Raw genomic sequence first — 144179 nt, 5'->3', positions numbered from 1 at the left:
CTTGAACATCTCTAACTTTTAACATGTAGGTCAAAAACACCTTAATGCTGGGAAGGCAGGGAAATAAAGACAGATTATATGCTTCACTGGTGGACTTCTCCCACTTATTCCTGTCTCTCTCGGAGCATGAGGCTTCAACAGCAGCCAGACTAAACAGCTCTGAGTGCTGAATTCTGCTGTTTCTGCAGTTGTCAGTGCCATGTATTTGCTTAGCAGTTAAGGGTGGAAATTAGTTGTTACAGCTTCGAAAATGTTCCCCTGGAGATGTGTTTTGGTTGCTTCGAAAGCATCCATAACCAGCTCAACAATTTTACCAAGCACATAGACTTTTACTGAAATATAACGCTGAATAGATCTAGGACAGTTTATTGGCATAAATGACTCACCTGAAGAGTAAGTTTTGTTTTATCTTTTCCAGCAAGCGACGAACTGCAATGATAAACCAGAGTTGCATTTCTTATACTGTTGAATTCACCTTAATATTTATTTTTACCAGTCTTATCTCAAATATTTTGTTACAAAGATGTAATTTTACTATAAATCAGACAAGAGTGTAGCCTACCTTAGCCTTTCTAAACACAGCGATACCTGCTCATCATATCTGTAGAAGTGAGCTTTTGAATGGTCAAAGCTTGTGTAAGGTAAACCTGTAGCATCTGGCACACCATCTGCAGAGAGAGAGGAAATCAGGGTTAACTTTACAAATAAATATATGCATCACATTCTTAAAAGGGGCATGTTAAGTTATCATAGCTTTTTAAAAATGAGACGCAACTATCTGCAAACTGCAAGCCAAATACAGGAAAAGTTGGAGTCAAGACAAAGTGTTAAGACTCATTGCAACAAATAATAATTGCTTAATAGAACAGATGATAAACTTGAGGACTCGTTTGTAAACGCGGTCATTGCATAACCTAGGCTCCAGCATAGAAAAAGATGGACTTGAAATAAAAATCTGTGCCATCAATATCAAAAGCTAGCAGTCTTCACGGTCTCTCACCAAACCAAAATGAGACTCAGCCTACAACTAGCTCATAACAACTCCCGTATATCTTCATTACAGCTGGGCCTGGCATTGGAGAAAACCCCATAAACTATAGGATGTGGTATTTTTCAAATTAAAACGAAAGTCTTTTTTGTATAAACCCCACTTAAATCGAAGACTAAGTTAGTAGACAAAGCAATAAAAAGAAGACTTACCATCTCCAGTAGGCTGGATGACTCTCTCTAACCCTCGAGACTGATAAAATTCCTTTATTCTTTTGTCTTCACCTGAGCAAATACAACCGTAGATATTATGGGACAAATCACAACGTCAAGACAATTAAGTTCCACTAGCGTTCAAAAGTTTGGGATCACTTAGAAATGTCCTTAGTATTAGAAAGAAAAGCTGTTTTTTTCACTGAAGAAAAAATTAAAGTAATCAGAAAAACAATCTAGACATTGCTAATGTAGTAAATGACTATTCTAGCACATTTTTAATGGAATATCTCCATAGAGGTACAGAGGAACATTTCCAGCAACCATCACTCCTGTGTTCTAATGCTACATTGTGTTAGCTAATGGTGTTGAAAGGCTCATTGATGATTAGAAAACCCTTGTGCAGTTATGTTAGCACATGAATAAAAGCGTGAGTTTTCATGGAAAACATGAAATTGTCTGGGTGACACCAAGCTTTTGAATGGTAGTGTACAAGTTAGCCCACTGCTGATAGTAAACCTTTAATTCTGTCCAAATTATGCTTCTCCAGCTTACTTTAGATTTCACAAGCTGTCAATAGTTAACCTGGCCATGCTGAAAAGATGCTAGACTTTTATTTGCCATACACTGAGGAGATCTCCCTTAAATGACAACTAAGTACCTTCAACAACAACTAACAACTAACAGAGAACACCTTTGTTTTTCTTACTTTCTTGTAGTCCAGGCACCAGTTTGTAGACTATGTCTTGCATCACTCGATCCAGTTTGAGGTTGAGTAAGGGCTGCGTTTCATGGATTTTGATGTTGCACATCGGACAATACTTGCTCGTTTGCAGGTATTTCACAATGCAACTTTTACAGACTATCGGGGGAAAAGAGAGAAAGTGAGAATTTTTAATTTCAACCTGATGACTACATCCTGCTGAACATTATTCTTGTAAAATGGCAGAAAGACTCGTGTAAATTAATACCACGCAAATAGTAACTGTACACAGCTGTTACAACTTACAGGTATGCAAACACTCTGTAATCGTTGTGGCATCTATGAAGTAGCCTGCACAAAGGTAGCAGACGATATGTTCGTTTAGGTCCTTGATCTTCAACTTGACCTCCTCCTGGAAAGACAAACAAAGAGGTGTTATCTACATTGTAAAAGTTGAGAACTGATGCGAGCAAACAAAACCTTTTTCAATGTTACTATGGACATGTGTGTATTCTTTTAAGACAGACTTTTAAAAAGAGTGATTCTACAAATATTTGATACCTTTACTTCAGTAGGTATTCATTAGGCCTAAGAGATAAGTGCTTTACACTGTCTACTTTTAAAACAAACTGGATGAGCCGTCTCTATTTTATGAATAAAAACAAAATGTTTGAAGACTATACAATATATAGTCACTTGAATTTTAATTGAAACATCTTCATGATGGCTAGAAAATTAGCACAGAGGATTTTGTGTCTGCATCTTTTCAGCTTTCTTGTCCCAATACGAGAGTTTAAGCCCTTCAAATCCACTATATTAGACAACTATGAAATTCGACGTAACCTCTCTGAAATAAATTCTACTTCTACAAAATTTTCTCTTCTCTTCTGTCACAAATGTGTCATTCACAACATTCAAATTACTGACAGTAAAGTGAATAACACTGATAATCTTGTGACAATGCAACATTCTGCTGGGAAATCTTGATTAATGACACTCATAAGGATGTTACTTTGACACGTATCCTTTCAAGCATTGTTGCAGACCAAGCACATCCCCCTACGACAATGGAAATGGCACCCCCTAACACCAACGGCATCCCCCAGCAGGACAATGTGCCGGGCCACGCTTGAACAGCTCAAGAAACACGACAAAGAGCCCAACGCATTGACCCATCCACTCAACTCGGCAAATCCCAATGTGATGGAGCGTCTGTGGGATGTGCCAGAAAAAAGCCCAATCAACGGAGGCCCCACCTCGCTGTCGGCTACTTTAAACATGCCTCGTTCATGTGTGCACACAACTACTTTGTATCTTCTTTCTGCAAAGATTTAGGGGATTAATCTTTGCTAAAGTGAACTGTGTGTGTCTGATTACTCAAAAACTACAAGGCAGAATTTCATGAAGCTCAGATGAGAGATGCAGCATGGGCAAATAAAATCCGGTGCAAATCGAGGTCACTTTTCTTTGAAATTGTGTGATAGAGCATTGACATTGGTGGAAGACTAAGAGTGCCCTTGTTACTACCTTAACAAGTAAGTATTTATGTATGTTATGGTTAAACTTTGCAATTATTCCTCAGATCACAAACGTGCCGAACTGTGGGAAGGGATGTGTACGGATCACAGATCAACTCTGGTCTGTTACACCACTACTATGTGTAAAATATTTGCAGTTCATTCAGATCAAAATGCACAGTAAAAGTAGTAAAACAAGACATTTAAAAAAAAACCCTATTTGGAACAGAAATAAAACACAAATAAAAGAAGTGTTGTTGTACTGAGATACACTGAACATTTTTTCTTGTCTCTATTTATACACAGGAGCATGGAATAACATTAGAGACACCAAGAAAAATCCCACTTTACTGCTAAAGCACAAAATCTCTATCATGTGGCCAAAAATCTGAACATACATGCATCACAGAAAAAAAAAACAGAGCAGATGTATTGAAGTGCATCATGCAGAATGTACATCACATCTCACTGCTACCCACATCCACTCATTTCATCCTGGTTCCCACTCCCTCTTTACACCACCCTAGTAGCCCCACTTACAGCAGGAAACACTTTCCCCTCTTATAGCATATAGCTTGGAAGTGATTTTTAGCTACTATTCACAGCATTGAGCAGCAAGAAAACAGTATTTAACTATATTTATCGCTTAGTTTATCTACAGCACAATCCACTTTAAGCTCTGACTATTTTACATGCACTGATGTATGGTTCTTCTATTATGCGTATTCAAGCATAGACCTTTTTAGCTCCTATATATAACAGGACGCACTGCAGCAGGGTTTTTTTTTAGTTATATTTATTATTTATATAGCACTGAGTCACCTCTCATACTTCTTCTACAAACGCAGTGATTTATGGCTCTTTTACATGTTCTGTCCTGATGATATGTGCATTTTGTCCTGTCATAATTCCTGTCTTGTATTGGCCTTAGTAGAAATGCAATTTCATTCCACTAATTCACTAATAAAGAGACAGCTGAGGTGTAACTGATCACCTTCTTTCAAGATTACCAAAACTCTACCTGCAAGTGTTTTCTCCATCACAGGTGTCTTTATGCAAAACACAGAATCCTAAGCAGCTGCAGAGGCTGACCCTGACCTTTGACCTCTGTGGGAAACAGATGTTTTATAAACCTAACAGAGTGAAGAAAGCTCTCTAACGAGGAGGACCAGGAGGTTATTGCGGAAAAACTGAGCGAAATGTGAACGGAGAGGCGCAATTTAGAAGCAGAGTGGGATGAGATCAGTCACGTTTTGGCGCAGTTTGGGCAATTGTGGTCAACATCAGCAGCAAAATGAGCGATAATAAACGAACTGATGTGTTTCTAACAGCGCGGTGCGTTCAAACGGTAGTTCGAAACAGACCGCCGTTACTTCATTACACAACAAACCGACAAACAAGCCCGTGAGTGCAGCGGCCCTCAGCGCCTCGTTTCATGCACATACCGCTTCAACTGCAAGTAAATTGCAGAAAACAGCTGAATGTTTGTCCGAAAAGCGGCCAAATTTCGGTTAGTTGTGGGTCTTTCTGCACGCTGCTCCGCAGAACAACACGGCCGTGCTGCTGCCGTCTACGCATGCTCAGCACGTCCATCAGCGCCGCGGAGACGACAACGATCTGCCGCTAAATACGTGCCGCTAACTCGCCCCTGTGCCACTTTGACTCCCCGTACGCTCGCCCACCTGTGCGGACGAGCTCGAATTGCACGCCCACTCACCTCGTTCCGCAGCGGGTCCAGCTTGTAGACGGACTGTAGCTGATTTCGGAGCCGCATCGCTATGGCCATCGGACCCTGCTCCGCCATCTTTGGGAATTATGCTGTCTTCCGGGTAAACCGGAGGTGGCATTTCTGCACGTTGAAGCGCTGCAAAATATAACAAAAAAAAAAACAAAAAAACAATAATAAATGAATAATACGAATATATATGTATAAAAAGAAGCAGATGCAACCTCATCTCCAAACACAAGTTTTAAAAAAATTAAATAAAATTACTATATGCCTACATGGAGGCGCATCAAAACATAACAGAGAAAAAAGAATAATAAATTAATAATATGAATATTAAAAAAAAAGAAGCAGACGAAACCTCATCTCCAAACACAAGTTAAAAAAAAATATATATGCAAGCCTACATGTCGTATTGACACAAGTTTATCTGGAAAAAAAAGCAAATTTTAAATTTAGTTAGGCCTATTTGAAAACTGGCTCACAAATTTGAGTGTTTTTGTAAATTGCATTTACAAACAGACTGCATAATAGGGTACCTTTCTAATTTTTAGTAGCATTGAAGTCACTTTACTGTTAGGGGTAAATCAAAAGAAGTAGTCTGAAATTTTGACTGTAGAAAAATAATAAAATAAATGTTGCTTCATTAAAAAAAAAAAAACAGCATACAAACTTTTTTTACTATTTCCTGCAAGTGATGGGGAAGGCTATCCATCAATTAAATATTTTTCTTTTAATTATTATTTTATTATTATTTTTATTTTATTTTAAATAAAAGATGGGGAAAGACCATCTTTATATGAGGTGGGAAGCTCCCAATGGATGTGTAGTCCATGAAGAGTTTCAATTCTCTAAATTGGCTCATGTTAAATTTATGACAAAAACATGATAACTTACTGGCAGTAAAATCAAATGTATAATATGCTATCTAAAAGACTAAGTGGCTGATTTTTAGTGAAAATAACGACATATACATTAGCTTGCTCAAGCACTAGCTAGTTAGCTTGAATTCTTTGCTTGTTTTGGAAAAATATTAGTGATTTCACATGACATTTTTTGTCAGAAATTTAAATATTGTTAGCAGGAGAGTCACTGGGAAGATTGTGATTAGCATGAACAAAAAATAACAAATATTTCTGTAACATGTAAAAGTGCAGGAGTATTTTACTTTTGAGGGACAATGTCCACTTATATGGGGTAAGAACCCCTCTGTTAACATTAGTGATTTTCAACACTCCTAGCCAGTGTTATATTTCTGATAAATTGTTTACACCATTAACTAATAGCTAACCAGCAGTAAAAAAAAGGAGAATGTTTTGTCTAAAATTCTAAATAAGTAAATAATCTATTGTATAGGTAACAAATTTGTTTTGGGGGGAAATGCATGTTTTTTTGATTTTACATTTGGGTTTCTAATGGCAAAGTTGTAGTCTCTTATGCTAATAATTACCCTCTGAAGTTGTTCACTTAACCATACTTCTTGTGTATATTTTATATTGATAAAAATACTGTATGTATAATTGGAAAAAATAGAACTTGTTTTTACAGGGGGTATCTCTCCCTGGTTCAAGTATCACTCTTTTGTGAAAGACTATGGTCATTTTCCTTTGATTTTCATCTACAATAGACTCCAGATAGTACAGAAACAAAATTAATTTTTCCGTCTTTCTTGGCATCAGATCTTACATTTAGTTGACCTTAAGACTATTATCAGACCCAGTGGCTGTTGTAAGGCTTTGGAATTTGTTCTATATAAATAAATTTGATTTAATGATCTGCTTAATAAGATTAAACAAAGAAATAGTACTGTAGCTTGATGTGGATTAATTATTTATCTCACTCCACAGAGGCATACTCAGTCCCAGGTAGGGTCTGCAAACTGAAATATAACTTACATATTTTAAAACAAAAGGAACATTTTAGGAGGTAATGTTAAATCCAACAGGCTTTGCCACTGTTCCCACTTTGAGCAGTTAAAGCTTAGAAAAAAGACTTGTAAATGTTACCTTACTCCCTGTTTCTGGTTACTTACCATTTGCCTGTTGGATGTCTGTATCAATTAAATGATTTACAAACCTTTCTAATGTATTATTTTTAATATATTGTACGTTTTTATTCAAATACAGTTAAATGTGCTACATACAAAAAGGTCATTCGTCTCATCAGCTTTGAAGCTATTAAGTAGTTGGTGTCTTGAAAAGAAATCAGTTGTTTTTGTAATTTCTAACTGTAAATAACTTTTAACTGTAAATATCTTCAGTCTGTGACTTTGGTTTGATGTCTACATTTTTATGCAACAAGTTACTCTTCATGTTTTTATTTAGTTTGGTCCTGTAGCATACATACAGGAAGTGTTTATTCACTTGTTATCCGGTTTGAACAATAGGGGGCACTGCAGGCACAAATTTCGCTTAGTTATTTACAGGTTTTGGCATCTATTGATATTTTTTTGACATCACATAAGGAAATGTCATTCATGCAGTCAGGAGTTTAATGTAGTGGTTTAAAAGATGATGCCTTTAATGCTTGTGAAAAATATCCCTATCTGTTGCTTAGTTGGCCCAGATTTTAAGTTGTCTTCATACAGTACGGACGCAAACAGACTTTGTGTCTTATTCCATTTAACACTTTGACATAATATTCCTATACTTATTGCCTGATTAAGTGTTTATGTGATTGCACATGGAAACCTACTTATGATAGAATCATGCAGACTGTAGTTTCATGCAGTTTGTAGCTGACAGCTGACATGTTAGAATCCTGCTGATAAGGTGCACACATAAATCTGGAACTGGTTCAGACTGACATGCGAGACAGTATCCACTACCATACCTTAAGTGTGGGTGAAAAACACCACAATAACATGTGTTGAAGCAAAGTCCTCATCAGCATACGGAACAGTAGGACTCGTAACCTGAATCCTCTGATTACAGTACTCAGGCATCACTGAGGGCGGTCTGATCTCACCACTGCCTGCAGTCTCATTCGGTCTGGTAGGTTCTGCCAAACACTTTGATGTATATCTCATTAATATCTTATCAGCAATGAAGAATTGAAAAATGAATAAAAAGGTGCTGAAATAAGTAAAACCATCACTATGTTGCATCATAGAAACAGTCACAACAGCAAATAAATAGACACTGATGGAGTGCACAAAGAAGTAAAGTCCTCTGCAAATGCAAATATACAGAAAATGTGTTGATGTGCTTAATGCAAACTAAGGAAATTAGTTTGGAAAACTTAATGTCATGAACTAAAACAACTGTTAAACTGAGTTTAATTGGCTTTACGTGTCTGATCTTTCTAGTGGGAATCCTTTCATTTAGAGGAGAGCTTGTGACTGAAGTGTTTGAACCCCCAGACTGTTTGGGAGGGTTGAATGAGTACTTCTCTCCCCTCGTTGAACAACAACCATCAAGGGTCTCTTGAGAAAAGAACTGAGCCATCAGCTCAGTGGCCTGCAGCGGGGAGCTGTGGTCGTCCTGGGCAGCTCCCAGACCCAGATATGTTTGAATATGAAGCAGGGTGCTGAAATAAAAAAAGTATGTGGGCTCAGCAAACATTTCCCCAGATAATAATGTGGCTTATGTATTTGAGACAAAATTATTTAAATTAACAGTTTATACAGTGTTGTGCTGTATTTTTGATATTTATTTAGGCTTTCACTGTGCTTTTATACATGTAATAGTCTATAACTGAGGTTTTTACTCAGACGTGGGCTGGAGCCAGTTTGTTTTTCCAAAAATTACTTACAATTATTTACTTGAAAAGTAATAGCTTTGTGGAAAGATTAATTTTCAAATGGGGATGAAAATGTATTCTTGGCTGTGGCTCAGCTGCATTTGAGTTAGTGTCTACCCTGTTTCAACAGGTCGTCTTATTGGTATTATATGTGGAGGTCTCCTTGATCCCTCCCAGAGGGCTTCCAACCTGTGGACCACCCAAAAGCTGCAGTCCTAAACAAAGACTCGCCCCTCGTTCATCCTTTTGTAATTTCCCAGTGTAATGGAATGACTGGCAAGTTTGTCTTATTCCTACCACCTCAGTGACTCGGTTGCAGCTGAAATGTCTATGCAAGCCATTTATTGAGACTGTTAAATCTGGCATGAATGCTTTGTTTTTGGGTGTTTATCAGTGATAATTAAAACTAACAGTTGATGCAATTTTCTTTTGGATTCTTAAATATTTGAAATTACTCAGAACTTCCTCAATATAAAATTCTACAAAGCTCCTCTCGTTCTTAAAAATGCTTTTTTTCCATTCATCCTTTTCTTAGAGGAAACGTGTAACACCCTGCACACTGGGATTTTTTTCTTTAGTTGAAAAGACATGCGCATGTCAGCAAGGTCCAAATCAGACTTAGTCAATATAACTTGGAAAATAGAGAAGGCACAAGCAATATATTTTCATTCTTGGCAGCGTTTTTGAGTGTGAAGAACCGTTGTGATCAGTCTCGCTTCACCGAGCCTTCATAGTCAGGCCTTGTGTCCCCTGCTGTCTGCCATTTCCTCTTGCCATGTAACGTCTTATCTGCTGGGCCTGCGAGGTCACTGCTTATCTGATTGACAGAGCTTTGACTCCACGCAATATCCAAATAACTGGAGGCCCTGGAGGCGCAGGAGGATCACAGCATGGCAAAATCCACCAGTCGGGAGAGTGAGAAGCAAAAGAGCCAACGAGATGGGAGAGGATCAAGACGAATCCAGGCCTTTCATTTATTGCCTTTACTTCATGTCAAAATCATAAGCACAAAAGATCCCCTATTTTCTTGTAGTGCCTGCAAATCTGACAGTTATTTCACCAGTCATTCACTTTTATTTGAAATGATTAGTTTATCTGAGGGATCAAACACCTGCCAGGATTACAAAGACAGCACTATTATAAAGAATTTGAGGATTGTTTTCCATTGAATGGATGTGACAGAAACGAAAAAAGAAATGAATTTAAGCTTCTTCTCTGTGCATGCCCTTGAGTTGCATGTTAACTGTTACTCCGCCTAATTAAATCATGCTTGAGGAAACTCCTTCAAACTGAACCAACTGAAGAGTCCCAGAGCTGATAGAGACCCAGTTTACCTCTGACCCGGACATCCTGTGCTATAACCACCCTGAAATAGGAATCTACATTCTGCCATGCCAAACAGGAGGCCCCTATCCTTCCACCGCCCTCCTCTCTCTCTCTCTCTCTCTCTCTCTCTCTCTCTCTCTCTCTCTCTCTCTCTCTCTCTCTCTCTCTCTCTCTCTCTCTCTCTCTCTCTCTCTCTCTCTCTCTCTCTCTCTCTCTCTCTCTCTCTCTCTCTCTCTCTCTCTCTCTCTCTCTCTCTCTCTCTCTCTCTCTCTCTCTCTCTCTCTCTCTCTCTCTCTCTCTCTCTCTCTCTCTCTCAGAGCAATCAGAGCATGCAGGGGTGGACTGCAGCTTTTGTCTCCTTTGCTCCAGCAATTGGTCACCAAGTGGCAAGCTAATGATGAGAGCCCTCTTGGAATGGCTCCAAAGCAGTACAGCTTGTGCTGCTTGATGGGCAAGGGTATAATGAATGATGTAGGGCAAGCCCTTAGGCCTCCCCCCTGGCACAATACTCCCAATATCACAATCTGAATCACTTTAAATGCTGCAAAAAATACATGCACAGGAATTTGGCTCAGTGAGGAAATGTTGCCAAGATGTGCTGACAGAGTAACAGAAATTGCACAGCATGCACTGACAGTGAATGAAAGAATCAAATAATGTGTTAAAAAAAGAAGAAGAAAAAGGAAAAAAAGCACTGTTGTGAGGCATCGAATATGTACATGGACTATTTGCATTTGGTTATCAGATTAGTTGAGAGAGAGCACAAACTGCAACTAAACCATTGTTTTTATATGTTTATTTATTTATTGTTGCTCATCCAGAAATGAGCACAAACATGCACCAACAGCAGCAGAGAAAGAAAAAATGAACAAAGTCTATACCAGCAATAAATAAACTTCCATCCACTGTCAGCAAGTTGTTAAAGATGAACTAGACGAAGTAGTATCAACATGCTCACATCCCTCATCAGCACTGCAAAAAAAATCCTGCAGATTTTACCCAAAAAGTGAATTTAGTCGGTTTTTGAACAATGCTATATCTAACTGAGGAGTATTAGAAGGCATGTGTGTGTGTTATATGGCACTACCCTGCTGGTTAGCGCAGAAACTTTAATCATTTCAATCATTATCAACTTTTTGACATGAGCTGTTGTTACACTAAAACAAACATGCAAATAATGTTTCACACACGATATTCAATCAGTATCACTCTGGTCATCACACTGTTTTGTGCTGCATTAATTAGATTTTACTCTTAAAATGTAGCTCCCACATTTTATTACCTGTGCTGCGGCACAGGTAATACGTCCCTCAGTTTAAATAGGCTAGAGGCTAACTAATGAATGACATGATTGGAAGATGCTGAGGTAGATTAGTTTGCCAATAAGAACAAGTTAGCCTGCCAGTGTCAGAGGGAAAGAAAGCCCCGTATTAAATCTTATTAATGTGGCACAATAGAGCTTTGTCTGTCATCTATTGAATTTTCATTACTCGTGTGTGCGCGTGTGTGTGTGTGTGTGTGTGTGTGTGTGTATGTGTATGTGCAGCTTTGTGGAAATGTGTATGTGCACACAAATGCGCACTCAAACTGCAGTGAGCCGTGATAACTTTTAAGCATTTCAGTTATCTCAGGATTATCTAAGGACTTCGACTTTTCTCCACACAGGTCATAAAATAACAGAAATATCATGTAAAATAACACAAAAAACTATACAAATGAGGAGGATTGTGCAATTGTAATAGAAATAAGCCTCATAAACTTAACAAATATACATTATCAGTGGAAGAAATAAACAGTTAAGACCTTAAATTGGTAAAATACTAGATTGAGTAATTCTCACTAACTCCTTAAAACTGTAAACTGAGTATACGCTCTCTCTCTTTGTCCGTTTTGCACAATCATGTTAAGATAAGGTGATTTATGGCTTGTATTCATAATACACACACTCATAATAAGAAACAAATCATGTTATTTATGGAGGGTATGTTACGTAACAGAATTTCAGTAGCTTTTGTGAAGACATGACTTTCAATCAACCATCTGATTTTCATGATTGTTCATCTCTCACGTGATGTGATTAGAACGTTACTGTTCTCGCTCAGTCCATTCATGCAAGATTCCCGGCTCCCTGTGCCCACACCGATCTCTCTTTGAAATTTAAGACCCACAAAGAGCAGAGGCACACTTGCTCCCCTTGTCATGTACTGTATCTGCTCTGTGCAGGGAGGTGCACGCTCACTTATCACGCAGCCATCTTATCTTCACGGGCATTTAAGAGAATAAGGGTGAAGGGACAACAAACTCAGCAGAGAGGAAGCATCGTCTAAATCCCAAAGAAGGATGCAGGCTGGGTGAGTGCCGTGATTACAGGCCGTCTACCCCAGGCTTAGACCGATATATCAGACTTTCTCAGTCTTGTATTAGATCTGATGTGTTAGCCTGCTATGCTCTGTAATGTACAGAGTAAAGTTTAAAAGTTTAGGGTCACTGAGAAATGTCCTTATTTTATTTTTTTTTAAAAAGCCAGTTTCTTTCAATGAAGGTAAAATTAAATTAATCAGAAATCCAGTGTAGACATTGTTAATGTGCTAAATGACTATTCTAGCTGGAAACGGTTGATTTTTAATGGAATATCTCCATAGAGGTACAGAGGAACATTTCCAGCAACCATCAGTCCTGTGTTCTAATGCTACATTGTGTTAGCTAATGGTGTTGAAAGGCTCACTGATGGTTAGAAAACCCTTGTGCAGTTATGTTAGCACATGAATAAAAGCAACATGAAAATGTCTGGGTGACCCCAAACTTTTGAAGGGTAGTATATGTGTTTTGAATTCCTTCTTTGCACGTTGTATGTAAAAAATATATATAGTAAATTCTTCATTCAAAGGCACACGCACATGCATGAGGATGCACACACACACAAGTACAGAACCCAAGAACAGCATTGCTGCAAGTGGTTTTATTCTACTGACTGCTTGTGGCAGACGCATGGCATTGCATCAGCCACAAAGGGAGGAGAAAAAGACTGCAACTAAACAACTGTGAATATAATGAATACATCATTAATGTTCAAAAAGTCGCCTTTGCAAATGTTTGATTGTATAGTTTAGAGATATGTAATGTTCTTGTGCCTGAGCCTGACATAGGCTGCCGTTACCAGGTGAGATGAGCCGATCAAACCTAATGAACCCTCAACTGCTAAATTTCCATTTGTCACTTAAGTGGAGAGTTGTTTTAAACATGAATGATCTGAATGAAATATCAGAGGCTTTTATATTCTGCACAAAGTTCTGGGCAAAAATTCTGGATATTTATGAGGCCTGGTAAGAAAACAGTCAAGCGGTTAAGGAACATTAAACTGTTACTAACTTATTCTTCCATTGAATGTTTCTTTAGACGTTTTTGTATTGAATGGAAAGAAGTCAGTGGAAAGCAGACATGAAATGGTGCAAAAGAAAAGGGTAATGACATCCAACAAAGGTCCCAAAGTGAACTCAAATGAAGAATGTTGTGCTGACATGGTCATTGGCACCAGGACATCCCCTAATATCAGGAGCAGCTACAGATTTTACATCAGGGACAGCAAACTATAAACAGATCTTTACTTAAAGTGAGCTTATTTAGGTTTTATTTAGTGTGATTATAGCTGCACTCCTCTGTTCTGCTTTTCACGTCCATAGAAATATCGGTATCAATCTTTTTCAGCTAACCGTAGCTCGGTCGACTGCTTAAACCACAGTTGCCCTGTAACAGCAGGTTGCAACATTCAGATAAATGCACATCAAAGCACTATGCTGCTCCGAGATGCTTCTGAGGATGTGTGTGTGCGTGCATGTGCATTTGTGTAAGATAATGGCAATCCTTTGATGCCCAAGAGCGATTTGGTTCAAGCCTTCTGGCGCATTATATCCCTTTTGGCCTCCTCTAAAGAACTTTGATGAGGACCCAGAAGAGAAGACCCTTATTGCCTGCACTTAGTGTGTCAATAATTGTTTTGGAGACTTCACCCTTGTCTCATCTTCTTCTCTCCCAGTCATATGCAGGCACTCTTTCATCTATCTTTGCCATCTCCTTCCGTAGCATGCAACTGCTGAGATCACCAACCCGCTGTGCCACCACCTCTAGCTGCCGGAGGAAGCAGGCTATCTGCAAGAGCCGTCTCCATGACGCTTAGTGTTCACTCTCACTGACACACAGGAAGAGATGATGAGTGCTGTGTTTACACAACACATTTAAAACGCACATATGATATGAGTCAGAGGTGCCCAAGAGTGAAAAAAGACACCAGTCACTACACATTTAGGTGGCATTTAGTAACATACAGATTTAATGAAATGAGAAGTATTGAACAACTACAATTTAAAGCCAATGTTTGCTGATTTTTTAAATGGGATTTTTCCTGCTCTAAGGAAAGGTGTTTGTTGCTTTAAGCTACCTCACGTCACTGTCCTAGAAATTTTCAGGTTCTACACAGTGGCTTTAGCACACATGAAATAAAAATGTGTAGTTAAGTGGTTTGCGTTCTCTTGGACAGTATGGTTTGGTTTTCTCTATTAATTATCTAATCATGATAGGGGTCAGTTCTTACATTCATGTGAAAAATTCCAGTGTTAGTTGTTTTCACATCTTACATTCAGTTGAAAAATTATACTAAAAGATATTTTTCATCTAAATATTTACATCTGGATGTTATACAATTCAATAAGCATTACAAAAATGCATGATTGTCATACATGTAACAAAGTAGGGACCTTTTCCACCATCTACTAGGCTCAGTAGGCCGATATCACTCTATTTAATGGGGGTGGACACATGACTTTATACTTACAAAGTGGCACAAAAATTCACATTTAGGTGTTAAATGTGTTGATGGGTGGTGTCACTTTGCAGCATTTCAACCACGACACTTGAGTTGAGTCCCATCTAGGACTATCATTACAATATTATTGTTTTACTAAAGTCTTGTTTTGACTTTAGCTTCCACTCGCTGTTTTGCACTGTGTGTACATGTGTGTTTTCACTCCATGTTGGTTAAGTTTAGGCACCAAAAATGCTTTGTAATATTTACAAGAGGATCATGGTTTGATCCTCTTGTAAATATTGGGTTAAGGTTTGGTTTGGGCTGAAATACATGCTATGTTTACCACGTGTTACAATGCTTTATTTTGTATCTTTTCGGGGGGATGATTCCACAAGAGATTTTGTGTGCACTTGTTCACATGATGCAGGAGTTTGTCTATGATATAAGGCTTACTTTGTGTTTGTCAGTGATCCAAATGAATAGAAGGTCTTAATGGGACAAAGACCAACAATAAAAAAACAGTATTAAAAATATCTCCTATATCATCTATAGATAAATCTTCCAAACATTTAAAACTATCCAAAGTAAATTCTTAAATTTTGCACGAAATGTCCCCTTAGAACTTGGTCATCGGTATGTGCGAAAACCAAAGACTGCACCCTTAATTCCCCCCCAGATTTAAAAATTGTTAAAGGCCGTACATCATTTTCCAGGTTGTGCCGAGGAAAGCGGCTGCTTGGAGTAATTACAGGGAATCGAAGGCTAAGTGGTGTGAGATCAAAGGAGGGCATTCTTCTGTAATCCTGGGTGTTGCAAATCTTTTGTAATCTGGTTGCTGCGTTCCACCACTGTTTGACATCTATTTACTGTATAGAAAGGAACGGTGCCATCAATTATGGGCCTGCTAGTGCTATTGTTTACTTTTGCCAAGCCCTGAGTGCCGGGGCCCGCTTTGTGAAATATAGATTTCCCCTCTCCCCTGTTTACTCTCCACAGTCAAAGGTGTGCTGTCGTGCTTGCCCTTGGCTTTGGGTTGGGGGTTGTCTGACCGCTTCGTGGTCTGTGATGTAGGCTCAGAGATTAACTGGGATAGAGTTTTGGCGGCTCACAGGTTTTGCATGTTTGTTCAGTGTTGAGACTTGGAAACTGACATGTCCTTGTCTATCAAGTGGCTGCAGGGGCTACGCGACTGACTGCTAGACTTGCCGTCTAACTAACTTCTAAAATTCCTGACACAATTTGCTGAAATACTGAGATTTTCTCATAAATAAAGTTTTGTTTTAGCATATTTCTGATTTATAAAACACAAAAACTGGGCAGCTGAAAGCGGTTTCTGTATTTTGTGCATAGAAGGCTGACACCTACAGAACCTCATCAAAATCCAAGGAAACAATCAGATCAGTGTCTTAGTAAAAGGTGGAAAAGATTGATCCTAAACTATCAGAATCAGTGATGTTTCTCAAGTGTATATCTCCCTTAAATAAATACGTAGTTATACTTCAAAAAGACTATTTTGACTATGAGTTAATACAATCTAGATGTGTGGTTCCCAACTCAAAACAATAATCATCTCCCATCACTGGTTGTGTAACTTTTACTAAGTGTAACCAGGCTAAACAACATTCTAAATTTCCCTAAAAACAAAAATCTATGGTCTTAAAGAAGCAAAAAAATCTGAATTTTGCTGTTTCTTGCCGTAGAATTATTTACACAGATTCCTGTCTGATTTCATCTTGTGTTTATAATCCAATGTTGTCTTTGAGTCCTGGGATATCTGGATCTTTGCTGCGTATCAGTCCCATCTCTTAACTGTCCGTTAGAGCACAAATCTATAAGTGATCTTAAATAGAAAGCGTTTGGCACTGTCGACTGAAATGCAATCATATAATCACAACATCCTGGATTTCTATCTGTCCTCTGATCCTTGTTGCATGTCATCTGTGTCTCTTTAACTGATCAAATGAACGGTTTCTTTTACTTGATATAAAACTGTTTGTTGCAGGAAGACACAAAGATCAAAGATTCCAGATTTTGAACTCAGCCCCTGACCTGAGTCATGCTGGGTGTACCTATTGTCTGGTTATATTCCTCTTCTGTCAGGCTTGGTAACAGCTGGTAAATGTGGAGGTTTGGCGAGGACAACCAGTCCAGTGCACACATTTCCCAACTAATGGAGAATTTGTGAGTGAGAGCCTTTAAGGTGGGTGGATCAAAGATGATATGATTAAAGGAGAACTAAAGCACGCTATTCCATGTGAAATAAGTGGACAAGGGATTCTTTCAGAAGCTTCCATTACTTGTTTTTTTTATATGGTAAGCCTCAGTGAACAGGGGCTCATAATGAAAGAAAGGATTTTATAGCTAATGTGGTCTTTTCAATGCAATATGTCAGACAAACAAAGAAGGTGAGCATAGATAGTGCTTAGTTGGAATTAATGCATTCTGTTTTTTTATCTGTTCAGACCTTTGCTTGCTACTTATAGCTATAAACATGCCAACTGCGAATTGTGTCAGTGGATTGACAGGAACATTAATTAAATCTAGATCCAAACCATTGGACTCTACTATTATATCAGTGGCTGGTGATTGCTTTCTCTCCGCTCAGCAGCATTTACAAATCAATATTCTTCACTGCAAACAAAATGAAAGAAAACAAAGCTAAACATCTAAACGGCGCCTCAAATTGCAACATAAAATAATAAAATAATGTGAAAAAAAGAACTGTTTTTCAGAAGACTAATGTTACACAATATTTTAAAAGCCATCAGAAGTGGAGTTAGACCAGTAGTTCCCAACTAGTTTTGGCATGTGTCCCCAAAATGACCAAATGTCTAATTATGAAAACTTATGGCCTTAATGTGGTTATAATTAGTGAGGAGTTCAACCAAATACAGATTTTTCTTTCTCAGATTGTGACATTTGTATATATTTTTTGGATCCTTCAACGTGGAAACGTGTATTATCTCACAAAAGAAAAGCAGAAATGAGAGAAAAGTGAGAAACATATGTGTCACTTTCTTATCCTTGTAATCATCCTGATACACTTTCAGCCAAAGCCACTTTTTTTCTGTTCGCTTTGTTTTAGGTAATTTCTGCATAATTAATGCACAGCTTTTTCATTAGATCATGATTTGCCTCACCACCTAACCTGTTCTGTCACATCTTGCACATGGTAATCAGTTTACCAGTGATTACAGAAGTGTCCTGCCATCACATCTGGATCATGATCCTACAAAATTATCACTTAAATGAGCCCCGTGCTCAATTTCCTCATTCACATTTGATGATATCATGAGTGCAATCAGTTACATAGATGCCTCGTACCATGCCTTGATGAAGAGTCACTCTTCTCTGATTTCAAGCTTGGAGTAGGAGTTGGTCATATTCCAAATACCTGGGGTCATATTCACAAAACACCCTAGTGCTAAAAGTAGCTCTTAACAGGCTGACTGAGGAGAAACGCTTGCAAGTAATGGGCGTGTCACTCCTCATTTTAGCACTAAGAGATATTCACAAAGCATTTTAGTGGTAAAAGTACCTCATAAGTCTGAAAGAAATTAGACGTAGTCCAGCAAACTCCTAAGTGACTAAGATCTGCTCTCAATCAGCCACGTCTGCAGCCAATAATGCACGTTTTTGCATTCGTACTTTAGACACATGCAATGATAAACGGTTTAAAGATATCACTTCAGTAGCTGAGTACAGTGAGACGGTGGTGTAGTTGGTCCTCACTGACAAATCAAAGAATGCTCTAACAGTCATGAAGGTGTTGCACAACTCTCTGATACCTGTCCACTAGAAAAAAATGCAGTTATGTAGCACTGACGAACTTAAACTAAACAGCTGCCAGTCTGAGTTCAGCCTTGATTTCTTCTCTTCTGGATGCACATGTACCTTGCTGTGATAGTGTAGTCGAAGACACAAAAAACGGACTTGGACTGTCAGACTTGGGGTTATTACAAAATTTCTGTTATGGAGTACCTTGCATGGCTATGGACACAAATTTTGTACTACACATGGATGTCTTGCAGAGGTGACAAAATATACAGACCCTAAAATACACTGGTGGTTGCCTTAGTAATAAAACTATTTTTTTCCATCACTGGATTTAAAGGCCAAATTTGTGCTATATGTGCATGAACTACCCTATTATTGTATTTTTTTTTTGGCTATCTGAAGAAATATCCCTTGATCACTTGCAGACACAGCATTCTGTGCTGCACAATAGTCTGGCTGCACTTCATTAGGATTCTGCTGTAGGGGAAACGATCATTCTGCCCGACTAGTTTCATGTATGAAAAATTGTAACTATGTAAACCATCTATCTGAGGGTAATAATGACACAGACCAGTTACCTTTCAACCAGCCAGTAGTGTGATAAGGAATAAGTTCATTCATGAAACATGATGTCATCCACAGCAACAGCAGCTCTGTGAAAACCCTCTCAGAGGACTCCTAGTGTTGAGAGAAGATCCTGCATGAATCTGGTCCCTGGTCTTTCTAGACAACAAGAATGATATCAACATTAACTCATCCTTAATCAACTTAACTTAAATCAAGCTGCATTCTTGTTTAATCAAAGATCCCAAATCAGTGCTCCTCCTGTGAGAACTCTGATAAGACAGAGAAGTCGGTTCTGTTGAAAATCGAGTAAATCACCTCAGTTGGGTGCTGAATCATCTGTAGGTGGTCTAATCATCTCAGCTCCCCGCCAGGACTCATCCTCGCTGACTGTTTTTTTTTTTTTTTTTTTTTAGTGGTGACTTCACTTGACCTCGTGACACGCACACATACACGCACACAAACACACACACACATATCCCACATATGTGGTGCTGCTGACCCAAGAAGACAAATCAGAAAAGCCTCAGGGCTCGGTCGGCCCGACCAAAGAGATGAGGTCATCCGACAGAACCTCATTTTCCCTCAAATTGCACCTCTGATCAGTGCGGTGTTTCCTGTAACAATTACACTGACCCCAAGTCCTCATTAGCAAATAGTGTGGAGAAGAAAAAACGGACAAAGACCACTTCACTTGGTCTGTGAAGAGCAGGATGTTTAAACCAGAGAGAGTTGTGGTGTTTTTTTTTACCCCCCCTCTTTATCTCCCATCGTGTCTTGAGGCTTCTTCTTAACATCACCTTTTGATTAGTGAATTCTAGTTTCTCAATCACGTGTTGGAAGTCTGAAGATGAGAGTGCTTACCTAATGCGGAGGTCATGGTGCCGCGTCCCTCACAAGGAGACAGTTTGAGTTTCTGATAAATGGAACAACTGATTCGAAAGGGAGATTTCTGCCATTTAAAACTATTAGGAATCTATTTGTAGACATGAAAGTACGACTTTTTAAAGTAGTACATTTAAGTTGTTTGCTATTTTTTGGGTCTCGTAAGAGTTTAATCGCCTACGTATATTTCTCTTCTTTCCTTCGATATGAGGCACTTGATGAAAACATGCTACAAAAGTTTTACTTCCAATTAGAAGGCTCATGTTTCTCTTTTAAAATGTGCGCACACACTCACACACACAGAGACAAACACACACGGCCAGCCTTAAAAGACAGTACACACCTGGCATCTCGGAGGTCAGACACAGGACAACTCTAGTGCCATGTGTTCATTATTTGGAAGCAGAAAATCTCTATAAATGGCAAAATAGGACCGTCTGTTGGTTGGTCAACATGTTTCTCCAAACTCAAAGAACTCAGTTACTATGTTGTACAGATTTAATGGCTCCCAGTTGATAAATCCTAATGATTTTCGTATCAGCAGGACATAGTTTTCATTCTTCCAGTAAAATGTCTGCACATTTACTTGATGGACTGACACATTCAAGCTGAACAAACTATTAGAATCTTCGGACTTTTGATCTAGCTCCATGACCAGGTCAATGTTTTAATTTGTCCAATGCTTTGATTTGTGACCAACTACCTGCAAAGCATCAAAGGTGTCATCTCACTCACTTATTTCTTGTTTGCAGAAAAATATGAGTTTTGGGCTGAGTTCAAAGGTGATTTGTTAAGATGGACAGTTTGGCAGTGTAGGAACTTGATTCATCCCCAGAACATGGGGGCCCTCCAAGTAAGAGCTGGAAACTGTTATAATTCATTTGTGCTGCTCCAGGCCAAACGGCTCCCACTTGAGTCAGTATGATCTACGAGTGTCCTTGAGCCCCAGACACATGTAAATGTACACCACACTAATTGGTGCACCAACAGTCAGGGGTTTTAAATCAGCAGTTATATCACCTGTTGTTTCAAAGAAGACGGGAGAGACAAGATTCCGAGATTACTTTATGATTTGTTTCGGTTTCTCAGTTTCATATATATTTGACGTTGCGCCTGTTTTGGATTTTTTACTCCGCGTTTGTCCTGTGTTTTCTGGTGTTACAACATTTGGAAATATGTGCTTTTAAAAGGTTGCTGTAGCCAAGGGCGTAGGTTTGGTCTCAAATTTGGTCAGGACAACCCTAACCCAACAAGATCCTTATTTATATTCCAACAAAAACTACACACAGCGTCACTTTAATAGTTGTCTCATATAGCTAGACCATTCTGCAGCGCAGCTACGGCTTGTTTGTATTTCCTCAAACCAATCAGTCACATTGCTCCCTCCTTTGCTGTTTTACTATTTTACACATATGATTTAAGGATATATGAGCTGTTTTTGCTACTTGGTGAACATAGAACTGTGTAAGACTTATGCTATATCCACACCGTTTCATTTTTAACTTCTAATTACATCCAGCATCCATTCTTCTCCGGAGGATTACAACCCCCTAAAACAGAGACTTTTGGAGATGCAGCTAACCCTATTTTAGTTTGTGTTTCAGTCTTGAGTGGCAGAAACTGACACTTTTGGAAACAATGATGCAGACACCCGTGTTTGCTTTTTATCATGTCACCAATTTCTAGAAGAAAACAAAGACATGTCTTGACTGACCTTGTTGTCTCTTTTGGCAGGAATTGTGCCTGTAAGGATATCTCTGCTGCTGCTTTTTGCCACTGCTGCTCCCCCTCTGGAGTATTTTCTGCAACAAAGCAAGCATTTGTAATCTTATTTACAGCCACATATCCACTGTATGTGTGATATTCCTTTTTAGGTGTGTTAGCATGCACAGAAATTATTTCTGAAACACACCCTAAATGCTTGTCTGGATCATTTTCTTCCAAAAGATTAGTCTTAAAATAAAAATATGTTAGTGTGGATATAACAGCACCCTAAAAGCTTTATAAATGATAAGGTTTGTCTCGTTTTTTTAGCAGCTTGAAGAAAACCATCTGGTCCAAAACGTCATCTCATGGAATAAAATCTGCACTTCATAACTGTCCAACTGCTTCTACCTCTTTACACGAGCGTTTGCTTGTGTCTCTCTGTGAAGCAGGTTAGTGCCTGAGCCTGATAACTGTCCACCCCTTGTCGTCCTTCTCCTTCTTTGATTCAATTTCTTCTTTCAGTCTTCAGCTGCTTTCCTTTCTGCTTCACCACAAGAAATTCAGAGCATTATCTGTCCTTAACTCGGGATTCAGAATCATTCATTACTGCAAGCCACCATCCAGGACTGATAAAACAGTCATTCAAAACATTTTGCTGTTCTCATTACTGCCTTATTGTTCATCTCTCACGGCATCATTGCGTCAAGACCGTCCTCTGACAGAATCTGACCCAAAAATGTACAAGCCTGTCAAACACAGTATGCTTTCATTTATCTGTACTGTGCAAACTTGAAACCATACCTCAACTGTCATATCAAAAATGGGTGGGGATAGATTCAATATTTGACCACTGCTAAGGAAAATATTAACATATTTCTGTAGTGATCTTGCACTGGCTTCCACGCTCGTCAATGAAAAATAGAAACTCACACCATTTGTTTAGACGAAATTGAATCTAATGTCCTAGCGGTGCTCTTTGATGTACAGAGTTTGTGTTAGCTTGCAGAAAGAGTTAATGCAGCCCATACCTGAACTGTACCTGACTGACAAAACATGCTGGGGAATCAGTCCAGACTGAAATGATCAGAAAGAACATTATACAAGACAGATACAGGGTTGTCCTGAAGATTTCAACACTGAAATCATTGGTGGGTTGAGCTGTTACATTAGGCTTACAACAGTGAAATACTGAACAAGAATGGGAACAAAGTCATCCCCTAATAAATACGCAATTAAAGATGAGGCATAGACCTGCTTGTTTGGGACTACCCGGATGCATTTCATTAGTATTTTAAGTAATTTTTTGGTATCCCAAATTTTATTCTGCAAACAGCCTTAAATCTTCAGTCAACTGAAGTTTGCAAATTTTCTAGTTCAGTCTTTATTTTCCAGATATTGTGTTTTTCTTTCCATGCTGGCATAGGTTTGCATTAATTTCATTACAGTATGACAATGAAACTGCAAAGTTTTAAAATGTAGTTTTGGCAAGGTTACTGTGCAGTCTGCTATGTGACAAAGATCTAAAAATCTAAACGCCTGCTGTCGAAGCAGCTCATTTACTAGCAGTATCAGGATGGCTCAGATGTGCATATTTTATTGCCATTTTTTCTCCTCTGCAAAATGTTTCAGCCTTATCTGATGGAAAAAGCAAATCATCCTCATTGGCTCATGTCAGTGACCTGTTTTTGTCCAGTTTAAAGCAGACCTTTCAAATCAGTCCTCGCCAAAAGTCAAGTCACCCCACCCCAACATGCAGCATTTCATGCCGAAACACATGATCTCACAGCTATTTCACGGCACTTATAATGGATTAAAAGTTAGACCAAGTATTTAGTGGTTGTTTATTATGTCTGAAGCCCTGAACTCTTCGGTTACTAACTCTGTTTTTGTAAGCACTTTTCCTTGGTGAAACCTACCTGGCTGACAACAAACATAACCTGGCAAATGTTTGACAAATCTCAGCAAGTTTTCTGTTACTGCAATGCTTTTTGACAGTACAAATGGTCTCTGACACGAGCAATACAAATGTCCAAATGACTTGTCATAGTCAAATGCATATGCCATGTTTCAGTCAGTCATCTTGTCCAACATGTAAACTTAGTCCTCTGGGCAAGCTGACACCACTTTTGTGTTCTTTCAAATAGTTTTTATCCCTTTCTGTACAACTGACACATCAGATGACTGGTACGCTGATCAGGTGCCTTGCACATGCTCATGCTTGCTCCCTGACACACACCGAAGCCGAGTTGCCAGCAAAGACAGCGCTGCTGTCACTGCAGACACCTGAATAAAAAATATTGCAAATAGTTTGCAAGCAGATATGTGCTGGCTCGTTGGCAGAGTCGTGGGGCTTTTGTGGTTCAACAAGAGGCAACTGAATCCAGTGAGTGTACAGATGGGGGGAGAAAATGCTTCCACATAAAGGTAACGTACACAAACAGAAAAAATAGGTTACTAAAGTGGGTCTTTGAGCAATCGTCTCCCCAAAAGTCTGTTCTTCTACAATTAAATGTGTTTGTTCCCCTAAAGGTAAGACTGACATAATGGGAAAGGCTTCTAGTTTAAAGAAGCCATGAATTAAAAGGTGGGCAGTCAAGGACGGGACTTTAATTCAGGAGACTGGGGTTGGCACACTGTTCCTCTAAGGCTAAAGTTTGTTTTCACTTGTTTACTTTAGGTTTTACTCAGCATTTGCTGAGATTTATGCACAAAAGCTACAAGGTTAGGTTTAGGAAAATATCCTACTTTGTTTGACACTTTGATAACAATAACTTCATCTAAGAAGCTTCCTTGAATTTATACATTTTACTGAGGATTCTTCTTTTGTGAAAGGAGCTGTCTAATGAAACTAACATAAGTTTGTTTGTGTAAATTAATATGAATTTACTAGCTATGAGGCCCTCATTTTAATGGGGATATATTTTTCTTAGCTTTTCATTCAAGCAGAATGGGTTCAAGGTTCACAAAGTGGCAACCTCTGTGGCAAATGCAAATGCAGTTTCTTGAATGGTCACTTTAGGCTGGACCATCCCGCATAGACCCCCATGTTAAAATGCCCAACTTAACAACAGGAGTAATCATGTTTACAGCCTGGAACAAAAACTGTTTTGGTCTCTATATCTAACTTCTGTGTTTCCTCAAAATAGTTATGGGTGGAACTGTTTTGGTGGAACGTTTGCATGTAGGGGGAGACAAATGCTGATATTAAAATGAATAATCTACTGATTAAAAAAGAAATAAATAGCAGGACTGCCTCACTGTATGATTAAAATCCTCAGCAAAGCTTGAAACTTTCAGTGTGGAAAGTTGCTGCCTGGAGGTTGTTGATGTTGTTTGTTTGTGCTGTAGTGATGAAAAGCAGACAGATAACAGAAGGGAAGGATGAAGTGATGAAGGTAAGTAAATGCAAACAACTTCAAAAATGAAATCAATCAATCATAACATTAATATGAATCACTTTACTAATTACTCAACAGTGAAAGTAGTTACCTTTGTTTTTACCTAACTTCCTCTGTACTACTCAGCCAAGTTCCATTAAAAGAGCTTTTAAAAAACTCTATAGCTTACACACATCCATATGCATTTAACATCAGGAGGAAAATAAAGCTTAAACAAACAAGAAGCCTGGTCAGTTTAGTGCTACCTATCAACAGTAGGATTAGCTTCAAGACTGCAGCCCAGAAATCCCATTCTTAGAGTGAAGTTGCAGGAAACTCAGGTAATTCCTCAGTGCAGGTCTAGCAGTGGCTGTACAACTAAGAAGACACAACATGTCACTGAGACAGTTTCAGGGAGGTGAACTTAACCTTTTTTGACAGAGGTCAGTCACCCTGCATCCACCTCCCATTCCATGGTAATGTTTCCCCAGACAGAAGGTGAAACCCCCTGCCAAGACAGTAAACAAGTTGACTGCTGGAGGTAGTACCTGTAATATATTTGCTGAACTTCTAATTTAGTTGCCTTGCACTACTCTACTGAAAAAAGTAAAGTTAGTTCTATACACCATCAAGACACTGTACCCAGTACTGCATTGTTGCCTAAAACCACTTCCTCCTATGTCTGTTTAGATCATCAGTCATGCAGGTCATGGTAATCCTAGGAGCTTCAGTAGAAATCAACTGGACTTCTCTGGTAGGTTCTTGAAGACATTTCATGATGGGAGGTTCTGAGAACTGAAGGAGCCTCTTGGATGAGAGGTGAGATGTCTTCAAGACCCTACAAGAGAAGTCCAACTGATTTCTACTGAAGCTCCTAGGATTGCTTCCTACTGGTTAATCATCGCTTTCCCTCCACATTTTCTGTGGATCTGGGATTTAAATTAGAAATGCAGCAGATACAACACATTTATCACAGGAAAACATAATATCGTTAAAACTTTACTTCTGAGACAGATTCAGATGTGACGTCTTCTAATCACAGACTGACTACAGAATGTATTGGCTAGTGATTGTTTACTCTAGTTGCATAAGTTAATTACGTGAGTTCTGCCTCCAGTGCCGTGTCGGCAATCTGTTTAATCTCTGGAGTGATTCATTGCAATGGCAGTCGCCTGTGCAGAAAAGACATTTAAGTTTTCTCTGCCACATTTATGCTGTTTTCTTGATAATAGTTTAGTCTTTAAGTTGTTTCCATTTTCTAAAGCTGACAACAATTGATGTGTGGTAGCGGAGTAAGGTACACGAAACAGGGAAACATTCGAGTGTGTCATCTGACATACTTGTTACTTTGAGTTAAGACACTCAAATATTACATATTGCCAACGAGAAAAGACTCTGACCTGTTTACTCTCAAGCATTCACTGAACCTATATGAACTATTAAAGGCAGCAGAGCAGTTTCAGGACAAATACATGTAATGCTCCACCTTTAATACATGGTGTTTCTTTACTCTGTCATTCTTGCCAAGCCTGTCATTGTTGCAACGCGTGGGGTTAATTAGTGCTGCATGTTTGAAACCAGTATTTCACTAACATCTGCACTGCATGCCTGTCAGATAGTTGTGTTTATCCGTGTATGTTTGCACTGCTTAAGAGAATCAGTTCTCAAGATCCTTTTCTGGGTCTTTTATCTCCAGAAACTACCACTACTACGTATCTTTTCCTGCAGCAAAAACACGTTGAACAATGTTAGTGATCCTCTTTCTACTGAGCAAAGCATTGTTTGGTGATTCTGTGAGATCTGATAGAAGCTCTGTCTGGTCTAAAGTGGTGGAAAGTGCAGCACTTTCTAAAGGTAAGATAAATGGAGGAATTCTAACCGGTCAATGAGCACTTTATTTGTCCTTTCCATTAATCAGTTTCATTGCGTTTACCAGGGTTTCGTCTCTGTTCAGCTGGGTTTGTTATACAAATAAAAAAATCCACTTCAATGTCGTTGTAAATTGAACTTACAACTGTTTGGTAATTAAAACACTAAAAGACAATGAAAAACTGTTTCCCAGTTCTGTTGTGACTACGGCCGACCTCTTGTTCTTCACTCAGATGGGAAAAACTCAGTTGTCTGTTTCTGGGGGGGATCACACTCCTGCAACCTGGCAGAGCCAAACGAAGGGTAATGCTCTAACATCTAAATTGCTGTTCCAGAGAACAAACATTTGCAGGACACTCGGGAAGATGATATCCAATGCCACCCAAGGACCGTAACAAATGACTCAGTATTTCTGAGCATCAAAGCCGCAGAGTGCAATGTGGCGTCTGACCTGCGAGGTCGCTGGACTCCATGACATCAGACCCAATATCACGTCATGGTCAACCTCAGCCCCTGAGTGCTAATCAACACCAGACAGGGGGATTATGGACAGAGCTCAGGGCATTACCATTCATCACAGAGCAGCTTAGTTTGTTTATTTGCAGATGTAGACGAGAGAATAATAACAGACTGTGCAAATTAGAGGAAAGAAAACCCAAAGGGTACATAAATTAACAAATAAAATGGTGGGTAAACTTTACGTGGAAGCTTCGCCGTCTGATACACTGCTGCTGATTGCTCTGCAGCATCACAGTCCAGGTCTTTCTCGTGTGACCCAGCAGTCCTTGCAGTGTCATCAACCTTTATGAGGTGGACGGGCCCGCAGCAGAGGTTTAAAAGCTTGTACTTAAAAGAAACAATGTTTGCTTTGCTGCCTTTAAATGGACTCAGCAAAGAGCAGTGGAGAGCAGAAAAAATGAAAGCAGAGAGATGGTGAGAAACAGATGCAAGTGATTCGTGGAAGATCTTTCTCTAAACAGTGAACAACAAGTCCTCCCTGTGCTTTTAAACATGAATTAATGTAGATTCCAGGCGTATTTTAAGTCTGTCTGTGACGCCCCGTTCACCGGTGTGGTGGAATTTCGTAGGGGTGCGAGAATCTTGTCGTAATGGGCATTCCATTGCAGCAACATTACCACTTTTTCCCAAACAATCAATCATTGTCAGCATGTTTCGGGAGGAGAAGGAGTAAAAAGAGGCTGCAAGAGTCTGCATGTGTGGTGTGATTGTGTGCATTTGTTTGCATGTGGGTGTTGTTCATAATAAGCATTTTCTTCATGTGAGGCATCTATTGCTTCCATTGGCTAAACTAAACACTGTTCAAGGCCTGACAGGTGTAGCCTTGGAGGCTGAATACATTTCTTTTTACACCAGATAACCAGTCAAATAAGCTCTACAGCAGATCCTCACACCCTGAGAAGTTATCTCAAGCTGTACGTCATGTAGCATTCAATGAGTGGGAGCATAACACCGCCAAGGTTAGGGATTTAACTCCTTGTGGGGCCACTTTTATTTTTAAAAAATGTGTGCAGCCTTGGTGCAGCAGTGTGTTTTCATTTAAAGCACCTGTTAAGAAGCACTTTCCATGACATTCAGAATATTTTCAATCCAAAGCTGCCAAGGATTGCTCTCCTTGGTTTCATAATCCCACCAATGAGACTTTGTGAAGGTTTGCAGAAGTCCTTCAGTGTTTTGGCAAAGCTAAGTGGGAGGGTTTGGGTGCTTTTCAAAACAAAAGTGGTTATCATTTGCATTTGCAGGAGACTTTACTATTATACAACATATGACAAACTGCAAGATAAAAAATAATTATAGTGACAGTTGTTGTAGCAATAACTACAAAAAGAGTGAGAAAAAAAATCAAAGGTTATGATATTGTACAGTCATCATATACAATAACTTGAAAAGTGGAACAAGCACAGGCTTGAACAACTCCAAAACAACCCTAAAATACCTGCCAGGGACTTATTGTGTTGATTCATTAATAGTAGTCACTAAATGCTTTCTGTTAACTGCAGCTCTCAACCCAAAGCAACAGCCGTGTTCTCCAGACATTAAAGGAACCACAGGGCGGCTGAATCATTCAGGCATTTTTCAGGGTAATACATGACCTTTACGTTCTCACTGAGTCATCTCTGTGATGTAAAGGTGAGTCTGACTCATGCAGGAACCATCCTAAGCACTGAGACCCCCTGATGTTATGCTGGATATTTGGAAAAATGCCGATAAAGATTATATGAATAAAATATGAAATACTTTACGTTTACTTTGTGCATCCCATTTGATTACAAAATATACATATATACAGTGCAGCTGTATATCACATAACTGTTTCTATATATGATCCTGTAAGTCTTGCTCAATAAAGTATACAATAATGCAGCGGTGTCTGCTGCGGATCTTCATTACTAAGCCCAGCACACAATAATATATTTATGATTCATAGTTAAATTATGTTTTTTCTCTATTAAAATTCTGTAATTTGGTCACAAGTAGTTTAAACTGTAAGTGTTGCAATGATTGTATATATTTAATGAGACATTTAATGTGACTTCAACAAAATTAAATTCAGAAATTTATGCAAAAATCCTTTGGTATGTAAAGTGTGTACAGAACGTTTAATTCTTACAGCTTGACACCTCAGATCAAACTTTGAAGGAAATTTATTTTCTGCTGAATCACATTAATTTTATGGCTTTACAGTTGCTATAAAGCAACTAACAGTAAATGACCTTTTTTTTTAAAGTCGAGAAAAGAACAGGATATGATTCATTCGTACTCTCGGTTCCACACGAGTCTATTTCTTGTTTTTCCCCTGAGCAGCCACAGCTTCCATGGCTTTCTTGACTGTCTCCTTATGTCCTAGGAACTGCATGGATCCTAGAGGCTTCAGGTTTTTGTCCAGCTCGTAGACTATGGGGATGCCCATGGGCAGGTTTAAGAAGCAGTAGCAGGACAGTATTTTTTTTTTCAAGATTTTTTTGGGGCTTTTTTTTAGCAGACAGTGTGGAGAGAGACAGGAAATGTTGGAAGAAGAGTGAGGGAAGGACATGCAGGTAAAAGGCCATGGGTTGGACTTGAACCATGGCCATTACATCGGGGACTATAGCCCTTGTTTATGATGCACCTGCTCAACCAACTGAGCTACATGGTCCCCAGGACAGTATTTATGATGAAAATATTGAAGGAATGTTGTGACTTGAACATTGATTTGTTTGGTTTCAGCCAACCAATCACATATAAGATGGGGTGGGACTCGTCACCCTGGTAACCCATAAAATGGAGGAGAAGCTTCAATCATGCTGTGAAAGGGTCGTGTTTTAACCCAAACCACAACATTTTCCTAAACCTAGCAATGCAGTTTGGTGCCTATAGCTTAGTCAAACTTCTGTCAAGGAATTCTTGCTGCAAAAGTGTCAACCAAAGCTTAATATTTACCGAAAACCAATCCATGTAGCTTTGGTGCCTAAATCTAAATAAACAAGTGAAAGACAAAATAAATTAATAAAAATGAAATATAAGAAAGAATTATAACTGCTCTCCTGATGAAGATCTGATCTTTGGCCTATGGCTCCATTCTCCCTCTTCACTTTTTTTATAAGCTAATATTGCGGCTCTTTCAAACTAACACAAAAATTCAAAATGCAAATGAGAATGCAGTTTAGTTGTGTATGAACATAATCTTGTCAAGATAGGATCTGAAATGACTTCCTGCGTTTGTCTTCTCTCTGAGCAGGAGCTTACATTGGTAAGGAATTGTCATGATCCCAACAATGCAAATTCCCTGAGTCAGGGAGGCTGTCATTCACATTCAAAGGTACTTTTACCAATTTAATGTTCATGTACAGAGGTTATTCAGCTGTTTCAGTGTGACCTAAATAGTTTTCTTCACCCTAACCCAGACTCTGCTGAACACATACTTACATTGCAAATTTTTGTGGATGCTTTACAGCTTGGAAAAAGCTTCATACTCTCTTAGCGTGTCTGTGCACAGCTGAAACGTTGAGGTGCTGGGCAGCGCTGGACTATTTGACAGTGACATTGCACATATGCATCTTCTGACACCGCCGACGGCCGGCACATGTGCTCCGCTTTCCATCAGATCACGTTCGACCCAAATTAAAGAGGGAGGTGGACGATGTTGTGAGACAAAACAAGAGGGCGTTCACCGCCATGTTCCACACATTCTCGGCTAATCAGGAACTGCCCTGCTTGGAGACACAGTGTCCACTGAATAACAGCACGCAGTGATAAGGTCACCAAATTAACTAAAGCTGGAATCAAGAATCTGAAGCTTTTCCTAATCCGTGACTAACAAGATTAGAGGGATTCCACTCAGCATACAGGTCGCTGGAAGAATCACTCGGAGACCTGAGCTGTACTGGATGAGGAGAGACCCCTAAATATCATGAGCTGTGTCCAAAACGAAACATCCACTTTGAGATATAAGTGCATACAGCAATTGCAGATTTAAAGAAGAGCACATCATAGAATCTTTGAGGTGGAAATTCTAGTGTGACCCTGATGAGTAGGTCAGAGTTCAGAGTACTACTATGAAAGATATGCAATTAATTATTTGAAAAACTACCTGACTGTTTACATTTTACACTGTATGTAAGCTATGTAAGTATGTAAGTATTTGACTTAAAAATTAAAGTTTTTAATTCTATAATGTGATTTAGTGTAAATATTAGCTGCTAATTACTTTTCCTCAAAGATGTAAGGCGTGTGTTAGGACTAGGCACTGCTAATACTTTATTTTAGAAAAAAATAAAAGGTGAATAATGTGCACATTTGACCTTAGTTGGATGCAATTGCAGGACAGTTAACAGCAACAAAGAAGAAGGAGAAACAGCCTGAAATTTCCCTACAGGTCAAACACTGCACTAATGCGAAGTTCAGAATTTGGAAATTTCGTTTGTCATTTTCCTTTAATGATTTGTTTGCATTATTATTTACTGGCAGAGCTGACAATTATGAAATGGTCTACACAACATACTGTACTATAGCTGTAGGCAAACACAAGAACATTTCCAAGTGTTTATTAATATATTTTGGAATAATTGTTAAGCATTTGTAAATTGTGCTCACACAACAGTTGTTAACTTTACACATTTCAGATATTACTTAAGCATGTTTTAGGATATAAATTTTATATAATATGAATGTGTGAATGTGTTTTTAGTCCCAGTGACAACTCAGCAAAATATTTGCTGATGAAAAATTTAAATGTGACTGAAACCTCCCAGAGAAATCAAGTTAGATTTGTTTTTCAAACACTCAAGCTTAGCATGTCTACTTTACACCTATATACCTGTAAACTGTATAAACAATTTAGAAATGTGTTAAAATGGACAATTTATACAAATATTTAGAATCAGGTTTGTACCTGTTGGGATTGGGGGGATTTCATTGGTGAACTTGGTTGGTTTCAAATCATAATTTTAAAAAATGTGTCTTAAATTTTAGGAAATAGATGTTTTTGTTATTTTTTTTTTTTTTTTTTTACCTTCACAGTGAACTTAGACTGAACTTTTTAATGCAATGTCAATACAAATCTGAACCATTCAGCGTCCGGCAAAAAGCACAGAGACGGTGAAAAGAGTTTGCATCTGGTGAAAGCTGAGCAACATGCAACACGACTCTGTGTCTTTTCACCAAAAGCAAAGGGAGCCTCGTCTCTGAAAAGGTTCCATACATGAGGTAGCGAGGAGAATGCCACACAGGCTAAAAAGACAAACTGGGGAGAGGAGAGAATACACTTTCTACCTCCCTCTCCTTGCTCAGTGATCCAGCACGGCGAGCACAAAAGCGGCTGTTTGCCAGTGTGTCAAGGAATCCAACCGGTGTCCCCAGTGAGAGAGAAGTCCAGAAAGCACTTCAATTAGAAACGTAAGAACATAGGCAACGCTAAGGAGGGGAAATAAGCAGGACCAAGCAAAGGGAAATATAGGACTTGATAAATAAAAGAAAAAGCTACCTCTGCTATGTCTTAGAGGCTTGATTAGGTTTAGGGAAACGCAATGATCCCAACCCATATAATATATGTTCAATTAGCTGGAACTGACTTCTTTAATGGACTGTGGGCAAATTTGAATGAGTTTTTTTTTATTTTTGCAGACAGTCTTTTTAAATATGCACCTGTCTTCATTAAAATTTTAGATCTAATACTCTGAAAGTTCCACACGGTGAAAAGTGTTTCACTGGATGAGCGACTGCATTCAGTCCAGCCCAGATTTCTTTTCTCAAGTCTTGGTGCACGTTGAGAGCCACACGCAATCCATGATAAATCCCTGATGCTTTATGCTGCTTTTAGGGGAGCATAATTCTTGCAGACTGGTGTTTTTATCACCCAGTGTTTATCCTGGGAACACATCCTCACTAGACAAATTTCACGTAGGACTAGTGGATGACATTTATCTTCACCAGAGAGAGATCGCTCTGCAGATTTGGGCCTTTTAACCGTTCTTACCCCAACGTTTCAGTCCGACTTTAAAAGAGGCACTTACAAATGAGAATCAAATTATCATCCAGATAAGACCAGTGGATGTGGTTTACAAGAAGCAAGGAATTCTTTTCTATCAACACAGTTTTATGTTGGAGCATACACCTTGTCAGGGTGTGATCAGTGGGATTATAGGGTTCAGGACGAGATTTGGGTTGCCAGGTTAAAATGTATGTATTTCAACAAGAAACAGTCCATGATTTCCAGTGTTGTTGGGAAACTGTTATCAGTGTTTAAATTATTCTATTGCATATAGCCGCTGATTTCATAGCTTGGTTTAACACGTTCACAGATTTGATGTTAAAGGTTGTGAAAGGTTAAATTCAGGTGAGGATTTTTACTTTCCACTACAAAAATGGATATATGGCATTTCAGAGATGGTTTATTTTATTTTTCACCTGTAGCAACTGTCTGTCCTGTGTTTTATTTAGACGTGCATTCCAACTGGACCACATTTTCAGAAAGGTTTATCATACCTGTCATACTTTCAGAGCCATCTCCCTCCCTTATGAAGCCAAAAATGCTCAGTCACATTCTCAGGATGAGACCACACAGCTTCTTATACAACCCATAGTTGCAGCCAAGTCACCTGATTGCTTCAGTGATGTGTTCCAGCCGTGCTGGTAATCCCACAACGCACTGGCTGGATCGCATGAATAATGGAAATGGTTTCACTACAAACTCATGGTAAAAACAGGGAGCCCAAAGACGATCTGTCTGGCTTTCTTCACTGTATCGGTCTTGTATTCTTATTTTAATTTATTCAAAGTGACTGTTTTTTTTTTTTTTTAAACGTCTGGAGCTACATCGCTGCTGCGTACAAAATAATGTTAAGGAATCACTTCTAGGATTTTATTGCCACAATAAAGAAAGTGAGCAGTGGGACTACTGCAGGTTTCAGCACTCTGCTCGAATATGCCTTTTCCACTGGACTAATCTGTCATATTGTACACGTGATGTCATTTTACAGTGTGCTTTTCCACTTTGCTTTGTTTATTTTTTAAAAACAGTAAAAATGAATGACCTCCTCTCATTGAAATCAAGTTTTTAACGTTGTGAACATGTACATACGGTGTTTTTATAATGCAGGACAACATATCTTGTGATTAAGAAAACAAATAAGTTGCTAGTGTCATGATTGCACCAATGAGTCTCAAAAACACTGATTCAGTCAGTCAAGGTTTCATTCACGAGGAACCGATCCTGTCAGCTCTCAGGGTGGGGCTTTCCATATCATTATGCTTCTTAGAATCAGTTTCCAGTTCAAACATGTATGTCTGAGTTATTCCAATATTACAACTTGCAATTGTGTAAAGTAGAATACAGTTTTATTGTGTGTCAGCAGAATCAAAGGTGAGCTGGTGTGCTCAAGCTGCAGATAAATGGAGTGGATGGAGATTTAGACAGGGACAAATTTGCTAATTTCTATATCCATGCATGCTAAAGAGAATAAAGGTACATCTACGACAGTTCAAAGCATGAAGTGATTATTTTCATGAGAAAATTTTCTGAATATATCATTTTGATGAGGAGGAGGTTTAATCAAAGCCAGTGAACAGACTTTAAATTGGTTTCTCTTCAAATTATTTGATGCATCAGGTATGTCATGCACCTTACTGTTCACTACATCCTTGCTGCTACTTGCATGCATACTTACATATTTATTTGATTTTATGTATATGCATATATAAAATCATTCAAAAGTTTGGAGTCACTCAGACAATTTAATGTTTCCCATGAAAACTAACACAAGGGTTTTCTAATCATCAATTAGCCTTTCAACACCATTAGCTAACACAATGTAGCATTAGAACACAGGAGTGATGGTTGCTGGAAATGTTCCTCTGTACCTCTATGGAGATATTCCATTAAAAATCAGCTGTTTCCAGCTAGAATAGTCATTTACCACATTAACAATGTCTACACTGGATTTCTGAATAATTTAAAATTATCTTCACTGAAAAAAACTGCTGACCCCAAACTTTTCAACGGTTGTGTATATTCTATATTGGGATTTCCAGTGACCACAACAATTCATGCTGCTACTATAAGAGATTGCCAACAGAATTTCATTGTATTTTCATGTACATTGATAATGAAGACGTCTTATCTTATCCTATCTTATCGTATCTCATCTCATCTTATCTTATCTCATCTTATCTATTATTATTATTTGTTGAATGAAAAAAGATCAAATGCAAGTAAATATTAAAATACACATTTTGCTTTTCTCTCTCTTTTTTTTTTTTTTTTTTACAGTATTTAATGGTGAAAAAGGACTGGACATGAAAATGGACATTCACTTTGTGTGTTTCTAATGCTTACACCAGTCACTGCAGCTATGTCAACATACGAATGAATCCATGATTATTTAAGTATTGACAGGTGTCAGGATGTGCAGACTCAGCACAAGTGCAGGTGAGAAAACTTGAATTGCACCTTTAATGCTCAGCTGCAGCCTAAATGTCAAATACACAAAGGAAGGACTGGTCATTTCAGTGGGCCTGGGTCTAACACCACACAGATAAACCAGGACAATTACAAACCGGTTCAGCAACAAAACTCTGTGACTCAGCAATTTGGATCATAGCTTTCTGCTTATCAAAATAATTTGCTCCACCTTTCATCAGGATACCTCAGTAACCTTGGAATCTGTCAAAACATTTCAGGTGCATCAAGTTCACCTGATGGCGTCCAACTCCACAGGAATACGTCTAAAATATTCCATCATCCCAGATTAGAGAGTGTTTTTGTTAAACAAAGGCGGGTTTGATTCTGAGCATAACACAGAACTCCACCTCTGAGGCATTACATAAACCGTGAGCCTCGACTTGGCATAGTCCTACGATGAATATGACGGAGCGATGCTAAACCCGTGAACTCACTTACACTTGTACTCCACGTCACCTTGCCATCCTCTTTACACCTCTTTTTCCCCCACTATTTCAGCTTTTCTTTTCCATTCCATCCTCTCTTTGTCCTCTGTAACAGCCCATCCTGCATTTAACTAGTGTTGTTTATGAAACTTTAACATAATCATTAGAAGAGTTTAAAAGCACTTCATTATCATGAGCAGTAAAAGTAGAAAATGGATAAGTTTTGGAATTTTGGAAGTAGCACCAATGACCTGAGTAGCCACAACTAGTATATGAGTGTAGTTACACTAATTTTACAATAACAATATTCTTCCACTAATTGTTGTTCTTCAGTCTGGCTTCCTCTCTCTGCTCTACCTGTTAGGACTTGCAGTATTGCAGGTCCGGCTAGTACACTTTGTACCAGAAGACAATCTGTGATAGTGTGGCTGCAGACCTGCCTCCTGCTTGTTTTGTGTCTCACTCTCCCACTTACATCCTCTCACATCACTCCTGTCACTTATTTAATCACACATCAAAGGCTGCTCCGCTTAATCACGCCGAATCAAATCACATCGAAACATCTTCGCTGTCACCGACTCTGTTATTGTTAAGAGTGATGACGGTCTCATCCGCCCTCTTTGCATATTTTTGGTGGCGTGAAGCCAAGCAAGATGCAGCTACAGTGATATCGGTTAATTCTGTCTGTAGTTAACCATGCGCTCCTAACTGCCACTATAAACATGCAAAATAATTGGAGCCCAGTGCAGAGATGTAGTTCGACAGATTTAGAAAAAAGGACGGAAAAGATAGTATAGTCTAGGCGGAAAATAAGAGGTGTGTCACTCTTAACAAACCACTGACATAAAAGACAAGAGATACGTGACATTGCTGGCTTCATCAGCATGTTAAAGTAACACATTCTGTCTTTAATGTTTCTCACAGCTTTAGACAAACTCACCACAGTGATGGAGAAAGACAAGGACTATATTTACACTACATATGAGATCAAACAGCACATCATAATGCATGACAATAAGCAAAAGATTGAATCTAAACTCACAGCAAACTTTTCAAACTGTACAAAAAAACTGTTTCCTTATTTATTTATGATTCCTTAATCACTTAGAATTCTACATGTGATGATAATTTAACTACTACTTTATCAACAGTAAAATAGAAATATCCCAAGAGCTGTGAACCTGAGGACAGTCACTGTAAAGCAGATAGTGTAACCTGCCTGAAGTGATCATGTGATTTGCCATCTTAATCAATCCTGTCTTCACGCCAGAGTAATTTATAATCTTAAATAGTAGATGAATTTACTGTTGTTCTTGTAAAATGCATGCAACTTTCTCACTTGGGAGACACGTGCATGGATTGTGTTGCTGTCTGATGCTGCAGGTATTCATTAATCTCAGTGGAAAGACTCCTACAAAGAACTGGAAGCAACTAATAACCCTATTTCTGCTCCTGTTCCGGTTTTCTCAAAATCCGGACAAAATTCATTAGCGGCGAGCCCCATAAACTGTATCTTGTTTTTGAGCCGATACTGGTGCTGAAATGTCGAAAAAACACAAAACTGTTCATGTGCCTGCATGCAGTTCAGCCTTGTGCTGTGTTGAGAGTGACGTGGAAATGTTTCTTGGTTTGACCCACTAAGATTGTCTTCATTGACTTTCAGGGAAAAGTTACCAAGCTGCTTATTAAGACATGAAGCCAACATGTTCTATTGCCTCCAGATTAATGTAAGGTGAGGCATGTCTTAAAGGAGGTATAGGAGGTTGTCCTGTATGTATCAGTCATAGCACTCCCCATCCCCACTCTCACCCCGACCAGTCGAGGTAGATTCCCACCTTCCCTGAGCCTGGTTCTGTCGGAATTTTCTTCCCCCTCCCTATTCCAGGGTTTTTTTTGGTCCTTCCCACCGTTGCTCATAGGGAATCCAAAGGAAACTTTGGATTGTTGGGTTTTCTGTTCTCTGTTTATAATTCATAAGGTCTGCACTTTGCTATGCTAAGTGCTGTGAGATGACATACTGTATGTTGTGAATCTGTGCTATATAAATAAAACCGAATTGAACTGAACACTGGACAGCTGTGCTCTGCCAGAAAAATGTGATGAAACATCGCAGCTACAAAAACTGTTGAGCTATTTAAGTGGAGACAATAAGAGCTGTGATTGGTCAGCTGTCTGTTCTTTGTTTTCTCCCATACAGTCTAGTTTCAATGCAGATTAGTGATTCTTACTGTAAAAGTAAACCCAGTAGAAGTGGAAAAACCTGAATTATCCTGTTGTTTTTTGGTAATATTAAACCATTTTTTTTTCTACCAATGCCATGGAAGCAGCACATCAACAGTGTGGTTCTGCAACTATCTCCTTTGCAATTGTTTTATTTTGTCACCTAGTGACACTGGAAAAACATAGAACTATGTAAACATAATTACTCTGGGTTCATAAGGAATGATGCATCCATCTAGTGCTGTGGTGGTGCAGTGACAGAGGGAGATATGACAGGATCACCAAGCAAAAATGTGATTTTACACTGTTGACCACTGGTATGTCTCCTAGTATGCAGTCAGTGTGGAGATTTAGTTCAGCTCAGGCCAGGTTTGTTAACATCCTCTATGGAGAGTGAAGCTCAGTCTGATCTCAAGGCCTCGGCGTCCCCACCCTCCTCCACACTTGGTGACAGACCGATCATTGTCTCTCCACCTCTGCGGCAGTCGAGGATTCTTTGAGGATTGAATAAACGCAGGTGAGTCGCTGCTCTGACAGGGACGTGAAATATTCCTATATTGTATAAACATTACGTCAACCCTCCTATAAGCTGTAACTGGCAATTGTCCACAAGTTATTAGATGGAGGAACCTTGGTCTGTGGGGTCTCAGTGTTACCCTGTTTAACTGAACGCAAAGGACGGACGGACTTAGAGAGAGATTTCTTTAGGATTATGAAAAATAATGTTGCAAATGTTAAGGAGTATTGTGTTAGAAGGCGCTTACACAAATTGAACATACTGCTGTTTTACTGTTTGCCCTGAATTGGGATAGCACAATTTAACAGGTTAGTTTTTGGGATTAGTTTTTAATTGGTTCAGTTTTAGTAACTTGAAAATTCTTGAACCTTTTCTGAATGATACATAACTTTAGGAAAACACTTCTTCTAAAGTTTATTTCACCTATTCCATCATTGCTTGCAATTTTCTCGCGTCTTTTACATTGGGGATAGGTTGAATCAGTGTTTGTTTTTGTTAGCAGTAGTCTGATTTGGCCATAGTTAAAAACCCTGTACAGGTAATATAGACCTTTGGTTTTGCTCACAAAGTATCCCACTTCCTCTAGTTCATGTCGGTGTGCTGCTGTGGTTCCTTCTCCATCTGTTGTGACACATTATTTTAGTTTCTCTGAACTTCTCTCTTCTGCAGTCACTGAACTGAGCAAAGCTTCTTTGCCAGCAGACACTCAGCACCACAACTCTACCTGAGCTGATGACAGACAAATATTATTATCATCCACAGGATAAGCTCTGTTTAAGACAGAGACATTTTCTTTTATTACCTCTTGGCACTTTTAAAGCATTCCACTTATTTTGTCCCTCCTCCACTCATCCACAAAAATCTGATAAAATAACCAGACTCAAAGAGTTTGTAAGCAACTGGACATGTTTCTTTTTTTGGTGTAAGTTGCACAGTGCACCCCCCCCCTCTTTTTACTTAAGGGGCTCTCTTCAGTGTAAACCAGACATTTATTAGTCTAAGAAGATCTGTGGGAAAAGACAAGACACAGCGGAGGAATACATTCAAAACAAAGGGTCACAAAAATTTGTGAAGGCATTTCTATAATATTTTCATTCCTCAGACGGAAAGAGTTGACACAGGCACATCTGCAATGCTTTTCTGACACTGTCAAGTGATACTTTTAAAAACAATGTAACGGGTTTGCTTATGTTTACGCCAAAGAATCTGTGAGAAAGTATCCCAACATATGTACAGTATGACAGGAGGATGATACACGTTTGAATTTGAAACAGAATTTCTATTTTTTCCATCCTCGATTGATCTATACTTTTAACGTTAGCTGGTTATCTTTGGTCATTTCATTCGTCTTCATTTCACCAGGCAGGTATTATAGTATGGAATTCATGTCCTGAGAGCTGCAGTAAAAGGCAACTGGATTTCTCTTTTTTGGCTCTTCAAAACATTTCACCTCTCATCCAAGAGTTCTGGTTCGGTTCATCTGAACATCAGAGAATCTACAATCAGATGGTATTCCTGTATGATTAGCAGTACTCTTGCAACTACAGTCCATGTTTTTCTCTATGTCCTTGGCAGAGTTGTCCTAAAAAGACAATAGGGTCTTCTAGTGCAGCATCTCACCATGGCAAATTTGAACATCCCTGAAAATGTATTTTTAAATCTCTAATTCTGGTGCCCAGACAGCTTAACAGTTTGAGTGAGTGACCCATAAACAAGGCTATAGTCCCCAACCCAGCAGCCTGGCTTTGATTCCAGCTCACAGCCCTTTGCAGCAGGCCTTTCCCCCATTCTTCTCCCTACTTTCCTGTCTGCCTCTCAACTAACCTATCTAATAAAGCCAACAAAAGGCCCAAAAATAACTTTCAAAAAAAACCCAAAATTTCAGCTCTCAAAAACATGACTAATGGTCTTTTCAGATATTCGCACTGTGGTCATTGTTGGGTTTAACGGGCTGCTTAGGGGAGTCACAGAGAACCAAGCAAAATGGACAAATTTTCAAAACTTCACTAAAATATTTTGTATAGAAATTACACCTAATTACTTTAGTTGTTTTAATTTTAAATTTTTTTAAAATACAGACTATATCCTCTTTGCACCCTACAAGTTGTGTCCTTTTCCACAGTGTAAGCTGATCCATTCCAGCCCCACAGTGTTTGGAATAGCATCCCCAGCTTCCAGGTATGATGCCCCAATTTTCCAAATTCTGAATGGATGGCTGGTTTTATTGGTTGGTATGGTTGGGAATCAAGAGAAAGAAAGACCTGACTGGCTCTACAGGCAGCCAAAAAAGGCCCTGCAACTGGCTAATGCTCATACCCGTCCTAAATTTTTCTCTGATTGGTTCCCTTGTCTCGACCAGCTCTATCCTCCTCTCCCACCTCTTCTTCCTCCTCATAATTCGCTTCCTCATTACTGTTCATGCCATTTCTATGATCTCCCTCATGTATGTAGAGGTGCTGAGGGGTGACACATAACAAACTTAAGACATGTATATACATATATTGCACCTACAACAAGCTACTTCATTGTTAAAACTATTTTATAAAAAGAGGTTAACACACACCTGAGATGCTGACTTGGATAAAAACATGCTTTCAAGATCTGTTTTTTCCTCCTGAGGCCTTGTTACAAACACAAACTCGTGTTATTCAGTTTAATTTAGACACACACATCAACTTTGACCTCCATTTATACCTTGCATACTTGGCTGGATCTCTTCTCTATTGTCCGTGTAAGTATTTGTTATTGTGCACTCCTCAAAGTTTGCATAATTTTAACGCTGACCACTGTGTCTGCTCAACACAGCACCAAACTGTCTTTGCATGTCTCTAGCATTTAAAATAATGGGTTTCTAAACACAGCGGTGGCGTTGTTGTGTTTTGCCTGAAAGCCCTCTAAGTAGTTTAAACTTCCAAAAGGTCACTTGTTTGTCTTTGTTTTAACTGCGTGGCTGTGGTTTGATCGACAGTGACCAAATATCAACCAATGCTTCACCTTTTCCAGCTGAGTCCCATCCATCTGAAACCAGGGACAGGAGTGAAATAGATGGATGTAGAAGTAAAACATTCTATAATTTTTGCTTGAAGATGGTTTGTTCTTGTAGATTCCAGTAAAATGCAGATGCTGATCACAAAAATGAGTCTTCAGTGTCTTAAAATAATGTATTTGGTGACTCAACAGGTAGTCACACTATGGCAGACGACTAAGAACAACACTGAGATGAACACGAAGGCTGCACCATTTATCCCAGCAATTTTATATTTTTCCAACAACAAGTAGCAAAGCATTTTTGCTACATGTCTTTTGCATTAAACCAAATATGGAATTCTATCTAGAAACTAGGGAACTGAGCTAAAAGTAAAAAGCTTTTTCATCACTATCTCATGTCTTCGGCAGTCATTCATCATTTTCCTCACAGCTCGATCAGATCAGGTGTCCTGAGACTGCCATTAACAGCTGATAGATCAGCAGGAGCCGCTGTAATCTGATCATAGATAATCTGGGGATAATCTGTGGGATCATACATCACAGCCGTATGACAACAGTTTGAACTCCTCCGAAGCCTCGCACCGGAGTGAACTCTGTGCAAACAAAAACTCTGACGGGCAATCCGTCACTATCTGTTCAACCTATACATGACAAAGCAACAAATTGCCTTTGAATTGCTTGTTGCGGGTGAAATCCCAGCTTCAGGGGAGAGTTTTTCTCCTCCTCTCTCAGAGCAATGAATCATAAAAATGTGACAAATATGGTTTGACATTGCTTTTTGGGGCTGATTAATGAGTGTAGCTATAGTCACGGTGGAAAGTCCCACACAGACAGGTTGGAAGATTTCTGTTTAGCGCCGGAGCAGTGAAGAAAAGCCTCTTCATGTGTGTCCTGGCGTTGAACACAGGTTGGCTGGGTGACATGCAATCAGGCTGTTCCCCTTATGTGAACCTTAAAATTTGCTTTAAAGCTTACTGCTGTCTGTTTGACTGCACCTACAGTACCAACAGAATGCTCAATTAGTCATCTATATGTTGACACTTTCAGTAGACGCAGAAACTGCAATAAAAGTGGAAGGAGCTCAATCACATCTGCCGTCAGTCAAGAGATTACCGTGCACTCAACGCAGAGAAAGGACGTACTGTCATGTGTTTGTTATACTTAAGCAAATAAAGACATATTGAGCATGTAGTAATCCTGGAGTTTGAACAGGCTAGAAGAGCAATGCTACAGTATGCGAAATACAACCCACAAAAAAAATCATTCCTCAAATTTTGAACACAAGAAATATTAGGAAACCTGTAGTGAAAGACATTGTACAGTAGTGCTTTTTATACAAGAATTACTTCGAAAGGGTATTTATATAAGATTCCTCATGTGCAATGATTAAATCTTGATATTTCTGTGGTGTAATTTCTGAATTCTGTCGAGAATGTGATTCTGCTTATCTTCCACAGGCCCTCCATACAAACACAATGGCTAAAATAACTGGTTTACTGGGGCAAAGCTAAAGTTACAACCTGTGCTCAGCTCACTGCAGCAGCTCTGTCTTCTTGTCTTACTCCTTGCAGCATTCAAAACAGGCATGCTGTCAACAAACGATGAACATGTTGTGAACCCAGTTTCGACGACTGCGGCTCCTTTTGAATGAAAGCACCACGTTTTGCAAGTTGAATGCTTCTAGTGAGAGGCAGCAGCAGTGGGAAAGGTTCGGCGTACATTAGCAGTAACTCAATACGTTGTCAGGAAAGTCAAAAGTAGTCAGTGAGGCTTTTATCGATGAGATGAAATTACAAACGGTAACAATGGATGCCATTGTTTTGAATTCTACATCGGAAAGGCCACCGCTAATCAGGAAAACTAACATAATCAGAAGCAACTACTTGGTTTAAATATCTGAATATCTACAGAAAAAAAGTGCAAACTATGAAAAATACAGAAAATGGTTGGTTTTCATTCAGATTTTACCAATGATAACTTTAATAGTAAGTGATAGAAGTGATTAAGGTTGTGGATTGATTTCAGGATACTTTCACTGGTTTATAAAACTCCTAATGGTCTAAGGACAACCTTCAATGACTTTATTGCAGCTGATAAACTATGTGACAGCTCATGTTTATGTAGATCCTGAGCCACCCCGTCTCCATGTCAGGGATAATTTATCATTTTAACTCATTATTAAAGTTGTTCTGTGCGTTTATATGTACAACTGTCTTGCTTTGGAGAAACTCATGTGAGTCCAACTGCTGATCGATGCTGCAGGTATTTTATAAACTCAAGGGAAATAGTCCTAAACAGCTGGAAGCAACAAACTAATCTGCAGTTTTGGGTGTAATAGCCCGCCATCAGATCCTTACCTGGACTGATCCCCTCTACATGTTGGGGATAATTTATAAGCATAATAATTTAATTAAGCTACTGCTGTTGTTGTTCCAATTGAGCAAATGTGCAAAAATCTTTTGCTTTGGAGACGTTCATGTGAGTTGTACTGCTGACCGATGTTACTGTTCAACAGTTTGGGGTAAATTAGAAATGTCCTTATTTTTGAAAGAAAAGCATTTGTTTTTCAATCAAGATAACATTAAATTCATCAGAAATACAGTGTACATCCAGAAATACAGACATTGTTAATGTGGTAAATGACTGTTCTAGCTGGAAACGGCTGATTTTTAATGGAATATCTCCAAAGGGGCTAATGCTACATTGTGTTAGCTAATGGTGTTTAAAGGCTACTTGATGATTAGAAAACCCTTGTGTAATTATGTTAGCACATAAATAAAAGTGTCCGGGTGACCCCAAACTTTTGACTGGTCGTGTCGATCCTGCTGCTGTCTGATGTTACAGATATTTATTAAATCCCAGAGAAAAAACTGCAAGCAACTGGAAGCAACAAACCTCAGCTCCTGTTAACATATTGAGGGGGAAAAAAAACAGATTCCATTCGTTAATGGTGAGTATCATTATCCTAAGCTGCTAGTGTCAGTTTTGTATCACAGTAAAGTTTTATTATTTTGGGCATTTCAACCTGTTGCCTAATAGATTTGAAATTGTAGAGAAAAGTGTGTTGTGATTTTGGCACACAAACTGTGTCAGACAACTCGGAGTAAAACTGCTTGTGCGTTCCAATCTGTCAATGTGACTCAGAGCAGTTCAGACTTGTGTGATGTTGAAAGTGACCCAGAAATGTTATTAGTTCTGACCTAGTCAGTTTGGAGGCACGACTTTTATGGTAAAGTGACTTATGTGCACGTTCAGACAGGAAGCCAGACAAAAGGAATTCCGCTTCTGGAATTAATACTTAACGTAGTGAAACTAGTTGTAACTAAAAGTTGTGGTGACATTTGCAGCAGCAGCAGTATGACAATAATACCTATGGGTGTAGCAGCACTGGTGGTTATTTATGACCAGACACGTAGCTGGAGTGGCTATACTGGAAGTTACAGTGATGAGGCCTTCTGAGAAAGCGGTCCCTGCGTTGTTTCACAGCATCACCTCACAGCGAGACACCATTTAAACACTCACCGAATATTTTACAGCTGAAGAGTTACAGCAGCTAAATATGAAATCATCATCTTTGACCATATAAAAATTGCTGGTATTTCGGGTGTCGGCGCCTGCGATAGTAACCATGACTTCATACGAGGCTGTTTGGAAACAAGCTCCTCACATTCGCTAAACCCTCACCGGTTTATTTTATTTGTCACCTGTAGCAACATGTTCGTCTGTGTTTTATTTAGCCGTGCATTCCAACTGGACTACATTTAGAGAAAGGTTTATCATACCCGTCATACTTTCAGAGCCATTTTCCTCCCTTATGAAGCCTAATATGCACAGTCAGACCACACAGCTCTTCTATACTGAATCCAACCGAAGTGACTGGTCAATGATGTGTTCCAGCAGTGCCGATAATTCTCACAATGCGCTGGAGAGATATGCCTTATCAAATATGCAACCGGTTGCCGTGTAACTAATGGCTGTGAGGTGAAAAGTCAGCAGAAAGTGTATAACCTTCCTGGGAAAACATCATAGTGCAGAATACTTAGAGTTTTTCAGGGGGGGTTAATTTTAAAAGCAAGTTGGAGCTGTGATTACAATAAAAGAAAAAAGTGAACACCATCTAATTAGACAAAAAAAACAAAAATTTCCCTAAATGTGAAAGTTAAGTGTTTGCTTGGGATATTATCCATATCAGCTTTGAAAATCCATTTTATAGCAGCTGTGGACACTAAAATGTATTAAATCCAGTAATACATCGTCATCCAGTAAAAACACTTCTTTGATAAAACTGAGTTACATCTAATTTACACCTATTTATCATCTAAACATCTACATCTATCTATGTAAGTAGAGTTAGATATTCAAATAAGCCTTTAAACTGATTCTGTTAGATTTCTGCGATCCGTTTTGGGTCTGATGTGGAGGTTCAGTCTCTCTTTTTATTATCTTTTCAAAGTTTGACGTTTTTAAATCATTCATTAAATTTAAGAATCACATGTTCACCTAATCCACATTTGCAAGTGGTTCCAGGAATGCCCCTGATTAAATACTGCCAATTAAACACAGCTACTTCTTGTAATTCCCATTCACATTAGTGATTGTAAAGCAGACAATATCCAGCGTTTACTGCATTAAATCCACTGCCTTGACTGCAGCTGCAGGATGGAAACATGGGAATTAATTCTGAAAAACACCTAAAAAAAACTACAGGCTATAAAATATGTGCAGGATGTTATATGTGATCCAGGAAATCAAACTCGGCAGCACCTTAATTATAAGTCAGATTAAACAAAAATGCAGTCTTTCCTCAGAAACCTGTGTGGTATGCACTGTAAAATGCAATGCAAAGCAATGTAAAACTATAACTACTATTACATCTGTTGCACCTTTTTTGTTGTTTTGTTTTTTCTGTGAGTGAAAACTGACAAGGTATTTTATGTACTGAGTGAGTTTCATGTTTTGTGATCCCTGGGCCCATAAAACCTGCTACAATCTTGTTGTGTTTATTTCAAAACTCCTGGCTTTCAATAAGAAAACAGACATTCTTCTCATTCTTCTCTTTGCGGTTTTGTCCCACAGCTGCAAAATATCTGTAATAACTCTTGCCCCGTTACAACAGACTGTGTGATTTCAGCATTGTTTGGGAATTTCCCTGAAGAAGCCTAATATTGCAGAATATAATTAAGACCGCACAAAGACTTTGGCTTCAGAATAGGTAGAGACAATTTTTCAGATGATTCAGCTCCTGCAATAACAAACACTGACATTCCTTATTTTATCTCGCTATCTAGAGTTACACATGTGCTGCCAAAATGAGCAAGGTATTTTTTTCCCCTATGTATAAATATGATTATACACAGAATGTTTGTTACATAACTTGTCAGGACATCGAGCCCTTGACCCTTGCTCTCTGTATTAGTGTTTTTTATGTATAAAACAACAATTATATATATATATATATATATATATATATATATATATATATATATATATATATATATATATATATATATATATATATATATATATACTATATTGCCAAAAGTATTTGCTCACCTGCCTTGACTCGCATATGAACGTAAGTGACATCCCATTCTTAATCCATAGGGTTCAATATGACGTCGGTCCACCCTGTGCAGCTATAACAGCTTCAACTCTTCTGGGAAGGCTGTCCACAAGGTTTAGGAGTGTGTTTATGGGAATTTTTGACCATTCTTCCAGAAGCTCATTTGTGAGGTCACACACTGATGTTGGAGGAGAAGGTCTGGCTCTCAGTCTCCGCTCTAATTCATCCCAAAGGTGTTCTATCAGGTTGAGGTCAGGACTCTGTGCAGGCCAGTCAAGTTCATCCACACCAGACTCTGTCATCCATGTCTTTATGGACCTTGCTTTGTGCACTGGTGCACAGTCATGTTGGAAGAGGAAGGACCAGCTCCAAACTGTTCCCACAAAGTTGGGAGCATGGAATTGTCCAAAATGTCTTGGTATGCTGAAGCATCCAGAGTTCCTTTCACTGGAACTAAGGGGCCAAGCCCAGCTCCTGAAAAACAACCCCACACCATAACCCCCCCTCCACCAAACTTTACACTTGGCACAATGCAGTCCGACAAGTATGGTTCTCCTGGCAACCGCCAAACCCAGACTGGTCCATCAGATTGCCAGATGGAGAAACGTGATTGGTCACACCAGAGAACGTGTCTCCACTGCTCTAGAGTCCAGTGGTGGCTGCTTTACACCACTGCATACGACGCTTTGCATTGCACTTGGTGATGTATGGCTTGGATGCAGCTGCTTGGCCATGGAAACCCATTCCATGAAGCTCTCTGCTGAAGCACTGTTCTTGAGCTAATCTGAAGGCCACATGAAGTTTGAAGGTCTGTAGCGATTGACTCTGCAGAAAGTTGGCCACCTCTTGGTACTATGCTCCTCAGCATCCGTTGACCCCGCTCCGTCAGTTTACGTGTCCTACCACTTGGTGGCTGAGCTGCTGTCGTTCCCACACACTTCCACTTTCTCATAATACAGCTGACAGTTGACTGTGGAATATTTAGGAGTGAGGAAATGTCATGACTGGATTTGTTGCACAGGTGGCATCCTATCACAGTTCCACACTGGAATTCACTGAGCTCCTGAGAGCGACACATTCTTTCACAAATGTTTGTAAAAGCAGTCTGCATGTCTAGGTGCTTGATTTTATACACCTGTGGCCATGGAAGTGATTGGAACACCTGATTCTAATTAGTTGGATGTGTGAGCGAATACTTTTGGCTATATATATATATATATATATATATATATATATATATATATATATATATATATATATATATATATATATATATATATATATATATATATATACATATTGGTTTTACTTCTGTAAAACATGCACTGGAAACATTTGTGCTCATGGTAGCTAAAGCACTGTGAAGGCATCATTTATCTGTTTAACTAAGTCTGGCAGTGGGACATCATTTTTTTTTTTGGATGAGTAGCTTCAGGCTATACTGTGGGCTCTAATACAGCTTCATAGATCACAGATGGCTTAAATGAATCTTGCTAACTGCATAAGTAAGATATCACTACACCAAATGGAAAATAAAAGCAGTTTTTATGCACTTTTTTAGTCTGTATAAGAAGTCAGACCACTAGCAAGTGCAAGTAGTTCTGGCAATATTTTCCAATTCCAAAATAAAACCGTGTCCCATCCAAATAAATTTAAAAATAAATCAATCAACAATTTTTAAAAAAATACATAAATTAAAAAGTAACATAGTGATCTCATTAAAAGTAACTTCAAGGACATTAAAAAAATCTATAGCCATTTCACTGCAGCAACAAAAAGCAGCTTTAGTTTGACACTAGTTTATTTGCAGCTGATGAGGAAGTCAGGGGGCATTATTGTAGCATGATAGAGGTCATCTGTGTGGATGGATGAAAGTGTCTAACTATGCAAAAACAAATCAGTCAAGACAATCCTTAGAGCTTCATTTATCCCAGTGAGGCAAGGTAGGTTTCTTTGTATGGCACATTTTACTGAAAAAGCAAAGTTATTTGCATAAAACATAAAAAGCATAAACATAAAAAGCATAAAGAGGAAGTGGAAAAGCAACGTAAGCGATATTTTTTAAAAAAGATGTTTCAACACAATTTAAAGAGTTAGATGAAGAATAGAAAATAAGATAAAACAGAGTGCAGTTTAAGATACTCAAAAACCTCAGATTTGGTTAATTGAACGGCAGAGACAAACAGAAAAGTGCATAGTCTTGATTTACAGGAAAAGAGAATTGCAGCTCACCTTAAGTTTTCTTGGAGTTTGTACCAGTTTGTATGTTGTGCCTAAAAACTAAACCTGTTTGTGTTTTATTTGTCTTTGTAGAGCGAAAGTAGAATTATTTGGGAAAAAGATGCTGTTATTCTCATGAGGACATGTGTCAGTGTGTCTTTCTGAAAGGTGGTTACAGCCATTAAATGGATTTGTTGTTTTCATTTGGAGTTATGTCTCACGCTCCCTTGAGGATAAATGTCCAACATTAATTCCTTTTTTAAATTTTTGGTTCCCACCAGCTCGTGCAGGTAATATCTGTGTCTTCACCTTGTAAATGCTTCACTCTGTCCAACAGGTAAGTGCAACTTTTGTCTGCCGCTGCTTCTGTGTTTAAACAAGCGGCCACCTTTAGATTATTCATTAGATTTTTTTTTTGTTAATATATTGATTGTTAGTGCAGCTTTAAGTCATAAATAAAAGCCTTGAAAGATAAAGTGGGACTGCAGAGAGCGTGCATTACTGACTTTCAAGGAGTTGCTGTACATCTTGGAATGATCGCTATGTGCTATATTCAAACAATGCAGCCTTCGAATGACATTTCATCCCTCTTACTCCTGACTGATTTTTGTAGATGGCCGCGGACTTTCTTCACCCGAGCCCTCCCAGAGTTCGCCCAGCCGTGGCAAAGTGCTATTGGCACTGTGTGCTGCTGTGATTGGCGGCGTTGATACGTTTCATTAAGAGGTAACTCTAGCCGCTCATATCTCTGTTTCATCCACGCAAAAGGCTCCTGAGAGTGTGCTGGAAAACAAAGGCGGCAGGGTCCTTTGTGGGGTACACTTAGGACTGGTTCAGTTTACTGTAAACACACAGGCGGGGGCGTCGCAGAGGTCACGTATGAGTGTTTGTATGTGGGTGTGGAGGCTTTTGTCACAGTGCTTTCATAGAGTTAAGTTGCAGTTAGTGATGGAGGATGGAAAGAAAAGTGGAGAGCAAGAAGACAAGAATTTAGATAATGGACTGGTTTGGATGTAGTGACTGGTAGTGGACCAGTATGGGTTTGCACTAAAGCTGACAGAGGCTAATACTCTGTTAATTATATTACAGGCATTTAAATTTCGACATAAAAAATATATATATGCACAGCTCAGTACTCAGATCTTTGGCCTTCTTTAAAGTACACTAATGATTCAAAGTTTACAGTCACATAGAAATGTCCTTATTTTTGAAAGAACAGCCTTTTCAGTGAAGATGCCATTAAATTAATCATAAATACAGTCTACGCATGGTTAATGTGGTACATGACTATTCTAGCTGGAAACAGCTGATTTTTAATGGAATATCTCCATAGAGGTACAGAGGAACATTTCCAGCAACCATCACTCCTGTGTTCTAATGCTACATTGTGTTAGCTAATGGTGTTGAAAGGCTCATTGATGATTAGAAAACCCTTGTACAGTTATGTTAGCACATGGATAAAAGTGTGAGTTTTCATGGAAAACATGAAACTGTCTGAAACTTTTGAAAGGTAGTGTACATTAAGAGTTACTTTGATCTTGATCACGACATCTGTTATATATGTTTTGAATTTGGTCAAATGCATGAGCTTGTCTAATTGAAGAATCACATTTAAAATGTCTCTGATTTAAGTACACACAACCACTATATGGTTCAGTTAAATCAAATGTCTCTTAAAAATAAGTGTTCCTACACAACTAAACTGCATTATCAATTATGATTTGAAGGAAACATGTTTTCATTTACATTTTCAGATGACCAGCTGTATTTTTTTTTTTTTTTTTTATCATAATGGAAAGGAACTCTGGTTCTAAAGCTCCTGTACTCACCTTCACTGCTTTGTATAATTTGTGAACAAGCAAATATCAACAAGCATCTTGAATCAGTTTATCTGTAACTGCAGTTGTTACTTTTCTTAACTGTTATTTTTATCAATTTACTGTAAACCAAGTCAGCTATTGTAGGAAATCTGTTGCTCATAGAACATTTTGGTACTTGTTAAGTTATTGTTGGACTTTTACATTTTTCATTTATGCTTTTTCAGACTCTTTATATTTGTAGTATTATTTACTGGGGAGCTTAATGCCATTCTTTAACTGATGAATGAGGGTCTATATATTAGTGAATCCAGCTTTCCTGCCATCGCGGTTGCTAATAATTACAGTTAATCATGTTTATGGTATATCTCCTCTTTATGCTGATTTTTAATCTCTTCAATTAGCTTCATGGATTTCACAAAATTCACAGCTGCTTCCAGTGGAAATTCAAAGACCAACTGCTGTGTTCTGATTCAATTTGAAGTGTATTTAGATCAGGGGTCACCAACCTTTTTGAACCTGAGAGCAACTTCAAGGGTATTGAGTCGTACGAAGGGCACCTTGTTTGATACAAACTTCCTCAATAGCAAACTTGTGCCATCATCTTTAAACAATAATAATAATAATAATGAAAATAATATGCAAAAAGAATGTCTGATCACATTTATGTTAATTATTCCTTACAATAATTATTAACAACGATTTCCACAACAATGACGGTAGGAAACACACACACACACGTATATGGAAGTCTGTTTCAATATTTAAAAGTCAGAGGTATATCTAGAGGAAGTGGGCTCATTGTCAGCTGGCCAGCTACAGGGAATCACCTCTGAGAACATTTATTTGGTGTGTGCCATTTGTCGCCTTGACCCTCAGTGGTTCTACAAACACTGGTTGAGGCCTACAAGGGACTGACTCTGGTGTTTGTATATCTGTGTGTGAGTGTGTGTACTAGTATTAGTCATGTTGTGGGAATCTCTTTACACTGTCACATTGTGGGGACTGAAAAATCAAGTCCCCGTCATTTAAGTGAATAATTTCAGAATGAAAGATTAGTTATGGATTAAGGTTTTGGCAAATAGTGATTATGGCTAGGATAAGTCTATTAAATGAATGTAAGTGATGCAAACAGGGCTGTGTGTGTGTGTGTGTGTGTGTGTGTGTGTGTGTGTGTGTGTGTGTGTGTGTGTGTGTGTGTGTGTGTGTGTGTGTGTGTGTGTGTGTGTGTGTGTGTGTGTGTGTGTGTGTGTGTGTGTGTGCGTGTGTGTTTGCCCTCGTACCTTTTTCCAACACAGAGGTCAACCAGTCAACTAGGTGCTGAGGGAACGATTTTTCACAGGCTTTGATTTGCCTGTGAGTAAGTTGGCAAGTATGCTCTCAAAGTCCAGTAGTCTGCAGTCCCAGCAGACCGCCACAAAGGAGTTAATCCCCTCTATCACAGCCAGCGCAAACACATTAGCCACACAACATCAACACTGCACTCAAGAGCCCCATTGACAAATCCTCCTTGCTTTCTCAATGAAATTCAGACGGGGAGCCACGATGTTCCTTTCCCAGCAAAACAAGGAGCTCAGATGTTGAAACTCGGGAAGCTGTGAAGAATAATTAAACTGCACCGTGCAAAGTTTTCATCTTAAAAAATACACTTAGATATTATTGTTGGTGCGTCTTATTGAAACATTATCTCATCAAATGACTGAATTTGAGATTGAGTTATTTGTTAATATTAGGGAAAGAAACAATGATAAGAAGATAAAGTACAGATTTTTAGCTGCTAAGAGGGACTGAGAGAAACTTGTCTTTCCTTTTTTTTCATTCTTTGTTTCCTGTTTTTCTGTTTGGTGTCTGTCTGCTACCTGTGCCGGCCTCACAGTTGCAAGTTACCTTGGCCTCAGGCTAGATGTTATTTCAAGGCAGACAGGTCATCAGGATGACTGTTGGAGCATGAACTTGACCGAGGTGAAGCTAACAATCAGCTTCCTGACTCATGTTCCAAAGGCATGTATTGTAGCTTTAATGGTCCTGCTTGCAGGTCACTATTGAAATGGACAGACTATGATTCAAAAGGTCCTTCTTACCATCTATCATAGCAACCTTCATCCACGATGCTCAAAGCAGCTTTTACTGTGGTGTCTTGAAGGCTGGTCTTAATTGTGACTTTCTGATGTTTTGTTCATGTAGTAGGAGATAATACATTAAAGTAATACAGATATAGATAATACATTTAAAGATCCCTCTTTGGTTTTGTTTCGTTGCTTTGTTTTACCTTGTTTCATGTCTATATGGTGTTTATTTTATATTACACGTGACAACTGAAGCAAGCGGTCAATGCCACGGCCACCTTTAAACTATAGCAGACTGATGACAGTCTCAAAAACTCGGATTCGGACTTGCAGGGTTTCATCGGAAACAAAGCTAAAAAAAAATCTGTCTTGTCAGCTTGCAAGGTGGGACTTTCCGTATCCTTTTGCTTCTACAGAATTGGTTCCCTGCTTCAACATGCATGAATCCATCACCCCCATATTACAACTTGCCATTGTAGTGTAATTTTACAGGGTTTCAACGGCGTTGTAGGTGAGCTGGTGTGCTCCAGCTGCAAGCAATGAGGAGGAATGTGTTGGAAGAAAGATGGGGACTTCTGGAGAAGTTAGAGAAGGCAAAGGTATAGAGTTATATCAAAGCTATTTTAAGGCAGAAAGAGTATATTTTCATGGGATGAGAAACTTATAAATATCTGACTTTGATACACATAGATGAGTTTTACGGGGTTTAAATCAACAACTGAAGATGGACTTTAAATGTGTTGCACTTCACTGCAGCCAATATGGTAAATATAGTGCTCAGTCACACTATGAGGGGCAAAAATAATAAATAATAAAAACAATAATCTTCTGGGTGGCCTCACCTTTCGGTCTCCTATCTTGGTCAGCTGTTCTTCTAAATTTGCATGTTGGTAGATCTATTCACATGGAACTATTACCTCAACCTTCTAGTACTTGCAGTGGTCATGTGTGATTGTAGTAAAGTCAAAATTCCTGTAATAACAACAACAATAATCCCATGTGAATTTGCATCTCTGTGATTTTCAAGGCATTTTTCATTATTGCTTTTTGCAGTTTTTTGTCTTCTCCACACCTGTGTTGTGCATCTTTCCTGCTCAAGAGCCATGAAGGCTTTTGCTGGCAATTATAAATAAAAGTTTGAAGTATTTTGCATTCACAGAAAGCTCAAATCCAACAGAGAGAAACACTTTGAAGGATGATAAGATTTCAATAAGCTTACCAGTTATTATGTGAACATCAAATTCATGTATAATGCCATGAAATTGGAGTACAACACAGATGTGGGGGTAATTTCTGAATCAAATTCCTCAGGTTATACTAATTCTGTGCAAATAGGGCTCATGTATGGTGGCAAAAGGACGACGGACAAATCTGTCTGTTACAAACTGTGTGCTGTTGCCAGTAGAAATTCATCCCATTATTGCAGTTGGAGCCAAAGCTCACTACAGTCATCCCTTTTTCTTGCACGACAGCAAACTTTTGGTGGACGTTCTCCATCAGCCAATCACGGACCAGCGCTGCATGCAAAGTTCCGCCTCTTTCTGTGACTCCTCTGGCACCACACCTTGCAATGAGGCCACTGAAAAGTAGAACGCCAACGTCGCTGCTAGTGGTGTGAACACAGAATTACTGTCGAGCTCCTGAGAGGACGTCATCAGAGGGACAATGGCCGGTGGGCAGCGGGCTCTAGGGCCCCCGTGGGGGTTACGGGCTCCCGAGTGAGAGCTCCGTGGACTCCCAGCTGTTCTATGCAACATGCTGAACAGTAGGGGGTCGCCCTGTGTTTGTTTAAAACTAACAGGAGTCCCATTAAAGCCCTGACTCCCCTCATTTAGGACTGCCATGGGCACACAAAGGACAGCCCTGGGAAGCGGCACGTTGCAAGGGACACCAATTATTGAGGCGAGGACACAGGCCAGCTTGTTCGTGCTCAGGGACATGTCAACTCGTTGGACGACCCCCTCCGTCAAACCCATTGACCAGAGCGCATGGAGAGGCATCTTAATTGGTGTTGGGCAAACAGATTTTGTCACAAAGTTGCAAAGGAAGCTAAGTAGCTGAATGTTCACATTGTCCAACCCCTGACCTGAGCTTCAGGGGCCGTTCCGAGACATCATTATGCTCCATTACTTTGAGTAATCGTCTCAGACTCGTCCTATACCGCAGCAGGAAATCCAGGACAGCAATTAAAAGCAATATTCTGGCAATAAAGACAGCGTAAATAAAAAGTGAGCCCTTTTCTCTGTGTACAATGATATGATAGTGGCGAGGGGTAAGATTTGGCACAGAAAGGAGCTGGTAATGTCCTTTAGCTGGGCAAAGTTGAGTTTTTGGACAATGGGGGTGTCGTCTCAGTCTTCTTCTTTGCTACAACCTGTCCCTCCTCTATAACTCTATCCCCTCGCCGGAACCCCAGAGCCCCCGCATTTCCCTCCCTCTCTGCCGCTTTCATTCTGTTTTAAAAGGGATTTTGTTGGAGGGAATCACTTGACATCATTAGTTTTGGAGAGCGGCCACCATGGCAGAGTTGCTTGTCTTGGCTCATGAAAACACATGTCAGATTAGCAGCAGAGGACTTGTGTTTCAACCTCAGGTGAAAGGTCTGCTGTGAGGTTTTCTCATTTGTTTTTTTTCCCTACTGTTCTTCCTCTTGTCTTTTCTACCAGTAAACCAAGGTTAGATATTAGTCACAAATTATTTTTGATCACTGACTTGTCTCTTTTTGTCACCTTGCTGTAAAGGCTGGCTTCACAGTTTACTATTACTGGTTCTATAAAATCATCTTCCCACTTGATCTTGTACTCACCGAGTAAATCAGATCATGTAACACTAGACAAAAGTAAAATAGTAGTGACACCAAATACTAGATGTGCTTGAGCCCCTTTGAATAGTAAAAAATAAAGACAAGAAAAGAATGTGTTTTAGGTTTATCAATAAAATGCATGAATAGATGGTGGGTTTATCAGATGTAGGTGATGGGAAGATGTCCATTAGATAATATCTTTTACAGATTTTCATTTTTTTTAATTTACCCAACCATATCTTTATCTATAGCACAAGTTATCCTTTATTTTACTATTTCATGCGATACACAGAATAAAACTCATTCTTTGTTTGTTTCCTGCACAATTCCTCTCTTGGAAGTTCAATTAATGTAATTCAATTGCGGCTTTATTGTTTATATTAGGTTGAAAACTTGTGTTCCATAGTAAAAATGTTTTCTTTATAATCATCTACAATATGGGCAGAAAAGACACTACAGTTTCTTTCTTCATGTTGCTACTTGTGTTTTCCATTCACAGATTTGAAAGAAAGATAATAATAGAGGTCTGCAGCTGCAGATGTTGTGAATATGATTCATACATATGGATTACAGTTACCTTGATTCATGATTACCAGAAATGTGACTAATTATAATTAGCTGCCTTTATTGTGACTCATGGCAGTACGTAACAGCCACGTTTGAATTACATACGGTTCCCTTTGACTTTCTTCTTTCTGAAGCGTTTACAAGCTGCTGATAAAATTCTTTACAGTCTGATCATTGTTTTGTTTTGAAGCCACTGGATTGATTGATTCATCTGGAGGGTCTAAAACATTCTTCATACCAAAAGTGCAAGTAAAATCAAGTGATAAATCAACTGATTAACTGATCCATCGAGCAGCTACACAGCCGACTGTTCTCCCATAAATAAAAACAACCTCATGGGATGTTTCGTCAAGTCAATCCTACCGCCCATAGTTATGTGTTAAGTGACCTCTAGAGGTTTGACTCAGCAGTAGTCATTGAAATGCCTCAAAATGACATCAGTTTTAAACTTTCAAGTGACGGAGAATTCTAGCTGTTGTATTAGTTATGATGGGAGTTAAATAGGGAGTCATTTAATGTAGTTGTAGAGTTCCTTGTAGGAAGGCTGGAGTGGATCAGTCAGTTAATAAAAGATTATATTTTAAGTCCACACTAATACGTTTTCCTTTGAAAAAATGTTTTAGAATCGAAACAGCGTCTGTCAAAACAAATATTTTGCACTGTTTCAGAAATAATGCATAGTACATGCACTGCTGGCAGTCATGAATGGGATAGGTCGAATAATAGCTTGGCTCCTGCACATCTAGGCACCAAGTGAAATTTTTAAAATGCAGAATTACAATTATATCTCAATTTATATTTGCAACACCTGTAATTTGTTATCCACGTTTAATTAGGGTCTGGTATTCAAAGATTGTGTCTTTGTTTTCTTGCAGAAAATGGTCATGATAGAAACATGGTGAATCAAGGAAGCACTAAAAGTAACTGATGTCATGTCAGTGTCTCCTCGGTTCTGTTCCACGCTATTATAGAGTTTTGACCCTAAAACAGGGTCAGCAGCATTTCTAAAAGTCTGTTTTAGGTGTCTTTATATTCAGTTCAATTCAGCTGTATTTATATAGTGCAGATTCCCAACATTTGTCATCTCACAGCCTTAGCATAGTAAGGCACAGAACTTACACATTATAAACAAAGAACAGAAAATCCAACAATCCAAAGCTGCCTAATGTGCAGCAGTAGTGTGAGTTTTAGGCATAAATGTAGTGAACATAATGTGGATTTTGTCTAACAATCATGGGTCTGAATATGGAGAAAGTGAAAACAGACATCCCACATTCTCACATTGCACCTTGTTCAAGTTAAAACATTTCAAAATTTTTAACAATAATGCTCCGTTAGCTTGCAATAATAATAATAAGTGAGTACGCTGCAAAAATGTAATTTCTTAGGTTTTCATTCATCTATGGTGACACATACAAGATTTGTAGAATCACAAAAAACGCTTGTTAACTTTGAGCCTTTCAAGTGCAGAGGAGGATGGATGTTAAGGGGATAAAACATGGAGAACACGAACCATTTCAAAACTTTAAACCACCTGTTTATTACTGTAATAATAATGATGAAAGTTCTCTGACCTTAACGGAGAACTTCTTTTAACACAAACCATAATTTCACCCTAAACCTAACCACATTTTTGTGCCTAAACCTCACAAAACGCTTACTGTAGTGTTGTCAGATCAGAAAAAGATTATTTATTTTTATTTGATTTTTCAAAAATGATCTGCTGCTGCCTGTAGGTTTAGGGACAAACAGCCTAAATGATGATTTAGGCTGCAGCGGCTTGTTGCTCTGTAGTGGACCGTACAAAAAAAGACTGCATCAACATTCATCTAAGCCGTGTCTCTCCCATCTGACTCAAACACACACAGTCAAACACACAACACTGAGCTCTGTTGTCACTGCTCACTGCTTTTTTTTTTTTTTTTTATTTTGATGTGAAAGTTTTGATGACAGCTTAGCGGTTCTGCTAATAACTAACCAAGGTTGAAGATTAAATAAAACAAACTAACAAGAAATTTAACAGGATGATGCGATGACAATGACATGACGGGGAAGAAAATGAGAGAGTAGAGAACGCCGGACAATCTGTTCGCTAATAAAATCTTAGCTTTGAGTGCAGTCACTTTGATGTCACAAACCACGTTAAATTAGAAGACAAATCAAACCAGTCCTCTGTCCATTACTAATAGCGGCACACCAGAGACAAACTATAAAAAGTCTAATTTATAAAACTGACTATACCTAAAGAGATAAAACAGTGTAATGAACCCTTTAGTTTGTCGTTCTCTGATTGCATCATCTCTGTTTAAAAAATCGTTGTTGTGTCCTCATATTTCCATTACTGGAAAAAGGAAAAAAAAAAAAAAGGCGTCACAACTTAAAAATTTGGCCTTGATAGAATCAAGCAGCTTCTGCCCATTGGTGGGAAAGTGCTGATTAATTGTGTCGTAGCCCTGTGAGAAAGTACGCCCAGCGCAAAGCACTAATTATGGGCCCTGCCTGGCTGAGAGAAAAGGGGGCAAAACTCTCAACAAAGGCTCATCTCATATCTCAAGACAATGAGGAGCCAAAAGAATAGGAGAAAGGAGAAGTTAATGAGCTGTGTCACCTGGCATCTGTTGATGCTGGGACAAGGACGGACTGCTGTGTGTGTCTGTGTGTTTGTGTACATGTGAAAGAGAGACAAAGTTTTTATGTATGTTTACATGCGCTTTCCCAAGTTCAGCAGTGTGGGGTCTGCTTCTTTCTGCAGCGTTACCCGGCAGACAGGAAAATGCAGCTTGTGAGCGACATAATTCAAAAATATGAATTAAAATTTAAATATTTTATCAAGTATTTTGTCTCTGTGTATTTGGTGCCAAGTAGTCACCATGTTGAGACTCTTTTTTGCAGAAATGTATCATAATACATGTTGTGAAGCTTTCTTGAGGTAACTGTTTCACTCTGTGGTTTGTTCAGCCACAGTAGCTGTCACTCAGATCATCCTATATGTTCTGAACAAACAATGATGTTGTTGCTGTTTGTAGTGAAAAACACAACACTCACAAAGAAAACACGTTAAACACAAAGCTAATTAAACCATGAGTTGTTTCAGCACTAAAGGCTTGTGTGTAAATGCAGCTGTAGGTTAATCTGAGTTGGAGGGTTTTTGCAATATTTTGATTATTATCTACAATTAAAAAAAAAAAAAAAAAAAGCTCTGTTACTGCTGCTGCTCTTGCTTTATTAGCTGCCATACATGTGTGAAGTTATGATAAACGCATCTGCAGCATCAACTTACCAAGAAAACCCAGAGACAGGTGTAACTCCTGGTGGAGTCAAATCCCAAAGAGTCACAGCTGCAGCTGTAAAATGTCATGAACTGTAAAATAACACTATAACCCATTTATTTATGGGGTACCCCGGAGGTTTGGGCGGTTAGAATACAGAATGAATTCAAGCCTAAAAAATGTTAAAAGTAAAAAAGTGTCTCACATTTCACAAAACGCAATCTAATAACATTTTTTTCTGACCCAAACTGACGTTTAGACATCCATGTCTTTATGATGACTTAGAGGTCACAAGGCCAAACTAAAACAGTCCTGTCGCTAAACTACAAACGTTTGAAACAACTTGAAGCTGTCTGGTCTTTAAATACAGGCACTAGAGTGAAGTAGCATTTATAAAAGAATGAGTAATGTTTTCTAAAGCAGTGGTTTACTTTAATCAGTATCTTTCTTGAACAAAGCAGTAAAAGTCCTGTCAGTACTCAGTAGAGAAACTCTAAAAAATGCTGATTTTATTGTTTAAAACACAAAATGTACAGTTATGTAGATGAAGATGCTTCACAAACAAATTACAGCTATTGGGCCGAATTTCAACGATCAATATTTCATGTGATCTTGAAATAAAACAGAATAAGGCTGACACAGTACATCTGCTGACCTTTAGTTCTGATTCCTTTTTCATAACACGCTGGCCACATGTTGTTATGAGGAGAACACAGAAGAGGTCTGGCTTTCCAGAAACTGTATGTACAGTAAGCACATTTGTAATCCTGTGAAAACACAACTCAACCATGTATTCAAAAATACTTGGAGAATCGCAGAGAGTTTCCCCCTGTGGATTTCAGTCATGAAGGCGACCAGTCGCCTGTGGTTAGCGTTTAGCGCGAGTTAGACAGGCGGTAGCTGTGATGCTGTTTTGACAGTAAATGACGTGATGTGAAACTGCATTTAATTGCACAAGGTATATTATAGCTTAAACGTTATTTTGTTTGGCTGCAGAAGTTTGTTTCTGACTGACCCTGAGGGACAATTTCAGTAATATTCAGAGAGACAAAACTTCTTTCATGTCTCATACAGAATAAATTTCTGTTGACAGGGCTAATTGTTAAGTGTGTGGTTGCTGATCTCGAGGCCAAAGAACCACTTTTGGTTGTCCCACTGAAATTTGTGTAACTTATTCAGAACCACAAAGGTTTTCCCAACATTGACACTGCTTTCTGGTCATACTGTACCCATTGTGCAGCCCTTTAGTGTGCTGAGATTTTCTAATAATAGAATATAAACTACTTGGCAAGCAGGACTGCATTTAAAGATTCCACCTCCTTTGAAAAGGGGCCGGGCTTTGCAAAAGGGAATTCTATGTTTCATTTTGAAGTTATTGGTCCAGTTCCAAGACCATCTAGCCTCCAATGATCAAAGGTTGAGTCAGAGAAAAGCCTAGCGGGAGGCTTATGCAAAAATGTCGTCTCCTTATTGCGAATCGGCCGACATGTTGGAAACCATTGGCGCTCGTTTAAATGTCAATATACCCAGATGCAGTTTGGCTGTGCTTGGTCAAGTTTGAAGTATGTGGATGGAAAAAAAAAAAGAAAACCTTCTCGCTCGCATAAATAGAATTTGGAGGGTTTCGAAAGTTGCATTGATTAAATTCCAGAACCAAAGCTGATTTTAACTCCCAGTCTTTTGGGGCTCCAAATATACACAAAAATGGGGTATTTATTTCAGCAAGCAGTAGAATGGAAGTTTTTTTTTGTAGTTTTATATATGTTTAACTTACTGCTGGGACACATTTAATATATATCATGCGCCATGTTGTTTTTTTCTCAATAACATGATCTTTCGTATACAGAGGAGATAATAAGAAGTTAAGAGGGATAAAGAGACATAAAACATTCCTTAAAATCCTGCAATTATCTCAGCTTCTTCTCTTACTCTCAGCCCCTTGTCAAATGGGAGGTTCAGTGCAGATCCATTACGTTAATGGCGGGCCGCTGGGTCGCACATCAAGCGCTTTGTTTCCACCTTTAAAAGCAGACCAGACATTGAAAATCCCATGACAGGACGGGGAACTTCTAGATCTGTCGGAGGTAACTACCAGAGTGGAGTGAAGGGGGGGGGGGGCTGATAGCATCGCGAGGAATTTAAACAAAAGTATTTTTTTCTCCCTCAAAGCCGCCATCTTTCAGTCTGACGGTTACTGTAAACATCATTCCTGCACACAGCATTATAAGACATGCTGCTCCACATTCCTTCGGCGCTTTTAAAAGATGGAGAAATGTCTAAAATATTGTGTGTGTACTGGTTTGGAGGATGGAGCATTTACATCAAAGTGAGTTGTATTTTCAGCGTCCAGGCATCATTTGCGATCTCACCTCTGATGGTGATTCTTCACTCGTGGGCAAATGTGAGTTTATTTTTTCGTCTTGTCACTGAAGCTGCAATGGAACAATTACACTGATATTATACGCATATTTTATGGTACTAAAGATCACATTTTACTTCCAAATTTTGTTTTATAATTAGATACTGATATTAATGTTTTACAAACTGTGTGAACTCTCATGGCTCTTCACAGTGATATAAAAAGCCTTCCAATATGTTGCAATGGCCTTTCTCAAACCACTGACCTTAAAAGCAGTCCTCACACTTTGGGTTTGTATATAAAAATGCATACCTTGGCAGTATGCAGAGAAGGGAATGTACTCTACTCTCTTCAACCGTTCTCTACCTGCAGCATTTCTCTTTCAGGCAGCGTGATATTCAGCACGCACATCCTGAAATTCGGCCCTAAATTGGGAAAATAAAAGCATTTCTACCTGTTTCCATGGTGCAATAAAGACATAAAATATGTTTTAAAATATAGTCCTCATTTTATTAACAGAGGCCAAATAAAACTCATCACATTTTATTTACAAAGGGAGGCAATAAATATCTTAATAATAGTCATAAAATTATTTTTTGCTTACATTTGTTTTTTTTTGTTTTTTTTAAAAATCATAAATGTGTCATGTTGTTAGTAGCAACTCATACAAAAACCTGCCATCTGACAGGTAGATACATACTACTGGTGAAAAGAGGCTGGAGTTTGTTGTCAGTCAGAGAGGAAAAAAAATGACAGAAGCATAGACTTCTTCCCTTTAGGATTCAGACACAAACTCGTCCACGTCGCGGAAAATATTCCCTGAATCCTTGACAAGTTGGGTTTTTGAGGAAAAAGCTTTAAATGTCAAATACGAAGTGACGAAGGGTGGGTGGTGTACAGCATTCCTGTCCGGGAATGACTGATCTGACAAACAAGCACGAGGGCTACGTGTTCCCGAAAGCATCTTTGAGACTGTCTTCTAGTGAGAGTGAAAGGAGCGAAGATGAGCTCACAGTCGAAAGATGATTTTGGAAAGCGGAGGGAAAAAAAAAAGCCCGGTTCAAGCTCAGAGTCGACTGAAAGGTTCTTGAGATTAACTGAACGCAGACAGCGCGACTAGGTAAAGATAAACAAAAAGAACAAGGAGGTAGAGGAAGTCATCACCAGCCCCAAAATACTAGCTAGAGCTCACACTCAAAGAATCGAGGCATCCTTTCGTGGAACAGCTTTAACACATGTGAGCTGACGGGAGTCGGAGGGGGGAGATGAAGGGACTAACATCCGTCCTCGAACGTGATGAACCTGGAAGACAGTGTGGAATCATGAATCACATCAGCTGTTATATTTTTTTGTTTGTATTGTCTTTTTTTTTCTTTCCTTAGTGTTTAAACAAGACCAAAGCCGCGGCGGGCGCCCGACTAGTCAAAGCATGTTGCGTTTTAGCTGAATCACAGGCCCGCGTGGAAATGTCAAAGAAATCACACACAGTACTCGGAGCGCATTCCAGGAGCCACGAGTGAAGCTGAGGTTGAGAGACATATGGAAAAAAAAAAAAAAAAGAGGAAGAGAAAAGGCCTGTAAAATATTGCACTCAAAGCTACACAGTTATCCCGGCAGCACAGTGTCACCTGCGACTGCCACCTCTCTCCGTTTTATCTCCATGGTGTCTAATTCCAGTGGAAAGTATGGGATCCGCGTTGTCAGGGGCAACACAAACAAAAACCGACAGGTATTCCAATAAATCTCTAGTTGGCTGATTTTTATAACATTACGTCAGCTCCTGCTTCAGCTCCCATTGTCAAAAAGAAAGTATGCCTTCGGCCTGCAGTTCAAATGCAGCTGAGGACGACGGCGACAGGAATTCTCTCAGAGGTCCTTTAGTTTATCCAGTATAAATAACATGACAGACACGTTAGCACAATGACATCAACCCAGAAGAATCCAAGAGTTAGGAAATATTCAGTCATCCTGAAATACAAAAATAAAACATCTTTGACTTTTTTTTTGTTCTTTTTGTCTTTTACAGAAGTGAAGTCTTTAAGGTGATTCTTGTAAGAAGCTTGAGATTTTTCAGGTACAGTTTGCTTTTTTTTGTTTTTTCCCCCCACGAGGAACGCCAGCGCCATCAGTTCCTCTTGGAGTTGGGTTTTAATCGCCGAGCCCTTCGTGTCCGCTTAGTTACTGTGGTGAAACGAAACTCCTCCAGCGGATCCACCACGCCCTTGGGCTGCCGCTTCATGAAGTGGACTTCCTGCTGCCTCTGCGTGGTCCGCGAGCCTTTCTTGGGCCGCCCCTTCCGGTTGAAGCCGAGGTACCATCCTTTGTACTTGGCCGACACGAGAGCCGTGTAGTTGTTCTCCAGGAATTCCTCAACAAAGACGCACTCCTGCTTCCTTCCATCGGGCTGAAAGAATTTTTAAAAATGACATTAACAAAGCAGCAAGACCCCCTTTTTCAACTTCCACTGCCTTATTTCCATTCCATCAGTGTAATCCCCTCCTTATTGCAGGGCTTTTTGCTCCTTCCCACCGTCGCTCACAGCAAATCCAAAGGCAACCTTGGATTGTCCTTAGTTTTTGAAAGAAAAGCAGTTTTTTTCAATGAAGATAACATTAAATGAATGACAAATCCAGTCTAGACATTGTTAATGTGGTAAATGACTATTCTAGCTGGAAATGGCTGATTTTTAATGGAATATCTCCATAGAGGTACAGAGGACCATTTCCAGCAACCATCACTCCTGTGTTCTAATGCTACATTGTGTTAGCTAATGGTGTTGAAAGGCTCATTGATGATTAGAAAACCCTTGTGCAGTTATGTTAGCACATGAATAAAAGTGTGAGTTTTCACGGACAACATGAAATTATCTGGGTGACCCCAAATTTTTGATTAGTAGTGTATATAAAATTGAATTGAAATGAATCGCATGTCAACTCAGATTTGCTTTATATTTTCAGGTTTTGTGTAAATGAGTCTAAAATAGTGTGATTATGATGTTAAAATCTCATTTTTATATGTCGATAATATTAAAAATGTTCAGACAACGGATAAAGCTAGGCAGATAACGCATTTCTGAGCACAGCAGGAGGTTTGCATCATGACTGACAACACATACATGCTTTAAACTGATTGTTGTTATTTTCTCTCAGTAATGAAAACCTCTCAATGAGCTGAGAGTTCAATTAAGGTTAAATGTAACTGGATCCAACTTTCACATGACCGGTGCTCTTACACCTTTACTCTCTAATGCACTGCTGTAATATGAAACTAATGACTCTTTAGTTGAGCCTTTTTCTAGAGAAAGATCTTTATTTTGCTTTCAGGAGACAGAGCATTACTGTAGTTATTTTTTCACATTTTGAGTAACATGCCTATTAATTCCCTGTCAAGTTATAGAAGCTCGATGCCTGCAGTCAAAATATTGATCCCCAGTTAAGCTTTTGTATAAAGTCTGCAGATAGTCAAGCTTCTTGTTCTTTGTTACAAAAACCAAAGTCTGAAAACAACTTGAAAAATTGTGTCTTCAAAGATGGAGATGTGCCGGACTGCTTCTTGGCAAGGATCAGTCCCTTCTTGGAGTCACTGCTACTTGTCTGGCAAGACAATATAAAGTCCGTCCCTCTGTTTCCAGTCTTCATGCAAAGCTACGCTGACCGTCTCCTGGCTGTACACATTTCTAATTAATGGACAGAAAATCTGCAATATCAATCAAGGGTGTCCAATTGTTGCTTTAAGATATTCTTGAAAATCAATGCGGCCTGGCTTTATACTCTTTCGAGAGTTCATTTTGAGTTCATTTATTATTTAAAAGATCTTAAAGTGATTCAAATATGGATACAAGTAGGGTTATACAGGGATCTAGAGACAATCTGGAGGAATTCTATACTTATAACGTGGTCACTGAAGATTAAAACTTCATGGCAGATTTTTGGTGAAAATGTTTTTTTTTTTGGGGTAGAGTGCCTGCTATTTCTAGAAAAATGCTCCTCACGTTTGTCTCAGATCAGCAGCTCCGAGCATAAAAACCAAACCTTCAGGATGTCAGCACTGCATGTATGTTTTGAGGCCTTGTGGAGTTCAATTGTTTCTTTCTAGGTTTTATTATCGAACTCATTTTATGAAATCAATGCGGCAATAAACAGGCAAACCGTCAGTAATTCAAACTGTAAATTCATAGGTTTTTAAGAGGAGTGTCCAGGAACATTTCTAAACAAATGAGGCCGCTGTAACCAAAACTCAAAATGCATGTTTCTAACAGATGACCGTAATGAGAGAGTGAAAACTTGTGCGCTTGACTGCAGCTCCACCGGTCGCGACAGCATGAGTTATTAATGTGGCGAAATCACACGTGTGCTTGCAAAGAACACTACATGTTCTAAGATTTTAACTTCTTTTCCGTATCGAAGTGGACGTCTGCGGAGTCACATGCAGTCGTCCTGCGCTTGTGGCCACCTGGTGTGACTAAGTGATATAATTGCAATGGCATTCCTCCTAAGTGACCATTAGTCTCTCAATGCATTGTGGTGATTGCAGTCCGTAATTGACTGATCGAGTGTCAAAGGAGTAGGCCGATTACGTAATGGAAGAATGGCTGTGAGTTATCAAAGGGGTTTTGTTGGGGCGTACAAAAACAGCAGGAGAAAGCAGATCTGAGGCTGCGTTCAATTCAGCTTGGATTAAGAGCTCCATTTAAAATATTCATTTTGATATTAGAGAGAGACAATTCGATCCTTTTCTTCGTAACGCTCCCAAAAGGTACTCACCCTTCCGACTATTTTGCCCTTCTCGTTCATGCAAATGTAATGCTCGCTCTCTTTTCCTTTTATTCGAATGTGGCTCCCGAAGGTTTCCGTCTCAACAACAAGAAGAGCTGGAACAGAAAAGGAAAAGGCAGAGTTAAGGTCATGTACTGTAAATGTATTGTAGTACACACAGATGTGCTTTAAGGATTTCCATGCATTTACACAAGGATGGTCTGCTCAGCAATTTTAGGGCTCTTCTTTCAGTTTCTCCTCCTTACTCAGTCGATATTTTAAAATCTAAGGCGCAGTACTGTAAAGAATCACTGCAACAAAACCTAAATCTAACCTCTTATCAGAGGGTCTGCATGGGGCTTTCTCAGGTACTGAACGTCACACTGAAAACTTTGAACAACAGCTTCCATTTTGTGCACTATCAAGATTTAAAATCAACAAATTCTCTAAGATCGATGACATATAAAGTTGTGATGATAACCTCCAAATAAATAGATTTTCTAGCAGTTTTTAGAAGAGAGGTGAATTATGGGTCACCACTGCAAAAACTCAGTAAATTAAACGTAATTTATTCACGTAAACACACTTAAAACTATACATACATCAAAACAACAACCCCGCCGTCACTCTAACCTGACACAGCAGTAATCCCCCCACTCCCGTCCCTCATGTTAACCCCTGCGAGGTCACCTTTGTCTCCGCTCACCCTTCGACCAGCAAAGAGATCTGCCAAACATTTGTGGAGCGGTTATGTGCCCCTCAGGATTAGGTTTCAAGTTCCCTTTAGTCTGTGCTCACTCAATCAAAAAGTTAAGATGATCCATTTGTTTAACACACAGGGCCATTCAGTAGCGCTCAAGGGAGCAGAGGAAGAATAGTGGAAGGGGACGGGATGGGCTCGGGGGCAGAAGGAAAGAACCCCTCACCTCCTCCCCCATGCTACAGTCCAACCTTGGGAGAAAAGTGGGTGTTCGGTAACCTCTCTCAAAGGTGAAGGAAGGGGGGAAAAAAGTGTTCGCTCTCTTGTTCTGAGAGATTTCTGCTTGAACGTCTTATCTGGGATCCAAAGAACAGCCCTTCTTCCTTGGTTTTAGCATTGGATAGATTAATCTGGACCATTTTTGGGATCTTTGAGAAGGAACAAAATCCCACACGAGTGGTTTACACATTAAGCATTGATGTTTTCAAAGATATCCCTCTGCTTGTCAAGTTTAGGAGTCATTCGGCGACGCTTTGGCCTTCTCACTGTGAGCTGGTTTCGCACGGAGACCCAAAAATTCAACCTCAGGTATGAAGCCTCAGCCCAGAACATCAGATAAAACAGTATTTCCCTCCGTAGCGTAAGTTGTCCTTTGTCTGTGACCCGAGTCTCTGAGTAAACCACTAATGATTTGATCTTTAAAAAATGAAGAGTCTGGCAGCTGAAGGCAGCGGCAAACTTAATTAGATCGTTGAGTCATAGCTGCAGTGAAATACAAACACGAGAAGGAATCTCGATGTTGTCAATACCACTAACAAGTGGCATTTAGTTGACAAAGAAGGGAATGTTGTACTTATATTTACAGTGCCAGCACTTCGAAACCATAATCCACATAATCCACAACCTTAAAAATCTTGAAATGTATGAACGGGGCACTTGCGTAATCTCCTGGCAGCTTTCTAAATACAGGAGTTTGTTATTTCCAGAGCTTATGGTAAAACAATAATAGAGTGTAAAAGGTGAAAAGGTGTTTTTATTTGATCAGAACATCATTCAGAAGTTGATGTTTCAGTCTGCAAGCAACTGCTGCAATATTCTGTTTGCAATTTGGGGTGTTTTTCAAACCAGCCTCGGAATCCATAGATTGCCAAAGTTTAAAAACAAAAAACTATCTGATCAATATCTGAACAGTGAAGCTCTACAGTTTTAACAGACATGCAAGGATAACTGTGAGTCACTGGTGCTCCTTCTGAGCTATGTGTTCCTTTTTGTGCATCCGTGCAATATGAATAATGTGGGCCACAGCCATATATTGACCTCAGCGAGAGGCCACCTGTCAAAAAGGCTGGAAACTCCAGCTTTAATTCCAGATTGCAGCTTTTATCAGTTTAAAAGCACTTGCAGTGACCCACCATCTGCTCTCAGTGGACAACAGGCATCCGTTACAATGGACTGTTCTGGAAAAGGATTGTTGTAGTCTCCTAAAAGTAATGAATATGCTACACTAATACCTAAGAAGAGTTATAATGCCCTCCACTTTAGCTGTACAGATATGGAGTTTGCAGTCATAAAGCTCTGCGTTGAGGCAATATATTTCTTCTGTGGTGGTTTGTGGCCTTTTGCCGTGGAGCAGCGGCGACTGAGAATGAATTAGAGTGCGGACAGTATCTCGCTGAGCATTATTAGTGAGTGCAAAGGAGTTCACAGGTGCCAGGTACTGCAGCTGGATGGGGAGGAGGAGGAGGGTGGAGGGTAAGAATTGGCAAAGCCTCATGGGAAAAATTGGATCTGCTTCCACTCAAGCTCTAACAAGCAGTGAGGAAACTTCGCCTCGGCGCATCTGTGACTGAACACACTCACTCAGAGGCATTCAAGACCAGCAATTTTAGAGCCGTGAGTCAGCTGTTATGAGCAAAATATCTGCAGGGAAGCACAACACAAAGTTCTGTTGCTTTGTCTCTGTGCCGCTACATCAAAGAGAGCTTTACTGACCATCACGTTACTCATTCACCACAGCTTTTTTTTTTGATGTGAAACTGTGAAAATGTCTGTACAAAAAGCAGAGGATGTATTCGGGATTGACAGAAGAAGAAGAATGTATCTGAAGTAGTTAATTTCAGAGCTAAATCTGACAAATGTGCTTTGACATCTTCATGCTTGATGCTTAAGTTTTTCAAGTTAGCATGCTGGAACAAACATGAGATCAAACAGATTATAAATATAGTTTCTTAAAGACAATAAGGTTGTAAGATTTCACTAATTTGTAATTCCCAATATGGACTTTTTAAACCAAGAATACAAAGTTGTGTAATGTCACATGACTGGATCCTACATGACCATCCTAAAATTCCAAAAAAAAAAAGAAAAAACAACTTAAAAGGGTATTTTGCAGAGTGGCAAACCGACAAGATAGTTTTGGTCCATATTAGATACAAATTCACACCACTTGGCTATAAATCTATCAAGGTAAAAATAGAACTTGCTCTGGATACCCGAATGCTGCAGTAAACATCCACTGCATGGTCAGCAGTTTCAGCATGTTTTCATCCACCCCAACCAGTAGTTGGTGGCTTCCAGAAGTCTCCCTCCACTCTCGCACCAGCCAAACAAAGACCATGGAAAACCACCTCCAAACAATGGGTAGTAAACAGTCAAAGAGGAGGAGGAGGAGGACTCTAAGGAAGCACCAAAACCTGGCTGGCTGCTAGGTGGGGGTGGTTTCTCATCCTGTTGTAACAGACTAGCTAAAGTGTCAGGTGAGATGCACAGGAGTTCTCCCATACCATACTTGCCCCCATCATCTCCGTTGGCGTTGATTTTCTTCCCCAGGATCTGCACATGTCTGCCCGTGGTCCTGCTGTACAGCTGGTAGATCCGGACCTGTTTCCGGCTCAGGTCGTCCGGGTTCCTCGTGTGGTTCTCGATGTAAAACCTGAAATCAGCAGAGCTCTGCTGGGATTCCTGCACAGACGTGTGAGACAGGAGGAAACGGAGAGAGAGACAGGAGATGAAGAAACAGAGAATGAAAGAGAGACAGACAGTGAGAGATCGTCACAGCACAGGTGTTGATAGTAATGTGTGCTGTTGGTTTTATGGGCCCGGTGTCAAAAAAAATTGTGCTTCGGGGTCTAAAAACTGAAATAACAACCTGGAAATTGTGGCTGTGGCATTTTAGTGTTTCTCTGCTCGCTTTCATTTGACACATTTTATACGCAAAACATTTACAAGCTACTTACTATTGTATGTTACAAGACACGCTAATGAAGCCAGCGTTAGAGTAAAGCAGAACAAGTGCAAAGCCTACAGTGAACCCTTGTGTTGGGTTGTATTGAGACAGAGCATATTATGTGCCTCAGGCCATATTGAGAAACCTGTACTCCATTTCCACAAGCAAGCAAACCACTAGCAATTATACACCTGAAGCATCCAGACCTGTTGCACTATCATCAAACAAATATCTTCCTGCAGGCCAAGCAGGGTCCATAAATTAGGAAACACAGCAGGCGTACGACAAGACTGGGATGGAAAGCGGCACCTCAAACCACAAAAACTCCCTTATAGGAGAAATGTTTGATCAAATCGAACACATCTGCCGTTAAGAACTCGCCGGCCTGCTGTTTGTGGGACAGTTTAGACCTGACATTAAAACAGAGGCCATCGCAGAATCCGGCGGCAGCTCAGAAAAGCAACTGTGACCGAACATGTGGAAGAGCGAGAGGAAACGTATACTTTCAGAAGCCCTGGAATCTCACTTCACGCCAAGATCCCATTTCCCAGCTGTATGGTGTGGTAATTGCACAGTAATGGCTTTTTATGTGGCTGTTCTCAGGTGGCTAATTATATACACATTACATACCCCCAGTCCTTGTTATTCTAACTTCAGCAAATTAATGACATGTAGAAAACATGATGGGAAATTGTGGCCTCAGAAGAACAAATCCTTAAAATCAGAGAGGAAAAATAAACAACTTCTGCAAATCTGGTGCGATCCTGTCGAGGCTCCCAACATGCCTCCTCTGAACCAGGTGTTGTGCAAGTTGCGCCCAAAGGATTTAGTCCACAAAGGTGGGTTCTTCAGAAGACCTAAAGCTTGGACCTCCACCTCCCCCACCCGAGAATGAGACAGAAACCAAAACTAAAGGCATGTTTGCACATCAACTCAGGTCAAGTTTTTCCTCAGAAGCCCTACAGATTGTGTCGTGGAGCATTAAGCAGCATTTTTTGGTCACATTTTGAGAAGACTTGAAAATGGACTTGTTGGCTAGTTATGTCGGAGAATCCAGCCCCTGAACTGGGACACAGCTTCTGTGTCAGTTGACATTTAGGAAACACACCCATAACATTACTTTTGGCATCAGGCAGTGCAGAAAATTAGAGGCGGAACATAACCAGATCAAATATAATATAAAATACATAGCGACTCAAATCTGTGGTGTCAATATTGATTACAAAGTATCATGACTGGTCGGAATTTAAAAGGGTGGCGACTTTTAAACCCACCTAATGGGGTTTTTATTGGAATTTTTCTTTCTTTTAACAGCCAGCAAGTGTAAGTACATCTTAAAAAAAAACACACAAGAAGACAGAAACTAAACAGCTGACACAAAATGAGGATTAAACGAATCAAGGCCTTTACTCTCTGGAACCCCTAAAACAACCAAAACCATCATCTTAAACTCAACCTGGACCAGGACTCAACCAAGAAAACAAAGCACATTTACATCAGAACTGACAAAACCAATGCAAAAAACTGCATTTTATACATTTTTTGTTGCTTTTCTACAGACCTATGTGATATATTTACATCTGTCTTTGTATCATCATTGCCATGCAAAATAACAACATTGTTTGCTCCCGATAGAAAATACAGGAAAACTTTCCTGATTGTTTCTTTACACAGTCTGTGTCTAGTCGGTGTTCCAAAATAAACCAGAAAATGATCTACATTAGAGCTGAGCAGTTAGCACGAGAAGCAAGAGTCATAACACATGAAGAAAAAAAGGTGTCACCACCGCAGGAACTAAAGATGTTGCTAAAAACAGAAAGAAGCTGGATCAAAACTTAACACAAATGGCTCATCACAAACTCTGCTCAAATGTGTTCAGATATCAGATATCTGCATCTTCTGTTGTCAACTCTCTCTCAAAATGAACCTCAAAGCTGACGAGCAAGAAAGAAAGAAAGAAAAAAACACAACAAAACGTAGCCTAACTAGGCTGCTGAGGGATTTATCCCAAATCTCCCCATCTCTAAACAAACATAAAGGTGTGTTTGGTAGACAGTTGAATTTCATGTCAAGGGAAAGGCAAGCCTAAGCACATGGCTGAGGTGAATGCTAGCGACAACAGTTTTTTTTTAATTTTTTATCACGCTGTCTCCTTTCTTCAAAGACACAGCATGAAAACGGATATGGTTGAAACTTCAAAAGTCTGGCACTCGTCTTCACCGAGGAAGCCTAGTTGTCGCATCCATCTAAGATACACCTCGCTATCTGCTTGACACACACACAGTCAGGGTCACACACACACACACTTAGAAATACGGAAAGACACCCTGACATGTTGGCAGTGCGTTCAAAGTTAACTTCCAACTGTGGTTGCTTTGGTTTTTCCTCGTAAAATCACAACCACAGCATGACACCTAGGAGTCATTAGCAGCTCCGAGGAGCAGAACTGGCCGGTAACATTATGAGGCAACCTGACAGGAACGGGAACAGGGGCTATCCCTATTCTTTTCTTTTTTTTTTTAAGTTGGATTATTAGGCTGAAACCATGAAAAGAACCACAATGCACATCATTTGTTTGCCTTTATCTCCACAATGACTATTTCTAAACCACAGTGAACATGCAGATAACACACTGAAATGACCAAAAACATAAATATTATTCATCAGTTTATGCTGGGTCACATTCTGCATGGGCTTCACACATGTGAGCAGCGGACAGCAGCTCTATAGCTTTGTTTGTGCCAGCTCTGTTGGAATAATCAGAGCACATAGACTTACATAAGATTGCGGTTTGTAGTTTAAGCGGTTTTGCATTTTGTCTCTGGAAAATACGGCCAGATACTCCAGGAGATAGACTTGTTATTTTGTCACTTTGAGCTCATGGTTGCCCGACTGGGACACGGTGATAATTGCAGAAATGAGTGGAAAAAATAAAAATAAAAATCAGAACTATGCAACCCAATAAAATGTCATGTTTAGTTTACAAATAAACATTTCCTCCTGCAGGGTTTTATTTATCTGAAAAGGTCAAACATAAACCCCTCATTTTGGTATGATTCACTTTGCTTTCTCATAAAAAAATATAGGCATACACTTTATTAATATGTTAAATTACCTAAACACTAAAATGTTTTTTGAGGATGACTGTATGGAAGACTGGAGCTGAACCTGCTCCTTTGAGGCAGTTAATCCTGTTTTCATATCTCAGATCATAACCACGCAGAGAAATTAATCTGAAACAACAGTACGTGGAATAGTATGATCCCAACACGTCATACCAATAAAGTGATCGGATCTGTTTATGGGAGAGGGAGCGTGCTGTCTGCATCGGAGCTAAATCACGGCGCGCAGTCAATTAGCTGAGTGGATGCCTGCAAATCATTACGGTTCAAAGTGAGACGCAACTAATAAAAAGCGAGGCAACAAGCGCCAAACGAGCCATCTGTTCAAAGCGCAACTTTTAACCCCAGGGATCCAAATATTTATTACACAATTCTGTTGTAAAATACCGAAACTGCTACTTGAATCCTAAATTAAAAACAACAGGTTTTAATTTAAATTTAGCCCGTCTAATAGCACTGATTGGATTGTATATGCTTTATCCATTTGCCATCACTGTAATGTTAATAAAAATGTGTTTCTTCAGTACATTGCTTGCAGTGTGTCCCCGTTTTTTTTTCTAAATGCTATGATTTTTAAAAAAATATCTGCTGTGGTGCGTGGTGTCGATTTAAAATGACATGCTGATTTATCTTCCTAATTCAATCTATTTTGCATTAATTGAATTTAAGCAGTTCTGTGTCTAAAATCGCCCAGATTGGCCCAACATGCTATCATCGTTCACAATTTAAAAAGCTGCACAGGGACATGCAAACACACACACACACACACACACAAATAAAAGTAGCCGAGCATGGGTGTAAACATACCTGTAGCTGGAAATAGAGTACCAGAAAATGTAAACACCTAAGTGGAGAGAGGGAGAGAGAAGAAGAAGGGAGGAGGGGAGTGAATCACAGGCAATTACATGAAAAATAAACGCAGCCTACCTGCATGACAGCAATGCACAAATATGAAGTTTTTGGCGACTTCTATTGGTAAGAATGCATGGGTTTTACGTGCAAAAGCAAACGGAGATGTGGAACACTTACAGGTATATGAACCTCGAAGGCAGCAGAGACATCTTGGCTTGCAGAAATACAGCTGAAATACACCTGCTTCCACAGATTTAGAGCCCCGGGAAAGGTTGGCGAAATCGCCCCCCTCTCTCTCGCTTTCGCTCCCCTTGCGCGTCTTTTACGCACACAACTCCGGGGGTAAGTAGGAGATTGAATCCCAGTGTAAGGATAGATGACGGGAGAGGAGCAGCACAGTTTCGGCGTGCAACATTGGGTGCTTCCTTGTAGGGGGAAATTATCCACAAGAGTCTTTTTTTTTCTCAGCTCAGTCTCCTCCGCTCCCCGAAATAACGTCTCCGTAAGTCGTTGCCAAACGTGGAAAAGAAATCGACCTCTCCAAACAGATTCCCCCCTCTCTCTCTCCAAAAAATATCCTTTGAGTTTTGCGCACCTATTAGCTAAGTTACCCCACAAACCCAATCCTGCTCCTCCAGAGATCACAGGCTCCTCAGCTCCGTCCGTACCTGTGGGGGATTTCTACACCTTGCATGGGTCATTTTATTGGACCAAGAGCTACGGTGGGAGAGAAGGAAAAAGCGGTGAATAACAAACCGGCCGTCCACAAAAAAACAATTCGGTAACTGCGCGCAAATAAACTTTTCCAAGCATAAGTTTTGCTTTTTCAAAGAGAAAAAAAAAGTAGTGTGGAAATCGCAGCGGTAGCAGCAGCAGCGGATCCCTGGAGAGGTTCGGGGGCTGATGATGGCGCAGCAGTGCCTGTCAGTGGTGTTTGTGCGTCTGCGGCTTGAGATTTGGGCACAGAGAGGCTTTTTTGTTGTTGGTGGGTGGAAACATGTCAGCGGTTTGCACCTGATAGGGTAATCTTGGAGAGACCATCAGCTTGGAGAACGTTTTTTCCTCTCGGTGGGCAAAGCGCTGCGCAAAGAAGAACTTGAACAAGGAGATGAATCACTTTTTGGTTTGGTTTTGTAGAGATTTTTTTCTCCTTAATTCAGTTTGGGAAATTATTTATTTGGCAAAGGACCAAGAAGACCTAATGTGACAAACTAATTTAAATGATGTGAGCAGTTTTTGTTCATTATTACGCACAGTATATATTTTTTTCAAATTAGTTTTTCATGTTATGCATATTATTGACTATTACATTGTCACCGTCATTGTAGAATAAACAGCTGCTGGGTTGTAAAAGCAACAGAAACTGCTTCTCTCGAAGTTATTTGCCTTTTAACTGTTGCTGGTTTGTGGATTGGCCTCCCTCTCCCAGACAGCATTCAAATGCAGGTTGTTGTCCGCGATTTTTTTCAATAATGTGCTATAACTTATCCCGCATTTAAATGAAAGAGAGGTGTGAATGTGTTTACGAGTACTTCAGAGCTGGCAGCAGTAAAGTGAGCCCACATCCCCGCTGCCATTAAAAAAAGGAGGGAGAGGGAGAGAGAGAGAAAACCTTTGTGGTCCGCCTTTATTGTCCCATTAAAACTGGATCGTCGGGATTCCTGCCCCATTGATATTCAGAATGATTCTAAATGATTACATACATAATTTCCCATGCTGGGGCTTTCAAAGGGTCTCCTGCAGCTTGTTTAGTGGGAAAAGAAAAAGGAGTAAGAGTTCCAGCTGCTGATCTACACAGGGCAAGACAGCAGAAGAGCAGCCAAATAAACACAAATCTGGATGTGGTCAGGAAAATATGGATTCGTGGATGTTATTTCAAGTACAGGAGCGTTTAGCATGTATAACAAGTCAAGTTACACAGTGTTTATCTTCTCTGCAAGTGCATATGTGGATAAGGAGGGTTGATGTGGGTTTACCCAGTGATTCATGGCTTTCTGCCTAACAAGAGCCCTTGATCCTGTCAACCACAGGGCACTGTAATAATCCCTGTAACACAACTGGTGTATAATGTCATTTAAAGCATGACTAATTTAGACTTATCTGCCTTAGGGAGGGAAATCACAGCAAAATGGAGCAAATAGTAATTACCCGCAAAGATAATTTGATGATTTCTTTACAAATGCATGGGTTGTTTGATGAAATGAGACTTATGTTAGCTGCTGCTCACCACTGCTGAAGATGATTTCGCCGAAAGTACAAAATAAAGGCACCTGATAACTGATTTAAAGGCAGGACGATAAACAGCAATTACCATTTGACTGTGATAGAGCCAGCACTGTGGAGTCACTCATCGCCTCTTAAGCACATGTTTGCGACAAACTTCTCGGAGCATGACTGTGAATCCACAGTGAGAGAGCAGCAGGCTTGGATGTGGCCACCTGTGAGGCACAAGGAGGAAGAAAGTCACCTCTGCTCACGGCAAATAGGAAGGGCCCCTGGTTTTCAGGAGAATTTGGTTTGGAGTTATGGAACAAGCGATGGCCACAAGCCAGTTTTTGGATGCTTCTGCCATGAACATGTCTGGTCTACCAATCAGTTTGGCAGCTGATTAAACAGGAGTTTGTGGAACAGATTTATTGTAGAAATATAAACTTTCTTGAAGCTAAAGTGGATTCCAATAAACATTATTCTGACCTGCCTAATTTGACTGACAAGAGGGATTTATAAGTTTCCCAATCAAATCAAAAAACTATCTCTCACACAGCCACCTTTAAGTCACTTTTTACCACACTCACCCACATCTGTTTAATCCTTATAATGTTAGATTTTTGTACCAAATCCACAGTTTATGCAACTGTTGGACATCATTTACATGACACATCGCAGATATGAAGGGTTGGTCCGTGCAAATTACAAGACAAAAACGAGTTTCCAGTGTGATCGAGCCTTCTACAGAGTTTCATTTTATGTCCAAGATTCCTGATGACGCTTCAATTCAATGGAATCAGTAGTTCCAATGAAAAGTGTTGACATCATGCTCCGTGGGGTTTCCGAAAAAACAGAGAGGCTGTTTCTGCAGCTCACTTTTTTGAAATGGGAATTTTACAGTGATTTGACTGCCACAAAGGAAATTCCATTCATCATTACCGTAATAGTGTGGTTGCATAAAGTCAAACCCGGTAACCCTGTGATTGACCTGCATGGAAAGAAATTTAGAATGGAGTGAGAAAACTTTTTTTTTTTTGCATCAGTCAAAAGCATTGGTGCACCTACAAGCTGCCTGCTGACACTATTTGAAAAGGTTTTTAAAAAGGATGATAAAACTGGGAGAATCAATCAAAGTGCTGGTCGAGCACAACAAGAGCGAGCTTTGTGAATGGAGAGAAAAGTTTCAGTCCAGTTCCTGAGACTCAGAGTGGGGGTGGGTGGGGGTGTGGATAAGGTTACCCACACAGATTAGCTGACAAGAGTGAGGAAGTGACAAAAACAAGCAAGCAAGTTAAAGGTCTTAGTTTACCTGGCTCGCTCTGCTTGGCAGCCGATGAAAGTGCTTTCAAGCCACAGATTCAAGCGGTGCCTGAAATGATCCTCTGCAGCCGCGTTGGCCAATTCTATTTCAATTTTTAGGAAAACAAATTGAACTTTTGAGACAGGAGCGGCAAAGTGGCGAATGATGTTACTTAGACGACTCCCAGAGGCCTTTCAAGCCTTTGAATTTGAACCTCGCCGCGTCCGTGCAGTTATGCGTGTCTGTCTGCAGCGACGGGACTGTGGGAATGTCACCGAGGATATCTCATTGAAGCTAAAGGAGGAGGCATCTGAGGGCGGGCGAGCGCTCAGCAGTTCAAAGGACCCTAGCAGGCATTTAAGGCTTGACAAAAGAACTTGGCAGATCAGTAAGTGAAGCCCAATGTACTACATTAGTGTCAGGACCCCCTCCGCGTCCCTCCCACTTTGCACTTTCATCTCTGACACGGACATATTGACTTAAAGGAAAGGAGGGGTGCCAGGGCCGCGAGGGAGGGGCGGGCGGTTGTGGTGTGTGTTGAGGGGGTGCATGTGTCCCATTCAACTCCCAAGGTGAAGCGATTGATGCCGAGGGGTGACCACTGACTCATAGAAGCCACCCAGAAGCCTTTTTTAAACTGGAAGTCACAGGCCGACAAGCATGTGAGACCCAAATGGGACGGCCCCTCTTCCTCTCATCTCCCTAAAAGTCAGCCTCACCCCATTAGTATATGGTGACCCTACCCCCGCCTCACCAAACACACATCCCTTTTTCACACTGCTGATTGTGCCCTTCTGCAGGCAGGCCGAGGTCCAATAGCCAACGGTGGGTGCAGGTCGCAGCAGGGTCGCGACACCTTGACATTGTGGAGGGTGACAGAGAAAGGAGCCAGAAGAGGGAGGGCGCAGCGAGCCAGCTACCTCGGAGACCTTTCAAGTATCACCTGAAGAAGAGGGAGGAGGAGAAAGAAGAGGAAAAAAAAGAAGCGGGAAGTGTTTGAGTAATTTGTCCCCCGTCACACGTTGTTTGCATGGAGTCATTAAGGACCATTTAGGGTTTTGCCTTGAAGGAAGGAAGCCAGGGAATTTGGGTGCAGGCGCTCTTTGGGGAAGAGTCCGTGGGAGTGAGGGGTGAAAATTAAAGCATCGCTCTTCAACAAATCTTCCCCGAGCATCACAGCACACGTCGAACATATTAATGTTTCCATTAGCTTCAGTGGCCTGTTTGACATTAATGATGGTTTGCTCCCTCTCAGTCCAGCAGGGAGTCGAAAGTTGTCCAAAAACATAAACAAAAGTTTGGCCTCTCTTGTTGCTAGTCGCTAACATGTGCAATAACTTTATGTGACTACATGCATTTTGAAGACCTCACTAAACTATTCATGCTTGGATGAATTCTTTGGCCATTGCTTAGTGCGGAGGAACTGCCAAAATGTGTCACAGCGCTACAACTGAATAACAATCAGCCGACAGAACTCATGTGTTCTAAGTTTTTGGCCGGCGTTTGACAGATAAATGTCAACTCCCTTGGACGAGCAGAGGTAATCAGAAAGTCTTGTTTCTGTTCGCAGACTGAAGTTGAACAATATGAGTGCCTTAATGACATAATAAGCCTTCAGAGCTGGGTGGACTAGTGCTGAAAGTTTGGGAAGTAAAATGATGTAAGTGTTTTTTGTCAGCTCTTTAATTTTTTTTTTTTCCTCCCTGAATTGAACGACCCCATAATTGTTTTCTTGGATGGCCACAATTACCAAATTAAGGGGCTGGTTGTTTGCAATGTGGCACAAAATTGCTTAGAGACTCACAAACTGGCCAGAAGGTTTGACTCATCCACACAACATGTGATTATTTGACAGTTATTGAAAACACTGAGCTTCCCTGCTGGGTTTAAACGTATCCTAAACCCTTTATGGATGGCAGTTTGTAGATGTCAATGAGAAAGACCAAAAGTAAATTAAAAAATAGGTTGAAAACAGCTTTGAAAAGGTGATACCGTCGAATCAAAAGGAGGGTGAAGCCCACCAAGAGTGTGACCTGAACTCACCCACATAATTTGATGAGGACTTTGATATTTAGTCATTACCTTCATGTTAGAGGTGAGAAGTACTAAGTGAGTGTTCAAAGTCAAAACCTGTCAGGCTAACGTTTATCTCATTACTGTGCTGTCTGAGAAGCACTTCCTCAGGTGTAATCGGTCCCCTGTACCCTTGTAGCAGCAAGGACTCATCTTAGATGTGGGAGCTTGTGAATGATAACGGGATTTTTAAATGTTTGTTTGGCATTCATCCTCACAATAATTACAGTCCTTTGCCTCCACTGTTTAATCTGCCTTCTAGTTAAGCATAAATGTGCTACATATATGGGAAAGATACCAATATTTAAGAAGATAGTTTAAAAAGGAGTGTTGTATTTTACTAGGCAACTCTAGTAAGTAATTTTCAGCATCCATCCTTACAGCCTATTTACAACTTGTCCTTTCATATAGTGCAGGCTTTCAAATAATCCAGGTTTCTTTACAAAACATGATGAGGAAAACAAACAGTTGTTAAAGAGATAATGTAACAACTCTATTTCCAAACGTCTAGGAGACAATGCAGACAGCTTCTTATTTGATTATCACTTTCTGTTAGCATTGAAGTATCAAAATCTGAACACACAGCTTCATTATAGCCCTCTTCCTCGACAAAAATACATTTTTATACAACTAAACTGAATGCTGATTTTAAAAAGAAACTTAATTTCATTTTGACACATAAGTATTTTCTCACCCAATGCCAAGACGGTCACATTAAGGAGGTAGGACTGAGGCAACAGTCAGCAAATAGGACTACAATAAGGAGACTGGGGTTCGTGTTAAGTGTTGGGCCATCATTTTTCAACCTAACTTTTAGTTTCATTTCCTGTTTGGTTAGGTTGAGGCACAAAAAAATCCCACTTTGGCTGACACCATGTTAGAAGCTTGCGTAAGTGTAGGCACCAAGAGCATTCAGTTACATTTAGAAACAACAGTTTTGGTTAAAATACGACATTATATGACATATTTGAAGCTTCTCCTCCTAATATGTGGTTAGTTGGGTGAACAATAGCCAAAGCAAAGCAATAAAATAACTTGCAAAGATATGTTCATTTGATTAGTGTTTGTGAGATGTAAGAAACTTAATTTAGCAAAAATGCATTTCTCTTAAAAGATAACTGAGATTTAAGTTTAGGTGTATATCATTTTTTGTGAGGCAGAGTTTAATAATAGGACGAATATAGGGTATCATACAGAGTGATGCTTTACATTTGCACTGTTGCACTTTTTGTGAAATTCAAAGCAGACATGCAGCTTTAAACTTAAGCTCAACTCAATAATTAACATTCTGGGTAAAAATCCAGACCTTAATCCGAACCTTTACCCAAGTTTCAGCATTATAGCTCCGGGGCAGAGTGATAACCAAACTCAAGAGTTGTGTTAGTCGTAAGTCAGCTTTAAAACTTTTGATGCTCTTCGCCCACCTCTGTGTTACAATTGGAGCTTTACAATGTGCCGCAGTGAAGTGCAGCTGCTGCCTGAAAGTCCTCTGTTCGCAGTCACGAAAGAACCCTCAGCGGCTGGAGTGGAGTCTCTCCTTGAGCTGTCTCTGCCATGGTAAGCTAGCCTGAACCTGCAGTTCCACTCATCCTAATCGCTGAGCCCAATCCATTCCCCTGTCTAGCACCTCTTCAGAGGCCGCTCGCCCCTTTGTTCTGACAATACACAAACGACCATTCAAATGGAGGGCTCTGTAATCAGTGAAATACTAGCCTCTGGGCTTTTTTAGAATAGAAAAAAAGGGAGGGAGAGAGAGAGAGCAACATAGAAAGAGAAGAGAAAATCCATCCATGACCAATCAACTCTAACTACCTGTCTGGCTTTTTAGCTGCAGATGTTATTTGGCAAAGAGGGGGGAAAAATGTGCCCGTTCCAGATGTAAGATGTACAAAGGGAAGGCAGGCTGGTACCTCCACCCACAGAGAAAAAGGCTGGACCCCTCCACACCCATCCATCTTTGATATGGCTGATGTTGTTTTTGCTCGTGCCTTCAGCATTTCCTTCAAACAAATATGTGATGCATTGCATCACCTCGTACTGAAATGGAAGATAAAATAAAATATGACGGACGCATTCTCACTGTCAAAGCATGCAGATATCTGCTGAATCACTGTTGGAGAGTTTCAGGGATAATTTATACAGGTATAAAGTATAAATATTCACAAGTGTTTACAGTGGATGTAAACTGTCTGTGGGAGTCTCTGAAGTTATAAACCCAGCAATGTTACTTTCATTGGGTCAAGCCGTCTTATGACAAGTGGATATTGGTTTTCTAGTGACTTTTAGTCTAAAATAGTGATGCATGACAAGGTTTGTTGTATATTGTTTATTTGTGCTTTACTTTGTGGAGCTGCTGCTCTAATTTAGTGTAATTCTAATTAAGAAGATTGAGGTAGAACAAGCTTCAGGTCATTCATCATCCAGAAACAGATAGAAAAAGGAGTAAACTGGTTACTACCTGACATTATGTGAGTATCTTATTCAAAAGGATGCTTTAAATAGGTATGAGATTACCTCAGTCTTACTCTGGAACGGCACTCAAATCAAAATTGACAAAGCTATTTTCACACTTTCTACCTTCGATATCCTAAGAACATCACTGCCCTCATTTTCCAAAAAGAACTGAACATGTTGGATGCTAATTGTTAATCAGACTCTCAGCCATAACAGTGCTGATGAACTACTGAAGTGCAAGAGAGCAAATCCAGCAAAACACTTTACTGAGTATTTTTAATCTGCAGCATTGAAGAAATGTCCGCCAGGTATCTGATAGTGAACTAACCGAACCATTTCACAGCCTGTCTGGTGTTTGGGTTCAGAGCCAGTAGACAGTAGTTTTTGTTGGATTTGCAATTGTATCTGTTTGCCAAAACTGATAAAAGATTACGAAAGTAAAAAGAAGTAGCCGAGCCAAAATAAAAGCAGGTAAACCAGTAAAGCAGGTCATATGTCGGTGCATTGTTGGTAAAAGTGTGTTACAGGTGAAGAAATGCTGTAGCTAAACCCAAATAAAGGATGAGGGATTTAACACTGACAGTTGTAGGTCATCCCTCTTCTGTCAGAATTGACATTTCTTATTGCTCTATAACTTTTCTCACTTGTGCACATTAGGAAACATGAATAAGTGAGTGTATGTGTTTTAGGCTTTGTATTAGGTCTTCCGAGGCCAACACAATTTTTTCTTATTTGCTTTAACCTGCAACTGTACTTTTTACTTCCTGCATTTTCCCTTAAGGAATCATTAAGGATCTTTTAGTAAATTATTGTCATGCTTTCAACACAAAATGGAAGACTTCCTCTTGTTAAAACCATGCAGAGAATACGCTAGGGAAGCTGGGAGAGATGTCGGGTGAGACAACATGCAAGGTGCGTAACAGCCTCGCAGAGCTTGGGGGCTAAAATCATTACAGATATCAGCTTTTTGAAGTTGGTGGACTGACAAATTACCTTGTTGAACCACACTGTTTTGAGTGAGGCATGTCTGTCAAACATCTGATAAAAGGGCTGCCTAAGGCTGCTGTTGGGCTGATTTTGGACAGATAAGTGTGACACGGATACAACTAAATTCAGTGAAGTGAACTTGTGATGTGTGGTGATAGATTCAAAATTAAAGTTCAACTTTTTGCATCTTCACCAAAAGATAGAGAGAAAACTTTTACAGTTAGAAAGTTGGTCTTAGAGTACATTTGTTGTTTAAATCACATACAATGACATCGTACTCAGATAGATAGATAGATAGATAGATAGATAGATAGATAGATAGATAGATAGATAGATAGATAGATAGATAGATAGATAGATAGAAAAAGACAAACCAAACCAGCTTTTTGCCAACTGCTAAAACGCCTTGAAAAAGACGAAACAAGCAAAATTTTGGCCATTTACATGAGAAAAACAAAGACAAGTCCTTAGGAACTGTTTTCAGTCAGGCAAGTTGTAATCCGGAGGCGAAGACAACCAAACAAGCAGAAGCAGCTAACCAGTCATTTACGTTAAATCAAAACACAACTAATTTGAAAAGAGTGTTACATCTTCCAATTTTCTCCCGATGTGGAGAGCTTGTCCCAGAGTATTGGAGCTAAAATGGCAAATATTCTTTATAAACCTAATAATGGTGTTCTTAAAATAAGTGGGAAAATAACCAGTAATAAAGAAACTGTTAATAATTAAGAATGAGCTGAAGGTAATACCTAGTAGAATTTCCCTGAGAACGTAAGAGGAAATACAGGTTGAAAGACTGGAGGAGGAGCACATTCATTCTTTTTTGAAAAAACTCAAAAACAACCTTAGTAGGCGAGAATTTTTGGGGGGGGTTTGGGATTGAGGAAGTCTTTTCCAAGTTTACTATTCCCACTAACATTTTTATTGCAATGCACATAAAAAATATGTTATGTAGAGGTGGCTAATCAGACATATTGTAGCTTTTCATTGATTATGTCTATCGCCATGAATAATTTATATCAAATATTGCTGAGCCCGGTTTTGAGCAAACAACTTTGCTTACATGAAACTAATGTTTTCATTTACTGAAAAATGAGGATGTGAGCATCACTTAAGTCTAAGTCATGTCATCTATTTCTCTGCTCATCTCAACCAGAGCTGTGCTTTTAAGATGCTAAACAGGACAACCCCGTCACTTCCTGCACCTGCTCCCGAAGTCACAATCTACCACAGCGGCAGCCAGGAGGATGCAGCCTCAGAACAAAGCAGATTTAAATGTCTCTGCTAATTGAAACACATACTACTTCTATAAAGATAACAACCACAACATCAGTCCATCCTGACTTGAAGAAAAAAATGGAAATCTGCTTAGACTAAGATAACCTAATTATATTCAGAGCTGTCAGGATCTCTGAGCTGTCTCTCATTGCCATTACAGACATTTTGGACAGCATCTTGGACGGTTTCTCCTGAGGTTTCTGGTCTTGCAGCCCCCACAGAGGCTTTCTGGTTGGGTTTAGCAGTTCCTCCTTATCTTGAGTTATCCTACAGAACTCCAATGATGCCAGTGACTCTGTTTCCACTTTTTCACAATACTGTTTCTTCTTAACTTTTGTCACCACAGGCGTGACACATCTGACCAATTTGACCAATTTATTCTTGGCAGCTGTTTACGACAGCCTTTATCTATATCTGATTGGAGCTAATAAGATAGAGCTAATAATGGCATTACAGGGGGTATAGCTTGTTCCAGAGTATTGGAGCTGAAATGGTAAATATTCTTTATAGACTTAATAATGGCATTCTTAAAATGGATGGGAACATAACCAGCAATACTGTTAATAATTAAGAATAAACTGAAGGTAATACCCAGTAGAATTTCCCTGAGAACGTAAGAGGAAATACAGTTTGAAAGACTGGAAGAGAGTTTTATAGATGATGAAAAGTAGAAGAGGTCTTGTGTGCTACTGAGTGCAGAATAATACTATTATTAATCATAAATTTTGTTTCTATGGCAACTTTCAAAACTAGAGTTAAGTGTTTTACAAAAAATGACCAGCAATAAAACATTAGTAAGGACAATAAATCATTAAATGGGCACTAATAAAGCATTATAATAGACATTAAAAAATATTGTAGAAATGCCTGTACAGGTGGATTCATAAAATCTTTCTGAACTGAGCTGCTCTGACTGTAAAGTGGAGTTTGTTTCAGAGTATTGGGGTCAAAAGCATCCTTTTGTTTTAAGTCCGGATTGTGGAGCTTTTTACAGCGACTGATTCTCTGATCCGAGAGGTCTAGGTGCAGAATAAGTTAGGAGACTTACAGTGGAGCCTGACTGTGTAGAGAATCTTAAATTGAATTCTGTTACAAGTGGGGAGCCAGTGCAACTCGGGCAGAACTGTAGTTACGAGTGTCTCTGAGGAATCTTGTTACTGAGTTTTGAATCAACACTAACCAGGCAACTGTGCCATTATTGGGGCAGGTGAACAGTCAATTGCAGTAGTCTGGGCAGGAGAAATTATACTGTTTCTGGTGAACAATGAGTGGTTTTTGCAGTTTGTGATTTGTAGATGACACGATTGAACTAGCGTCTTAATGTGCTGACTAAAGTTGAGGTTGTGATCAACAATAACTCACAAGTTTGTGGTTGAGTGCTTCATGCTCAGTGTTAGTGCTCCAAGGTTTGGGGTGATACTGCTACAAATACGGTTGGAACCAATTACAAGAACTTCAGTCTTATCTGTTTTCAGTTACAGGACGTTAGAAGCTATACTATCCATCATGGAAGCAAGGCCGTATTGCAGAACGTCTACATTAAATGGCTGCTTATTACATTTTTTGACCAGTATCTTGCAAAAGAAGGCATAAGGGGTGGATTTCCAAGGGAGTTAATTGACAGTTTTCAGAAATTTGATCACTAACCTAAGAGGTTCTTGTATTTTGAACATTTTGTTTTTTAATACGCGGGTTGCAGAGTACTTGCTACTCAAGCAGAGCTAAGATGTTACACTGATGCATGCTGGAGAAATTTTAGACACAAGGATGAGATAGAGTGACAAATTAAGATGTACAGGTAAAAACTTCTCTCAGTTGGTTCCAAATGGAATTCACTTGTGCTCTGATATCACTGTAGTAAAACGAGTTTATGCCGACGTAATAAGCTTCATGATTGGGGGACATTGCCTATATTTTCAAATGCAAACATAACATCGAGTCATATATGAATTGGCAAATAACTAGAAATATAATTGCAGGATTCTGTTTGTTTTCTATCTCTGCAATTACTGGACAATAACAGTTCACCTTTTATATAGATTGGTGGAGTCCAAAACACTCATCTGCAGTATAATATTTCAAGATTGTTTGGGTGTCTCGTCCAAAATTTAGTTAAACGTCAAAATATGAACATAAATAATAACATAAATGATTATCTGAAGTCTTCGTGCCAATGTAATCTGAAAGAAATCAAAATGTGGGATGTAAGGCTGCAGAACAAAGTCTCAGCGGCTTCTCTTTCACAATACCCTAGCCCTCAAATTCCTCCAGATTTGAGCCGAGTAACTCTAAGAAGCCTCTTCACTGCATTAGGGGAAAAAAGCTCTGAGTTTGTGGGCAGAGGAATGCAGCTCACATCTTTGCCATAGCAGCCGTAGAGGTAATGCGCTCGCGTGTTGGCGCTTGTCGAGGTGAGCGCACCTCCCTCTTCTGTATTAATAACCGCATGTCCTATTGCTGCATCAACTGGGCTGTGTTTTACTGGGCCTGGGTTTGCTTACGGGAAGATAGATGATGAACTCCCCCACCTCTTCCTCTAATTTACACAATTGCTCCCCCCCCATCAATGTCTGTTTCGCTGAAGTATTCCCAATCCCCGAATGAACAACCCCTCGCACAACCCCCACCCTGTCACCCTCCACATATCACCAATGCCAAGAGCTCACTTCAGCAGAATATGGCATAAAGAAAAAGAGCGACAGGACTTTATTTATGGCCGAGAACACAGGCATTTTGAGCACAGCAGAAATAGTTAAAAATAGCTGTTCAGTTTTAACAGTATTCAGTGATAATGCCAAAGAGTTCACAAATCCTGACAGGAAAAGGCTGCTTTCTTTTTTTTTTTTTGTGAAAAAAAATGTTTATATAAGCGCATCACCCTTGACAATTGACTTATACATAGAAGGAATTGTTATTAAGTTACAGTCAACTGTCAAAATCGTGCTGTGAAAGAGAAAATCACTGGTGATGACAATGATGGCTTCCTTTCCGTCTAATATAAACATACCAGCATGATCACTTTTTCCCCCCAGGGCAAAGTCATTGTTCCATTTTGAAAGCTCTCTGTGAATGCTTGAAATGTTCCCTTGATATTTTTTCCCTCTTCTCGTTTATTTGCTTGTATCCAGGTGATGTGCCAACCTGTCACATCAAGCACAGACGGCCTTATTTCCTCAGAGCAAAGGCCAAAACAATCGTCACGGGAGGGATGGGTGTGTGTGTTGGGGGGGTGATAGACCACACTCAGTAGTTTTTGGTTTGACGTGTGAAGTACAAACTACCTGCGGAAACAGATATGTTAAGAACACGCTCACTAGAACACGTTTGTGGCAGAGATGTTGACCTTTTTGCGGAAATATTCCGAGAAATCCATGATTACTGCGCGAAAACTCAACATTATTGTCAATCTGAATCGCATAGTGTGGACAGAAAGTAACAGAATAATTTCAGATGAGACTGTTTTTTGCCATAATTTGTATATTTAATTAAATTCAGTTGGTTTATAAGTGGACGGAAAGATGCTAATCACAAACTCGAAGTACATTTAACTCTGTTTATCTGGCCAAATCATGTTAAATCACATTGCATGGCTAATTAAAGGAAACTAAAATCCCAAAATCTGAGTTACATTCCACTGCCACTTGGGGCCGCCAAAGTGCACAGCTAACAGTGCAGCTTTTTTTTTTTTTTTTTTTTTTAAAGAGCTTTTCCCCCCCCCAACACATCTGCATGTCTCATTTTTGCAGGACAAACACAGAGTTGCTTTCCAATCTCACTCCATCTTAATAACAACACTTATCACCAGTTACAGCACTGACCACATGTCTCAACCACTAAATTATTATATGGTATTAGAACATGTTAACAACACCTGTTGTTGTGGAGTGAGTTTTTTTTCCCAAACTAGACACACAGATGTCTTTAAAATCACACATCCCTTTGGGTCGTGAGAAAAAAGTGGGCGGAAATGTACATGCCTGCAGAGACATGACCTTACATTTCTTTCCACCAGAGATGGAGAATGAAAATCTTGCCCTCAAATAGATGTCCTACAGGTAAAGCCTTGAAAGACTATCTGGCTGAGAATACCTGATTTCACCGAACTCACAGAGTTTGGCACAACTTCTCGTGTCATAAAGCAACGCATGACTAAATGCTGGTGTTCACTCTAAAAAAAAAAAAAAAAATTCCAAGTACTCTCAATGGTGATATTACTTAAAAAAACACAAAAAATAGAGTAGCTGCACTTGCCATCTCTGCTTTTAGCTATCAAAACTGGAGCTGTAAAAGAGCAGGCTTGGCTGTTGTGAGTAGAGTGATATAGTCAGTCTGACAGTAGTGTTAGCATTCCCCGAAGGCAGTTTAAAGAACGGTGTATGATGAGGTTGCATAATCTGTGCCTCAGACTCATGGAAAAGAGAGCCTGGTCTTTGAGAAAGATATACTGACGCTTCCAAGATGTCTGGAGAGAAGCATGTGGAGTAACACTCTTGGCAGCAGCACAGGTGATTGTATCAAATGGAAATTTGTAGCTTAATTGATACTAGTTGCTACAAGCCGTACTCAGAGAAAGTGATGAGATGGTGACAAGACATGTAGGAATTTTTTAAAAAATGGATCAGAGAGTTTGTGTCTTCATGTGTATCGGAGCAGCTCTTCATAAATGACTGAAGCACAGTGGGCTCTGACCTTTGACAGGAGACATTTTAAACAAATGTCATTAATTTGTGACTCAGTCCTTTAATAGGCTTAAAAATAGGCCGTTGAGTTTTTGGCCACTCGTAGAGGTACAGAGCTACAGTATGTTGCTATGAAAGGATCTGCTGATCAATAGTTGATGCCAGAAATTGCATCAATGTGACGACAAAGTCATTGTGGGAGTAGCAGTCTGCACGGAAGCAAAGCACACTATAACAGTTGTCTTTGAAAATGTTTCATATGGAAATGCATTCAGCATATTTGCACCCACAACCTCTCTGTCTAAAGCTCAACCAGACGAGGCTGAACTCTAGTAAGGATCCTGTGTCATTATATAATTAATAAGTCTGCAGGGCCTTAATATGCATTACCATAAAGTAGTATTTTATATGACTACTAGTACGTAGATTACTCAGTTATAATCAAACTTTAAATACCACAGGGTCTTACCTGCCGTTTTTAGCCTTCCTTTTACTAAAATGCACTTTGGTGCAGCAACTGTTGACCCAGGTGTAAAGTTATAATCAAATCCACTCCAAATGGATGCAGTTTAGCGTTTAATGTTTCTAGTTTGAAATAGTAACAACATAAGGGCCACATAAAGAGGCATTAGGAACAAGATTTGTAACCCAAGAGACTGGGATTCAAGGAAGGTTGGTTTTCATTTGCTCTTTACTCATTTTTTTCCCCTTGCTGTTTGGTTCAGTTTAGGGAAGAAAACTACTTGGTCATGTTTGGGAAAAACACAAGTCTGGTCCCATCTAAAAATGACACCAGTGGAGATTTCACACGGCCTAATTCAGACAGTTTTCCATCCTTTCAACCTTTTTGCAGCACAGTAACAACGCTGACACCATTTTGACTAGATTTTATTCTCATGCTTTGTTTAAATTTTGCAATTTAGTCAAAGTAAATCAAACTTTCTTAATAGCAAGTTGTATAACATTAAGTATTCCTTTGTTTTACACAAGTATTTAATTCCTTTGAGAGGGTTAAAGGCTTTTTTGAACCGTTTAAAAAATGTTCCTTTGGGATTTTTCGTGCTTTTTTGTCTGATTGTTTGAATGTACAAGAACAGCCTGAGCCTATTAAACCTTACCTACTGTTCCTCCTCTTCTGCACTAACATTTTATAAAGTGTTGTGAAAACAGCTATTTGATGATGTCTGGCTTGTAGTTGTCGTGTCTTTAAAGTTGCAGTGAACACAACTTCCCTGGAGCTACAAGTTTTCACATTTGTGTTATTTTTTAATCGCATGCATATAATGCTGTGTTTGAGTTCACATCAGTGGAACGAATGATCGGCTACGGATGACAGATTATGTAGTCTGTCCTCTATAAACACACACACACAGAAACTTCAGGCCGTTAATAAGGCAGATGGTCATACAAGCTGGTTTTACACAGAAAAAAAAAAGAAACTGCCTGTCCTGCTTCCAATCTCTTCATAAGGTCACAAACAAAACGCACCTGTTCTCCTTAGAACACAAACACACATCAGGATGCAGAGCTGTCCTCAGGTGGAAGCATCTGCGACTGACAACAGATAGTCATGGCTGTCCTGTCCCGTATCGTGTGACATTTGGATTAAATAAAAGGGCAATATTTCCCTAATGGCCTAATGCTGTGTTTGGCTGGCACATGTTTGGTACCGATACCTGCAGTCTCACATGTACACACACATGTCCTGCCTCGTGTCTGGGTAGTTTATTGTTAAGAGTAACAGGACAGATAAAAGGTCAGTTCATTAGAATCAGAGTGGAAAAATCTATTTTCTCTTTCAGACACTTGTATCAGTAAAAGTTCTGAGATTCTAGCCTCTTACTTGTGCATCCATTTACCACATTCTGGTGAAAGAAATAGTCCCAGTGACAGTGATGAAGACTTAAAAGTTGAAATCACCTTCAATATATATCAAGAACACATCAGAAGAGAGATGAAGTTCAAAACCAGTGTTGCTTAAATTGCATTTACTTCAAATGTCGACTCTATTGTCCATTTTCCTCCCTTTATTCCCTTCCGTTCATTATCTTTTCTAACCTGCTTCTAAAGAGGTCTTCTACTTTAAGTGTCATCCAGACCTTGTTTTTCCTGTTTAGGTATCTGCCTGATGTGTTCTTATGTTTCTGGTATTCCAGATTGGTCGCTCAAGTGGAACTAAACCCTGCAAGTGTGCTGTTTTCTCTCTGCTGGGGTACTTAGGCCTACCATTCTTTATAAATATGTGAATGTGCTTTGGGTTTGTGGTGTGCGAGTGTGTGTGTGTGTGTGTCAATACCTCCAGGCTGGTTCAGTCAAACCCTGGACTGGAATTCAAGTCAACCACATTGGGGGGATTTCCACGTGCCTCTCAGTCGTCTTGTTTGGAACATAAAATCGTGCGTCATCCCGTGGCTGCATCCGCCAGCGCGCCTCACTTCCTCGTGGCTAAAGGGCAAAAACTGTTCAGCTGGCAGTGAAGTAATGCCTGACTCACACTTCAGGTAAAGGCTTAATCAATTTATATCATTATGTAGTCTGGCTTTGAAGTTAACGCCTGGACTTCAGTGCCACCCAGTGGTAACAGCAAAGATGGATGGTGATTGAATTAGGGACAAAAAAAAGAAGATTAAGGTGAATGGATCCAGCATTTCTTTTTGAAAACCAGATGTTAGCTGATTTCTTGCAAGCATGCAGCTGAGAGGATTCAAATCTCCCTAAAAGTATGAGCAAAAGTTTAGCAACTCTACTCTGACACGTGAATAATGATGGAATTCTGGGATTTGGGAGCATCAACAAGGGTAATTTTGGAAAGAACATATTTCTAAAATGCTTCTTAATTGTTTCTCTAAGCTGAATTGCTCATCAGTTTGAAACTTTCAAATAAGAAAGCTGACAAACAGCCAAGCACCAGCCCTGTGAAACAAACACATAACTCCATAGCAGAATTTCACTTTACAGTCCAAGCAGTAAAGGAGAACCAGCTTCTCATCCAATCATGACTGGAGTCTGGCTTCTGGTACTTAAGGTTTGTGGCAATTCATGAGCAAAAAAGTGACTTAGTGATCAGATTATTATTCTACTTTGTAAATGCTCCATAGTCAACATTATTAAATACTATAATGATATATTGTGGGGAAAAAACAAATGAATAAAAAAACTCGTAAAAGAAAATAATAAAAACAGAAATTTACACTTCAGTCATATCTTCACCAATTTCAAATATGAATCCAACATCAATGCTTGGTGGCTCTCTAGACAAAAATAATTATCGATCATGTATATCATTCTCTTTTCTTCTCTTTCTTCCATAGCCTCAAGAATTCAGTTGAGTCATTGATTCGCATCTTTGATGTACAATGTACTAATACCATGTATAAGATCAATGTTTTGTCCTTTTTTTTTTACAATAAACAATACAGAATGTGCAACTCAAAACAAGCTAGACTTGATTTTATTCAGGTAAATATTACAGGAAGGTAAAATAACGAAAACAAAACAAGAATGGATATGTTCATCTAAATAAAAGAATATGCACCATCAGCAATCATGAGTGAACTAATCAATAAGGTTTGACAAAACGAACAATAATTAGAATTTCAGGTAGTTTTGTTTCTCGTCAGTTCAAATTGAAGATGCGTTCTGATTGACGGCGGATGTTTCATGTCACAAGGCAATAATATGGGCAAGAAGAACACACAATAAATCTCAGAACTACTTTGGTCTGACACAATGGATGGTTACCACAACTTAAAATCCAGAAACCAATATGACAGCTTGGTTCTGCTGTTCTAAATTCAATGTTTGACCATGATAAGGAGCACTGTACAGAGACAATGTGCCAAAGCCTATCATCTACTTACAAAAAAAGAAAAAGTAACTGTTCAACTACATACTACTTGCTGCAAATTAAAACTCTTATTAAAAATAATGAACCTTTAACACGCAGCACAGTCTTTCTTTTTCATTGGACATGGACTGGACTCCTCAGTACAGAACCAAAGTAGGATAAACCTGGGATGATGAACAGCAGGGCTAAAAAAAAGGCTAACAAAAACTGCATTTTAAACATTTTAAAAAGGGGATTTCTATTCACATTAGCTTGAGATTAAACTAAAACACAACATTTCAAATGAAAACAATGACAAGAAATCAAAGCTGCAAAACCAGCTAGTAGAAAGGGAGGATTAAGCATAAACTTAAAACATAATTGTTCAGCTGCCGCACTTGTAAATAAAAGCAAGACATTTATTTACAGAAAGAAACTTTCATTAGGTCTGATACAACAAGGATTCTACCATGAACAAAGCAAATGCAAAAACTTAAGGGCTGCTAATGAAACCTCACAACAAGAGGACATTACCAACTTTTAATAATTAGATTTAGATCAACTGTGAGGGTAACTTTAATGACGTAAATTAACTGAAGTAGTAAAGTTTAGAAATTTCACATCTAACTTATGAACTAAACAAAGTTGGATCCAAGCAATTTTACTGGTTAAGGATGGTACTCAACCAGCACTTGGCTCTGAAAAGGCATTAGGCAGGATCTCAAACACATTACAAGCTCAGAACGAGCGCTTATTGTCATCAGAAAACTAAATTATAAGAGTGAAAACAATTACGGAGTTGAGTTCCTATGTGGTTTTGGTGAAGGTGATGTCATGTTACTCTAATGTAATATTCTAATACCTTATGATCTTGGTGTAGCAAATAAGATACCCTGCTTGTAATCAGTTCTCAGTGCATTAGAGTACATTGAACTACACTGAAAACAGTCTTCGTGCCAACTCATAAATACACTCTTGGAATTAACAATCTAACAATTTGCCTTGTTTGGAACTTTTTGTATGTAATGTATATGACTATAAAACATTTTAGTCGTGGCATCTGTGTTGGTTTTATAGAGCACATAACGCTCTCGGCTGTAATCACTGTAATGAATACCTTCTCAGGTTATGACAGGTGTTAATGGTCTTGATATGAAGTCATGCTGTAAGCTGCAAGTTAAGATGACACTAGTGAAGGCGTGAGTACATGTGTACAGAAAGTATTAAAAAAATTATTAAGAATGACACTGCTTTCATCCGGGATAGTCAGGTGTGTTCCTGGTAAAAACACGTAATCAAAAATTTCTTGTCTGCTCATCAGATGTATAACAACAGCAGGGCTGCAGCTGCACACATCCCAGCAGATATTAAGATTTTAATGTTTGAAAATTGCATTTTGTTTTTGGTGAAATGTTTCACAGAATCATCTGAATCATTTTGCTTATTTACTTAATTCCTGCTGGTGGGAAAAGTAACTCTTTTTGTTGCTGGAAAAACAATTACTGTATTCTGTGATGCAGAATTTGCTATGATTGATTCAAGCAACACAATTCAAAAAGGTATAACCACATTACATAATTGTATGTATTAATGAAGCAATTAGAGCACGTCAGATAAATTCATTGTACAATCAGCTAGCATGCTTGTAAGCTTAAATGCTTTGTAAATTCAGATAAAGTAACAAAACAACCCTTATTGGTACTGGCTAATGATAAAAAAAAAAAAAAAAAAAAAACTGTTGAAGTGTACTCTTGCATCAGCTGGCTTGACCACCATTGTATACGCTGCTCAAGTTCACACAAATTGGGACTCTTATTTATCTCAGTTTACAGTAGAGATATTTAAAGGCACATTCTGCAATATCTCCTATTGCATTATTGACTTAAGAAGAACAGTGTCACAGACGCGAAGCACCTGAAACCAATCGTAGAATCATTAAATTACAGAGCTGCAGAAGTAGCAGGTTCACACTAACAGCTTGAGACCGTAAGCTCCAACACAACCTGCACTGCAAGTACATGAAGAAAATAAGGTGTCGTGACGCTAATCTTGCTCTCTACAGGCAAGAACAACAACGGCTTCATGAATCTGTCAGTTTCACCACCTGCAAGTAATGAGGTTGTAGCTGCCCTTGTTTCATGTGTCGGATATTTGTATTTGGTGAGTCCTGGTAGTATGAAAAAACAAAACTGGCGCCAAGATGGTGTTTCTATGTCTAATCCCCAATATGTTTTTGGCTTCTAGCATGAGCTTTGTTGTAAGCTAATAATTTACATAATCGATTAATTATTGCAACTATAAAAATCTGCAAGTGCCACAATTATTGCCTACAGGTGGCGCAAATGTTGAGAACTTTTCTTTCCTGTAGACAGCAGCAGACATCTGCAGAACCTAACTGGCAGTGCTTCTACTCTTCTCCCCTATAGCTGCTACAAACCAATAACATCTATAAGAAAATACAAAACTTCCCCTTATGAAAACCAACAGCCGGCTAGAGATAAATAAGTGAGTTTGTGAGTGGAACAGCTCCATAAGGTGCTTTGCATCTTTAAAAAAATGACACTTGAATCTACGCATTGATGGCTTCGAAAAAATTTCAGCACAAAGTCATTCCGATCATAGTCCTTAGCAGTGCTGACAAGGTGAGGGTGAGTAGGAAATCTCGCCGACTGTGCCTTTAAATCTCTTGCAGGATGCAAAACATACAAATGCTTCAACATACATGTGCGTTACTTCTTCTCAATCTTCAGTGTTTGCACAAAACTCCAGAGATCTCTGACCACCTGAGGAAGGTGAGGGGAGAGAGGGATAAGACCGGAATAAGAAAGAAAGAAATTATAAATCATCCAAATGAAGTGCTATACTGCCACGAGACACATGACTCACTTTTACTACAACATGCCTTTGTGCGTCTCGCCTGTGGGAACGCTGAGTTTAGATGGGGCTGTTGGGGAACGACGAGGGGTTGGGTGGGGGCAGCAGTACATACCAGAGTATATGACTAGGTGCTCCAGGTCTGACAGATCTCAGCCTTGGCTGATGAAACCAAAGCACTTCCACAGATGTTTCTACACACTGGGATCAACAAGCTCTCAGTGACCCAACTCCACCCCCACTCTTTCCCCTGTCCACCCAGCCCTAGCACTGCTCTAAAGAGCTTTCACCTGCTCTATAGCTGTACAGTTAACATTTTAACACTTCAGTGCAAATCCAAAATGAGGTTTCAAATGGCCTGTTTCAAATGATCACCATCGAACACATGCTTTGACACAGAAACCACAGCTTCACAATTTAGCCTGCGGTGGTCATCTAAAAGGTTTCTGTGATTAATTCACGGTTTGCTAAACAATGTGCAGGGGATGCTGTTTATCTTCTGAAATGACAAGCAGCATTAGAAAAGATTTAAGTCCTGCATTTGGTCAAAGGCCTTGAATGTGAAAAAGACTGGTACCATCCACATACCACCAGTCCCTTCATTAAAGCTACAAAAGACACACTCCAGTAAATCACAGAGAAAGAGTTTGCCTTGGCAGGTGTACTCCCATTCCATCTTGTAAGAGCTCGCCGACACAAAATGAATATAATTCAAGGAGAACACACTGTGCTGGAGATACATTTGAGGAGAACTGGACAGTGTGAGAAACAATAATGCACTCCTGGTTATCAATCACGGCAAAGAGCTCTTAAGGCTAAAATGAGGTTTGGTGTAAATACGCCCGTGGCTAATAACATCTACAACTGGAAATTTCTAGATACCTCAGAGTAAACAACTCCCCTTGGCTGCATGTTTATGGAACTGAATGCACAGATGGCAAAAAAGCAGGAATTTTAATGCGATTTAAGAGTTAAAGATTGGAAATAAGATTAACCTCAGATTCCTGGTCATAACGACTGTCAAAACCGTGTGCAACGACTACTTACTTTTTTGTCTGAGATTTTAAAAGAACTCTTCACAAAATTCTCAAACTTCTGCTCCGTCTTCGGTAGTCCTCTTCCCTGAAGAAAAAGACCATTATATCATCATCTTAGCAGTCAGACATTCAATTAAGAGGGATAATTTGCAAAAGAGGCTGACAGCCATACCTCCTTGGCTGCCGTTGACAGCTTGTTCTTAATCTCAGTCAGAGATGGAGATTTAGATGGGCCAGCCTGGGGTTTGTCTTTTCCTGGGGCAGGTGTCTTGAAAAATACATCAGCTAGATAAGAAATACTGTTTGATACGTCAAATACAGAGAGATTTATAGAGTTGTAGATTTAAAAAGACAGCTAAATTATGCCACAATGTTTTATAAAGGTTTGAGTATTGTTTTTTCTGTGTTCCCATTTCAACTCCACAAAAAGTTGCTTCTAACATGCTGGTGAATTCATTTGCTGACCAATGAGCCAGTCTGGGCTGCAGCCCTATCGTGACCCATTTAGTCTGGGTCTGTGTTTACAGGCTTGGCGTGGGCAACCAGCTGGAAGAAGATAAAAGATTTAGAAAGGACAACAAATTCTAGCCTAATTACACCATCTTTTTTTACAAATACATCAGGTACAAATTATGGTTTTATTGTTTGCTAGCAGGAGAGGAGTAGCCCTGACTCTCCAATGAGCAATACAGATTGCTTGTCGAATGTGTTTTTCCACTGACGGAAAATTCTAATGACTGAATTCAAGGGAAAAAGGTCAAAGAGCACCCAGATTGCTCTTGGGATAGTTTTTAAATAAGTTGCACTATTACTAAATAAATGACTTCCACAAGTAAGATGACATGTTTTCAGTTCAACAGGTATGACTGGTTGTGTACAAAACAGCGCAGTCACGAGCAGTGCTTCTTTATCCTTCTGGTGACACTGTAAGTGCTGTTATACAAGATGAAGTCTCCCCTGCGTTTGTAAGGATGAGAGCAGCATGAACTAGTAGGCCCATAGGTGTGTCCAGACCCGAGCAGCCGAGAGCCCCCTTAATTAGAAAGTGTCTGAATGTGACACAACAACAACACATGCCATATGCTGTGACTGCATGTTACACAAGCCACGGAGCTTGTCCCTACATGCAAGGCCAGCGAGGAATCCAGTGAAATTGCAGGGTTTCATTGATAGCCAGAAACGCATTTGAAAGACGACAGAAACCACATATGGAGCAACACTTCACCAAGTTAAAAAACACAAAAACCTCAAGAGCAACTGTGCACTTAGCCACTAAATGTATTTCTGCTTGGTTACTTACTGTTTAGGCTTTAAAACACTAAACTATTCTGGACTCAGTGTGTAGACAATGGCACCTCCAGGGTCTGGGACTTCATGTATGTTTGAGCATCATTTAAATTGTTGCAATTTCAACTCAAATTTCTGCTTCTTGTCTACTAGTTCCAACTGATTTCATATTAGTTGAGTAAGGTACGACAGCAAATATGCTGAGAGCAAAGTCTGTGATCAAAAAGTAAAAAATCTCAATAAATAAAATGTGTTCTTGTAAAGAGTTGCTCTGATCTGCCGCACTAAAGACACACAATGCTGTGATTACTCTGATGTAAGTATAGCAACGATGTAGGCAACAGCACAACAGGAGAAAACTCAAGAGTGGACCAGTATTAGGAACAGATTAAATATCAGACCTTGTTCTCCATACCCAGCACTTGTACCCATGTTTTTTAAAACAAAAGCAATGAAAACTTGTCATGTGTTACAAATTGATTCCTCAAAATTACATTGCCACCCTCAGGCTGTGAAAGAAAGGACAAAGTTAAACACAGGTGGAATAATAAGAACAAAACAAATTCACCCTCTTGTTTAAAAAATGCAATGATCTGTCCCTGTCCCCAAGAGAGGTGCATTTTATAGCAGAGATCAAAAGGTATAAAATGAACAAAACCTTGACACAAACATACCACACCACAAAAAAAAAACATATGCTGTTGGCACCTGGCCAGACAAATGCACTACGTATTTATTATTTACGGGCAGCTCTCTACTTCCAAAAGGCCAGCTGTGGACCTGAAACAGCTGATAAACACACAAAGCCAGCAAGCTTTTTCATCTGGGCCAGACACTGATTACAGATGCCATGAGACATGGAACTTAATCACAAGCACGCTATCATTTGATGCAATCTCTCGTCTTCAATCCAGCGCAAACACATGGTTGTGACACCTTTGCTCATCAAGTCTGTCCAGGGACAGTAATTGTCATTTTGTTGGAATGAGAACCTCGGAGGCCCACGTCTGGGGAAAATGCCAGAGCCCTGGGAACTGCAACTCTCATCTTACAAATCGTTATACATGAGTACATGGGTTTTGGATATTCTTCTGGTTCAAATTGGAACGTCATAAGAAGCAAACATCTTTACACTCGCAGGAGACATAAATAAGCTGTTAACAAGATAGGCACCTGCTCTAACACATGTCAATCAGTCGCTGAAACAATGACTCACAGCGTTTTGGGATAAGGCTGAGTGAAGTGGTTAACAACTTTACAACTGTGACGTGTGCTTGAAGGCATCAATTTCTTCAAACCCATCAATCAAAGGACACCAGCTGCAAGATAAAGTTACTTCAGATCAGCACAACGTGAGTTAACCGGTTCTCATGTCGAGCATTTTACACAAGAGCTACATGCTGGGCTGTGAGAAGTGAGAACTGCGGCACTGGCAGCAGATCTGACAAGCCAATCTAATGACCAGTCACCTGCGTTTAGGAAAGAAAAAAACAGACATTCACGCCCGCTTCCTCGCTCCTCAGGGGCATCTGGAAGCGCAAGCTGCACCAGACATCAAACGCTGGTAATGAGAGCAATTGGGAGAGGGTGTGTCCAGGAAGTGAGGGGTGTGAAGAGGTTGTAGAGAGGGAACAGTTGTGAAGAAGTGGAGAGGGGATGGTAGCAGTCAAAGCACCAAGGGCCAGAAAGTTAAACTGGCGGGACGGTTTCGTGGTTCATTTGCCCATTGGCTAATCCCCAAGAGCATTTCAAGAGCCACTGTGTTATGTCTGGACAACAGCCGCTGCAGAATTTGCTGCCTGCGCTCATCCACGTAGCAAAAACGCTGCCCTTCGGGAGAATCACTCTCTCACCTCAGGAGTTTAGCAATCCCACAGCTTAGTGTTTAACATGACAAAAATCACAAAGCCTCCTGTCAAGATGTCAGACAAGAAATGCGTGATTTTCTCATGTGACTGACCTGAGTGTGGAGTATAAGAGTCTGAGCCATATTTTATCACACAAGCAGCAAACATGCCAACACACAGCGCCTTATCTAAACTGACTTTCTGTCCAAGTATTTTCTTTCACAGTAACATGCTGCGTGAAATGTGTAAACTTGCAGAAAAGCCTGCCAATTTGTTTCCCCTGATGTGTATGCAATGCTAAAGAGGGGTGAGGGGCATCAAAGGTGGCTGCAACTCAAGACAGCGGGGTCAAGCCTAAGGGTCACCGGTTTAAACCTTGCCCCAGGAAACCTGTTTGGAGGTCAGGTGTGTTTGCTTAAAGACGGGCAGAGTTCAAGCTTTGGGTTTTGAGAGGCGGCCGTCCAAGACATTCCACCCGAGAAATTAACTATCAGGTTGAGCTAATTGCAATGTGTATTTATCACATTCCTTGGCGTTGGAATGGGAAGGTTCTCCAAGTTTTTTTTTTTTTTTTCTAAACCTTTCTATATTTGCTTTTTTTAAAATTGTAATCTTGGGTCAAAGACACCATCTGTATCTTGAGGCTCAGTTTGAGCAAAATAAATGCAAATGTTTAAATAGTTCATAGAGGGTTTTTATTTACTTTTTATTTTTTATGTGCACTATATTGCGTAATACATTTTGCTTGCAGGCCTCATCGGGTTTTCCCTTGAAGCCTACTAGAAGTAGTAGGAGGTCCATCTCTTTTTGTTTTTCAAAGGAGAAGGAGGTTTTAAATGTGTTGCTCACTGATATCTTCTGTTGAGGATTACTTTCTTTTCTGTATATGATGTGACACACCAGAATTTCCTTCTCAATAGCACATTATATAGTGTTTAATTTTTATGTAGTGTTCTTTAAATCGCTCTTTTTCACATTTCTGAGAGTGACATGATGCTTTTCATTTGGAACAGTGTTGCTGGCTTTGTAGCTGCAGACGTAGTTAATCAAAATATCCATTCACTCCAAATCTAATCTGCACTATCTGCAATAAGCACAATCTTTGGCCCTCTTAATTTAAGAAATTCTACTTAATGTATACATTTTGAGGGATGATTGTATTTAACATAGCTATCAACCATGTATTTTAAATAACAAGCCCACCACAAGTAAACACTGATGTGTGGGTGATATGGCCTTTCCATACCTTATTCTGTGGTTTGACTGCCGATCCTGAGGGTTTTCCTGCAGGGCCATTTTGTTTCCCTGGAGTCTTGTTGGGCTTCTTAAGTGAAGACTCTGGACTCTGAGGAAACAAACGTCATCCCTCGTAAGACTTCCTTGACTTTCAAAGAAATGTGTGAGCTTTAACCAGCTGAATTTACCAGTCGAATTATAAAATCTGTAACTGGGGGAAAAAAGCCACTAAAAACCAATAGAATATGGCATTAAAAGCTCAGAAAATGTTAACTATCTTGATTATAGATAATGAATCACACACTGATTGTCCAATGTAAGCACTGTAACTTACTAGTTTGTTTCTCCAAACTTATTTTTTTGGCATTTTCCCTTTATTGCACAGCTATGTGAGGAGGCAAACAGGAAGCATGGGGCAAGAGAACGGGATATGACATGCAGCACAGGTTCCCAGCTAGAACTGAACCAGCTCCATTGCAATTACGTGGCGTGCGCTGTAATCGTTTGGCTTCTGAGACACTCCTTCTGTCAGATATTAACACAACTGCCTCTTTGGGGCTGTTGCAGTTATGTCACATTGTTTTGAAATCTCCCATATCAAAGCACTAATTGCCGAGCCTCTTTTATAGCTGACAAATTACACTGGCATGTAACATAATACGAACCACATTTTGTATTGTTTGCAATTTCTGTTAATTTTCCTCAGATTCTTTGCCCAGTGAGGTCTTCACATTGTGTTCTTCCACCTATGTAAGGCCATAATATCAATGCTGCGCATGCAGACTATTGTAAAAAGTATTTAGACCCAAGTAAACAAACAAAATATATATATCATACAACAAAAAAACAACAAGAACAGCAGCATAATGCCATTCTGTTAGTTAAGAGAGTAGTAGCAGCCCAAACCTAAAATTGTTCATTCACTTGCAGGCTGCACTCCAAATATCAGTGCCATTTAAACTGTAGAAGAAACACCAGATGTACTTTGCAATTTCTCACTGATCAGGTACTTAACACCAGAATAACCTTCTATTTTTCTCCACACTGGAGGTCTTCCCGTCAGGTTTCTATTGCTATCAGTCACCTGTGTAATTACCTTGTAATAGCCAAGGCAAGTACCTGCATTTCCTGAGCACCAACCCTTCTCTTGCAATCACAGCTATTCACCTTGGAATGGACTACAAGCGTAATTGCCTGTGTTGACACAACTAGTACAAGGAAATTACACATGCAATTCCCTACAGCAACGTCTGCACGACAAGATGCTGGAAGGCTGTGACAGTGAAGCTTTTTCCCAAAGATCAGCAGATCTAAACTTAACCAAACAGGAATTCAGTGTGTCCTCTAGATGCACCCGAGTCTCCACGACGTAATCTGTATGTCAAACTCTGAATAATGATTAGATGAAATGTTTGTTGTCTTGCCCTCTCTGTGCTTATTACAGTAATCACTAACCATCTGAATCATCATACAAAACCACCATAATACGAAGAACAAGAGCTGTTTTGTGTTTGACACTGTTCTTGCATGTGCCAAGATACAAGTGCAGTAATTGTTTTGTACTTTGTAATGTACTTTTACAAAAGGTGTCTGACATTTGGATGAAGACACTAGACAGGAGAACACCATAGTAGAGAGATCAGCTGTGAAGGTTAAGACACTTGTCTCCAGCACAGTGGAGATGTGCTTGTTTGACTCCTTTACCACGGTATACAATTAACATAATTCTGTTTTACTTAGTCTTTCTCATTCTTCCATTTGGGGTGTCTAGTTTGCTCCTTTTTTAAACTAGTTGGCGAGTCAACTGCAGTCGTCATGAATGCTGTACACAAGCTGAAGCAGTGTCAAGGGTTTTGTTGGAGCAAACTCCTAAACTCCATGTTCCTAGATCATTATAAAAAATACAGCAGGAGAAAAAAACTTTTTGTGAGCAAGAACCAATTCCTGATTTTCATGAAAACTTACCGTTGTCTCAAAGTTTGTTGAAGAGACCAATTACGTGTCTTGTTGCCAAATTTATAACAATCTCACATGATGATGTAATATTTACTTGTCATGGCAATGCTGTCAAAACGCAATTCGAACATCTAAATGCATAAAACATCTAGGTCATGTGGAGGTCAAGATCTTAGTTTCTAACGCACAAATCAGAACATTAACTCCTTGAATGTGGTTGCTTTTCACACTGAGCGGTAAACATACATCCAGTGTCACATGTGACAAAAAAATCAACACGGACACACTTTTTGACAAGCTTATATGTTTGAAATGTTGTCACAATCTGTGTCAGTTCTATACTAGAACTTTAAAGTGCCTCAAGTTCCTGTTCATCAAAAATATTTTATCAACAAGTAAATAAATGTTATTATTCTGATCAAGCATTTGACACAAGTGCAGAGAGTCAATGTGTTGGACATATTTTGTTAAATACTCAGTACAGAACTGAGTCTTGACCACAAAAGGAAAGCTAAATGTATCCTAAAATACATCTGAAGTCAAAAAATAATTGCTCTCAGCCCTACTTTCTAAATCTTTGTGCTTTCATTATTAAAGAATGAGATGGGGTAGCTATGAATGAAAGAGAATAAGGGCGAAGAAAAGGATTAAGGTCACGGAGGGAAGAGGGGCATGGAGTGCGGGAGGAATTGGAAAAAGAAGACAACAGAATAAATCAACAGGTGACAGAAACGCTCAGCTGTCATCTGACCCTGAGGGAAGGATTGGTGCTCACGTCGCAGGTATGTGCATCTGCCCTGCTTTGATCTTTTGCCTGGCACAGTTAGCACTTGGATAGCGTGCTTGAAAAAAAGAAGAAGAAGACGAAAGAAATCACAAACAGACACCGGCGTAAAAAATGAGGCAGATACACACATGCACCCACACACTTGCAAGCGATTGTGGTAACACGCAAAACAAGTGTTCAAAGGCAAAAGCCAGGTGCAAAGCTGAAATGGCATGAGAAACGATAAAAAGGAGCAATCATATTAACAGTGGGATGACAGAGGGACAAAGATATGCAGCGTTTCAGAAAAATGGTTGAAGATGTTTCCCATAACTGAAGTGTGTGTGTGTGTGTGTGTGAAACTGTGTTTAGTGTGTGCTTCTCTGTTTGTGATCTCTAAATATGTACTCTTAATATTTACAGAACGTTACAAGCTTAAATGGACACGTCTACAGTGCATATGTGTGCCTTTAAGTGTGCGTGTGTGCATGTGTGTGTGTGTATAGCATTCAAGCAGATTACAGAGGAGAAATCCGATCATTACACCACACAGACCCTGTGTTTTACTCCTGGAAAACAGGTGGGTACATGAGCGAACAGGATGAAAAAGTTCCATGTTTTGTCTCATACAAAGAGGTGGACGGTCAGTGAGTGCAGGAATGGGTAGGGCCTGCTGAAATGAAATGCTACTACAGCGTATTGTCTGTGGAAGTTTAAATGATGTGGTACAAACGAAAGGGGAGTGGGCACACGGCTGAGAAATTCCATTCGCACGGACAAATAACTGAGGGGAAGCCATTGGCTACCCTGACACCTGGTGGACAAGTAGGGATCAGAAACACTCCAAACAAATGCACTGGACTGCACAGATTAAAGTTGTTGGAATATAAGGTTATTTAGTTTGTTCTGAATATTGACAGAAATAATGGAACAAAGGACTTAATAAACAGCCAGAACAATTTATAAAATGAGCAAAACTACTTGGTGATACTGAAGGCAAAAAACTAAAACTTGCAGGCAAGTTTAAAAAACACTCATCACCTGCTCAGGTAAGTAAAAAGAGGTTAAAAAAAAAATGCAAGCTGTATGTTCAATAAACAACTTAACATCATGACAGCCACATTGTGGAATTTGGTGGTTTTACATATGGTTAAAAGTGGGCGATGTTTGCTTCGAGGAAATCCGAACGCACTGCTACACATGCAATAGACTATATTTATGTAGGCTTCAAATAATACCCATATCCACCCCCATTATTACACACTGTTTGGTCTGAAACTATCACATATGTTGTTTACTGAACCTGAACCGCCCTCTAGATTTGTTCATATTCTCTACAGTATCTTGCAGCTGTTATCAAATATTGTCAGATATTCAACCAACATGTACACTACCACTCAAAAGTTTGGGGTCACCCAGACAATTTCATGTTTTCCATGAAAACTCACACTTTTATTCATGTGCTAACATAACTGCACAAGGGTTTTCTAATCATCAGTTAGCCTTTCAACACCATTAGCTAACACAATGTAGCATTAGAACACAGGAGTGATGGTTGCTGGAAAAGTTCCTCTGTACCTCTATATAGATATTCCATTAAAAATCAGCTGTTTCCTGCTAGAATAGTCATTTACCACATTAACAATGTCTAGACTGGATTTCTGATTAATTTAATGTTATTTTCATTGAAAAAAAACTTTTTTCTTTCAAAAATAAGGACATGTCTAATTTACCCCAGACTTTTCAACGGTAGTGTACATGTTTGGTATTATTTTTAAAAAGATTTAAAAACCAAACCAGGCTTACTTTTTTGAGTGCTTTGCCAAAATTCTTCGGAGTTTTCACGTCATCACTGTCATCATCACTGCAAAAAAAAAAGCAGGAATAGAACTACTGAGAATTTACTCAGCTAAAAAGTAATCTGACAGAGTTTTCTCCGCTCATAAAAGAACAAAATGATTCCCCTTGTTATTATAAGCAAAGGATTATGTGACTTTGTAGGCATGCATACTGGCAATGAGAATTCAGTATTAAAAAAAAATCATACTCATCATCATCCTCGTCACTGTCTTCTTCATCATCATCATCATCATCATCGGAATCCATCTTTAGCTTTTTCTTTAAGGAATATTAGGTATCGTGTTGTCAGAAACACTACTCCAGTTTCATAGTGGACATGTTTTGAGTATTAGCGGGGTTTTTTTTCTTTTCAATAACGTTCCGTAAAAGTTGGAAGCAGCTACACTACCGGTCAAAAGTTTTAGAATGCCCCAATTTTTCCATTTTTTTAAATTGAAATTTAAGTAGTTAAAGTCCAATAAATAGCTTGAAATGGTACAAAGGTAAGTGGTGAACTGCCAGAGACTTAAAAAAAAAAAAAAGGTAAAGTTACGCAAAACTGAAAAACAATGTACATTTCTGAATTATACAAATGCATTAGATACAATGAGACATTAACATGCATCATTTCCAATAGAAACTGGAAAAATTGAGGTGTTCTTAAACTATTGCCTGGTAGCGTATGTTAGATAAAACAAAACTGAGATAAGTACCATCAGAGGCCTCTTCCCTAACTGCAGAGCTGCAGGCCGCTTCACCGGAGACGTATTGTTTTCCTCCTCTTCATCGTCTGAATCCTTCACACCTGCAAAGTAAACACCGGTTAGTGGCACAGCACAGTGATTACTTCTGTTTAATTCTAACAATACTTGGACCGCTCAGATACAGAACTTAAATCTTTCTGGAACACATTATTTCAAATTGACGATCTATGAATAAGTGAAATACTAAAGTCCCAAGAGCAGACAATCTTTGAAAGTGAGTATTTATTAATCAATGCAGTATTTTTAAAGAGAAATATGAAGAATATGAGTACATTTTTTACTTTATGGAGCCTGTAAATGACAACTCATTGATTAGACTGTGAAGAAGGGCAGAGGAAACAGCTTTTCCCGAAAATGGTCCTCAGTTGGTAAGTATTTAATTTATACCTTAGTCAAGGGTAATAACTTGATTTTCACTATAAGTGGTCTTTAATACTCACTGACAAAATGCTGCCCGCTGATGTGAACTGGTCCAGATCCAGACTGGAGACGGAAGGTAACTGGAGGGGTAATCTCAAATCCACCTAAAGTCATCTGGACAATAAAAGAGTAGCAATTACAATGACAATATAAGTTTTTTAATAATTATTAATCTACTATTTTCATCTATTCCTACAATGTGTGCCTTTGTGCTCTGAAAAAATGCTTTAATTTCAGTTTTGGTTATTTCCTGAATCATAAATGGATCAGACAATAGTGCGTTGACTCACAGAGGGCAGGACGGAAGGTTTCAGGGCAACTAGTGGCACTTTGGTCGTTTTCCCATCATAAGTGAGGCCTTCAACTTCCACCATGTGGAACTTATCCTCCGCCTCGGCTCCTAGACAAACCTGGAACAGCAGCACAACTGGGTACAACACACAAAACTACCTCCATGTCTTGGAATCTCTCTTTTTCTAGGTGCAAAGAATGACCTGATGCACCACAAGTTCACGTTTTAACTTGTCAATCGTTGTCATTTTTAGAAAACATCATTATGGAAGATTACTGCCTCTGGCTAGTGTTTACATTTCTGAAATAATACCAATTAAATATTAGAGTTCCAATTTAGGTGATTCATAACAGGAATGAATAATTTATCCTTTATCATTTATTTTAATGTTTGCTGATTTTATATGTTAAGTGTCTTTGAGTGCTTTGAAAAGCGTTATACAAATAAAATGTATTATTATTATTATTATTATTCAAGTTGAAATGTGAACAAGAGAAATCTACAAATCAAAGGAGCTGCAATTTTTGATGAAGGAAATTTTTTTTCACAACATACCATTTTAAGCAAAGTACTGTGATGCTACAGAGATGCATTAGACTGTAAGTCAATTTCTCAAAGTCAGACGTGAATAGGCTTTTTTGCTACAGACCACAACTAACATTTTTCTGGTGGAAAATAAATTTAGAAGGGACCAATCCCATTGAATTAATGATCAATATATTGCAATATCTGTCAAAATAATTCCAGTGTAATCTTTTTTGGCATACTGTTGAGCCCTAATTCAAAAAAGTCATACTACAAATTCATCAGTCTGGATTCTCATCCAGTTTTCTATTAAAGATATCAAATATTTTCAGGATACGCCCGTTAATTTTTGTGAGTAGAACATGTATTGCTGAGACATATGTTCGGTCTCTGATCATTTGTGATTCCTGATGTCTTATAGTCTTAAAAACACAATGATTAATAAACAGTTAACACTAAAAATATAACTATCAGCAACAACAATGATAACAATGAAGTTCGTTTGGGGCTGAGCAATTCATCAGCTTCAAACTGAAGTCACAATTTGAAAACAAATCACAAAGGCTGCAGTTTAGAATATATTGTACATTATTCAGTGTATCTGACATATTTCTATTACTTTAACTTATTTTCAGAATGTGCAATACTTGATGCTGTTCCTGAGCAATGAATGACAAGAGTGAACTGTTAATGTCAGAGATTGTTGAGAAAATGACCAATTATTTTCTTATTGGAATTATTTTATTTATTACTTAGAGTGTTTGTGGTAGTTGCCCTATCTGTTATTCCATTTTTAAAAAGTAATACATACAGGCTTTAAAGAAATTATGTTTGATCTATCATCCTTGCATTGGAATATAAAGTAGTTTTGATGGGGTTTTAAATCTACTGCACATTGAATATTAAACTGAAGCTTTAAAAAATTATAAAGCAAATGGCAGTTTCATACTTTCACCAAATCATGTCCAAAGTAATGAACAAGCATGTTAACGTGCCTTTATTTTAAACTAAGACAGAGACAGGCAGATATCCAACAACAACATAATGTATCTTAAAGCTACATTAACGCAAGGTTTGTGTGCAGCATCATGTATTCAACTTTTTTTTTTATCTGTAACGTTGAAGCATTATCAACATCCTCGTTACTGGGCTGCAGCAACCATGTTTAAAGTGAATGCAAAGCGTATTTCTTACTGCTTTAAGTGACAGCTGCTGTTCCGTATCATCGTCGTCTACGTCAACTTTGAACTCCCGTTTGTCCGATTTCAAGGTACAACCTGAGGGAAAACATTACGTGCAATGCGTCACCAACCTTGCACTTATTTTGAGCAAACTAACACAAATGCACATCACTGTTGAAGACACCGGGGTGCGCTCTGAGCTTTAGCCGTGCATCTACACATCCTGCTCGACTAGTAGCTAACAAAAGAGCTGAATAGGCGCGAGTAGGGGGCGAGCAGGCTAGCAGGCTATTTCGCTAGCTTCCTCCGCCTAAAATTGTTCGGTGGCTACTTGTGCGTGAGAACATGGCGGTAAAACTGATTGTGCGACCGAAATATTTCAGGTTTGTCAGAGTAAGCGAGCTCACCAAACAAGTACATTTGTGGTCTGCTCAAATCTGAGATATCGTCCTCCATCTTTGTAGTGGGTGGTTACACTTCCGTAAACTGCCGTGACAGACACATGAGCGAGCTATTGGGGAGGCAGGACGTCACCAGGACGCTCAGAAGCAGTTTGGCCAATAGAGTTGAAGAGTAGGCGGGCTAAACAAAACAGAGCGTTCTTATGGAAGAACACTAGATGGGGGTGTTGTAATGAAGATCGGGAAGAGCTTTCTGGGAACCAAAAGCATGACAATCACAGTTTATTAAAAGTTTGAGGGTCTTAATGGCATATTTTTGAAAAAAAAAAATAAATATATGTATAGATATATATCTATATATATCTATATCTATATCTATATCTATCTATCTATCTATCTATCTATCTATCTATCTATCTATCTATCTATCTATCTATATATATATATATCTATCTATCTATCTATCTATCTATCTATCTATCTATCTATCTATCTATCTATCTATCTATCTATCTATCTATCTATCTATATATATATATATATATATATATATATATATATATATATATATCTCAAAATCTGGGTTTAGTATAACCAAACATTTTAGTACAACACCAGATTTTTTTATCCACTCCATGTTGATCAGATCCACAAATCAGCAAAACTACCAGCATTTAATGCAGTTAACCCTCCTGTTAGTTTTGTTTCTCAGGAACAGCAATAATGTTTCAAATAAAAAAATCCCAATAAACTGCAAGTTAAAACTTTTTTTAAATGTACATTGGGAAGACCTACATATAAAATACAATAATTTTATATGACATTAATATATTTTTTATTTTTACATTTAGATTTGTTGTTCTATTTGTGGAGTGATGTTGCTATTTTATATGTTGTTTACACTTATTAAGGCGAGCAGAAGAAGTTTCCTACCAAAAACATAGTGGTAACATTTAAAAAAAAAAAAAAAATCACTTTAAAATGGATCAGTTTGACCTGCAACATAACAGGAAGTTTAACCAGCATTTAAAATGATTTTCCACATTCGGTATTTCCTGGTATGAATTTTTAATCATGGCTGAGACTTTTCATCCATACCTGAATTTGTTGGATTTGGGAGTGAAACCAAAAAAAAAAAAAAAAAAGGCTTTCAGTCTTCTGCAAAGACAGATACGTGGATTAGTTTGTCTTGCTGTGTTTTTGGTCACTTGTAAAAAATCTCACACTCAACAGCTCAGCAAAAACACAAAAGCTAGGGGATGTATCATCAGGTTATCATCCTTTATAACCACTTTCATGAACAACAGTTGGCTTATCAAAATCTTTCCCATTCTCATTAAAGTAGAACACATTCAGACCAGACTGCCTTTTTGCAGGATCTCAGATCATCCTGTCAGATGTTTCTCTGTCGGTATATTCTGATTTTATTTTATTTTTTACAGCTAATGGTCTCATATGGTGGCATCATATGGGCCTGGACATTTGATGCGATAGCCCTGAATGTTTTATGAGAATCCGCAGATCTATGTTTTTTTAATGAATGAATGAATTTTTACACTCTTTCTTGCTCACACTGCTCAAACTAATGTCACCCTAAATTAGACAAAGCCTTGAAGCCCCTCATTTATTTAAAAAAAAAGATTCATATGTTAAACAGGCTTTTGTGTGTGCAGGCTTTTCCACATTTCAACTCTGGTCCATAAACTTTCATGTAAGTTGAGTTTTGCCTCATTTGCTGCTCTACATTTTTACATGTATTTCAAAACAAAACATAAAACAAAGAAATATAACAGTATTGTGATTAAGTCAGAGTCTGTAAGTCACCAAGATTTACAGTAACCCAGGCTTTGCCTAAACAGGGGTTGAAGTGTAATTCGTTGCTTGGGGCTGTTCACAGCAGCAGAATCCATTTGAGTGTCTGGAAGTTGCTGTCGTCAGATAAGTTGCCACGAAGCTAAACATGGACAGAATTTATTAACAACTCAGACAGCAGTTTAGGTGAGATTATTATTAGTTCTGTATGTGGGATATCGTGTGACTTTATGGGGCAACTATTCCCCCTCCTCTGGACTTCTGCTCCTATACTATTTAAAGGGTCGGTCACCCAAATTACTGTCAAATAAAATTATAATTACTGAAATACTAAATAATTTAAAGGGTACATCAATCTAATTCCATCTCTTCATTAAGACTGGCATCACTGTTGTGGTTCTCAAATGTTTTGTCACCAAAAACACCATTTAGGCACACCTTTACATATGATTCTAGTTATTTAAAGTATCATAAATTAGACTCATTCTAAGGAACATGGTTTGAGAACCTTCAGTTTCGCTGGCCTGTACTCACTGGGCTATTATTGTGGAACATAAGCTAAGCACACAAAGAAAAAGAGATGGCCTTACTTTGTCAGAGTTTTACATTCTATATCATTTTCACCCCGAAATAACTTGAAAATGGTGCAATTATCAGATTAAAATCTTAACATTTCTGGGCTGGTCTCAGGCTTCAGTGTTTCAAGATCCCAACAACAACTCTGGGAAGTGAAACGATTTCTAAAATAAATGTCTCTAAAAAAAAAAAAAAAAAAAAACGTTTGTGGTTCAAACTTTCCTTCAGAGTTTAAACCTGTTCTGAGATTAAATGTGCTTAATTTTATTTATGCGTTTCTTCTAGTGGAGCGAAACATGTTTGCAGTTTTTCATTTGTGCCCACTTTCCGTTTCACCCACATGTAAAAACCGGTTTATGAGTATGTATTGCAGGAATCCTTTCCACTTGACCCAACAACAGAGAAAAACTGTACAGGTCATTGCAGGACTATTTTAGATTAGGAAGTATTATTAGTTATCAGAAGAACCTCTCTTCTACATACACCCCTAATTTGGCAAGTATCTCAAAGTAACAGACCGTAGAAGTGTTTCAAAGTCAAGAACCATAGAAGCCTTTTGTCAACAAAGCCCACTTTTCAACACATTAGCCATGACCTAATAGAGTTGTCAGGTTGACTTTCCTCTGAAATCTAGGAGCTGTCATGGCCTGAAAAATGGATGTTCAATCTGTAGACTGATAATATTACATCTGGCAGTTAAAAAAGGAAAAAAAGATTGATGCCATCCTCTAAATTTGTATTAGTCATGTATATTTGAACATTTGTGCTGCACGGAATCCCGCTGAACAGTTTGGTCATCGAGCTACGCTAAAAATATACGTGCTCAAATGCTAGCTAATACGTCATTAACACATATGCAATAAAATCTAAAAATATTCATGGTCGGGACAGTGTTAAGGGCCTTTTTTGTGCTGAGCATGTGTGATCAAAAGCTGTTTTCTTATTTATATGAACAGATGTTGCACTCTATCATCTTTAAATCATTAATAATAATATTTATCCTTTTAAATTCCAAGCGAAGACGTTTATAGCTAATGTTTATGTGATGCTACCCCAACAAAATCTGCTGCAAAGTAGCCAATAAATATTCAAATAGCCCATGTGTCTTCTCAGAATTCAGACTTGCAATGTTTCCAGTTCTAAACTCACTGAAACATCAACAGCTGCCTGATAATGACATAAATGTTTACTGCATTTTTCAACAGTGGAAACAACTGATGGGAACAGACAGAGCGTGACACGGAGCACAGCACAGTATATGTGGCGGAGAGGTTTTTTTTTTGGTGGCCCTGTTCAAAACAAAGCTCTTGATAGGAAGTCTGATATACCCTGAGCCTTTAGCTCTTGTTCATCTTGTGTGGTGACATTTTATTGGATAAGGACAGGGCTCTTTGGGTAGCGAGAAAAGAGAAAAAAAAAAACTACACAACCATGACAGGAGGGGGGAAAAAATCTTTAAGCACCTGTAGTAAAACACAATGCACCGTTTTGTAAACAGTAAAGGCAGGAATTTTTCTAAAATGAGCCAAGTCACGTCTTCATGGCATCTGAGACAGAGAGATGAAAGCAGCAGGCTGCGGAGGAAATGGGGGTTGAGGAGGCGTCACCTGGAGAACGGCCTGTTCTTGACAGGATCCCAACCAGGCAAGACGCCCTGAAAACTGACTAAACGTTGGCACTACGTCTCTGAGAAAGCACTGGGTTGTTGGGGGTGGTTGGAGTTGCAGACAGCTGTTTCGAACCGTATCGTCAAACTGCTCCGAGTGAAGATTTTTTTGGGCGGTGTCATGATATTTATACAGAACTTTACCTTGAAGTTTGCGAAATGCACCTCTTGCAATCGGTATTCGGCAAGAGCAGGTACAGCCAACCAAAGTTATGCTCACAGTCCAGTGAAATCAAGTGATTCCTTGTCAAGGAGAAGAAGTGGGGCGCAGCAAGGCTCGTCTCCTATGACGTTCATGGTGTTGAAGGCTCATTTACGAGCAAGGAGCCTGAATGATGTGTTTACTGTGCTTCTATAGGTTGTTTCTTGTTATGACTCGGGTGATAAGCACTCGCATGATAGGCTGGATGTGGTGATAACAAATGTTTACGACTGTCTGGTGTCTAGGTGGCCATGAGTCACATCGACAACAATGAACGCTACAGCGAAAATGTTGTGAAGCTAAGATCTGAGGTGTTTTTTTTTTAAAGAGGAACCCTGGCGGACAGTTGTAGAAACCCAACTTTGTCAACCCAACTCATTTCGTTCTTGAGGCGACAGCGGTGTAGACAGATCCCTTGCTGTGTCTGAGCAGCTCATTCAACTATGAGAGCTGTTTTTCACACTATGCAAGGAAGAGGGCACCAGAAGGGTCATTAAACAAGAACTGCATCCTTTGACAGTTTGAGCTCTTTGCTGACTGAGTGCACACTCCAACGGGGATATCGGAACGTGATGGACTACCTTGATGAGTCACACAAGCTAAAATGCAAACAAACCCTGGTAATATCCTTTAACTTGTTCCTGGGTTTCCTCCTCCAACCATTGAACAGATAGTCCGGTAAAGTGTTCCATTAAAATTACTGGAATAAAACAAAAACAAAACCAGACTCCTGCCTTTCATACGTTCACTTGGCGGATGCACGACTTGTACTTTCTCATATACTCTCATTCTAATTTGAGCTGGCATCGGTTTTCAGACCTTTATTTATCCAGGGAGAGTTTTGCTGAGCACGCTTGCTGTTTTTCGGCAACGCCCTGCTTCACATTCACACACGGGAGCTGTAGTCATCAGTTTTTATGGATAAAAAAAAAAAAAGGGTATTGCACTGTCCTTCTGATACAATTCGATGGCATCTTACCTTTGGGTGGTTTGAAACTTTAATGTGTAATCATAGCCAAATCCCACGAGGCTAACTACCTCAGTAAAATCATAAAATAGGCCTATTATTGCACTGTTTTCATAATGGTGACAAAACAACAAACAGGCAGTGAGTGAAGAGCCCAGCAATATAAAAAGAGGCAAGAAAAACAGAGAGGTTTGTCATCTTTTCAAAAAGTCACAATATCATTTAATATAAAACACCTTTAAATTCAACATAATGAGGAATCCGTGATCAGGACTTTCACCAATCCACTACCACTTGAACACTGCGGCTGGGGAGGAGATCCACCTCGACAGCGGCTGACTTCAGCGGTACTTCCGAGTGCACACAGAAAATGGTTGAAACATGCATTTACTACATTGTACAAAGTCAAAAGCGAAAAACAGGAGGTCTTTTTTTTTTGCCATTATTGGCAGAGAGTCTCTGCTGCCGTGTGGGGGATCCAGAGGCAAAAGTGGGGACAGTCTTGATAGTTGGGCATGTACAGAGGTGTCCATTTGTTTCCTGGCACTTAGGGATAAAGTGCCCTCCTCTCTTTTAGACCGACAGCTGAAGGGAAAGCGGAAACTTGGTGTGAGGCAGGAAATGACTTAACATACTTTAAATATTTAAGATAACACTTGTAGACTTGCTTAATTCTGACAAACAGCAATGTAAGTGCGGCTCCTGAGCTGCGAAGTCTGCACACAGTGTTTTGTAGGCCTCGGCAGTAACAGAAAGCTGTCTCTCTACAAAACGCTCCCACACCATGTTGCTGGTAACGATCAATGAGCGAGGAAACACAACGTCCATTCAAAATGTTATTTTTTTTGTTTGTTTCCAAAGTCAGCATCATTCTCCCGTATCTACGATATCCCAAAATGGTGCTGAGTTTCTGAACGTCAGACACGTGAGAGACAGACTCGAAGAAATTCCTGTCTTTTGTCCATTCACACTGACGACTCAGCTTCGCCCCTCCCTCTGTCTTTTCCCCTCCCTCCTCTCTCTCTCTTCTAAACACACACACACTCATGCACGCTCACACTACAGATGCCACGGAGGTGACGGAGGTCACCTTATTGTCTTCTGCCCAGGGCTGCAGGTTCTGCAGGGCGTAGAGGGAGGAGTTGTGCAGGCAGAGCGGGTCCGGCTGCAGCGGCTGGCTCAACGTCTTCTGGAAAGCTTCCTGCTGAAGCTGCAGCATCAGCCGGTTGGCCTGCTGCCTCTCGGCCTCTCTCTCCTCTGCAGTCTGTCTCCTGGGTGGAAAAAGGAGACAAAAGGAGCACAAAGGAGGATTTAAGACTCACATAATCGTTATTTTTATGGGGCACAACATCCACTTGTGCCACACAGTAATGTTTGTCCTGTTTCCTAATGAAGAAGCAATGGAGCTTTCTCTTTCATAAAGACATATAGTTCAGATTTTTAAAACACAATTAGAAATAAAATATGCCTGCTACACAAATGTTATTTTACAGCTTTCTGCAATATCTTTATTTTGTAAATTACTGGATTATTTAACTTCTTTAGCCTTAAAAAAAACATTTTACGCCCTAAAAACTGCAAACCAGCCTTGTACACATATGCAATTGCTGATGAGTTACAGATATATACTGTAATACTTCATTATAAGAAGCCACAAGCCAGAACAGACAAAATACAGAAAAATGCCAACTTTTGAGATAAAAATCTGCCTGCAGAATAACACCACTGTAATTAAAGCTATAGCTTGTTATAAAATGTATTTAGAATTTTAAAAAAGCAAGAAATAAATAGGATACTGATGAGACACTAGATTCTCAGTGGTGTTACAGGATATTTAGAGGCTTATTGGTGTCCCGGCTATCAGTGGAGAAGTCACCGAGCGAGGAAGTGAAAGTAATAAAAATAAACAAAAACAACAAGAACGCAATGTAAGAAACGGGGCGAACAGAAAAGCAGTTAGACATGTCTCTGAAAATGTACAAATAAAACCTGTTTATTTGCAAATTGGCTGCTATTCTTGTATGTTTATTCAACACCTGTGCCAGTTACTTCGGCTTCAGGCTACACGACAGCTGATCAGGATGAATGACAGGTGCTGGTGAGGGAACGTGACTTACAGAGGAGGAGGAGGAGGAGGAGGAGGAGGAGGAGGAGGAGGAGGAGGAGGAGGAGACAGTTCCTGCCTCAAGGTGGAAAGTTACATCTGGTTTTTTTGCTTTTTTTCAGAGCAACACATGTTAACAGTAGCACACACACACGTCCTGAATATTCTGTCGGTAGGTGCTGATATCAACGTTTGCTGTGTTGAAAAGTGCTTCGGATGCGTGTTTTCCTGACGTGTGAATTGAGTCCTTCTGATGAATGAGTTGCAGTTAAGTTGGAAAGGATCCAGAGAAAAACACTGGCATTTTTTTTTCTGAATCAGGACACTTAGCGGCTGAATGATTATACATAGAAGTGAGCAGAGAAGGTATTTTTAGAATATGTGAGTACTTAATAAACTCAAAATTGTAACTAGAATCGAATGAAATGCTGATTTCATGTAATATTTTAGAATTTTCCTGAGTTGAAGTTATGTTACTAGACTATTTTCTTCTCTATATGTGCAACTTTGAAACAAAAAATGTTGAAAACAAATCCCCTATCAACATTACAATCTGTCTTTTTTTAAATTACATGGAACAACCTATAATGCGTGACAAGCTGTTGTTAAAATCAACGGCGAAATACAAATGGCAGGTAGCAATCGCAAGCAGAAACACACCTCTAAAACACTCTTTCATGCACACCAACCTCCATCCATTAGCCACACATTATTGTTAACAGCATTATCATAATCTGATTCCCCGGCTGTTGATTTGATCATCCTCTTGTTACTAGCGTAGTCGTCACGCAAAGACATCCCTCATGCTCATCCTATCAGGTGCACACTACAGGGAAATGGCATAAATCTCAGCAAAAGTAGGAAATCAGAAAAACGAGTTAAGCCAATTCCCTTGTTACTCGTGACGTGCCATTCCGTCCTGGCTTGTGTGGTGTTTTATTTTAAGGAAATTCATTTTTATTATGCTATTCAGTGGAGCCCGTGACTTATAGTTTTTCTGCTGTGTAACGTAATGTGGCGCTAAATGCTCCTTTTTCCAAACTAATTTTTTATGTTGGATATTTATTTAAAGCTAAAAAGGCAATAAACAGATGTAAAATATGCCAACAAATTAAGTTTTTAAATGCTTTCTATGTGTATTAAATACAAAACTCCTTCTAAAAAGCTTCAGGGCCATTTAAACATTAAAACCCTTAGAGTAATGACTTAAGGCAATTTAGCTGTTGGTAATATGCTTTTGAAATATGTGTCCTGCCCCTTTAACTAAGGGCAGGGCATCTTAATTTGATTTCCTACTCATTTACTGCCAAATGGCTATAAACAACAGTTAGAATGAAGTGAAGGAGTGTGTGTGTGTTTTCTTTTCTGTCTATGGACTTGGCAGTCAATTCGTCCTGTGAGTGTTTCAGTATTGCTTTGGACAGCAGGTTTCTAAAAGGCCTTTCAGGAGGCTCAGGAGTAATTGTGCTTGGTCAAGTGAACTGGCCTCGACTGGCAGCTAAGCTAAGCAAAATAGGTGTTGTGTTGTACAACTCCTTGAATGCTTCAGCTGTGGGCCATTTTACTTGCGTCTAAAGTAAGACACCGGTAAGCATTTTGGATGCAAGTGGAAAACAGAGACACATTCAGTGCTGTCAATTTATGGCACAAGAAGAGTTGTAAGGAACAGCTCTTCTGAGATAACACGCTGCCCTCATAAAGTCAAACAGCCTCTGAAAAATCCACCAAGGCCTGTTTGTTTGTTTAAGGAGATCATGTGGGGAAAAAAATGAGTAAGGTAAGGTATGTGGAGGAGGGGATTATGATACATTCGTGTTGCTATTTTCTACTTTCATACCAGAGAACGGCACCAAATTACAGCCAAAGTGAGCCAACAGCCTGCTGTAATCTTACCGCCATTTTGTCCGTCTGTTCTGAAACCAGGTCTTAACTTGTGCATCCGTCATCTTCAGGGCTTTGGCCAACGTGGCGCGCTCAGCCGATGCCAGGTACTTCTGCCGGTGAAAACGCTTCTCCAGCTCGCAGATCTGCACCCGGCTGAAAGAGGTGCGAGGCTTTTTCCTCTTTGGCGGCGTCCGGTTCTGGTACGGGTGGCCGATACGACGGGTCACAGAGAAGGGCGACAGGGCAGCTGAAAAGAAGAAGAGGATTTATTTAGCTATGAGGATGTTTGAGTGTGTTATTTCTGAAGACTAAAGATTGATATCCATTAATATGGGTATTTAATTCCATTTCCTTAAGCATAAACACATTACTGATTAGGTTTTCTTTGTACACACTAATGTTATAAACACAATTTTGTTTTCCAGTCCTCAGTTAGATAAAAGTATTCTCCATTTTGTCTTAGTTCTGGAAAAGCCAGTGTGTTTGGGGAGTCTAACAGAAGGCCCAGAGGCTGCCAATTGAAGAAGATAAATGTAATTACAGCTACACTTCCCATGCCACATTTAGATTTATTTCAAAAGCACGTCAGTTTGTGCAGTAGGAAGTCCAAGAAAAAAGTAATTGAGGGACAAGCGGAAACTTGGTATAAGCAGTATCAGTTCCAAAAATAACTGAAAGTAATATATTGCTTGCAGAAAGTCATAAATTAGCCTCTTAGAGATAAGAAAGAAAGACAAAAAATAGCACAAATCAAGATTTAAATTTGCCGTTACATTTCAACAAGAGAGATGCTCTTAAAAATTAGAAAACGGGTGAGGTTTGAGAGGCGGTTGGTAGGGGGAGGAGGGTGACTCACCTGGGCAAGCCCCCTTTGGAAAGGGATAGTCTGCTAGAAGGCCATTGCCGTCTCGCAGGTGAGCAAGCTCGGGGTAATAGCATTTGGCTAATGTCTCCACCGTGCTCCAGACAGGGACCCTGCCGATGTCTCCCTTGGGGAGAGGACAGAGGGACCCGGCGGCCCCCGGGCCCCCTGTGGCCTCTCCGGCTCGGCTCTCCTCTGCCTGCTCCCCTAAAGGAAAGGGAGACACAGTGAGGTCCCACATCTGGAGCACAGCAGCAGCAGCAGCAGCAGCAGCAGCAGCCGCCGGGTGGGCGGGCACTGACGCACAGCAGCTAATCACATGAAGGAGGCCTAAATGATGAACAGAGTCTACTTTAATGTCATTTGCTGCGAGTCTTATAAGTTAGCGTTTGGAGATGTTTTGCTACAAAATGAGATATCTGCCATTCAGAAAAAATAAGTGACAACTAGCAGGGATACATCAAGCACATGCTGCTCAATCAGAAACAGGCAATCAGGTTCATCCACTCACAATGCGATGAGGCTCTGTAAGTACTATTCACAGACTAGCATAAAACAATTATGACCTAACAAAACACAATTTAAAGAGTCTGGAGAGTACTTTTATGATTTTTTGTCCCCCATCAGAGCAATCAAATTTAAACATATTCAGTATTTGCTTAAAATATCTTCTATACAACATGAATCAGTTGTCATTAAAGCTTTAACCTTATTGCAAAAATACACAACTTCTTGCATACAGATATCATTTTTGCAGAACAGACCACATATATTGTACATGGTAATTTTCTAGACCATAAAATAATATACACTGCTGCTCAAAAGTTTGGGGTCACCCCGACAATTTCATGTTTTCCGTATAAATTCACACTTTTATTCATGTGCTAACATAACTGCACAAGGGTTTTCTAATCATCAATTAGCCTTTCAACACCATTAGCTAACACAATGTAGCATTAGAACACAGAAGTGATGGTTGCTGGAAATGTTCCTCTGTACCCCTATGGAGATATTCCATTAAAAATCAGCCGTTTCCAGCTAGAATTTACCACATTAACAATGTCTAGACTGTATTTATGATTAATTTAATGTTATCTTCATTGAAAAAAAAAAGCTTTTCTTTCAAAAATAAGGATATTTCTAAGTGACCCCAATCTTCTGAATGGTATTGTATGTGTGGGTGTACTGCTGAACAGCATATCGTCTTTTCATCTGCTTTGTCATTGTGTCTTTTCAGAATTCTGAATTGCACAGAGTCACTGTGAGAGTGTACAATGTGTTTTATCTTCTCCCTGAGCCTGGTGGTTCACTTTCACATGCTGGGTATTAATAACAACATATCTTCTGCATCATAAAATATCTATGAATCCTGTCTATTTTGTCAGCCATGGGTAAACAGAAGATCGATAAATGTAATGAGATCGTTGGCCATAGATCCACTCCCCAGCCACATTCTCATTTTGAAGCCGAATGGAAATCAACAGCAGAGAAAAAGAAGGGAAAAAAAACAGTTTCTGTCTCCTTCTCTCCCTCTCTCTGTATCGTTGTGTCATTCCTCCCCAGCAAGCTGTTTTGCCTGCTGTCTTACAGGGTGTTTATTTGTTTTTGTTTTGTCAGAAAAGCTCACCAGGAGCCAAAATGAATATGAAAACATCTGCATAGGTGTCCCCTGAGGGCTGCGTGTTGCCGCTGCTGCTCTCAGAGTTTTAGCGACCTGAAAATTCATTTGCTATACAGACGATGACAATTTGGATGGAAAATGGAACATGAAGCTATTATGCGCTCGGCAGTCATTTCCAGGGAGCTGCCAGTGTCCCCTGATGGTGCTGAACATGAGTGCCAAATTGAGGCGTACGCGAGCAAATGATTTGTAAAGTAGAGATGAACAGCTTCAGCGTGATGTTACAGTAGGTCATGTAAAGTTAACGTCACCAAAGTGTAAATTAGCAGCACAGATTTAGAGTTTGAAACTAAAAACATGCCACTTTTCCCCAAGCTTTTACAGTGATTTTACAGCGACTGCGACTTCTCTTCTTTTCCCCTCATTATTATTTTTAATGTTCCGTAGTAATATTGTTATGACATTATTATCAGGTATCACATTATGTGTTCCTCTGATGCTCAATAATAATAAAAATGGTAATGGTACCCCTCTAATATTCCTGCTGGGACTTAGACAGACATCTGTGGTATTTAATCATGAGTTTATAATGACAAAACCCCCATGATATTGCTATAATATTCCTATAGGTGCTCAGAGTGGACTGTAGCGCCTCCATGGCCCTTAATACTGAGTTATAGTGACCTTATTGGACTGCATGGGAAGTTTTTAAATCTCCTGTGATTCTCTAATATACATACACGATTCCTCTAATATATACAACATACATGGAAACGTGTAAGTGGTCATTTTTGGTTGGTGGATCGTTTCCACAGAGAAAGAGAGAGAGAGAGAGAAAGAGAGAGAGAAGGCCTGCTGTTGCTCCCAGCGGCAGCTCTGGCTAAATAATACTGCATTAAATGGCTATTTCAGGCCATCTGTGGGCTAACTAATGGGCCAGGCACATACAGGCACTTTCAGAGGCAACCCAACATGCAGCAGGACCCACTGGAGCTGCCAACTGCAGCAAGAGTAAAACACTGGGAAATATATGACCCAGCAGAGAGGCTATGGATACTGCTTTGGTCATGTTCAGTGCTTTGACTGAAGGTAGAAGATTCAGACCTTTTGCCTTAAGGTTTGTCCATTTATGTGACTATTGAGACTGTAAACTTTGAAAAAAATCTGATACATTTTAAACCAGCCACAATGAAAACAGCGTCTCTGCTCTGCTACATCATCCTTGACTAAATAATATGAATTACAATAATCCTAAAGATTATAGTGTCTACATACACACAAAAAAATCAGTGTCCTTATAAAAAATAATCGTTTCTTTGATATTAGTACATTTAGCATCTTATTAATATAGAATAGCTGAGCAGTATTGCATTATAAGTCAAATAATATGTATAAGAAGGTACAAAATTAGCGTCCTGTGAAAGAAAAACAAATAAACAAACAAAAAACATAGATTTATAGTCAGTATTTTGAGGTTTTTGGGGCCTTTAAATATGTATGAATTGCACACAAATATTAAAGCATGTAATTTATAGCAAGAGGAAGAAGCAAATCAATCCTGTATAGATTCCAAATCTACATATAATTAAAAAAAAAAAGAATACTGATTGCCATGAAAAATATCCATATTTGATTTATCAGCGCTTCCAATCAATAATTGTATTTTATTATAATATATAATGAATTCTGTAATTATTAGTTTCATTAAACAGCTCGATAAAACAGTTGAGAAAGTCATTTGTGTAGGAGCTGTGAACACTCCTGAGGTCAAGTTCTTCACAAGTGATCATTAACAGTAAAAGAAAAATAAATAAATACAAAAAAATCTCCCCATAAATAAAGTAAATGGAAAGAAGAGCCAACAATGAACAAAAACACCACAAAATGATTTGACTTTTTCTTCCCCCTTCGTAATATGAAAAAAAAGAAAATGGTCAGGAATACTAAATCTGCTGCCTGGGTAACACAATTTAGCATAAGCATATCAAAAAATAAAATGCTACCGTGGAGAATATGTTTCCCATAATAAAACCACTTATACTTAATAACACTTCTCGGTGACAGCGCCTCCCTTCCCCACTGCGGATATTACCTTTGTAGCAATCTAATAAATATATCCGTGAAGGATTCTAAAGGGGATATTGAAATATAACATGAACATATATTGCTATTTATTACACTATACGGGACAAAAGGCAGAGACGCTGTCTTCTGTCACAGCGAGAATCAGGGCAGCGAAAGGAAAACGCACGACCAGCAGCGACTACCAGCTCTCGAATAAAACCACTTTTTTTTCTGCCCTGCTGCCATTAACGCCCAGTCAGAGATTTAGTGGAGAGAAGAAAAAGGGTTTAATCACGTTTTTTTAATTAGTGCTAGGTGGCCTTCAGAGCTGTATTATAGCTGCGTTTATTGTCAAAATGCCCAAACGATGCGCATTACCTTCTGTCATTATTATTATTAACCTATTAGTAGTAGGATTACTGTTGTCATAGTGAAAGTTTACAATCAGGGCGTGTATTTATTCATTTGCACCGATTCAGTCCACATTTAACGATGTCACTTTACATTTCTTGTACTATAAAATGGACTTATCGATCATCTTTACGCATCAGAGTTGTTATTATGAATCATTATTATAGTGCACCCTTTATTTATTTAATAGAGCTAGTCTGGCGTTTTGGTTGGTTCCAGGTTGTTTTTATGGAAACATAATGGTTTCCGAGCCCTGAGCTGATTTTAAAATACAGAAACAAAAATAAATCCTGAAATCAGGCAAAAATAAAAATACAAATCACATTTTTGAGGCAGAACGCGTGGAGAAAAAACACAGCAGTGGCCACAGCAATAACTACATCCTCACTATTACTGCTGCTAATAACAGTAGTTGTATTAATAATAATAACAGCGTGAATTTTGTGCTGAAATTTGGAAAAATAATAATACAAATCCAGATTATCTTAACAGCTGTGCGCCCCGAAGCTGTGCGTAAATGAAGAGAGGAGTCAGCGATCAGCATGAATCCAGCAGTAGGCGAAATAAACGGCTCCTCTTTCCACACCAGGATAATTGTTGCCCTTAACACCCCAAATCTTAATCTTTTGCGTCAGTCTGATTCGGCTTCCTGAGATTTATTACGTGAATTTGTGCCACACGAAGCATCCCAGCGTGAAAAACGAGAGTCTGTGGTGCAGTTTAACAGGTTTCGTTTACATCCCTGTAAGGAAAAAAAAAAACATCTCCCATGAATGCCAGAGCTGGAAGCCTTTGGCAACATGTTTGGCTGTTTTTTCCCCTTTCTGTCCTCTGGTTTCAACTTGGAAGGCGAAGAGAAAAACAAGAAACAGAGAGAAAGATTTAAAATGGTGCTCTGCCCATCAGGATAGATGATAGTCCGTTTGATTTACGGCCTTTTATAGGAAACTGAGCGGGCTAAATCTGGCCTCCGTGTGTGTGTGTGTGTGTGTGTGTGTGTGTGTGTGTGTGTGTGTGTGTGTGTGCTGTAGCTGCTGCTGATCTTTGGCTGTGATCAATACGGAGCAAAGATATAAGCTGCGAAATAATTACAGCGACACAAAGCTGAGAGAAATTAAACGAGAGGCCCTCGGTGGCTATGAGTAAAATTGATAAGCCTATTTACACTGTATCTTTTTGCAGATGACATATCGTCCCCCAGTATTTAATAATTAATCAGGCAGAAAGAAGTGAATGGTGAATATTTAATGCGTGGAGAGGCGGGGGGCGAGCCTGCGCAAATCCATGATGTTCTTCATTTTCATCTTTATAACAATGAGGTCAGGAGAAAAATAACAGTGGAAGCACCCGTGGAAAGAAAATACTGCACGTTTCGCCCAGCAGCACAACATATTCTCACAACTGCACCACTGGATCTGTGCGCTATGAACAATTCTCTCATTTCTATCTCATGTTATTCTATTGGACTTCCATCTGTTTTTACATTCACTAATTTATCATAAAAAATAAATGCAAATGTGTCTTTTTGAATTGGAAAGAGACTATGATAAGGCTAATAGTGCAGTCAAAGGTGTGTGAGCGTGTTTTTCTAATAAAGGCTTTAGGAGCAGGTACAAAGGAATAAATTACATTTATGTAACTCAGATTAGGGCTTCAGACGACAAAAAATATAAAAATAGAGTGAATTTTTTAAAAAATGCAATAAACTTACTGGATTTTTTTTCTGCCCATTTTAGCAAAACGCAAAAATTGAGAGTTGAAATTACAGACCTAAAAAAATAAACTCCAAAGTCCATATGGAGTCAGCTGAGTATATTCTTATTATAACTTATTAATGCGTCAGGACAGAATATCACAGAAAAAATGCAGCTACATATGTTGTTTTTGTATCTTCAAATACATTTTAAAAAAGAAGAAATCAAAAGAAAGAAACTGGACAGTCTGACTTGTCGTGCAGAATCTCTGTGAACCAAACCTTATATATTTTTAGCCCCAAATAAAGTGAACCGAAGGTGTGAGGTCTTTATTGTGCATAAATCACTAGCTTCTATGTGAATTGTGCAGATTAATTTTGCAATTTACAAAATAACAATAATAATAATAATAATAATAATAATAATAATAATAATAATAATAATAATAATAATAATAATAATAATAATAATAACACTTTGCGATTACACTGTGTTATCTAGAATTTAGGCTGTCCTGTGTTATTACTACTATGACTCATCTTCCTGCTTTCTCAATTGGCTCGCTGAAGAAGAAAAAAAAAATCATTCATCCTCATGAAGAAACGGGGAACGTCGTTATCCGTCATCCGCAGTAAATGGAGAGTGATGGTCCAATACTGATTCATCAGCATGTCCGCGTCAATTTCTCCTCTCGTTTGTCAGGCTGCCCTTCCAGCGTAATAAAACCGACTCTGTGCGCGCATATATGATTCGTTATAGATTACAACCTAAAGATGAAATCATCAGCTCCACTTTGTTGGGCTATTAGGCCCAGTTCAGCCCGCACACTTCACCCCTCAGTCTGTTTTACGCACAAAGGTCAGGAAATTCACTATTTACTACATGCAGGAACTGCCAGGAGGAAACTATCCAGCGTGCCTAGTTTTGGTCAGAAAGGTGTGAAATGTATAACTCGCTGTTCTGTGTGTGTGTTTAAGCATCGAACTACCACAATGAGTTTTTTTTTTTTTCTTTACCTGTTAATCTGTCCTTGGCAAACCTCCTACTGCTCTCCATCCACGGAAAGGTGAAGTTCGCTGCGTTCCCCATCCCCATCCCGGGCACCGAGGGGATGCCGGGTCCGATGCCCGGCGGATGCGTCGAAGGGGGCGGATGAGGCGCGGCGGCGGCGGGCGGCGGCGGCGGAGGAGGCATGGGTCTGTGCGCCGGCACCCGAATCACCCCACCTGCGCCTCCGGAGTTCACGTTAACGTTCATATTCATGTTCATACTGACGTTCATGTTCATGTTGACGTTGTAGGAGCCGGCCAGACCCGCCGCCATGGAGCAGGCCGGGTTGTAGACGCTGTTGTACCCGTTGCTGTAGACGTTGGGGGCCAGCGCGTAATCCGGGTCGCCGGTCCGGTTGGGCAGCATGCAGCCGCTGGACTGATCTGAGCTGTTGAGGATCTGGTCGATCCCGAAGCTGATGGGCTCATGCTGCTGCTGGTGCGTCTGGTTCACCTCCTCGATCCCGGTGTGCTCCATAGTCGCTGTCGGTGAGGGTGCTCGTCAGTATATTTGATCAGTGCACGGATGTATTTTGGACATATAGTAATTTACGCCTTGGGAAATAAAATGTCTGTATGTACGCTGGGCTGTTTTGTTTGTTTTCGAGCATCGACACAGGCCTGTTCTACTCCCAGGAAACCAATAACGTGTCCGGCGCTATCCAAAATCTTGCCATTATTTTTGTCCAACAGTGGGATCGGGTGTTCCCTAAATTAAATGCCTATCCGTCGGGCTAAGAAAAAGCGTATCCATCTTTAATAGCGTGTTCTTTCCAAGTGAATTAGACACAAGGCAGCCTAACAACAGGAAAAACAAGCGACGATGCCAAATGGTTATCCTGAGCAGCCTACTTACAGACAAAAATCCCTGATTTTGGGGGGAGGCAGCTCTCTGGAGAGACTTGATGCGCTTTGTTCGCCTACTCGGGCAGAGACGATCCATACGCAGGGGGCATGGTAGGATAACCAGGCTCGTCGCATCCGAAGGAAGCAGGAGACACAGCAAAACAAACCCGAAGAAGCGAAAACGAAGCGCTGACCTCGCAGGCGTGGATATTAATTGGAGGTGAGAGCGCGAGATGGCTCTGTTGTGCTGAATGGTCAAGTGCGTTTCAGCAGGTGAGACAGCCCTCTGCGTAAAAGCTGCCATTCGGTCCTCCAGCCAGCCAGCCCTCCCTCCACCTCTCTCCCTCCCTCCCATCCTCCCTCCCTCCCTCCTCCACGGTAGGACAGTTGTTTTGCTCGGATGTCTTAAAGAAGCCGCAGCTTTCCGTGTTTTCCTGCAGCTTTTCTGGTGTTAAACTGGAGGTTTTGTGCCTTTTAACGGAGCGGAGGCCTTTTTTTTTTAGTTCAAGTGGCATCCAGCAACTTTCACGTTAACACTCGTCTGCATATTTGAGATTTGAGAAATATGAAGTCACAGTAGTTTTCAGTTTTGCATGTAGGTTATGTGGTTTTAAAAGCATGCAGATGAAATCATATTTAACCAAAATGAAATGAACCAAGATATCATGAACAAGGAACAAAATTAACAATACTTTCTTTGCGTAAAAGGGACTTTCAAATTGAAGAAGTCTGTTTTTTTTTTTTTTTTTTTAATAAAATTAACTTTGGATTTTGGTGGGCTTTAATGATTATATTTTTAAAATTTGTCCTGATAATTTTTATTTTTGGGTGTATGTGCTAAAGCTTCCATATTGAGACCCCTGGGAAACCCTGTTGTTGGACATAAAGCTTAATAGCAGGTGACCACTTTAAGGAATCGGTGAAAAGTGTCTCTCTGTATAATTAAAGCCACACATATACTGAACCACAGGGCTCCTCCAAGGACTCCCAGAATTTCACCAATTTCCAGAGTCTAAACCGTGTACCATATGGCAGGTTATATTTGTACATTTTGTCCTACAACAAACGATGAACCAGATTCATGTGTGTGCAGCTGAAGCAATAATCTGTTGCACTGTTGCACACAATCGGGCCATAAATCCACCGGTATTGACGGGAAGTGTGCAGAGTCTAGGCCTGGTTAAAGGGCACTGATAGGCCCATTCCAGCGCCACAAAGTAATGAAATGCAAAGCCAACAGTGAGCGATATTTAGCCCGCGTATGGAAAACAACATATTGATCCCCGGATACATGGACAGATATAATGCATAGATGGGCAGATGATGCATAGATGGATAGATAATTAAACAAATAAATAGCAGCTGGAGTCATATCAGGAAGCCAAATGTGAAAAGCGGCGTTGGTGATTTGCACAAATTATTTAACCTTTCTCTGCCCGAAGCGACGACGTGGATCGCTGGGGTCTCAATTCAATAAAAATGAAAAATGGCTCATAATAAAACCGCGACACGGGGAAAAACGAATTTAATATATCACCGTTTTATTACGCACTTATTTCACTTTCCGTGCGAATAAAGATATCTCTCAACTGCACAAGGTGGCTAGAGGGAAGCATAAAAATCAATTGTGTGAATTCAAGGCCATATCAATAACGGCGCGGGGCCGAGAACCGCGCGAGTGTAGCTGCTATTAGGCCTGTTTATATTTGCACGTTACAATCAAATGAATAGGGACGAGAGGATGCACTGAGCCTCAGATCAGCTTACTGACAAGGTAATTGGCCGTTTATGCAAAACCGGGAAGATCTATGGGCAGGAAGGCGGGAAATAATGTCTGAGAGCCTCTTTGGGGTAACACATCTCTGCCTGTTGGTGATGTCAGCAGCTGAGGTGTGATGTCTGATTGTGCGTCACCTTCATGGTGCCAAACTAACCAAAACTGTTTATTAACACCAACACAAGGTGTCCCATGCGTTGCCATGTCAGCAATCCATATAATGCACAATATAGACGCCTGGTTGGAGTTGAATTTGTAAAAAACCTGCTCATAATTTCTCAAAAATGTCAGTAATTGTGCCAGAAATCTATGGCGACAGATCACGATCAATGTGTGGCGATTATGTGAGATGTTAAGTTGTTAACTTAGGATAAATTCAAACCTTTTCCATATCAAATAAGTCACAACATGTGCGACCAGGCTGATCATGTGTGCGTCTGACCCAAATCATTCTGAGTCGCCGTCTCAACAGATTCACTTTGGATGTGCGTAAAACCAGCACTAAATTATTATTATTATTATTATTATTGTATAGATTCGTTTATTTGTCATATGTAGGTTAACGCACAGTCAACCATGCAATGAAAGACACTGGATAAGACGAACCAGTCAACTCATGACTGCTAATACTATTACAAAAACACTAAAAAAAACAAAAAAACAAACAAAAAAAAACAACACTGGAATGAAGTCACATAGTGCTTTTCAGTGTTGCATGTATGTTATGTGGTTTTAAAAACAGATATAATGAACAAGGAACAAAAGTAACATTATTTCTTTGCGTAAAAGGGATTTTTAACTGAACAAAAATTCAAATAAGTCAGTCTGTTTTTTTTAAAAAAAATGTATGTCGCATATCAACACAGTAAATGCAAAATATTGCCAAAAGTATAAAAAATGAGGAAAAATATAAATATATAGATAGGCAGGGTCCAGAGATAGAAATGTAAACAGTAGTGGCATTTCGAATCTAAAAAAAAGAAAAAAAACTGATTTAATTTATGCTCATAATTAGACAATATTAGATTTTTCATTTAATTTATTGGGAGATACTAAAAACAATCCTTCAACTCACAAATAGACAAACAGCACATTTCACTAAGTCCTGCACGAATGAGGCCCTTTGCCAACACGCTGAACACTAAACTAAAACCGTAAAGCTCTAATCATCAGGAGCAATATCACACATCTCTTTATTGAGCCTGACAACCTGAGCTTCCTCAACGAGACGCCCAGTGTCTTGTTTCATTATTCTCAACATTTTAGGCTCTTCTCCGTGATTAGCTCCCATGTGCTGCCGTCCTAATGAAGCACCAGGGAATTAAAAGCATTTATAAAAACTTATCCCATTCATAATGCGCAGTTTGGGACTCTTTATTGTGCAACTTTCTTGTCATGGGCTTGTATTTTTACGCACATGGCAGCTCTGAATCGGATTGGAGAGCAAAATACAGTCGCTTTTGTGTTGTTTTCAAGTCAACAGCTTTATTTTGTTTTTGTTTTAATCATATTAAGCCCCAGAAACAACTCAGCTCTAACTCTAAATATGTTTAAAGACCATAACGCCACACTGTCTCCTGCACATTTCTCATATCACACTATTTCTCAGCATAAAGAGACTCAGCTCTGATGGTGTCTGGCTCTAAATGCTGGCTGAAGTGTCTTCATCAGGCTGCTTTTACTCTCCTCATATATATATCACTCTATCTGCTGCTGCTGCGATGATGATCCACTTTTCCCAAAAGGATCATTAAAAGCTTCCAAGCGATAGCTGCGAAACATAAAGGGGCTTAAATTAGTGTACATTTTTGAATAAAGATCTCTGACTTATTACGGTTTGCCACCATAAAGCTGGTTATGAAGCAGGCCAACGGGAGGTCTACCTATAGGTTTGAACTGCAAACGTAACGCGATGCTGTGCAGGATTGTAATCAGCAATTTTACTAATGCAATAAAACCCCGTGGCCAATTAAGGTATACCCCCCTCACACACACACATATACAAACACACATATACAAGCACACACACACGCTCTCTCTCTCCTTCCCTCTCTCTCTCTCTCTCTCTCTCTCTCTCAATATGAGAGCCCCTCGCTGACTTTGCCCAAAGGCGTTGTCTATGGTTGCCGGCTGTGCGTGATGAATCGTTATCTCCAGGCCATGCAGCTCGTCTGGGTAATAAAGTACCAGCAAAGCGGAGACAAAAGGAATTTGTCACAGTTGCCTCCTCGATATATTAGTGACCTACCGGCCGATTTAGCTTCCATTTAGGGGGGCCGGGGGAGAGCACACCAAATTAAAACCAACAGGAAAAAAAATAAAGCAGCAAAAAGAAAGGGCAAAGTTACGCACGGAAAGGTAAGAACCAATGGAGATGCATCCATGTGCACTCAGAAACAGAAGAGCAGCATGTAGATCTGCTCCTGGGGCTTTGTAAATACATAATACCACATTATTCACAGTATTCAGTCCAGGCGACTTTACATGTGATGCTGTCTAGTTACAGGTGCACAATAATACATCTGAGGCAGCTTTACGCAGAGTCACAGGTGCGCAAAGCTTTAAAAACACATCTCAGCCAATCAGGAAGCTGGATTAAGACTCGTTTAAAGCACTGAGGTAGTAAGCATTTAAGAAGGCGTATCACTGCAAAATAATAAATAAAATCTTTTTAGAAATATATTTTAACTGTAAATTTGTGAATAATTTCCAGTTGTTTCACAAAATTCTCCTGTTTTGTTAAATTACAGATAACAACTAAAATTTTCATTTTAAAAACTCAAATTACATGTTATTGGTTTAAATTTAAAAAAATATATTTAAAAAGCAGGCCAAAATTGACAATATCAACATGAAAAAGCATTTTTTAAATATATGGTAATTCATACTTTTAGAATTTTTTTTGAATGCAACATTTTTATTGGATTTAAATCAGCTAAATAATAGTATTTTACAGATATTTCCACCACTTAAAAGTAAATTTATGTATATGAAGGACTTTAAACTGGTATTTTACAGATTTTCGCCTCTTTGTTAAATTACAGGTATTATGTAGTAAAATCAAAGGAAAAAAAATGTAAGTTATATGTTGACTGTAAAAAATAAAAAATAATGAAAGAAAAAACTGGCAAAAAATTGTGCATGAAGTCCACATCAGAAATCTGTAAACAAATTTAAATAAATAATAATTCATTCTTTTACAATGTGTGACCAGAAATGACATAGTTTTACTGTATTTAAATTAGTTAAAAGGCATCATTATTTTACAGATATGGCTATGTATTTTTATTTAATTAGATTTTTTTGACAGTTTTTACAGTGTTTGAAAGTTACAACATCCTACTATTTTTAAATTTATTTTTAATGGTACCCCTGATGCCACATTTTTGCTTTTTCAGAAATGTGTTCTACAGTTTAAGTTATTCTTTATGTATTTTAAAATGCATTTTTTCCTTATAAATAAGACACCAAAATCGACAACTTCATAGTCGCTGAATAGATTGAATTCAAGATAAAAGTTTCATTAAAAACTTTGCACAAGCAAATTAACAAAAGAATATAAATAATCGTATTCAGTAAAGCAGTTAGCAATTAAATTTTTAAAAAGTGGAATAAAATGAGCAAATCTTCCTGTGAAATGTTATGGAGAATAAACGAGAATATTTCAAAAACATTATGTATTATTTCTGAAAATTGCACTGCAATAATCATTATGAAGATGATTCATGTCGTTATTGTTGTTAATGCTGTTCATTTTGTTAGTTTTTGTTTTGAATCATTAATTTGTTTATTATTGTGTGTGTGTTTTCCCACACTTCATGGTATTTGTAAAGGTTTCTGTAAAGGAGAAATAATGAGTGGAGAAAACAAAGTGTCTGATGTAATCTGTCTGCAGTGGTGTGACTAGACTTAGTTCGATCGTCTGACAATTATTAGTAGTATTTTAGAATTTCTCACTTCTAGTTGAAGAACTCTCAGATGAGATTTAGCTTCCACTCGCCACTGATATCTGATAAAACACCAGAACAGAGCGCTATTATTTAACCCCATATATTAAAACATGAGTCCATGGCTAAGCGTTTCTTTTACGGTCCAAAGATTTCATGATTTCATGAAAAGTGGCAAAAGGCGGAGCAGACAGTAGAGGCGTCCGATAATGGATGTCTAGCCGCTAAGTTGTCCGATAACGGACGCATTTAAATTGACAGCTAAAATGATCCCAGACCTGAGGAGGGAAAAACTGCCCCTGCAATCAAGGATGTCGGAGATTAGTGTCACGAAGCCTGTCATCCTCCTCTCTCCCCGGCCCTGTTTGGCTTTCTGCCTGCTATTAGCTTGAATTTCAGAGTAGGCACACCCAGAAAAAACAGGGTCCGATGGTCAGAGGAGACTCGTTCATGTGTGGAGTCAAAGAGCTCTCCTTTTGACAAACAATAATTACATTATCAATAATAAAAACACAGAAAAAATACTTGTATTTTGTGTAGTTGGCTTACAATATTGTTTTCTGTTTTTTAAATTACTGTATTTAATATTTTTGTGGTTTTTAAGAAATCCTGGGGCTCCATTTGGTCAGCATTACAAAAAACGGTTTGGCAAGTTGATCTTTATTTATTAACTGTTCAATTATGAATTTTCTTTCACAGTGTTTTATCACAGACAAACATAAATGACAGTATGAATGGTCCTGATAAGAAGTAGGAATCTGAAGATGTTTTATTATTCATTTTTGTTGACCTAAAAGAGAGATATTGTGTCTAAAACCCATTGATAAAATGCTATTTTTGCACTAGTCTAGACTGTGATCCTGTGAGAATATTAAAATTATTTCCGCAGGAATTAAATAATTAAATTCCACATTTTAATTGTAAAAATTGCTGCAGTCTTTTGGAGTCTCCACAAGCTTAAAAATATCCCTGAAGGCCACTGAGATCAGCCCTAGGAGTCATTTCATAAAGTGTTTCAGCAGAGTCCAGATCTTAAATCACTTCAGGATCCACTTTTACTGACAGTGTAAAAGAAAAAAAAAACAAAATAAAAACAAAAAACTCACATCATGCTGCTTTCCCCCCCTCCAAATGCCCTTATGCTTATTTCCAAACACATTTACAACCCCGATGGGGGCAGAGTGGCAAAAAAAACACCTCCGGAAATAAACATACAAGACCAGAGTTTTGTGTTTTACTTGAGACACCTTCTTGTTTGGATTCGATTTGATGGAGAAGCAAACTTACATGAAATTTGGGCTTTTTTGAAACAAAAACTGGGTAAGTTATTTCATTTGAAACGTATGGAAAGAGCTGTTATTGAGTCATGACCAAAATAATTCAATTTCAGAGCCAAAACAGGTCACATTTTGTTGTAGAGATGCACCAGATAAATTAAGAGAAAATCTGTACGTGTAGCCATAATAAATAATCAATTCTCCAATAAGAACAATTACATTTATTTTATTAAATAACTGCTCATTGGCTCCTGTTTTACACAGGTCCAGTCACTTCCTGTTTCACTTGTGTGTTTATTAGCCATCTGCACGTTTTTGTTGCTTGCAATTCGCATTAATGTCATTATATTTTTTAAATTGTCAAAAAAAAAAGGTTTAAAAAATTTTCTAATTATATAAATAAGGACTGTAGGATTTTTCCAAATGTATTCATTTATTTATTTTACGTGAATAAAATGGCCAGTGAGCTTGAGCCCTGTTCCCTCCCTGGACCCATCATTCATGATGCTGGAGCCTCTTTTGTTGAGATTGTCGAAGAAAAAAAAAACAGGCTTCAGTGATTCAAGAAGCATCTGCAGAGTGAAGAGAGAAGAGAGAAGAGCACCCAAAGCGTTCAAAGAGGGGAGAGGAAAACCCACGGAGAACCGCGGCGGCACCGAGGAACCCTTTTTATTGAGAGTGTGGAATTACATTATTCTGCATTTGGAGGGTTCAGTCCTTGACTCTTCGCCTCCCTCAGGGGAAAACCTGGCGCCTCCTGCCCGTATCAGACGACTCGAAACTGGACGGAGTGGAGGAGGAGGAGGAGGAAGAGGAGGGGGAGTAAAAACAGTGAAAAAAGAGAGGAGAAACCGCTGAAATGCAGGCTGGGGACTGAGGATGGAGGGATGTCATGAAGCTGCACTGACCGGTACAGGCCTCAGTGGAGGACAGGTAATTTTATGCAATACTGACCTGTTTATTATTATTATTATTATTATTATTATTATTATTATTATTATTATTATTATTATTATTATTATTATTGCTGTTGTGATTTTTTTAGAAGCAAAACTGTTTTCAATCTCTCATTTTTCCCTATATTTGGAGAGAAAACTAACAAACAAAAAAGCCTCCGCAACGTCAAATAGTTCCCCTCATTTCATTACTCCACGTCAGATTTCTCGACTTTTATCTTTTCCTTTTAAATGCAAACCGATTCATTTTTTTGCTCTTCTCGGCCGTTTGCCTCAGATAAACCTATCGATTAGACATCAGTTAGATTCCTAGCCGGGGCTTTATTGAGTAAGTTGGTGAACCTTAAAGTGAATTACAGGAACTGCTCTGCCCCTCCGGTGAACTATTTAGGTGAATCTAATTTCCTTTGATAAAGACCATCTATTTTATTTACTCTGATCGCCATTTTCAGCGGAGCTTTATTGTGGAGAGTGTGAGGCAAGAGTTTGTGGAGGATTTTCTTTTTTGGGGAGGGGGGTTAGAATAAGACATTTGGACTTTGAATTTGGCTTCTTTTGCCGATTTAATTCAATTCAGTTTTATTTATGTTGAGCCAAATCACAACATATGTAACATCAGAACTAGAAAAATATCAATGGGGGCTAAGTTTGCGTAGAACATGTATTATTATTATTATTATTATTATTATTATTATTATTATTATTATTATTATTATTATATTTTGAAGAGATTCCAAGTCAATAATTTCTGCAATACAGAAATTCATATCTATCTTACAACAGTTTCAAACCAATCAATGCATTTCCTTTTTCCCTCTTCTTTTTAGAACTTTTTTCTATTTTTTTGTCTGCAGGAGTCACAAAAATCAACAATTTCATCCAGAACTGCACAATATTCTGCACTGAAAAAAAAAATTTTTTTTTTAAATATATATATATATATATATATATATATATATATATATATATTATATAATATATATATATATATATATATATATTAAATTTTCAGTGACTATAATTACAGATCAGATACGGCCATTAAAGGCAAGATAGACATTTTTTTTTAAATTATCAATTAAAAAAATAATCTTCTTTATTTTTCACAAAGACTAAAAATAATTAATAAAAATCTTGTTTTACATGAATATGGACCAGTTTGGCAAATTGCTCATCCAAATAATTCAATAACATTGAGGCATAAAACGGTGCCTACAGAACAAATAAGATCACCATGGTGTCCAGTTTGTTCATCCTGCTCCTCTCCATCCCTGATCCTGCAGTTCTGAAGCTGCTCTGAGAGCCTGTTGTACACATGCGTCGTATTTAAGTGTAATTGGCCGTATCATTGGCTTTTGTCTTGTTTACAAAGCGGGCAACAGGAGCGGTAATTTAATTTCCTCCGCCGCATTGAAGAGCCACCAGCCGCCCGTCAGGCCGAGCTCAGCCTCCCCAACCCCGGGCAGCGGGCAGGAGCGAGGCCCGGGGCAATTCTGGGGAGGAGGGAGGAGGAGGAGGAAGAGGAGGAGGAGGAGGAGGAGGAGGAGGAGAGGGGAGGGACATCTGCCTCCAAATATAAGTCAGTATGAATGATATGCTGGGATGCAGGAGGACAGACCTACTGCTGTCATTAAGGCTTCAGAAAAAAATAACGTTCATAAAATATTCATTAAAGGTGGTAACTGCAGATTATTTTTCTTCTGTTTTCTTTGTTTTCCCATCAGCAACATATTCTGCATAAGTCCTACTTCATTAATTTCAAATTGCATGTGTAATACTTGGGCTCTTTCACTACTTCTAGATTTAATTTCTATCAATTTTATAATCACAACTTAAGCTAAACATGTCTTTGGATTGTGAAAACAAGGGAAAATATGCATTATTTAGGATGGAAATTAGTAAAAAATATGGATGCAAAATTAAAAATAAACTTGCAAGAAAAGAATGCACCATTAACAGTGGGGTTACAGTCCACATTTATTTTCTATAACAACATCTATCACCGTAATGTGACCTATTTTTGCTAATATCACATTTGAAACATTAACACCAGCTCTCTTTATGAGCATTTTTAGTATCTAGGATAATTTAGGATTCTTTTCTCCTCAGTAGCAGCCCTGGATATGAATTTAACCTTCACAACTGTACATGACAAAAAATAATGCTGGTCTGAGTGGCTTTTTAATTCCTCCACACAAACTGAAATGCCTTTTACAAAGTCAGTGCTGCTCCCAAAATTGAGTTTAAAAGGTTGAATTTATTTGCAGCATGAAGGAAAAACAGGCTTTTATAAATTAACTCTTCATTAGCGTTAAACAGTGAGGTAGAATGAAGCGTGCATTGGGCTGTTTGTTTACTAGACTAGCAGAGAGACAAAAAAAGAAAGAAAGAAAGATGGCACATTAGGCCTGAGGGCACATCATTATTAGAGAGCCTGGCTTCCCTCCCTCTCTCTCCATCTCCATCTCCATCTCCCCCTCTCTCCTCCCCCCCTTCTCTCTCTCCAGCAGACCCACTACATCCAATCACAGGGGTGGTCGAAGGAACAAACAGAGCCGGCCATCGTGCAGCAGCTTCCGTACAGGGCCGCGCAGTTCCTGCTCTCTAATTACGCCATGATACAATGCAATATTCCTCTGCAAATATTCCCACATAAATTCATTTCACAACCCATTAAAGATACAGCGGGTGAGATCATTTACATCACAGTGTCCCAGTACAATACAGCGTGATGCCTGCTTTTACAACGCCGCCAAATGTGCCAAGTCCCCCCGGTTGAACGGCAACCTGGTAGGCATTAACTCAACATAATGTCTCACAAATTAAAGTATTGCTGGGGCTACCACCATGGCGTCAGATAAATGTGCTCTATTAGGAGGCCCCACGCTGTGAGCAAAACAATTGATTGCTTGTTTGTGTTTTCATATGGCATCCATGAACATGCAGAGTGATGGATGAGAGCCCGCCATCTCAAGTTCCCGTTAGTCGATTGCTGCTGGTGTTTTTCTTCCTTTTCCACTAATAGCAGAGCCGGCCAGTTCGCACACATGCACCTTATATTTTTCTTTATTGAAGCTGTAGGAAGGCTGAGAGGGAGAGGGGGGTGCAGAGGGGGCTGATGGGAGTTGAACCCGGGCCAATAAGGGCAGATGTAATTGCAGAGCCAGCAAGGTGTTAACTGCAGTTACGTTCACACTGCATGGACTTCTTCTTCAGTTTCCAATTGCTGCTCATGTCTGATTTGATTTTTATTTTGTTGTTTGTTGACAGTTCACATTTATTTTGGGATGCAATCTGATTCCGTTTCCAGAGTCAGGTGATAGGTAGGTCAAAAAGACCAGCGTGCCACATTGGTTTTTGTATCAAACATATTTCACATTATACAATCCAGTATGACTACAATAAAGAGTCTAATGAAAAACACAGTAAAGCTAACCATGAAAGCTGTTTAGCTTTCTTTGCATTAATGTGTCTCATTATAAAACATGCTAAAGCCCTGATTATGACCCCTTGGCCCTTATTACCTTTGAAGTAAAGTCACTGCATGGACAATCTACAAATTTTAGACTGCAAGAATACGTGCAGACAGGTCGATGAAGATGCCTGCGAACTTGGGGAGCTGATGAAATTTACATCAAGTGGACCCTCACTTATTTACAGACACAGGAAGTAAAACAACGGTCTACGGAGAATCTCTGTATGCAGCCAAAAATTTGTCTCCACGTGGACAACCTACATTTTGACTTTCTCTACAAGGGCAGTAGTGCACATGAGCAGAATATCCAGATGCCGACCAGCAGACTTTCAGCAAAATCTGAAAGCAGCATAATAACATCTACAAGTCCATGATGTTGTCCGTATGTTCATGTGCGTGTCCACAAAAGAGTAGAATCTAGATGAAACACCGACTCCACCAAATTGCTCATTTCAGGCCCTCTGACTGGATAAAAGCCTACAAGTCTTTATAGCTACTCTGACTTTACATTACAAAGATGCCATTTGTCACTACATTCCAAACAATAAATCATAATATACATACATGATTACATCGGTGGCCAACAAATATGGTACAAAAGTGAGGTGGAAATGGAAAGTGTGGAGGTTGGGGTGATGGATGGCCATGTAGAGCAACACCATAGTTGCCATGACCACGGCTTAATCACTTTAATGTCTCTCCACAGTCATTGATTAAACTCAAAAAACTCATCTCTGTGAATCAAATTTGTATTTTTCTCTTCTCTTCAGTCTTTATTTCCATGAAAAGAAATCCTTTCCTGCCTCAAAACAGTTTAGATGTACCTCAACATTGTTGCTTCATCTAGAATGTACAGATCTATACATTTACAGAGATTCAGTCTGAAACAGTCATGAAAAACATGACCTCTGATTCCATATACTGTCCTTTGAAATACAGTTTTAACAATAAAGATCTCGAGAGAATCTCAACAGAAACTTTCAAGTTTCCTAAAACATTCTGACTCATAATTTAACAGTGATTTCTTATAAGTTGACTGAAACTATGTGTTTCTATCAATCTGTAATGTCATGACTATTCTGCAATTCTTATCCTTCCATAACAAGGATCTTTGCTCACTAACTGATGTCAAATGTAAATTATATTTCAGCAATTTTGGCTTTCTTTAAAAATAAACAAAGAAATCCAAATTTCCTGCCTGAAATCTCTCTGTTTAAGCAAATACAAACTATGACACACCAAAGGAGAGATTAACTTCCACCCTCACTATTATTGCAGATTGGAACAGAGGTATAAAGTAATTGAAATCTATTGTCATGTGCAAGACAATTCAGTTAAAGCCAAAAGCTAAAGGCATGAGATTAAAGACCAGTGCTAAAACAGCATCTTTAATCAGCGTCTCCTGGTTAATCGCAGTGGTTACTGAAGTCAGGAGGTTGCTGCTGTGAGTCCAGGTGAGAACGAGTTGGGTCTCTGTGAGAATATCACGGCATTAATTGATGTTTAGCTCGATCAGTCTCATAGGTGCTGATAGCAGGTGCAGCAGCAGAAATGATGAGCACGCCCTCCCCACTGCTCTTTGTCATTACTCACTTCCACCATCTCCTCCAAACCACCTCCCACTCCCCACACAACCAACCAAGAATGAACAGAAACAGAAGATATTCTAAGGAAATGTATGGTTTGGTTTGTCTTTACTCCCTCCTCTCTCTCATAAATCAGCACTATATAACACTTACTACCACTTACGAAGAAAAACAGAAAGAATTTGTATCAAGTAGATTCATTTCAGCTTTAAATTATGAGTAAATCCAATATTTATAGGATGGCAGGACGTCGCACAAGCACAAGACGTTGAAACAGGCAACATTTAGCAAGAGGAGATACATAATGCATAACTGACTGCAGGTTTTCATGCACTAAATGCTGAGTCTCCTGCTGTAAACTGGGTGTTTTATCTTGGGGAAGCAAGCAGCCAAGAGGAGGCCTGGCTGCAACGCCAGCCAAGGCAGCTAATTACATTTTCCATCTCGACAAGAATGGAGGATATCTTCCTATGTTATTAATCATAATGAGGGGAATATAATAAGCTACCATACATCATGCTGTTGACAGTCGTAGTTTGCCATTTGCAAGCCCAAGCATTCTTCTTCTTTTAATGGCCGTAAACTGAATTAATGTACACTGAGTTCGATGCCCACAATCAATTGTGGATGAGATTTAAGGCCTTTTAGCATCACCCTCCGAGATTTTGGATGGATATCAGGAATTATACATCCCAGGAAATCACAGTAGGTGTATCAGTGTGTGCTTGAGTAATTCTTTCTCATACAGTATGTCTATGAACTAATGTTTTGCATTAGCTGAAAAAGCACGTGTGTACCTTGGTTTTTTGATAAAATAATTGTATGGAACACATTTTAAAATGCTGAGCATACAACATTCTATCATTAAAACTGTCTGTATAATGTTGTGTCTTTCCTCTTTGACAGCAACCTAGACATGGACTCCTTAAGAAATCTGAGGTGTTCTGTGTTGTCAGGCACATTTGCAGCAGATCCCTGTACACTCGGAGGTGGACCATGGATCAGAGATCTGGGGAATATCCAATCATGTTTGTCAAGTTCCTCATCTCATCTTTCCTGAACAATTTCTGCAGTTTGAAATAGGCCATGTCAGTCAGTTTATGGTTTGCAGCTTTGTTTACGTTGGTGGCGCCTGTCAGAGTAACATCAACAAGGCGAAAACCCGACGTTTCTGACCACAGCATATCGGGAACGTAACACAACTGCCATTTTGAACATTCTCTGATCAAGCCAAGCCATTACTATTTGGTCCTTGTCAAAGCCACTCAGATCCTCACGCTGCCCATTTTTCCTACTGCCAACAAATCAACTTCAAAATCTGACTCTTCACTTGCTGCCACCTCTTAACAGTCACACAATAATCAGTATTTCATCTGTCAGTGTACATGGAAAGTGTTCAAATTGAAGGTATTTTATCAAGAATGTTTTTCATTTGCCTTCATACAAGTTAAAACATCACAAACTGATATTGTAAAAAGGAGCTTGCAGTGGAAAAACCCCACAGAGCAACATCACCCAAAGTCTCACAGAGTATTTGTAGCCTCTTTTAGTACATTTACTGTATGGCTCAGTCTCAGGTCCCTCATTAACCTCGATTAAAGCAGCAGCAGGCAGAAAAAATAAACACTATGCTACCCACTCAATAGCAATGACATAGTAGAGACTGTTTAGTCTGTTGGATATGTAGATTAAATACGATATTTTGGCAAACATGTTGGCCATGACAACTTTAGAAGGCCTTCTTGGTCACACTAGTGGCTGAAAATGGCAACATAGTTTACTAATTAACTTATTGCTACGTCTTTAATATGAATTTAATACTGGAATCAAAGTGTGATTCATGGAAATGTGCTTACTGGCTTGCAGACGGAGAGATGAGAACACTTATACTACTCTCATATATAAACATGTAGCTCTAGCAAACAACTGGTTAGCTTAGCTCAGCCAAAAGATTGAAAATATGGTGAAATACTCAACCTGATTCTGTCCAAGAGTGACAAATGCTTATTTAGTCATGTATATTTAATGTTACCAAAGAATATAAAAGATTCTAAGCCTTAGTATCAGAGACTTTAAGGAACATGATGTTAAATGCAATTAAAGTATCTGCATTTTCCTGCTTTATAATATTATTTCCTGCACTGTCTCTGAATGTTAGTGTACATCAGTTTCCTACCAACGAAATTATAGGACACAGTATTTCTGTGTGCAATCATGTGTTGGTGTTTACTTGTGTCTGCTGGAGGTGTTTTTTTCCTCATTGATCTGATGTTGAAGGCGACAGTAAAGTGCAAACAGTAAACCACATTTCTTCCTCTGTTGTCAACCCTGGCATTTCTGAATCAACTAGGGGAAGGCGATTCTATCACTATGTTTAATAACGGCACGAAAAATGAAAAGCTCCTGAAGGTAGCTATACCTCCTGAATGGCTATCTGGAGAGAGAAACAGCACTGCAATGTAATTTATCGTGACTGAGCTCACAGCCCTCAGGCTTCTCCTTCAAAAGAGAAAAAATCTAAAAAACTAACAAATAGGAAATAAAGGCATTTCTCCT

General features: G+C 39.2%; 4 protein-coding genes across 9 annotated transcripts in view; all 4 read right to left on the bottom strand.

Annotated features, from left to right (window-relative positions):
* The window catches only part of pcgf1 (polycomb group ring finger 1), an 8634-nt gene extending 3355 nt beyond the window's left edge, over positions 1-5279 (bottom strand). For both annotated transcript variants that reach the window (XM_023272607.3, XM_023272608.3), the window contains exons 1-6: positions 5138-5279; positions 2210-2315; positions 1910-2062; positions 1201-1272; positions 563-668; positions 387-429 (exon numbers count right to left, since the gene is read on the bottom strand). In XM_023272607.3, the coding sequence (XP_023128375.1) occupies positions 387-429; positions 563-668; positions 1201-1272; positions 1910-2062; positions 2210-2315; positions 5138-5224 (567 nt within the window). In that variant the 5' untranslated portion in view covers positions 5225-5279. The remainder of the gene's footprint in view (positions 1-386; positions 430-562; positions 669-1200; positions 1273-1909; positions 2063-2209; positions 2316-5137) is intronic.
* Positions 5280-63451: 58172 nt separating this feature from the next.
* On the bottom strand, positions 63452-93012 carry fgf24 (fibroblast growth factor 24). 2 transcript variants are annotated; one of them, XM_023272598.3, is made up of 6 exons: positions 92893-93012; positions 75795-80068; positions 75573-75609; positions 71201-71378; positions 67727-67833; positions 63452-65367 (listed from the first exon to the last, which is right to left on the bottom strand). In XM_023272598.3, the coding sequence occupies exons 2-6, from the start codon at positions 75824-75826 to the stop codon at positions 65089-65091; spliced, it is 633 nt and encodes a 210-aa protein (XP_023128366.1). In that variant the 5' UTR covers positions 75827-80068; positions 92893-93012; the 3' UTR covers positions 63452-65088. The 2 variants fall into 2 exon arrangements, with proteins under 2 accessions (XP_023128366.1, XP_035805139.1); XM_035949246.2 differs by lacking the exon at positions 92893-93012 and having other exon boundaries at positions 71210-71378; positions 75795-81555.
* A 1007-nt stretch (positions 93013-94019) lies between these two features.
* Positions 94020-110957, bottom strand: npm1b (nucleophosmin 1b). Of its 2 annotated transcripts, XM_023272609.3 has the most exons (11): positions 110854-110952; positions 110460-110542; positions 108739-108858; positions 108469-108562; positions 107978-108069; positions 107473-107543; positions 107232-107289; positions 102714-102812; positions 98506-98601; positions 98344-98418; positions 94020-97205 (listed from the first exon to the last, which is right to left on the bottom strand). In XM_023272609.3, exons 1-11 carry the CDS (start codon positions 110900-110902, stop codon positions 97152-97154), a joined length of 891 nt encoding a protein of 296 aa, XP_023128377.1. In that variant the 5' UTR covers positions 110903-110952; the 3' UTR covers positions 94020-97151. The 2 variants fall into 2 exon arrangements, with proteins under 2 accessions (XP_023128377.1, XP_023128378.1); XM_023272610.3 differs by lacking the exon at positions 102714-102812 and having other exon boundaries at positions 110854-110957.
* Positions 110958-116264: 5307 nt separating this feature from the next.
* On the bottom strand, positions 116265-128923 carry tlx2 (T cell leukemia homeobox 2). Of its 3 annotated transcripts, XM_035949241.2 has the most exons (5): positions 127727-128923; positions 120915-121127; positions 120068-120305; positions 117161-117341; positions 116265-116655 (listed from the first exon to the last, which is right to left on the bottom strand). In XM_035949241.2, the coding sequence occupies exons 1-5, from the start codon at positions 128235-128237 to the stop codon at positions 116644-116646; spliced, it is 1155 nt and encodes a 384-aa protein (XP_035805134.1). In that variant the 5' UTR covers positions 128238-128923; the 3' UTR covers positions 116265-116643. The 3 variants fall into 3 exon arrangements, with proteins under 3 accessions (XP_035805134.1, XP_035805132.1, XP_035805135.1); XM_035949239.2 differs by lacking the exon at positions 116265-116655 and having other exon boundaries at positions 116662-117341; XM_035949242.2 differs by lacking the exons at positions 116265-116655; positions 120915-121127 and having other exon boundaries at positions 116662-117341.
* Positions 128924-144179: the final 15256 nt, after the last annotated feature.

This window comes from Amphiprion ocellaris, chromosome 13 (assembly GCF_022539595.1).
Source record: "Amphiprion ocellaris isolate individual 3 ecotype Okinawa chromosome 13, ASM2253959v1, whole genome shotgun sequence".
In the NCBI taxonomy this organism is placed as follows: domain Eukaryota; kingdom Metazoa; phylum Chordata; class Actinopteri; family Pomacentridae; genus Amphiprion; species Amphiprion ocellaris.
The sequence above is the reverse complement of the archived record's forward strand: the minus strand, read 5'-3'. Positions and strand labels throughout refer to the sequence as shown.

What these genes read in the sequence shown, in the direction of transcription:
- fgf24 (XM_023272598.3), bottom strand. Translation starts at nt 75,826, where the DNA reads ATGTCTCTGCTGCCTTCGAGGTTCATATACCT. An exon ending in AGATGATGGGGGCAAGTATG is followed by an intron (nt 67,834 to 71,200) that starts GTATGGGAGAAC and finishes TTTCTGTTCCAG; the next exon opens with CTCTTCTTGTTGTTGAGACG. An exon ending in AGGGCAAAATAGTCGGAAGG is followed by an intron (nt 65,368 to 67,726) that starts GTGAGTACCTTT and finishes AAATTCTTTCAG; the next exon opens with CCCGATGGAAGGAAGCAGGA.
- npm1b (XM_023272609.3), bottom strand. Translation starts at nt 110,902, where the DNA reads ATGGAGGACGATATCTCAGATTTGAGCAGACCACAAATGTACTTGTTT. An exon ending in AGCAGCTGTCACTTAAAGCA is followed by an intron (nt 108,859 to 110,459) that starts GTAAGAAATACG and finishes CTGCTGTTCCAG; the next exon opens with GTTTGTCTAGGAGCCGAGGC. An exon ending in TGTCAACGGCAGCCAAGGAG is followed by an intron (nt 98,419 to 98,505) that starts GTATGGCTGTCA and finishes CTTTTTCTTCAG; the next exon opens with GGAAGAGGACTACCGAAGAC.
- tlx2 (XM_035949239.2), bottom strand. Translation starts at nt 128,237, where the DNA reads ATGGAGCACACCGGGATCGAGGAGGTGAACCAGACGCACCAGCAGCAG. An exon ending in TGCCAAGGACAGATTAACAG is followed by an intron (nt 121,128 to 127,726) that starts GTAAAGAAAAAA and finishes CCTTTCCTTTAG; the next exon opens with GGGAGCAGGCAGAGGAGAGC. An exon ending in AACAGACGGACAAAATGGCG is followed by an intron (nt 117,342 to 120,067) that starts GTAAGATTACAG and finishes TTTTCCACCCAG; the next exon opens with GAGACAGACTGCAGAGGAGA.